The 144,179-nt window shown below is 36.3% G+C and overlaps 2 protein-coding genes across 2 annotated transcripts in view; one reads left to right on the forward strand and one right to left on the reverse strand.

Moving 5' to 3' along the window:
• The window catches only part of RNASEL (ribonuclease L), a 16,901-nt gene extending 6,193 nt beyond the window's left edge, over window positions 1–10,708 (forward strand). The window contains exons 3-7 of the mRNA XM_051998822.1: window positions 2,781–2,866; window positions 6,782–6,987; window positions 7,112–7,229; window positions 7,924–8,066; window positions 10,320–10,708. Coding sequence (XP_051854782.1) covers window positions 2,781–2,866; window positions 6,782–6,987; window positions 7,112–7,229; window positions 7,924–8,066; window positions 10,320–10,449 — 683 coding nt within the window. The 3' untranslated portion in view covers window positions 10,450–10,708. The remainder of the gene's footprint in view (window positions 1–2,780; window positions 2,867–6,781; window positions 6,988–7,111; window positions 7,230–7,923; window positions 8,067–10,319) is intronic.
• Window positions 10,709–30,116: 19,408 nt separating this feature from the next.
• On the reverse strand, window positions 30,117–95,274 carry RGSL1 (regulator of G protein signaling like 1). Its single transcript, XM_051998823.1, has 21 exons — window positions 95,161–95,274; window positions 94,195–94,324; window positions 91,920–92,024; window positions 90,570–90,731; window positions 88,699–89,762; window positions 87,145–87,207; window positions 86,467–86,701; window positions 85,958–86,068; window positions 85,264–85,372; window positions 71,056–71,252; window positions 62,514–62,631; window positions 59,977–60,094; window positions 58,980–59,109; window positions 56,098–56,278; window positions 54,290–54,428; window positions 53,820–53,944; window positions 49,150–49,259; window positions 47,971–48,063; window positions 41,037–41,094; window positions 40,482–40,566; window positions 30,117–30,324 (listed from the first exon to the last, which is right to left on the reverse strand). The coding sequence occupies exons 1-21, from the start codon at window positions 95,221–95,223 to the stop codon at window positions 30,322–30,324; spliced, it is 3,399 nt and encodes a 1,132-aa protein (XP_051854783.1). The 5' UTR covers window positions 95,224–95,274; the 3' UTR covers window positions 30,117–30,321.
• Window positions 95,275–144,179: the final 48,905 nt, after the last annotated feature.

Genomic DNA, 144,179 nt, shown 5'->3' on the forward strand with positions numbered 1-144,179 from the left:
CCCCAACCCTACCATTGAGGTTTAGGGAGCTTAAAAAATGAGATCATTTAGCTTTCTTTGTAACATACCATATCAAAGGCCTATTGTCAATTTTTAGTGATTTAATAGAGGTCATCTACTATGAAGAGTACATAGCAAATTCTTTATTTTAGATTAGTTTCCTTGTGCTACCCTGGGCTTCTTTCTCCCAGGTGTAGTAGTTGAGTGCCAAGGGAACATAGATTAATTTCTTTTTTTTATTATTATAGTTTTTTATTTACAAGATATATGTATGGGTAATTTTTCAGCATTGACAGTTGCAAAACCTTTTGTTCCAATTTTTCCCCTTCTTCCCTCCACCTCCTTCCCCAAATGACAGGTTGGCTAATATGTTAAAGTATAGAACATAGATTAATTTCATAGTGTTCTAGAAGTGGATTTAATTAGGAGGGTGTGAGCATACCCGAGTTCCTCCCCAAAATTCTCCAGCAGAGTAGGTCTTCTAAACCTAAGAATCCTGGTAAATGGCATTCAAAACTTTCAACATAGAGATTTCTCTCTGAAAACAGAGCTCTCTTTCCTTCTCCCCCCATCTCTGTTTCTGTTTTTGTTTCTGTATTTCTCTCTCTCTCTCTCTCTCTCTCTCTCTCTCTCTCTCTCTCTCTCTCTCTCTCTCTCTCTCTCTCTCTCTATATATATATATATATATATATATATATATATACACACACACATACCATCTGACATACCTCCTGCCATTATTCATCATAGTCCACCTTAGTCCACCTCCCCATTCCATCCTCTAACATCAATCAAAATTGTTGGAGTAACATATTATTCCTTCTTTATCTGAGCGTGGATATTTCCAACGAAAGCAGGAAAAGTAGCCACATAAAGTAACAAAAAACCTACTCCACCTACACACACATATATAAGAAAACAGAGCTATATAGGTATTAAGCATTTATGGTAAAATATTTGTTTCTTACATTGGAGAAATTTTTATGTTAAATTGAATATAGCAATTTTTCAGATAACTTCTTTGCATGGGGAATTTGGATTAAAATAACATATACACATACATAAAGTGTGACTATAAAAATGAAATAGAAGGGAATTATATCAGACCAGAATTCTGTTGAACTATCCTGTGGTTCAGATTCCATAGTCTGTTAACTCTAAGCCCATCACTGGGACCTACCAAACCCCAAAAGTCCTAACTACTCAAGTTTGCCTTTTCAAAATGAGGAAAAAGAGAAAACTCCACTTTTGCTTTTGGGTTTATCCCCTCTTTACTGCCCTCATCAAAGATATCTTTCTAACCCTTATTAAATAAGATTTTCTGAAAGTAGACTACTTCTCAAAGTATGTACTAGAGGCAAGGAACTGAAGAGAAACTGGTATTTTTGGTTAAACCCTCAAGATGGGATTAAGTCTATGTAAGCCCAGAGTTTGGGGAGGAATTGTGCAATGGGTTACATACAAAAATATGAGTTTTTCTGTCATTTGGCTATGAATCAAGTGGTCCATTATGATTTTTGTTTTTTATACTGTCTCTATATCTAGGCAATCTCTCTCTCTCTTTTTTTCGATGGCATAGACCCCTTTGGTAGTCTGATGAAGACAATGAACTCCATCTCAGAATCATAGTTTTTGTTTGTTTTTTTAACTGAAGAAAATGCTAAATTTTATTTAGTTATGCCCCTTCCCCCCTCCCCTGCCCTGTTTTAGTACCTAGCACAATATTTTGCATTAATAAATGACTTTTGGATTGGATTGGTTATATACCCATGGACAGATCACATGCTGTTTCTTAGTCTTAGTTTACAAAATGGAGAAAATGTCCACACTCACCAACTTACTCTAGAAACTTTAAAGTCCTAGATATATAATGTGAATAATGATGCTGCTTTTGCTGATATCTCTACAAGAAGCGCACAAGATGGGGAAAGGATCTCATCACGGAGTGGACATCTTAGCATACCCTACAAATACCATATGTCCAGCCATTCCCCATTTTGGTCGACATCTCTCCCCTTTTCAATTTCCAAAGCATGAACTTTAGTCCCACGCACTTGGGAGATCATTCCTAAATAAATGAATATTGGACTAGGTTGAATTTACCCAAATTCTAAAGTACCTGTTTTAGTTTAATAATTTTTGGCACGTTTAAAACGTTTTCAAAGTCTTAAAATATATTCTCTAACATAATGTTTTCACATAATTATGTTACCTCTTACTGATCACTGCTTCCTCTTCTAAGAAATGCTTGCAAAGTATCTCTTGAATAATATTTCCTAGACGTTTTACAGGAATAGAAAGTAAGCTCCCCAGCCTATATTTCAAAGACTCTTTATTCTTTCTTGTTTTGAAACTAGGGACATGATTTGCCCTTTTCCTGTTTTGCAGAACTTCTCCCTTTCTACGAGATATTTCAATGATCATTGACAGTGGACTCAACAATTTTGTTCTCTATTTCTTCCTAAATCCTGTAATGTGATTGATTTGAGCCAGATGAATTTAGCTTTTCAGGGGCACCTGCTATTTTTCAATGTGTGTTATTGTCATATAGGGAAGTGTGTGGGATACCTTACTGCAAATCCCTGAGACCTACTAGAAGATAAGTACTTGTCCTATTATATCTGGGGTAGGTATTTATGTATGTGAAAGCACTTTGTAAAGGACAAAACAGTGTCTTCTTCAGAAAAGAAAGATGGAATTTTAGGATGCATACTCACCTGAGTTTAAGTTAAACCATGGGAGATGAGAAATTAATAATTTCTTTCCTCTTTCCTTGCCAGATTATAAAGGTGAAGTTTATTTGGCAGATTTTGATAAGAGTGAAAAGTTGGATGAAGATCAGCAAAAAATTAAGGATGACATGAAGGTATATTCTCTTTATGCTGAATCATATTTGCTTTTCTTCTGTTATCTAAATTCTTTCCCTCTCTCCACTTCTGTCCCAACTCCACCTTGACCCTCACACTAGCTTCTATATCATAGTTTCCTATCAAGTGGTAGAGAATTGTCTCATTTAAATCATGTTAGAAAGGATATTGATAAACTGGAAAACATATAGAATAGGGCAATCACAATGGTAAAAAACCTTAAAGTCACTCCAGCCTATGTGTTTGGCACCGTGCTAAATGCTGGAATATTAAAAAAGGCAAAAAAAAATCACTATGCTCAAGAAACTTATATTTTATTAGAGGAGACAGCATGCAAACAAATATATGCAAAGCAAGATATATACAGATTAAACAGGAAATAATTAACAGAAGGAAGGCACTAGAATTAAGAGGGGTTGGAGTAGAAAGGGGATTTTAATTGGGACTTAAAGAAAGTCAATATATTGATTGAAGTTCCTGAATACCTACAAAAGAAGGTTTTGATATTATAATCTTTGGTCTTTTCAAAGGGTTCTACTTTTGAAATTGGTAATTTATTAATGAAAATTATATTAAATTAAATAATATTAAAGAAAAAATATTAAAAAAATATTTTAAAAAAGAATATTAAATTACTTTCATGGATGGGTTGGATCAGAGGGCCACTGATTCTTTTCTAATTCTAAAATTCTATGATTCTGATTTTATATTTCTCTCTCCTTTGCCCTCATCTAAATACATAGAAGGAAACACAAATGAGGCTACATTCTTTTACATTAATTGTTGTTGAGACATTTCATAATAACCTATTTTTCTGCCCTGCCCTAAGAAAGTGCTTAATATGCTTTTTTATTAATCCCTTTGTCCATCTCTCCATCTCTCCACCTAGTCATCCACTCATCCATTCAGTTGTAGTTTTTACGAATTCTGTTTTGATCAGATAACATCCCTAGTATGCCTCATTTCAATTTTAGGTGCCATGGACCACTTGTCTGATATATTGCAATAGAAATTACTTTCATGGATGGGTTGGATCAGAGGGCCACTGATTCTTTTCTAATTCTAAAATTCTATGATTCTGATTTTATATTTCTCTCTCCTTTGCCCTCATCTAAATACATAGAAGGAAACACAAATGAGGCTACATTCTTTTACATTAATTGTTGTTGAGACATTTCAGTCATTTCTGACTCTTCATGACTCAATTTAAGGTTTTCTTGGCAAAGATACTGGAGTGGCCTACCATTTTCTTCTTCAGCTCAATTTACAGATGAGGAAACTGAGGCAAACAGGTTATGTGGTTTGCTCAGGGTTACACATCTAATTAAGTATCTGAAGCAAGATTTGAATTCATGAAGATGAACCTTCCTGACTTCAGACCAGTGGTCTAACCACTGTGACAATAACTGCCCTATATTTACTAAAATGAAAAAAAAATTGTAAAGAAGCAGGCAATTTGATGGTGTTTTTGTTGTTTGTTGTGAATTAAGAAAATGAGTTTTGTCTTCAATAAGAACTGCTGATTTGAACTTCAGTTGATGTTTCTTGGGAGCATCTGTTGCCTGTAATTATCAATACAGTGAAAACCAATGTATTGTGAAACAGTCTATTGATTTGATGTGATTTCACATTAGTATTTTTCTTCATAAAAGGACCACTTTAAGAGCAACTAGGTGGTGCAGTAGGTAGTGTATTAGCCCTGAAATCAGGAGGACCTGAGTTTAAATCTGGCCTCAGACATTTAACACTTCCTAACTGTGTGACCCTGGGCAAGTCATTTAACCCCAATTGCCTCAGTCAAAAAAAAAAAAAAAAAGGGCCACTTTAAATAGTGGAGCAGTTTTCCTGACTTTCATATTGTTATTTGTCCTTTTTTTCAAGGAAGACCATTGTGTGGTGATAACTTCATTCATCAATCGAATTTAAGTGAGGGAGAATTGCAATCCAAAAAAGCTGTAAAGAAAAGAAAAAGTATAAAAAACAAAAATAACTAGGCTTTCTTTCTCTGATATTTAATACTTATGTGACTTTGGTGAAAAATAAAATATTTGCAAAGTGCTTAGCACAGTACCTGTACTACATATTTAATAAATGCATATTCCCTTCCCTCTTCCTTCTCTAGAGAAGTCACTGTCATACCTGGGTCTCAGGTTCCTTATCTGAAAGAAGATGAAATTGAACTGATCACAGTTAACATTAAAACTGAGGTTATCTTATCCAATCTCTTAGTGTAGGAAGCTGTAGCTATTAGGAAGTATGACACAGAAATGGCTAGAAAGACTTCCAATGAAAGGAAATAAAGTTCCAAGACAGTCTATTCTATTTGGTTTTTTTTCTGGAGGCAATTGAGATTAAGTGACTTGCCCAGGGTCACATAGCTAGGAAGTGTTAAGTGTCTGAAGCTAGATTTGAATTTAGGTCCTCCTTGACTTTAGGGCTGGTGCTCTATTTACTAAACCACCTAGGTGCTCCTCTATTTTACTTTTATTTAGCTCTAAGTATTATAGAATTTTTCCTTATATCAATCAATCAATCAACAAGCATTTATTAAAGTGTTCCTTATGTACAAGATATGGTACTAAGTGTTGCAGATACAAAGACAAAAATAAATGGTCCCTGCCCTCAGAGAATTTATATTCTATCAGGAGAGACATGTACAAATACAAATATATGGTATATAAATATAGCAAATATATGGTGATTTTGATAACTCTATGAAAGATGAAGTGCAAAGGGGAGAGACAAATGGCAGGTAGAACAATCAAGAGTCTATTGTAACAATCCAGGCAAAAAATCTCAATGGTCTGAATATCAAACTAACAATCTGCCCTTCTCCCTTTCTGAGCCAGGTTGAGCCATCCCAGTCCCTCCTCCAGCCTTTCAGTATTTGAAGACAGCTCCTTTGACTCTGATAGTCCATCTCTCTGTGAAGCTCAAAATTCTTTTAGTGCAGTTCCCATCACACTGGGACATTTCTGATAAAGTTAAAGTTCTCTCTCATCCATTAGGACAATACCCTTTTATTTCTTCCCCTGATATACTGCACTTCTCCAGGACTAGCATTAGGATCCTAAAATGTGCCTCAGGTCTAGATCTTGACAGAACCTTGCCCTCAGATATTTGATTCCCCTTGAAACCAGCTACCTACCCTAATCCATGGCTAGCCAGACTTTGATTAAACTAGTTATAAGCCTTCATTTGTACCCAAATTTCTTTTGGCAAAGCCTGTTCAATGCCAACTGTCTATATCCCAATTACCATCTTCAAGTCAAGAAGCATTTATTAAGTATTAATGATGTCAATCAGTGTAATGAATGATGGGAATACAAATATAAGCATCCCTGCCTTCAAGGAGTTTACTTCTAATGTGGAAAAGACATATTGAATTTTTTTCTTTTTCTTTTGCAATACCTTATTCTAAAATTTGGGTTAAGTCTTAACCCAAATATTAAATATTGACCCGAGTATTATTAAGTATATTATCACCTGCTGGCCATTGAGTATCATCTGTGACTTCCACAAAAATATCCCAAATTCCCATTTTGTTTTTTATGCCAATCTGCAATATGTCAAAGCTGCAATGGGGAAAGTTAAGATGTGGAAGAGGGATAGCTATAATTCCTTCTCATCCTTCAGGACCCAACTTAAGTTCCATCCTATCCAATAAGCCTTTTCCGGTCACCCTGGCCCATGATGATCTATTTTTGAACCCCTATACTACTTATTTGTCTAAGTGGTCAGTTCATTGCCTTTTCTTATATAAATCCCTGCTTTATTTCTCCAACTAAATTATGTATACCAGGAAGGCAGGGGTTTTAAAAGTTCTACTCATCTTTGCATTTCTTATGTTTATTAGAGTATCTTGCAGAGAGTAGGTCTTGCTCAATAAATATAAATTTATTGATTCTTTCAAGGCTCTGGGAAGGCTGGTTCTGTATATGGAACACATGGGGGAAAAATCCTTTACAGAAATTCAAACCCAAAGTGACACTGAGGTCATAGAGGCTTGTATAAATGAGGAAATTAAAGATATTGTGCAAAACCTGCTTAACCCTGGAGAAGAATTTCAAAACCAGCTAAGTGAGATGCTCGATCATCCTTTCTTTTGGAACAGCAAAATGTAAGTGAAAGCCCACATCACAAATGAATGAATGAAATGAACTGAATGAATGAATCACTAACATTATACCTTGGTGAGAAAGAATGAAGGGACTGAGAACTATTGTAATTCTGTCATCTTTCAGTCGTTACAAGTTCCTTCAAGATATGGGGAATCTATCTGACATTAAAAAAAGAAAAAAAGACAGTGACGTGTTCATGAAATTCAACCAACCCAACAGTTCTAAAGATTGGAGAGAAACGGTAAGATCAATGTGGTTCAATAGACTTTATTAGTAATGAGATTCTGCCAAGGAGAGTTGTTACTTGCTCTTGACAAGAAGCTACTAAGTTTTTACATGCTTGTTTTATACATCAGTTTCTGCAATAAGTAATCCAACAGATCTGCAAATATTTGAAGGACTAGAATGTAGAAGGATGAGACTGTAGAGAAAATTGGAAAGTGAGTGATCAATCAATTGATCAGCAAACATTTATGTGACAGGCATTGTGCTAGGTTCTGGATTATAAGGACCAAAATTAAAACAGTCTTCTCCCTCAATTAATTTACATTCTGCTAGGGTAGACCTATGGAGAACAAATATACACATAAGTAAAAATGAAACACAAAGTAGATACAATTTGTAAAGTAGATACACAAAAGCAGTTTGGGTGGGAGAGATACTTGGAATTGGGAGGGATCTGGAAAGGTCCTGGCCTTGAAGAGAGCTTGGAAGTATTAAGTGTTTGAGGCTAGGTTTGAATTCAGGTCCCCCTGACTCCAGAGCTGGTGCTCTATTCCTGCACCATCTAGCTGGCCCTTAAGTGACTTTCTGAAGGAGAACTGGTTTAGAATTTGAATCCAGGTGTTCTCACCCAAAATCTAGGGTACTGTCCATGACTGCTTGTGTTGAAGATGAGTAGATTTCACTTCACAATGATTTGTTTTTTTTTCCAGATCGATGAGAATGTCTTCCGCAAAATGAATGACTTTTATAAAAAAATAAAAAAACCTTACTTATGCTATGAGAACACTGTTGGAGACTTGCTGAAATTCATCCGGAATCTAGGTACACACTTTGAAGAGGAAACAAATGCAGAGTGAGTGTTCTTTTTAAAAACTGAATCCTTTGGTGAAACAAGATGTTTCATCAAATTATACATTAATTTCCAGTCCACTGACTGAAGTGGTGGTTGAGAAACAGATGGTAAGAAAAGCTCTTTCAGAGAAGAGATTATTCTTTTCTGATCATCCTGAAAGACTTTTTAATGTACACTTGGCATGTTGCAATATCTTTTCTAGTTTTTGCTATTATTAGTGTGGCAGTAGTTTTTAAAATAATGTATGTAGAGAAAAAACAGTTTAATGATTCTCTTTACATAAAGAAAATTCTCAGCTTTTTATGTTGTCAGGGCAGCTCTGTAAAGCTAGGGTGGTCTTTTGTATGTTCTTTGCTTTGGGTAGAACATTATGACATCTAGCTAAAATTTGAGATGGTTTTAGATGAGTCTATTCTGCTTCCTATAGTGATGGAATAAGTGCAGAATAATAGTTTGATCATTGGAAGCATGGCTTAGTGGAAAGAGTCCAAATTGTGAGATGGAAGACTTGGGTTCTATTTTCTCAACTGTTACTATTTCAAATCCACAAAACTAGTGTTGAAGAATTAGATTCTCAGAAGTCATCTTGCCCAATCTATGTCTGTATAGACATGCAGCTGCTGCTTAAAGAATGAAGGAGAATCCATTTCCATCCAGGCCAGTCTATTTTCCTTTTGAATAGCTCTTGTTATTAAGAAGACTTTCTTTACACACTGAGTCAATTGTGCCTCTTTATAGTCTTCCTCCTTTGCCTCTAGCTCTACTTTCTGGGATCAGGAACAATTTTCTAATCTCACAATTCTTCAAAGAGCTATCATATCTCTACTCAGACTTCTCATTCCTACTTCCTTTAACGAAACCTCTTGTAGCATGATCTCAAGACCTTTCTGTAGCATGGTTGCCCTACTCTAGACACAGTCCAATTTATCAATGTCCTTACTAAAATACAGTGCCCAGAGCTGAACGTGATATGGTCTGGCCTGGGCAGAATAAAATGACTTATCACATCCTTAATCATGGTATATATGAAGGACTGGAGAATAGAAAATCTGGAATCAAGGAAGCTTTTATAATACTCCAGGCAAGAGTTGGTGAGGTTCTGAATTATGTAGATGATCATATGAGTAGAGAAAAGAGAGAAAGGCAGTACTGACAAAATATGGGAAAATAGAATATGAAGGAAGAATGAAAATGAAGAGTTGGGAATCATTCCAAGGTGGTGATTGTATTGTCAGGAGGACAGTGGTATTCTTGCCAGAATAGAAAAATTGGGAAGAGGAGTGGGCTTATGGGTAGGGGGAAATGATGACTTAGATTTTAGATATACTGGATTTGGGGCTAGAGGAAAATGATGAGTTCCTACTGTATTTGAATGACTATAGACATTCATTTGGAAAGGTCTAATGGGCAGTTGGTAATGTGGAGCTGGGTTTTGAGAGAGAGAGAGAGACACTTATGCATGTTTGTGTATATGAGTATGTAGGTATGCCTCCAAAGTCTTACTGTAGTTTTAAGCATTAAGACATTCATATGTTTATTTATTACATATACATGTGTATATGTATGTGTATATATGTGTATTTAATTAGACATATTATATACATGAATATATACACAAACACATGTGTATGTATATGTATTAAAGTTTAAAACTACACTAAGTCTTTGAGGTTGAGAGGTTAAGTGACTTGTGCAGGGTCATGAAGCTAAGATTTGAACTCAGGAACACTGTAGCCCCATTTAGTTGCCTTAAAGAAGGCTTAGAAAAGTCTCTTCATCTTCCTAGAACTCGGTTTCTTTCTTCATAAAATCAGATGGTGGGTTGATTTAACCTCAAAGTTTCTTCTAGCTCTACATTTGTTATCCTCTAAGTCTGATCCTCACTTCTGGCTATCTGAATGAGAAAGCCTGAATGAGTGTCCCTCCAAAGAGGTGAATGATGCAGTGGAATTAAGCCTTGCAATTAGGAGAGATCTGAATTTGAATCCCACCTCCAATACTTGCTAAGTATAGAACCTTCTGCAGGTTACTTTAACTTGTCTGAATAACTACTTTCCTACCTATAAAGTAAGGGAAGTCCTAACTGAAGTCCTGCTTTTCTGAGAGGATCAGAGAGGTGAGAGACAACCTAGGCAGTTTCAATCTCATACAAGTTAAAGGAGGTTTTATTTCTGAGTAATGAGTGAGTTTTCAGATTTATAAATGTCAAAATAGAGGAATAAATTTCCTGAAACATATTATTTTTCATTTCAGTATAAAGAGAACAATTGGAGAACCTTCCGAGTATTTTAAGGAGAAGTTTCCTAATCTGGTGATTTATGTTTACAAGATACTGAGGAACATGAACTACAGGACGCTTTTCCCCAGTGCTGACAGTTTTTAACCTGGTTTGCTGACATCACACCAACATGACTCTAGACTTGAGGTTGTTTTAAGTCATTTCATTCAATTCGTTGGATAAATCCCAGTCAATTCAACAAATGCTTATTGAAGATCTACTATTTATGAAGAATTCTGTTAGGTACTTTGAAGACTATAAAAAAGAGGAAGACTGGATCCTTGCTCTTAAGGAGTTGATATTTTAGAAGGGAGGATAAAACATGTAGATACATGAACATAGAATAAAATCACAGGTAAAAATATTTGTTGTTGTTGTCCTTCATTTTCAAAGGGGACCAAAATGACGTTACTATATTACAATCGAGTTATAGTGTGTTCAGCTGTGGCTGATCAGATCAATAAGAGCTTAGAATGTTCTGCCACAAGTTGGACACAAATAGTCTATGTGAATATTTGAGGTAGTTTCTCTAATTTTGCATATTTTATATTTCCTTTGGGCTAGTTCAATTCTGCTTTGCTCATACAATACAGCATCTTCTCTGATGAGGGCACACCATGATGGATGGTCCCGTGCTAGTGTCTTCCATGTCACACAATCAATTCTAAAGTTCTTGAGAGACCTTGACAGTGTTCTTGTATCGCTCTTTCTGACCACCTTGTGAGAGCTTATCCTGTTTGAGTTCTCCATAAAATATTTATTTTTGGCAAGTGTACATCTGGCATTCAAACACTGGCCAGCCCAAAGGAGTTGTGCTCTCTGCAGCAGAGTTGGAATACTTGGCAGTATAGTTCAAGAAAGGATCTCAATGTCTGATATCTTATTCTGTCAGGTGATCTTCAGACTCTTCCTAAGACAATTCAAATGGAAGCGATTCATATTTTAGCATGGTGTTGGTATGCTGTTCAGGTATCACAGGCACACAACAATGAGGTCAGCCCAACAGACCTTCAGTTTTGTAGTTGGCCAAATACCTCTCCTCTCCCACATTTTCCTTTGGAGCCTCCCAAACACTGAGCTAGCTTTGGTAATGTATGTGTCAATCTCATTATCAATGTGGACATCCCTGGAAAGTATACTGCCAAGATAAATGGACTTATCCACACATTCAAAACTTCACCATTCACTATTAATATATAAAAGTGATGAATCACTAAGAGAAAGAAAGTTTTGATATGAAATAGAATTATGGAAAAGAGATAGAACTATGTTCCTCATTTTACAAATAATGAAATAGGTTTAAAAAATTTTAATTACTTAACCAGAATTATATAACTATCAAATGTGAGAGCTATGAATTGAAAGAATCCAGGTCTTACCTAATTTCAAATCCTTTGGATTTGGAGATTTCAAGTCCTTTCTTTTATACCATATTTGTCAAAAGTTGAAAAGAGTATTCTGGTCCAGCAAGGCCCAAATTCATATCTCTGGGTAGTCATGGAGACATTTAGAATAGCCTTGAGGTTTCAGAAAACAGACTGTTTATAGCTACTGAGAGGGGGTTTTTCCAGATGAATGTTGCCTCTTAAACAGGCTTACTTTATTCAGTTTCTGGTGAAAGCTTACATCCCTGGGGAAAAGAAGTGACAGAAAGGGAGATCAGAGAATCCAGCTTTTATGACCCCTTCCTCACCCTCTGGGTTATTTCCAGTTGTACTTATACTCTAAGGCTAGGTACCCAAAAAAGCAACTACTATTTCAGGTAATAGGGTGCTTAGTGGTTGGTGACCCTTAGTGCTGTAGATCAGGAATTCCCTGGATCCCCATCAGTGTCTTTCCTTTAGCCATCATCAGTAGACATAATTAACTTTTAGCAAAGGTGATTATTAATATGGAAAAGTAAAAACACTAGCTATGAAACATTTTCTTCATAAACCTGGGGCACATTCTTGCACAAATGAACAAAGTATTTGTAACATGAATGAGCTCAAACTGTGGCATGTGTGTTGACTAAATATGTGGCAAATGCAATTCACAACTCCTGGACAGGCCTGGAAGTCTGTCCTTTCTCTTTTTGCGGAAATCTCTCACTTGTCTCTGGATGCATCATTTCTCAGGGTCTGCTCTTCTTCATAGTCTTCTAGCTCTCTTCTCTGCTGCCAGGGGTTACAGTCCTTAAAGCTGTTGTCTCCCTTGGGCATCTATCTAGAATGCAGGTCTTTTCTCTCTTCATTATGGCTTGAATTTTGAGAACTACTGAATTCTGCATGGGAATGTTTCCTTCTGAGCAAGTACTGCTAAGATGCCATGACTGATGGGGAGATGAGAGAGAAATGCATTATCCCCATTCCTTCCAGTGTTTTCCTGCACAGTCAGATAATGGATTATAATTACTTTCCCCTCACCAGGGATGTTTTAGTATTTAAAGTCCCCCTACTTCCTACCAGGGTTATGAGTAATGAACTTACTCTCTTAAATTCCATCAGAGAAAGGTATTTATGCCCTATCCTAGATCAGTTGATCTCAGATGATCTGAAATCATACATATTTTGATCCTCAAGGGATCAGGGTTCAAGGACTTTATATTTAGCTTAACAGCTAATTAACACTTTATGATTAGTCCCTTGCCTGTATCAACTGAATGGGGAGAGAGACAAGGAGCATAACAAATAATTCTGTGATCAAAAAGGGATGCACCAAATTAATAGAAATCACATTTGAAATTTATACTGAGGTTGCCCAAACCTGTGGGACCTAAAATGCCAGATTATCATGAAATTCTGGACCTTATCACAAGTATTTCTCAGGGAAGATCAGAACTCCAGACCTGCTCTATCTCCTCTTCTGAAATGATAAAATGTAAGTTGATTAACAACAGTAATTATTTCCATGCCTCTAAGGATGCACGAAATAAGTACTACATAAATGCTTATTATTTTCCCTTTCCCCTATTTTTGCTAGGTTTGGAGGATTTTAATTCATATCTACCTTGAATTCATGGTCAGAGCTAATCTTGCATTAGGAAGCATGTCATGTAATAGAAAGTTCATCAGACAACCAATGAGATGACCTGGATTTACTACTCTGTGACTTTGGCTAGCTGAAACCTTTCATTTTAGTTTTTTCATCTGCATATGGGGGATAATGAATGGTTCCCCCTACCCCCACCCTGCAATAGATGAGTAATGTCAATGCTGCTTTGATAAATGTCATAGACAAGTTGGAGCTGAGCCTGGAACTGCTGCTCCATCTATCCCCTTCTGTTTATCTTCTCCTTACTGGACTAGCCATTGCTGGTGTATCACCTGAATAAATTGACCATCAAACTGCAGTCCTCTGTGAGGAAGACAAAGCAAAAAATTTGGCTTTTATGAGAAATAGAGAAAACAGTGAAGAACCATAGTTGGAAGTCTTTATAGAGACTCATTCTGACCTAAGAGAATCTATTTGAGATTTATGAGTATCCAGACCAGATGGATTGGAATCCATCTACAATTAAGATGTTTATTACAGGTGAATTTTACTTAGCAAGCCTTACCTCATATATACAATGCTATAATGAGTAAGATCTACACTATCATCAAAGACCAAAATTTCAAATAAATTTATAGTAAGGAGATAGATAACAACAGCTGGAGATATTGTAGTGTCAGCAGCTATATCATTTATACTAGAGCTTAATTCTAAGTAAGCTGCCTCACTATTTCACTTATTAAATGAGAACTGAAATGTTGAATGTTGTGTTTCCTGAAATGACTTGTCATTTAGACAGGACAATATCTAATAGTAAAGGCAAAATTAAAGACCTTCCTGGATTTACTCTGATTGAAGAATTTCCAATCATCAGACTTTGTTGGGTTTGTGAATATACTAGTTGTATCACTGTCTCTGTCTTTAGCTTTTGGTGTGCCCCACATTAAACCTGAATGGAAACTAATCGCATTGAATGCACAGTGAGGGAGAATGATGAATGTTTAATAGATACTGATGATATGAAGACAGAGAATATTAGACATCTCTATACCCACTGGTCATTTTCCATTTTATACCCACTCTTAAAGGATTGGAGAAAAGTCAGTGCAGTCAATAACTTTCTGAATAATGTAAATCTGAATTATCCTAGTTACATCACTGGATAACAAGCAGGAAGCCTTGGACCAAGCTTGGTTCTATTAGACCATTTATCTTAGGGTTAGTTTTGGGTGGGAGGAGAAAAGTTGGCTTCCTTTCTTCTTTTTATCTTTTCTCTGAACCAAATGGGATATTGTTCTTAAACTATGAGGAGCTGATATTACTTTTGTTTTAAGTATAATATTTCATGTTTGTCATATTATAGAAATGTTATAGGCAAAATGTTATAGGCAATTTCATGTTTGTAATATTATAGGAATGTTATAGGCATTAACAATGCAGCAACAAGCAATAGTTAGTAAAGAATAGAAATGTAGGTCTTTAAATGGGTTTTTCAGTACTTGAAGAGTTATTTCTTGGCATTATAAGCTGTTTAGAATAAAGAAGTGAGGTTGCCATTGAACCATACTAATCAGGGGATTAAATAATCTATCCATTTTATATTGACAAGAGAAATCAGGGACCTCTATTGGTTAACTTGAATTACTGGAGACTAAAAATGTGTCTTTAAAGACAATCTATCCTTGAATTTAATTTAATTTAAAAATTTTAACATTGACCTATTTGTACATGAAAGCAGATGCTGTATTGTTAATTAACAGAAGCAATGTTTGCAGTGATTCATATGGTATGTATATTTGTAAATATGATTTCTGATTTTTTTCTGATTCATAAATTTTGTCTTACCACACACAGATAACTTATATCAAATTATTTGCCTTTTCATTGAGGGGGAAGAGGAGATAGGGAAGGAGAGAATTTGAAACTCAAAATAAAAAAAAAGCAGTTCAAAATTGTTTTTACATATAATTGGGGGAAAATTTGGAAAAAATAAACTTTGTCTTAGTTGTGATAAATGAAATGAATTTTATAGTAAAAGTATGTTTTCCTTAAACATACATGAGTTTTTGTAATGATATTTGGAACTTGAAATTGTTTAAAATTATTTAAAATATGTCCTTCTCCTCACATTTCTAGAAAGGGCAGATATCATGTTTATGATTATCTTATAAAAGACATTTGCTTTTTTTGAGTTTTCAATTCAATAGGATTGAGTTTGAGGTTATACTCTCTTGTCTAAAGACTTGCATGGCAGAGAAAGAAGGAGTATGGGGTTTTAGTTCTCCGTTATATTCCCAGGGTAGAGAGGAGTTCTAGTGCTTGCAGTTATAAGAGAGTAGAAACCCTTCCTGATTAAGGAATAGAACCTAAAGAACAGACTTAGCCTACAGTTTGGGCAGCTACCACTAGACTGATGAGGGTGCCTGCTAAAGATAGCATAACAGCATAGTTGGACTTATTCTAGTTCTGAATAACTGATAGGCAGTGAGATAATTTGCAATAATCTAGTCTAATTATTGATTTTTCTCTTATAGAAATAAATATTAGATAAATACTTAATATTCTCTGCATAACAAACTCAAGTCCAAGTACAATATGGTGTAAGTTTCAAAAAATAATAATAATTTAGGTTTTAGAGGAGTGGAGCCAAGATGGTGGAGAAGGCACATGCGACTTTCTAAGCTCCTCTCATGCCCTCACAACCAACATTAAATTCAGCCTCAAAAATAGCACTTGACTGGTAAAACCCATGAAGATTAGAAGCACAACAATTTACCAGCTGAAGATAATCTGGAAGATCGCCAGGAAAGGTTTGTCCTGAGGGGCCAGGAACAGACCAGTGCAGTCAGGGAGAGACTAGTGTCCTGAGCAGACCAGGAGCAGGGGTGACCTCTGAGGCTAGAGATGACTATCCCATAGACTAATTGCTCTGTCTTAATTATAAAGCAGTAAACCAGCAGAGAAATTAAAGCCAGAGACAGAGGGTACTCTCTAAAAAATGCCAGAACCTAACAAGATCTGGCTATAACCACCTAAAACCGGAAGTGACTCAATTCAGACCATAACACAGCCCTGCAGCCACATCCTGCAGTAAGGGGCTTTTGCAAGGGGGCTGGGGGGAGGGAGGGGAGTAGTTATAAATCTACACAGCAGGGGGGCACAGCCCAGGGCAGTCTCTAATCTGCACAGTGGTGGGGCTTGGCCTGGGGCAACAGAACTTTCGAAGCCGACTGTGCTTCCCTGATCAGAGATACTTCTGGTCCCTTTGGGACTATTCATTGATCAGCAGCTAATACCCTTACCCCCACATCGGGCTTTGGCCTTGGGTAGTGTCACTTTCACTGCTCAGCTTCTAGCCCTGGGGCAGTCGTTAACCCACACAGTGGGGTTCTTTGCAGGGAACTTTCCCAGTTCAGTCTTGCAGGCCTGAGTTACTTCCGGGGTGGGGTGGGGTGGGGTGGGGGAACTCTTTCCCAGAGCACTCCTGTACCTCGCTGCTCTTTGTAGCTGGTTGGCAGGACAAATACCTGTCCATACACCTATCACTGCTCTGCAAAGGAAGCTGGTAACCTCCTGGCTCTGAAGGCAGACCCTACAGGCTTTAACAAAATGAGTAAAAAAATCAAAAGGATAATTAATAGCTTCTATACAGAAAGAGATCAGCTTTTCAATCCCTAGGAGACTAATAGCAGACAGTCTCCAGACAATTGTTGGTCCCCAATACAAAAGGCACTCCTAGAAGAGACTATTAAAAACCTTAAAAGAGAACTAGAAGAAAAATGGGGAAAGGAAAGAGAAGCTATGCAAGAGAGCAACAACTTCCTGAAATGTGAATTGGAAAAGGTAAAAAACTCCCAAGAAGTGCAGGGACACAGAATTTATGAATTAAAAAAGGTTAAGAATTCCCAAGAAAGTAGGATTTGTGAATTGGAAAAAGAAAATAACTCACTAAAAAAAATTAGTGAAATGGAAAAAAATTCCACAGAGCAAAATAACTCATTTAAAAACTCAATTAGACATATAGAAAAAGAAGTAAAAAAAAAAAAGCTAATGAAGAAAATAATGCACTAAAAATCAGAATGGAACAAATAGAAATGACTGATTCATTGAGACATCAAGAATCAGTCAAGCAAAACCAAAAAAAAAAAAAAATGAGAGATTAGGAAAAAATGTCAAATATTTACTTGGAAAAACAACAGACCTGGAAAATAGATCTAGGAGAGATAGCCTGAGGATCATTGGACTACCCGAAAATTATGATAGAAAAAAAGAGCCTAGATACTATTTTACAGGAAATCATCAAAGAGAACTGCCCAGAAGTAATATAACCAGAAGGTAAAATAGGCATTGAAAGAATTCATTGAACACCTTCTGAAAAAGACCCTAAAATAAAAACTCCAAGGAATATTGTGGCCAAATTTCAGAACTATCAGACTAAAGAAAAAATATTACAAGCAGCCAGGAAAAAACAATTCAAATACCGAGGTGCCACAATAAGGGTCACTCAGGATCTGGCTGCCTTAACATTAAAGGATCGAAGGACCTGGAATCTGATATTCTGAAAGGCAAAAGAACTTGAAATGAGACCAAGAATAAACTACCCAGCTAAGCTGAGCATTTTTTTCCATGGAAGAAGATGGACATTTAATGAAACAGAGGAATTCCATTTGTTTCTAAGGAAAAAGCCAGAGTTACACACACAAAAAAATTGTTCTCGAAGAAGCAAAAAAAGGTAAAAGGAACTCTTGAGAACTGTATTTCTGTTGTGGATATCCATAAAAACCACATGTGTAATTTGATTTTACCGATATAACATAAAAAAGGGAAGTAGAAATGGAAAGGGGCTAGTGTCAGAAAAAGGGAAAAGGGGAGATAAAAAGGGAAACTACATGCGACGATGAGGCAAAGGAAACCTATCATATCTGAGGGAACTTAGAGAGGGGGAGGAAGATTGTGTGACTCTTATTCTCATCAGAGTTGGCTCAAAGAGAAAACAATTGACATATTTATTTTACAGAGAATCTTCTCTCACCTCATTAAAAAGTGGGAGAGAAAAAGGGAAAAGGAAAAAGAGTAATAAGGGAAGGATACAAGAAAGGGAAAGGGATTCAAAGGGAGGAGGGAAGGATCCTAAAGAGAGAGAGCTGCATGACACAAATGGGGCCCATAAATTTAATACTAGGGAAGAGGGGAAAGCGAGGGTAAGAAAAAGAAAAGCACAATCCAGGGATTTTATGATGGCAGGAATGACTAATTTTAACTGTAAATGTGAATGAGATGAACTTTCCCATAAAGCCTAAATCGATAGCAGACTGGATCAAAAGTCAGAATCCTACAATATGTTGTTTACAGGAAACACATTTAAAATAGGGAGATATATGCAGAGTAAAGGTAAAAGGCTGGAGCAGAATCTATTATGCTTCAGGTGAAGCCAAAAAAGCAGGGGTAACCATCCTTACCTCAGTTCAAGCAAAAGCAAAAATTGATCTAATTAAAAGAGATAAGGAAGGAAACTATATCTTGCTAAAGAGTACTATAGACAATGAAGCAATATCAATATTAAACATATATGCACCAAGTGATATAGCATCTAACTGACTAAAGAAGAAGTTAAGAGAGTTTCAAGAAGAAATAGACAGCAAAACTATAATAATGGGAGATCTCAATCTTGCACTCTCTGATTTAGATAAATCAAATCACAAAACAAATAAGAAAGAAATTAAAGAGGTAAATAGAATATTAGAAAAATTAGGTATGATAGATCTTTGGAGAAAACTGAATGGTGTCAGAAAGGAGTATACTTTCTCAGCAGTTCATGGAATCTAAACAAAAATTGACCATATATTAGAACATAAAGACCTCAAAATTAAATTCAGGAAGGCAGAAATAGTAAATGCTTTCTTTTCAGATCATGATGCAATAAAAACTACATTCAACAAAAAAATTAGGGGTAAATAGACCAAAAAGTAATTGGAAACTAAATAATCTTATCTTAAAGAATGATTGGGTGAAACAGCAAATTATAGACACAATTAATAATTTCACTCAAGATCATGACAACGGTGAGACATCATACCAAAATCTGTGGGATGCAGCCAAAGAGATAATAAGAGGAAATTTTATATCCTTACAGGCTTACTTGAGTAAAATAGAGAAAGAGAAGATCAATGAATTGGGTTTGCAACTTAAAAAGCTCGAAAAAAAAAAATTAAAATCCCCCAATCAATTACTAAATTTGAAATTCTAAAATTAAAAGGAGAAATTAATAATGTTGAAAGTAAAAAAAAAAAAAAACTTTTGAACTAATAAATAAAACTAAGAGCTGGTTTTATGAAAAAAAAACCCAATAAAATTGATAAACCTTTGGTAAATGTGATTAGAAAGAGGAGAGAGGAAAATCAAATTAGTAGTCTTAAAAAGAAAAGGGAGAACTTTCCACCAATGAAGAGGAAATTAAAGAAATAAAAAGGGGTTACTTTGCCCAACTTTATGCCAATAAATTTGATAACCTAAGTGAAATGGGTGAATACCTCTAAAAATATAGGTTTCCCAGATTAACAGAGGAGGAAGTAAATTGCTTAAATAGTCCCATTTCAGAAAAAGAAATACAACAAGCTATTAATCAACTCCCTAAAAAAAAATCCCCAGGAACAGATGGATTTACATGTGAATTCTACCAAACATTTAAAGAACAATTAGCCCCAATGCTTTATAAACTATTTGAAAAAATAGGGAATGAAGGAGTCTTACCAAATTCCTTTTATGACACAGAGATGGTACTGATACCTAAACCAAATAGGTTGAAAACAGAGAAAGAAAATTATAGACCAATCTCCCTACTGAATATTGATGCTAAAATCTTAAATAAAATATTAGCAAAAAGATTACAGAAAATCATCCCCAGGATAATACACTATGATCAAATAGGATTTATACCAGGGATGCAGGACTGGTTCAATATTAGGAAAACTATTAGCATAATTGACTAAATCAATAATCAAATTAACAAAAACCATATGATCATCTCAATAGATTCAGAAAAAGCATTTGATAAAATCCAACATCCATTCCTTAAAAAACACTTGAGAGCACAGGAATAAATGGACTTTTCCTTAAAATAGTCAGGAGCATATATTTAAAACCGTCAGTAAGCATCATATGCAATGGAGAAAAACTGGAACCTTTCCCAGTAAGAACAGGAGTGAAACAAGGTTGCCCACTGTCACCATTATTATTCAATATTGTATTAGAAATGCTAGCCTTGGCAATAAGAGTTGAGAAAGAGATTAAAGGAATTAGAGTAGGTAGTGAGGAAACCAAACTATCACTCTTTGCAGATGATATGATGGTATACTTAAAGAATCCCAGAGATTTTACTAAAAGCTATTAGAAATAATTCATAACTTTAGCAAAGTTGTAGGATGTAAAATAAATCCACATTTTTATACATCACCAACAAATTCCAACATCAAGAGATACAAAGAGAAATTCCATTTCAAATAACTGTCGATAGCATAAAATATTTGGGAATCTATCTACCAAAGGAAAGTCAGGAATTATATGAGCAAAATTACAAAAAAATTTCCACACAAATAAAGTCAGATTCAAATAATTGGAAAAATATTAAGTGCTCTTGGATAGGCAGAGTGAATATAATAAAGATGACAATACTCCCTAAACTAATTTATTTATTTAGTGTTATAGCAATCAGACTCCCAAGAAAATATTTTAATGATCTAGAAAAAGTAACAACAAAATTCATATGAAAAACAAAAGGCTGAGAATCTCAGGGGAATTAATGAAAAAAAAATCAAATGAAGGTGGCCTAGCTGTACCTGATCTAAAATTATATTATAAAGCAGCAGTCACCAAAACCATTTGGTACTGGCTAAGAAATAGACTAGTTGATCAGTGGAATAGGTTAGGTTCACAAGACAAAACAGTCAACTATAGCAATCTAGTGTTTGACAAACCCAAAGATCCTAACTTTTGGGATAAGAATTCATTATTTGACAAAAACTGCTGGGATAACTGGAAATTAGTATGGCAGAAATTAGGCATGGACCCACACTGAACACCGTATACCAAGATAAGATCAAAATGGGTCCATGATTTAGGCATAAAGAACAAGATTATAAATAAATTAGAGGAACATAGGATAGTTTATCTCTTAGACTTGTGGAGGAGGAAGAAATTTGTGACCAAAGATGAACTAGAGACCATTATTGATTACAAAACAGAAAATTTTGATTACATCAAATTAAAAAGCCTTTGTACAAACAAAACTAATGCAAACAAGATTAGAAGGGAAGCAACAAACTAGGAAAATATCTTCACAGTTAAAGGTTCTGATAAAGGCCTCATTTCCAAAATATATAGAGAATTGACTCTAATTTATAAGAAATCAAGTCATTCTCCAGTTGATAAATGGTCAAAAGATATGAACAGACAATTTTCAGATGATGAAATTGAAACTGTTTCCACTCATATGAAAGTGTTCCAAATCACTTTTGATTAGAGAAATGCAAATTAAGAACTCTGAGATACCACTACACACCTGTCAGATTGGCTAAGATGACAAGAAAAAATAATGATGAATGTTGCAGGGGATGTGGGAAAACTGGGACACTGATGCATTGTTGGTGGAGTTGTGAATGAATCCAACCATTCTGGAGAACAATCTGGAATTATGCCCAAAAAGTTACCAAACTGTGCATATCCTTTGACCCAGCAGTACTACTACTGGGCTTATACCCCAAAGAGATACTAAAGAAGGGAAAGGGACCTGTATGTGCCAAAATGTTTGTGCCAGCTCTGTTTGTAATGGCTAAAAACTGGAAAATGAATGGATGCCCATCAATTGGAGAATGGCTGAATAAATTGTGGTATATGAATATTATGGAATATTATTGTTCTGTAAGAAATGACCAGCAGGATGAATACAGAGAGGCTTGGAGAGACTTACATGAATTGATGTTAAGTGAAATGAGCAGAACCAGGAGATCATTATATATCTCAATGATACTGTATGAGAATGTATTCTGATGGAAGTGGATTTCTTCGACAAAGAGAAGCTCTAACTCAGTTTCAATTGATCAATGATGGACAGAAGCAGCTACACCCAAAGAAAAAACACTGGGAAATGCATGTAAACTGTTTGCATTTTTGTTTTTCTTCTCGGGTTATTTTTAACTTTCTGAATCCAATTCTTCCAGTTCAACAAGAGAAATGTTCGGTTCTGCACACATATATTGTATCTAGGATATACTGTGACATATTTAACATGTATAGGACTGCTTGCCATCTGGGGGAGGGGATGGAGGGAGGGAGGGGAAAAGTCGGAACAGAAGTGAGTGCAAAGGATAATGTTGTAAAACATTACCCAGGCATGGGTTCTGTCAATAAAAAGTTATAATTATTTTAAAAAAAAGAATAAATAGGTACCAGTTTAAGTACCTTTCTGACTAAACTTCAAGTAGTTTCATTCATTTATTAGCTTATTATGGTTTTCTCTGCTAATCTGATTATAGGAAGTAAGATTATTGGCTTTATCCTAAATCTTCCAGGTCAAAACCTTCTAGGGAGACTATATTGCTCAGAGTGGCATCTTGGGCACTTCCTCAAGCTGGAAGGACCATTCAACATGGCTGTCATTGTTACACAACTTTACCTTGCCTTATGCAGCAGGTATACTCTTGGAATGCATAAATAAGTTCTAAGTATACTACATCATATTTTCCCTTTCACTGATTTACATTATAATTTCTGAGGTTCCATCTGTTTCTTATACACTTCATCAATATGAGGAGAGAGGAGGGAAAGGCATCCCTTATATCCCCAATTCAAAAAGACCCATGACCACTTCAGAATCTGAGAGTTGAGTCATCTAATTAACCCATTCACAAAGGAAGTCCCAACTATAGGACTCAATAAATAGACTTCCATCCATTGTTTGAAGATGAAAAACTTTTTAAAGAAAAGGAACTTGCCATCTTGTATAATGGTTCATTCTATTTTTGGGCAGCTCCAATTATTAGAAGTTTTCTTGACCGTAAAGGGACCTGTTTACGATTTCCATTCATTGCTCCTGGTTCTGTCCCATGGCATCAAACAGAACAAGACTAATCCTTTCTTCACATGACAGTCATTCAAGTCATGATTCCTTTCTTCTCCAAGTCAAATATCTACAGTTCTATTAACTGATCTTTTTATTTCATAGATTCCAAGCCCATGTCAACATGGTTACCATCATCTGAGCACTCTCTTACAAATCGATAAACTTCTTAATCCATGGTACCAGAATTGAGCACAGTTTTCTAGATGAGATGTGATGATTGCAGAAAACCGGGACTTTCCTTATTTCCTTATTCCTAGAAGCTATGCCTTTCATGATGCAGCCTGAGCTTAGATCAGTTTTTACTTTATCATTAACTGATTTATTTTGGCTACAGTGTCACATTATTTAATTTGATATATTTTAAAGTTATTTGGGGAGGAATGTTGGGAGAATTGGTCTTGAATGTTTCCTCTCCTCCGTGATCTTACTTTACTCTCTTATTTTACAAGTGAGAAAACTAAAGTCCAGGAATATCCAATGACTTGACCAAAGTCATACATATACCTTATATGTATGTAGCAAAGCTAAAGTTTGAACTCACATTGTCCTGGAGCACACTGCTTGTCACATGGAGTTTTCTGCAATTCTAGCCATTGATAATAAAGAATAAAATGGAAATTTAATAGAAACAGAGTAAAGTAGAAAAATAATATTTTTGGAAGAAAATCTGTACTGAATGTTAACACATTCAGTACCTCCAAGGGTTGGTACCAGGACAGTGCTGATGTTAAAGCTCTGGCATTGCTGGTATTAAAGAAAAATTTCTCTTTCTGTCCTTTACCACTTTGTATTCACCATGATTTAAAAGCCCCTCTTCTACTTTTTGCTTTTCTAAGCCAAACTATAATAAAAAATCTTTATCAAAATTGTATAAATATATGTATATATTGGATTTAACATATATTTCTACCATGTTTAATATATATTGGACTACTTGTCATCTAGAAGAAGTGTGGGAGAAGGAGAGGGAATTGGAACACTAGGGTTTGCAAGGGCTAATGTTGAAGAATTGTCCATGCATATGTTTTGAAAAATAAAAAGCTTTAATTAAAAAGATCTTTATCAATCAAATGCATTTATTAAGCATTTATATGCCCGACAATGCCTATCTTCAGAAGGCATTTTAAAAGTGCTTTCTATGTACTCTATGTTGTGCTAAGTTCTGGGGGGACAAAGACAAAGAAAAAGTAAGACAATCCCTTGTTCTAAAGTCCAGTGGGGAAAGCGGTTTCCATAAATGGGAGCTGAAAGTGATGGGTGAAGGAAGGACATGCTCTACTGTTTAAAAAGACAAACAAACAAATAAAAAACAAAAACAAAAACAACTCTATGAAAACTCACCAGATTGGACTTTAGCCAGTTTTAGTACCTAATTCTACTAGAAATCATAGCAGACCAAGTTTGTATATATTCTCCCTAACCATCTGGTCACATATTTTTTCCTCAATAAATCTCACATTAAGTACCTGTCTTTCTGTTGCTCCTTTCTTGTGCTTTCTTATGTAACTTTCATCATGCAGCCTGAGCTTAGATCAGATTAGAAAGGTGACCACCTTCTGGCCACATTAATTTTCTTCTTAGTATTCTCAGTCCAGTGTTGGGACTAATGGTCTTGGTAAGCACCCCTACCTCCTAAGCACATGCTTAGGAAATATAGGAAGCAAGGGCTAGACAAGAACGTTCTTTCTCAATGAGAATTTTCTCCCTGATACCAGAGCTGTGACTGGATATCTCCCCATTACCATGTGATACTTGGACTTTTTCCTGAGCAAAAACAGTGTGATAAAGGAGATTTTTTCTTTCCTAATATTATATTTTGGAATTCTAGTATTTACTTAACCCATATTAAAATACCACTTTGATCACCAGGTAAAACTTCTTAGCTTGGCATTCAAAATTCTCCATAGTCTCACTAATTTACTTTTAAAAAAATGTATTAAGGGCAGCTAGGTGGTGCGGATACAGCACCAACCCTGAAGTCAGGAGGACCTAAGTTCAAACCTCAGACACTAAATATTTCCCAGCTGTGTGCCCCTGGGCAAGTCACTTAACCCCAATTGCCTCAGCAAAAAAAAAAGAAAAATAGTATTTACTTTTTATTTATTTACAATTTTTCACATTATTCCATATTTATATCCAACATTCTAGATAAATTAGATTCCTTGATATTCCTCAAATATATCTTATGCTTTCCTGGTAGAAGCCAGCCAGCAAAGCCAGATTACTTGTCACTATTTTAATCTTCACCATACAATGGAGATTGGGAGAATAAATAATACTATACTCTATCCTCACATGGTCCCAAAAGAATTTATAGAGTAGTTTGATACTTTGATAACTAAGTAGAAGATGGAATGAAGAAGGGAGACATGGTTCAAGATGATCCATTTGGAACTTGTTGCAACAATGAGAGATGATGAGGATTTAAGCTAAGGTTGTTGCCAAGAGAGCAGAGAGGAGACAAATATAAGTGCTGTAGTAGATGTACTGTTCTCTGGGGCCAAACAGTAAATCTAATCTTTCTTTCAAGTAAAAGGAAGTACTTGAAAATAGCTATCAAATCTTCAATAGTTTTTTTACCCCTCTAGCTAAAGTCCCATTTCTTTTTCTCTTTTTATAATTGGCATGAACTCAGAGCCCTTCACTATCCTGTTTATGCCCCAATTTATCCAGATCCTTCCAAGAGAGTGGGACCCAGAACTGACCACAAAATTCTAGATGTTGTCTCATGAGGAAGTTAAGCTTCTCTTTTGTGTAGCTTATGGAGGTATATTGACTTTGTTGGCTGTCATATCACATTATTATTATTATTATTATTATTATTTTTGCTGAACAATTGTGATTAAGTGACTTGCCTAGGGTCACACAGCTAGGAAGTGTTAAGTGCCTGAGACCAGATTTGAATTTAGGAACTCCTGACTTCAGGGCTGGTGCTCTAACCACTGAGCACCTAGCTGCCTCTCACACCATATTATTAAATCCTTAAAGTTTATTGATTTCATAAATAATGGGATATTAGCTGACATCTAGCCACATGTCCCAATCCTATATTTTTGAGGTTGAATTTTTATTCCTAGTATATGTAAATTTATCCCAATTAAATTTCATCCTGTCACATTTTGCCTTCTGTTTTAGCCTGCCAAAATCTTTTCAAATCCTGACTTCTGAGAGTCAGACTTTATCCTGAATTAGAATCCTGACTCTATCATCTAGTATCTAATTCTGTGTTTCTCTGCTTCTTTGCGTTTCTTTTTTTTTTTCTCTTATTAAGATTTGTATCATCTGCAGGTTGAATGAACACAGTATCTAATCTTTTTTCAATTCATGATTATATACATCTTTATCCAAGTGATTACCTATTGAACTTGCAGTGATTTAGAATGTTCAGATCTTTTTTACTTAAAATGTTGCTTAACTATGTGATATTGTACTTTTAGAGTTGATTTTTAGAACCTGAATGAAGGAGTTGATTAGTTCTCCTTTACCTTAAAGCAAAAACTAGATGAATAATAATTGTGGGTTGTCTTAGAGAGAATTACTGTACAAGCAGAGTCTGGATTAGATTATTATATTTGGAGTTTTTTTTTATTCTGAGGACTTAAATTATTCATCTTAATTTTTTTTGTTATTAAATTGACTCATTTCTCTCTGATCTCTTAAATGGTTTTGAATCCCAATTTTGCTATTCCTTGGGTTGCCATTCTCAGCTTTAGGTCATGGAAAAATTTGAGAAACATGCCAACTTCATCTTCATCCAAATCTTTTATAAAAATATTGAACAGAACAAGTTCAGGAATAAATTTCTCAAATTGTCCATGCAGACATCAATTGCTTGTATGACATTTTTTTCATTTATATTCCCTAATCATGTGTATTACCAACATAAAAACTGTGAAAGGTATGGTATTGAGTAATTTATGAAATCCTAGAACATTTGAACCAGAGAAAATACCTCTGGGACAGAGGACAACAAAAGGGAATATTATTTCACGTAGTGAATAAAAGCCTATGGAGCTTATTGCCTCTAAGAAATGGCATATACTGAAAATACCAATAGGTTCAAGAAGAGTTTAGATAAATTAATGAATTATACAATAGGTTTTTGGGGGAATCTAGAGATACTGGTAAAGAAGGTGCTATTTTTTTTACTTCCCAAGATAGAGTTTCCCCATCAAAGCATAAAGGAATTCTTAACTTTTTTATGTCATGGATTAATTTGGTAATCTGATAAAAGCTATGGACCCTTTTCAGAATAATATTTCTTAAAATTCATAATTGAAGGAGATGGTAAATTTCATTTAAACATGAGTTTAAATAAAGATGTAAACAGAAAAAAAATAACATTTTCCTTACCTAAATTCATAGACTGTTATCTCTCTGTGGATTTCTAAGAAATCCTATTCCACCAAGGTACCTTTCTGAAACACAAACTTCATCTTAGGCAGGACTGATTACTGTCAGAGATTCTTTTTGTTTTTGAAATAAAGATAATTTTTATTTTTCTCATCTAGGATCATAGTTTACTTGAAATTTGTCAAAGAGCCCATGGAAATCAGCATAAGAATCCTATTATATATATATGATGAAAATAACAATCATTTTAATAAGCATTTATATATTATTTTGATGCTTGGAAAGTACATTCTCTTTCTTACTTTATGCCCATTTTATAGATGAGGCAACAAATGCAGATAGAAGCTAAGTGAATTGCCTAATGTTATATATCTAATAAGCATTTAAAACTGAATTTAAATTCAAGTGTTTCTGATTTCAGGTCCAACTGCTCCACTGAACTGGCTACCTGCCAATTACATCCAGAAGTTATAGCTAACTTCTCAAATTGGGGTGCTTTGTCAGCTTCTGAATTAAGTGGAGGAACACTTCCCTTTATGGAAGATAAAGCATCTCAATCTGGTGGGTTCATTTTCAAACCTGTAATCGGTGACAGGAAAGAGAATTGAGAGGGGTCCTAGTTCCCTGAGTACATAAGTTTTTGTGTGTCCCAAGATTGACAAAATATGGTTGGCCTTTGTTTCTTTTTGTATTTCTAGGGCTTTGCATAGTGCCCACCACCAGCAGGTGCTTAATATTTAATTTAACGTTTCCTTAATTATGAATTTTTAAGGCAGATGACCAAAGTGAGAGGAAATCCCTAGTTGGGTATAACATCCCACGTGTTGTCATTTTGCATTGTCTTTTGCCAGTCAAGAAAAAAATTTCAGATTTTGATGGTGGAGATTCCATATCTATTCCTCCCCTCTTCCCTCACACCCCACCCTATTACAAGTATAATTTTCAACATTAATTTTTGTAAGATTTTGAATTCCAAATTTTTCTCTTTCTTCCCTGAGATGTCTATATCGAAACAAGGGGAAATTTGCTTCTCGTTTTAGTCCAGAGTTATTCAAAATTCAGGCATTTCTGTAGAAGAAGCTGCCATAGACAGCAATATCTAGTGACATCTATTGGGAACAATATAAAATGCAACAGAAAGCGGAAGCCTATATATCCAGTAGGAATTTGTGTAGATTTGTAAGATGATAATTCACTAGAGGACATCTATTAAATTTCCAAGAGTTTTTTGGGCAACATTGTTTCATTTTTGTCTTTCAATAAAAATGCTTTCATATGTATGTATCTTATTTATATATAGTTGTTTTCATGTTATCTTCCATTAAAAAGTGAGTTCCTCTAAGGCAGGGTCTTTCTTTGTATCCCCAGTGCTTTGCATTGTGTCTGCACATGATACATAACTTAAAAATGCTTTGCTTACTGATTTCATGCTAGTAAGTTGGAAATCCACTTCAATATCATGGCTATGTCTTCCCCAGTTTTCTGGGTAGGGGCAAAGAAACAAGTGGGAGAAAATTCTTTGGGCTGTCTTGCATGAGTGTCCCATACAAGGGTTATATTGGTAGACATCCTTAGCCTTTAGAGTTTGTTCTCAGGAAGGACAAACAAGTTGCCTTTCAAACAAATCCCTTCGTGCATGAAGCAGAATTTAACCAGTTCCAAGAGGATGGCCTGAACTTTGGTAGATTGTCTGGAAGAGGGGATGGACATTTTCTCTGGTACCTTATTTCAATAAGGGAGAGAACTTCCTCCCTGTGACACACTCCTTCAGCCATTCACTCTGATAGCCATCTCTCTAGCTTTTCTGCAATGTTGAATCTTAGTTTCTTGGGGATCCTGAGTTTAAATGATTTGCCCAGCATGCTAAAAGTACTTCAACTTTGATGCCATTTCTTACATGGTTTCTGTTGGGGGGAAATTTATTTCAAGTTTTAACTTGGTATTCCAAGAAAACACCCCAAGTCTTCCATGTATCCCCATTGTTTGGTGGCAGAAATTTTCCTGATAGTGGGTGTGAAAAGAGATTGCTCTAGTACCATGGATTTAAACATAGTTTCATAAAAGGCACTTTTTAAAATTCTTTGGAAATGGACAGTTGCTATCATTAGCATATGCCCTGGTTTGAGACATCTCTTAGTTGTTTATAAATTCAGAGTTTACACAATGGGAATTATATAGTATTTTACTTTGTAGTTCATGAATCTGACCCTGTGTTGCATTTCTGTTTTGTTTTTAAAACCTCTTTCTACTGGAAGAGAAAGGCTACATGGGAACATCCCAAGTGAACACTGTTTTTTTCCTTCCTTTTAAAGACAAAAGACATAGTAACTTTTCATATAAAACTTTTTATTTTTTACCTTTCCCAATATTCACACAAATTTTCTCAGTGATATAATACTGCAGGGAAGGGGACAAGGAAATTGGGGATCTTGGGTGATGGAAATTCAGTCCTCTTCCTCCTCTGTCTCCAGAAAGGGATGTTTATATTAAGAATCATCATCATCATTGAAATTTGTGGAGAGATGATTTGGATGTTACTATAAGACATTATAGGGAATAAAATTCTATTATTCTTATTTCTTTGATTGTTTTTCTTTAACCTTAAGATTTAAAACTTCGTCACTATAATGAGACCCTTTCTAATTCAGAAACCAATTATAAGCTCTTTTGCAATCTGGTGTCTCTTCCTCTTTCCAACCTAACTTAGCCCAAATTCTTAACCACCCATGCTGCATGTTAGCTGCCTTAAACAGCCCCTAAACAAACCGCTAACTTTTCCATCTCTGTGCTCTAGCTCATATCACATTCTGTGTTTGGAATTCTTTTCTCCCTTCTCTCATTTCTAGTTAATGTTCTACTTATCCTTCAAGACCTTTCAAGTCCCAAATGCTACATCACCCCTAAAACCTTCCATGATTCCTTTAATCAGACTCTTCATTTTCATTTGGCATTTTGTATTTCTCTACTATACTTATGTTCTACTATGTGTATGTGCTATATTCCACATTGTAAAGTCTTTAGGGTAGAGTTAGTATTTTTTATTTACCTTTTTTTTTAGTGCCTAACAATAAGTCTTGAGCATAGTTGAATGCTTAATGTTTATGGAGTTGAATAATCTCAGGGCTCTTAAAGATGTAGATCACAAAGTTATTCATTTCATGAAAATGGTCCTGGGGAAGACACTAGAGTGAAATTGCACTTTCAGGAATCAAGGACCAAATCAGAAACCAAAGTAGTAGAACATATAAATCTTGATTTTGGGACTACAAAGGAAAAATAGGGTGGTATAAAGAAGGCAGGAATATGAACTATAAGTCTTCTGACTTCATTTCTGTTCAGATTTTTTTTAATACTTTGATGGATTCAGGATTTTGACATTTTCCAATTGAAGGAAACTTAGGACAGCAGAAAAGGTCTGTGACATGAGTATGGGAATCCAGAGTACAATCTGGTGCAGGAAATATAGCCTTTGTCCCAGCCCCAATCTTGGCCCCAACCTCAGACCTAGTCCAATCTGGTCCAGGTCCCTGCATCAGTAAAGCAGGCCCTCTTAATCAGCGGAGGCTTCTGGACCTCTCAGCTGGGGAGACCAGGAAATACTTGGGAGATCAGTGGAGAGGGTCTGTGACACCAAGGTAGGAGTCTGGCATGTAATCCCAGTGGAGTCCCAGCCCCAGTCCTGCACCTGGATCAGCAAAGCAGGACTCTGTTGATTCAGCATATTAGATCTTACAGCTATAGTGGAGTAGGGACACTCCTAACAGCTCCAGCAGAGAAAAGAATGCTTGTGGTCAGGGTCCCTAGAAATATTTCTGAAAACAGCTGCCTAAAAAATGCCTAAACCTTAGGACAATGCACACTTCACCTTGAAAACAGAGTCCTACTTTAACACAGAGTTAAAAGCTTAGTAATAGGCTAAGAAAATGAGCAGACAACAAAGTTTCTGACAACTGAAAAGTTATTGTGGTGACAAGGAAAATCAAAACATTTTCAGAAGATGATAAAATCAAGGCTCTAAGAAAAGTAATAACTGGATTCAAGTCATGGAAGAACTCAAAAAGGATTTTAAAAATCAAGTAAAACATTTAAAAGGAAAAATTAGGAAAAGAATTGAGGTGGTACAAAAGGAAATACAAAAAAGCTAATGAAGAGAAGAATATCTCAAAAAACAAAATTGGGAAAGGAGATACAAAAGCTCACTGAAGAAAATAATTCCTTAAAAATTAGAATTGAGCAAATGGAAGCTAATGACTTTATGAGAAATCAAAATACCATAAAGCAAAACCAAAAAAGTGAAAGAAAAAAAAAACATGAAACATTATTGGAAAAACAACTGACCTGGAAAATTGGTCATGTGTCTACCTGAATTTTAAAATTTATTTGATCTACCTGAAAGTCATGATCACAATAAAAAAAAAAGTCTGGATATTATCTTTCAAGAAATTATCAAGGAAACTTGTCCTGATAGTCTAAAACCAGAGTATATTAAAAAAAATCCAGCAATTACCTGCTGAAAGAGATCCTAAAATGAAAACTCCCTGGAATATTATAACCAACTTCTGGAACTCCCAGGACAAGGAGAAAATATTACAAGCATACAGAAAGAACTAATTCAAGCAGAGTGGAGCCACAGTCAGGATAACACAAGATTTAGTGGCTTCTACATTAAAGTATCAGAGGGCTTGAAATATGATATTCTGGAGAACAATGGAGTTGGGATTACAACTAAGAATCACCTACTAGCAAAACTGAGTATAATATTTCAGAGGAAAAAGTGGCTATTCAGTGAAATAGAGGATTTCAAGCATTCATGATGAAAACACCAAAACTGAATAAAAAATTTGATTTTCAAGTATAGGCCTCTGGACAAACATAAAGAGGTAATCAGGAAAGTGATATCCCAAGGGATGTAATAAGATTTATCTGTTTACATTTCCACACAGGGGGATGATACTTGTAATTTATTAGAACTTTCTCATTATGGTAGTTAGGAGTATATATTGACATATTCTGTGGGAAATGAGCAGGATGCTCTCAGAAACAAAGCAAAACAAAAAGTCCTCCATAAACCCAAAGAAAGTGAAATACACTGTATACAAACAGCAATTTTTGGGATACCTAGCTGTAAATGACTTTGCACTTTTCATCAGTACAAACATGCATAACTACTCTGAAGGCCTTATGATAAAAAATCCTGTCCATACCCAGAGAAGGAACTAACCATATTTGAATACAGATTGAAGCATTCTCTCTTTTTTAAACTTAATTTTTCATGAGGGTTTTTATTTTCATTAAGGCAGGAGATCTATGTTTTCTTCTATCACTTGACTTTCATGGAAATGTTTTGCATAACTTCATGTGAGGTTTCTTAGTTGTAGATAGGAATAAGGGAGAGAACCTAGAACTCAAAAATTAAAAAAAAGACAAATGTAAAAAGTTGTTTTGAATGTAACTGGGGAAAATATTAGGTAAAAAATTTGCATAAAAAATGTCGATGCATATATATATATATTATATATAGATAGATGTATAGAAGATGGAAATAAGGACAAGTAATAGAGCATGAATATGAAAGTGTGACATGATCCTCTAAAATTAGTTTCAGTAGCGTTAAAACCTAGAATAAGCTGAAATGGTCAGGGAAAGCTAAGGATAAGAATTATTTTTTCTATGTATTTGATTCCCCTCACCCTAGTTATATGTAAAATAATTTTTAATGTTTTTAAAACTTTAGAGCTCCAGATTCTCTCCCTTTATTTGTCCCTCATTCTACAATGATATGGGAAGTTATGCAAAGCATTTCCATAAAAATTATGTTGAAAAAGAAAATATATATCTTTCCCTATTCCCCACTCCCCCCAAATCCTCAAGAATAATAGTTTTTTAAAAAGTATGTTTCAATTTATATTCAGAAACCTGTTCTTTTTTTGGGTATGGATAGCATTTTTTATCTTAAGTCTTTCATAGTCGTCTTAGGAATTATTATTGGGAAGAGCAAAGTCTCTCATAGTTGATCATCTCATAACATTGCTATTACTTTGTACATAGTGTGTTTCACATTGTGTGAGCTCATGGAGGATATTTTCCAAATTTTTAAAATAAAAAAATTGTTTCAGGAAAACAGGAGACTGGAAGAAGAGATAGGATGGCATCTCAACATGGATGAGATGATAGCTAATGACACATTAGGCAGAGATACTCAATTCCATTTTGCTTCTGTTTTCTATTTTAAGGAGTGCTGTACTTGGACCAGAAAGGAAAGAATAAATAATGGATGGGTGTTGATGCCCAAGAAAAGTGAGAGCATGAAGCTGCCTTTGATGTATGAAAATGACCTGTGACAAGTAAATAACACCTTAAATACTGCAAAAGCTTCCAAACAGGATGGCTAAGCCATTTGCATCCATCTTATCCAAGATCTCAAGAGAAGCAAGGAGGTTATTTATGTTATATTTATGTTATTTTAAGGAAGTATTAATATACTATTTTTCAAAAAAGGGAAGAGAATAAAACCTATAAACTACATTCCAGTTGAGTTTAACTTCAAATCCACAGAAAAATTTGAGAGCATATTATTCATGGAATAATAATTATCTACAAAAGAAAGTAGTACTCAAAAGAGTAAGCACATCTTTATCAAGACAAGTCACACTAAAGTAAAGTTCAGTGTTTTGGGTTTTTTTGGCACTGTTACTTGTAGGATATAGCAAGAGAATGCTATGGATATAATTTATGTAGATTTTAGCCATGAATGTGCTAAAGCTTCTCCATTTTTTTTAAGGAAAAATGGAGAGATGTTTAATCAAGTGGATTGGGAAATGTTTGGTCTGAGATGACAGTAATTTATGGTTTGATGTCACTTTGAGAGGAAGTCTTTAGTAGCATTTCCATAGAATTTGTTCTTAGTTTGTACTATTTAATAATTATATCATTGATTTTTCTAGATAACAGAATTGGGAGGGAGAATAGGCATCAAGAGTCAGGATTCAAAAAGATTTTGACAGGTTAGAATCTTCAGCCAAATTGAATCAAGTTAACTTCAGAGTTTAATGGTGACATTTGTAAAGCTTTATATTGGCTTCAAAAAATCAATTGTGAAAGTATAAGATAGAAGGAAGATCTTAGTGGATTTTGAACCTAATATGTGTAAACAGTATGTTATGGCAGCCAAAAAAAGGTAACTCGATATTAGGCTGCCTTAAGAAGCATAGTATCCAAGACTAGGAGATAAACCATTGTACTACGACTTGTCAGAGACACTTACAAAACGCCATGTGAAATATTGGGATTTATCTTTTGGGGAAGACAAAGATAAAATTGTCCAAAAAAGGACAACTAGAATGATGGACTTTGAGTTTATTTAAGAAAGACATGGGAATATTTAGTCTAGAAAAGATGCAATAGAAACATGAAAGTTGTCTTCAAGTATCAAATAGAAGGTTTAGTTTTTTTCTGAAAGGCCTCAGTGAACAGAAATAAGAGCATTAAAAGCATTAAATTAAGTGAAAAAGGCAAATTTAAGCTTCAGTTATCTCACCAGATAGATTCTCCCTTCTTCAGTTAAGATTTGCTGGATGACCATTTGTTGGACATGTGGTAAAAGAGAGTTCTGGTTCAAATACGAGATGGGAGCAGCTGCCTTTTGAGGTTCCACCTCACAATTCTGTGACAGTCTTTGCCTTGCCTCTCAAGTTAAGGCACTAAAGAGACCTTCCAGAACTTTGATGGGTTCCAGAACTTTCAAAATGAGAAAGATAATCTGAAATCACTGAAAGTATCACAGAGTTTCACAAGTGTGATGGAGTCTGATTTCTTCAATTTTGGAATCAGTTCACTGTCCACTAGCAGTGCTAAGATACATACCTATGTATAGACACATTTGTAGACTTTTTATTAATGGACTAACTAGATGGACTTTTGATGTGTCATAGCCTGAACCTGAATTTGAGTTTTTCACTTTTTTCCCAGTGCAAATAGGTCAATGCATTTCACATTTCTGGGCATTTTATAAAGAGCTTGATACAATAGCAACATTTGTTGATATCCACTGTTAATAAATCATACTTTGTTCAGACTTTGCATGGAACACTTTTCATGAAACTGGAAATTATCTCGTGTGCACATGCTTTCCAGTTTAGTATTTCTTTCACTGTCATCAATGAACAAAGTTATGTTCATTCACCATAATTTTCTTGTATGCATAGAAGATATTTTGATTGAACTGAGGCTTCCTAACTTATGTTTTACAATTAAATGATTTTTAGACAAAGAGGTATTATATACTTTTTAATCTTTTCAGTCAGATGTTTGTCATCTTAAAGCATCTTCCTTGCTTGGATTAAAAAATTGAAGGCTACATTTGATGAATATTATATATCCTCATAAAGATTAAATAGAATTATACAACTTAATTCCATAAATTGTGTAGAATTTTATAGAAGTAGAGGTTTATCATTTGATTGTTTTCTTTTGTTATTTTGGAATCTTAACCTTCAATGATTGGAATCTTGCCATCTTTATAGATGACTCTGAATTGATTTAAAACCATTATTTGTCTATCTGTTGAGATGTAGTTAAGAAGCAGCAAAGGGATAAAGGGGAATCAATCTTGAAGCTATAGAATTATAAAATCACAGATACAGAAGCATAAATGATCTCAGAGGTTGATTAATGACTTATGATCCAATCCCATCATCTTATAGATGAGAAAACTGAGTCAAGGAAGAATTTACCCAGGGTCACATAAATAGGAAGCATTGGAGTTGGGATTTGAATCCATCATTAAGATCATCTAACTTTAGAGGTGACTTTTCCACTAAGTTCAAGATCTCTGATATAAAATAGCTATGGAATTTTGGCTAAGCCACTCAAACTCTCAGGGCTCCAAGGCAACTCTCTAACATTTTAATGACATTATATTGGCAGAGGAGTTGCCAATCTTTCAATGGAAGGAATTTCTGAAATGGAAGTAAGTATTTATTGTGTGCCAAACATTATACTAACAGCTGGGAATACATAGTACCTGCCCTTAAGGAGCATATATTTTTAAGACATGCTCAAAAGGGAGCTGGGAGAAAATTCAGGGGACATAGTTTTAAAATCCCAAAGCCAGGAAGAATGAAAGCTGATCTGGACACATATGAAAAGTGGACACTCTGGTAAGAACCCATCATTGAATTTACTTCTTGCTTTACAAGGGGGCCGATTTCATTAAAAAGATTTTGTTTTGCTCAATTCTTTAGGTGACTTCCAATTCTTTTGCTAATGTTCAAGTATCATTCCAGGGTAAGCTATAATTATACATGTGGCTTCTTTTACTTCTTAATCAAAAAAAATATTTTCTTAGGCTTACATTCTCATTGAAATTAATGTGTATCAAAGCACATTGTTGATTTAAGAGTATCTTATCAAGTCTTCATAGACTTTACCACATCATCTTTTACAATGAATGTTGGCACATAAATTTTAATTGTTTTTTATAAAGCAGATTCTTCATGCTCATCATAAGCAATGCCAGACAAGACAATCAAATGTCTCTGATAATGACGCTTCTTGTCTTTTAGCATAAGACAAAACCATTTTCATCAACTTCAAGGAAAAATTGTGGGCTGGTTATCCTTACATTTAAGTTTTTAAGGTTCATTTATAGTAAAAATACAAATATGTGTGTAATGTAATTTCTTCAGGAGGAAGAACAAGAGAAGATACATAGAACTGAAATGACTGTGAATTTCTGTCGATTTCATGGGTTATCTTGAGCAAAAAAAATCATCTATAAGTCAGCCTTTTGTTGACAAGACCATCTGTTTTTAATGGGGTTGGTCCTTGGGCAATAAAATATATGATTTGTGTTTGGGCCCAAGCTGAATAGAAATTGCTTTTCACTGATATACTCTTTGAAAACGCAGGGTTCACCTCTGTCATGATCCAGCATTGGAACTGGCTTTTGAGGAAGTTCATTTTTCTTACTCATATCAAATGACTCAGAACCTTGGGATTAACTTTATAAAGAAAAAAAATTCTTTAAAAGATAAAATTAATGGTATAAGCTATTTTCCCCCAATAGCTAGGATAAGACCTTCCTAAGTCTTTTGCACTGGGCAGTGGCTGGAGAGTGGATGAAATGAGAAACCTGTAGCTTTAGTCTTAACTCTGGACCTAGGCAAGAAGAATGTGATGCTTCTGGATACAATTTCAATCAGCCTTGCTGATGGCCCTTCTCTGACCTGTTCTTTTTTGTTCATTTCTAATCTAAGCCCTTTTAATGATTCAGTCCCAGACCCTTGTTTTATACATTCTCTGTTTGGACTATGTTGTATGTACCAAAGTTCTTTTAAGGTTGGTCCTGTCTTTTTCTATAGGAAAGAAAACAGAGGTTCTTAACTTTTTTTTTAATGTCAAGGTCCCCTTTGGCAGTCTGGTAAGCCTAAAACACTTTTCAGAATATTTTTAAGTGCATGAATTGCAATATAGAGAATTACAAAGGAAATAAAATATATTGAAATGTAATGATGTATATCTATCTATTTATGTTTATCTATCTTCTCTCTATGAAAATACAAGTTCATATATCTTAGATGAAGAACCCCTGAACTAGAAAGCTATTATCTGATGCCAGTCTCTGTGGCTGGGTCTCTACTATGTGCTGCCTATTCTTTCCTGTGCTCTCCCATACAGATTTCCTCCTTTTCCCACTGTTATGACCTTCTCTTAAGCACCTATCCCTATACCTACAGAGTTATCTACAGATTCTGGCATCTCATCCATAAAACATCTCTTCTTTTTATTGTGTCCCCCATTCTTATGTAAATGTATAGAGAAATAAGTATGGGATATATTGGGTAGAAAGCAAAACACTGGCAAAAAACAAAAAAGATTCATCAACTTAGCACTGAAATATATTTTAAAGATCTTCTAGTCCAACCTCCTTTCTTTACAGAGAAGAAAACTTACACCTGAAGTCACACAGGTAAAAATTGTCAGAGACCAGATTTGTACCTAGATTGTACTTGTATTTAGAGTCTAGTCTAAACCCAGTGATTTTTTTTTTTTTACTGTAACACAGAGTTAATGACTGCCATCAATGGAACCCTCTAACTTGCTTTTCCATGCTTTCTTTTTTCCTCTTACTCTACATCCCAAGAATACAATAAGCATCCTAGTTATCTCAAGTATGAACTTACCTCTTGAAATTCTGCTCTTCATTTTGGTTATTTTTCTTAAGCTGTTTTTATGCCTTTTTAAACATCAGAATAATTTTTTCTAGCATGTCACTCTTTCCTTTCCCTATATCTATCCAGGGATTTATCTTTTGAAACAAAGCAAAATTTTAACTAAATTGAAATGATAAAATGTCTAATAGTATAAGCAACAAACATTGAGTTCTTCCACAAATCTACTTAAAGGAGAGAGGGAAATTTCCCTTTTATTTTTCTGGGGTCAAGAATAAAATTAATCTGAGCTCATCTGACTTGACGTTACTGAAAAATTATGGGGCAGAAGGCTGGAACTCTCTGCTTTGAGGGCATGCCTATTGGCAAATAGTAATGACTTGGGTTTAAAATCTAGTGCTTGAGGTTAAAATTTCATAATGGTTCCTTTTATTTTTTTTAACTAAAACAAATATACAACCAAAAAAAATAGATCTCCAAGGAAGAAGGGATTCTTTTTTTGTGTGTGTGAGGGAGGCAGGATTAACTTGCCTAGATAGAATTAACATTTATGAATGATAGCTCAATAGCATTCATAATAATAATAAGACTTTATATTTGAATCAATTATGAAAAGGAAACACTTTGTATTTTTCAAAATACTTTTCCAGATAGTATCTCATCCAGCTATTTCCATTTCACAGATGCAGAAATAGGCTTAGAAAGAGAAAATGGTCTTGACCCAAATCATATAGTCATATAGTAGTTGAGCCAAAATTAGGACCCATGTCTCCCAATTCAAACAGAATACTCTTTTAGAAACAATTACTGAGTGTGTAAATAGTCCACTCAGGTAGTGAGCTTAGGCTCAAACACAACAGCAGATCTGCTGCCCTGGAATGTCTCTCCTTTTGTACTCAAAGCAGCCTGTCCCTGCCATTCCTAGGCTGGTACCTGATGCCCCTTCTTGCTGGTGCCAGGGATAACTGCCAAAGCATCCTAGCTCTGACCTGTAAAAATTCCCTTAGGGTTAGGTGCCTCCTTAGTGCTGGTCTGCTCTGTCAGATGTTTGATGTTACTAGTAAACTGACTTTTTAAGAGATGTCAGAAACTTTTTGTCTGAAGGGAAACAGAAGAACAGTCAGTTAATAGCAGCCATGAGGCATCTAATCTGGAAGTGTTCTAGGCTTGGTGATTGTGTCATCAGTGCCCAGATAATACAATGTAGAACTAACTCTCTAGACCAATGGGCCTCAAACTTTTATATTCCATTCCCTTCCAAGAGGGTCGAGCCCTGTCTTGCTCCTTCAGGGTAAGGTGTTGGTCTCTTTCTCAGGTGCAAGTATAGCTAATATATGCAAGGAGCTAATATCTCCTGAGAGTTCAGTAGCTCCAAGCCTCCTTAGCACTTGACAAAACTTTAAGGATTTTTTTAAAGGAGACAGAAGGCTGGAAGGCTAGACTTTTCCTCAATGTCTCAGGCTTGAGACTCTGACAGTCTTGCACTGACTGGGTCATTGGCTTCTGGGTCAGTGGAGACTGACCTGAATTTCCAAAGGCGTCAAAATCGCTTCTTGAATTCTTTTTCCACTCCTTATGCTTACGTTATCCTCGTCTTTTTCCATATCTCTGAGCCATGTGTAGAAAGAGAGGGTGAGGAATATTAGGATCACATATAGATTGAGGACATTTGAGGTTCTCTTCCCCATTCCAAGAAGGGATCTGGCTATTGACATGGTTTTTCAAAATCTGGTTGGAGTAGTCCTAATGGGAGCTACTCAATGTTGGTAATCAGGCCAAGGACTGCCCTAGAGGGGTCCCTTTTCCTTCTCTAATCAACCTGTCTCTGGAGGTGGCTCTTGGCTCCCTGGGAATCCCATCTCATTCACAAGGCAGAGTGTGGTGGTGGTGGTATGGTGGATGGGGAATAGACTTTATCTTCTATGCACCACATGAAGAATTGGATTTCAGCTGTGAAACTAAGGTTCCTTCTTGGACCCCCTTCCTGGGATAAGAGGCGGCTTACCCATTCCCAATCATGCTCTTTAGTTCAGAGACAAGGTAACTCACAACCAAAGGGATCCCCGAGTTTTGCCTACCCTACTGGTGGGAAGGGGAGTGACACTTTTTTCTTCTGGTTCACGCTGCCAGTTGAAGCTAAAGACAAATATAAAGAGAAGTTCCCATCAGAGCACATGGGAAGAGGTGACGATTATTGAGAGTATCAGGTTTGGAAAGGACCTTTTTGTCAACACAATCAGTCTGGAGAAGTGGTTGTCACAGTCAGACCCTCTCTATGCGTTGCAAGAGGAAGCTTGGCTGTGTATATGGTGACCAGTAGTGACCAGGCTCTGGGAACATGAGGTAGAGCAAGGCAGTTGGAAACTGGTGTTGGAGGATCCAATTCACCTCATGGGTTATTTTCAGTCCAAGTGAATCTTTCTCAGTATCCATATGTCATATCATCAAACCAGAACAAATCTAAGGAAACTGGACTAGGTTTCTCTCCTCCAGAGGGTGGCAACATCTCTTTCCACTGATAATGGTTTGCTAACAAGGTGTGAGATTACTGAGAACTTGACTTTTCTTGCAAAGATTCAGCATCATACAAAGAGTATTGAAATTGGAGACAGGAAGCTTGGGCTAAGTGATTGTGTGACCCTGGAAAAATCACTTAATCTGTCTAATTCTCCCTCAGTGTAAAAAGAGAGAATTGATTAATTGATCTCTAAAAAGCCCTCTGCTCTCAAATCCAGACTTTATTGTAAAGTATGAATTTTGCCTACATCTTCCTAAAGTCAAAATCTTCCACTGGAACCCCAAAGAATTAAAATCTTTTTCAGAAAGTACTTTTAACTGGGAGAGAGAAGACTTGAGGAGAGGCATCTTGTTGATCTAAGAGAGCAATGGGAATAAAATAGCTTGGAACTTTTCAGGATTCTTCCTTCCCATCAAGGCATTGCTTCCTTAGATTAGTCTTGATGAAGTTACCTTAGTTCATTTTTTCTTCTTTCCCCATCCAATGTCAGATGTATTAAATGAATACTACCAACAATAACTCACTTTGAGATTTGTAAAGTGCTTTCTTCACAGCAGTCTTGTATATTAGGTAGTACAAATACTGTAGCATCACCCTAATTTTACAGATTTTTTTTGTCATCATTTTTCAGTCATGTCCGATTCTTCATGACCCCATTTGGAGTTTTCTTGACAAAAATACTGGAGCCACTGTCCATTTCTCTCTCCAGCTAATTTTATAGATGAGGAAACTGAGGTCAACAGGGTTAAATGACTTGCCCAGAATCACACAATTGGTCTAGACAGAGGCCTGGAACTCAGGAGATGAGTTTTCCTGACTCCAAACCTCTCCTATCCATTGTACATTCACTCATATTTGTTGACTAACCCCAGGGGATTTGCCTGCCTATATAAGATGTAGCATTATATTCAAATACAGATAAGGACCAGCCCATTTGGGTCCAACCCATCCTGCCATGGAAATGCTTATCACCAACAAGCTAGCCACTAGGTGATGAGTTCTTTGGACATTACAACCAGATGGCCGTATGGACCTAGAGGCAAGGAAACAAGGCTTCTAATCTTGTCTCAGCTAGGTCCTAGCTTTGCAAGTTACTTTGCCTTACTCAGCCTCAAGAGTCCTCCTAAATCCAACGAGAATACTAGTACCTACATTTCATAAACTTTTTTGAGAGAATCAAAATAAGTTAATATGCATGAAGTAATTTTCAAACCTTAAACATCAACTAAAACTGTGAAACAAAGACAAATACTCACAAAATAGTAAGGAGATGGGAAGGGAAAATTGAGATTGTAGAAAGGTTGGCACAATAGAAAATTAGATCAGATTATTCCAAGAATAGGTGGCAACAAGAGAGCTAATAAGGAATTTCAGAAGAAAACACAAATAAAAGGGGGGCATCAAAGGTTATACAACCAGTCCCATATCAGAATTTCAAATGGAGAACCAGCATGCTCCATTGATACCTTGTAGGAGAAAATAGCAAGGCCTCCAGTATGCTGGGAGAAGGAATACTATCTGGGAAATGGGAGGATATGAACAAGAATCATAATAAATGGCAGGCAAGGAGGGATGGGTTGCGCTCTTTGCTTGTGGAGAGAGTTTCCAAATTGATGGAATCAATTAATTTACCTATTTGAGAATCCCAAAAGTATTTAAGGCTAAAACTGGAAGGAAGATAAAATGAATGAAAATGGAACTAAAACTTCTCAGTCTTTCTATGACCATTTTCTCCATCAATGGCAATTTATCTTAAGATCTCTGAAAGACAAGATAATAATTGGAAGGGGGAAATTTCAAATATTATTCCCAATGAAAAACAGTGATTAAAATATCTATCACTTACCCACAAAACCTATGCCTGCTTTCTCATCTCTACAAAATCTTTGAGAATGATTTATAGATGTTTCAAGGGTCTTCTTGATAAAGATGAGATGGGAAGAGGCATATTTTTATAAGTAGATCATGACTAAGTCAAGACATCACTCATGATGCAGTTGATCCTCTTCAAAAACAAAGAATGAACAATAATAACAACAATAGACTGTAATTTTAATCACTCAATTGATAGTTGTAGAGAATTTAAGATCCTCCTAGATTTAAAATTGAATGATTTTTTTTAAAAAAGCATTTGATCAGTAATAGAGCAAATGAAGTTTAAAAGGCTCTCCTCCAATGATGTGTCTCTCCCATGAATAAGTAGAGATTACATGAGATTTTTATGATAGATGATAGATATGATTTATGATAGATATGATAGATTGTAGATAATGGAATTGAATAATATTCTACAAACTTCTAATTATCAAATCAAGGTATAAAATAGGTAAGACTCACCAATGTTTGCCATTGTTATGGAGAACATTCATCACAGATTTGCTATGGAAGAGGCATTCCCTATGGCTTCCCAGAGCCTTACTTTATGAATATTATTATTCTAATTGTATTCAACCCTGGGATGTTTCAGAGTCTCTTAAATGAGATTCATGTAACTACTGCAGGATTTGGATTAACTCTCTTCACAAGAGAAAAGAAAGTAGATAAAGAATCCCCCATGATCGAAAATACAATATGCAGTTCATTGAGTTAGTTCTAGAACAGAAACTGTAAATGGATAACAAATTAGGCCTAGAATTGAACAGAAGGAAGAGAACAAGTGTAATTGTATTTGGGAAATACAATAACATTTGTAGACATGCCAAACTTTTTACTGAAACAAAAACTTATCTCTTTATCACAAATATTTTTTCCCAGTAATAGTATTTAAGTGACAAGCATGGAATACTATAATCTCTAATGAATCAATATTTCAGGTCTCCCAAAAGATTTTTGAGTGATGGTATAGTCTTCAGCACGTTACCCATCTATGATAATCCCACCCCAAGTAGGCTTGGCAATCTCCTGAAGGAGAGCCCATATGATTTTGCATATATGATGAGAGGCTTGACTCCTGAGTGAGAGGAGTGGGGAAAAGAGAGGTGAAATGGGGGAAAGTAAAATAGGAAAAGAAATTGAAGCAGAAAGAGAGAAAAGGTGGGAAAGAAAGAGTGAAGCATAGACTGTGAATAGCAAAACAGGAGGCCCTCCTGGGTTTGTAAGTGTATGAGGAAAAAGTAGAGCCCCAACGCATCCTTCAATTTGATATTAGAGATTGCTAAGAGGAGACTCATAAGTTAAGACAATCGTCTCCCCGATTGAACTCCCCGAGAGATTTCCTCTCACTCCTGGGTCAAAGAGGCTCTTGAATCTTCTTTATTCTAGTATTTAGTCTTCCCTAATTACTGTTTTACTAGCTTGTTTTGACTTCAAATATGTGCAAAATGCTGCATCAAAGATATTATCAAAGAGATGGAAAAGGAGGTGAACCAAACATATAAAAAGAATAAGTGGGAAAAGTGATTAACACCCACATGATGTCAAGAGACCTAGGATAAAGCCTCAAACTGAGCAAAACCTACTGGGGAAACTGTATGGAAGGACTTGACCAAGAGACACAGAAGATGAAAGTATGTGGATGAGTTGTGACCCTGCATTGTTGGAAGAAGACTCACAATGATGAGATTACAGATCTGTTGAAGCAAAGAAGTCCAGTCACTGTCTTCTTGGAAATAATGAGCTCAGGCAAGAAAGATAAACAGCTTAAAAAGCAAAAGCTATATCCATTCTCAGTAACAGAGATCAATATATGGATATGGCAGGCAAACAATATGCCTTTTGTTTTATTGGAGAAGATGGAACTCTAGATAGATTATTAAAGAGAAGGGAAAGACATATGCTTTCAGCACAAAGAAAAGAATTCTAAACAATAAAGATATGGACTAAGGACAGCAGATAAAGCTCACAGATGTAATGTTCTGGATTAGGAGAGATGGATTGCAGAAAGGAGTTCCCCAATAATAGATGTAAAATCTTAAGTATAATATGGAGAAAATGGGTAATTAGAAAAAATTTGATAGGTATTTACCCTGGCCAAAATAATGTAAATGGAAGATATTCTTGTAGGAGCCATCCATTGCAAGCAAAGACCAGATGAAAGTGAGGAGACCAGTGAAAAGGATATATCTAAAAATGTTCAAGTATGGCTAGATGACCATTTACCAAGAAGGCTGTAATGGGAATTCCTGCTTCTGTTGGGTTAGTGGGTTCTGGGTTGCGCTTCAACTTGGAGATTCTATAATGTTACAGTCATCAGGGTGGATGATGTCTATTCTATCTAGTCAACTGTCATATCCCAGGAAAAGGTTAAGAGACAGGCCACCGGTAAGAAGTAGCAGCTCTTCATCTCTTGAGAAGTAGAGCAAAATGTCAGGACCCAGAGTAGAAGACATATGCTGAAGAGATCTGAAGAGAGGGAATTTTCATGTCAAAGGAGATAGCAAAAGCAGGAATTGGGAAGTTCAGACCACAGAAGAATATGCGAAAATAGTAAGGGATGGGGGCTAAAAATAGAACATTAGGATGAATTTAAGGTTCAGAAATGCAAAGATAGGGTCACCAGCCTAGTAGCTTGATTGACAATTCACTATGTTCAGCTAATCTTCTAGCATGGCTTCATTTTATGAATGACTGTCATATAATGACTATTCACCTTCCTGAAAATTAAAGAGGCAGAGCTTTTGATTATTGATAGCTAGACCTCTTTTCCTAAGATTCCTTCTTAGGTTTGGGGTTTAGTGGGTTTCTGATGGTAGCAACTTTCAGTTCCACAGATATGTATTTGTGCCAAGTTGGTGTTCATTTGCTCTGATGACCTCCCAATTAACAAGGTACCATAGACAGCTCTACTAGCATTGAGATTCCAAGGATGCTATCTTGGGAAACTCCTTTTCTTATCTAGTATAACTTGAATGGTGTCATATGAAAGGCTAGTGGATGAAAACTGAGGTCTAAGAATTCTTGACATGATAAGAGCTGGTGGAATACATGGTGATGTTAAACAAGTGGTTGCAGTTGAAAGATCATGGGACTTACTATCTGGGTAAGCTTGAAGAAGCCAGTATTATAATTATTTTATTCCCTGGATAACTATCTAGAGTGGAAGTTGCAAGTAGAAAAAAAAAATCACACTTGATTCTGCAGCTTTCCTGAGGACTTAATTGCAAGAGGCCCCAACTTTTTGAATCATAAACTGAAGCTCTCCTTGTAGCTCTCCAAAGTCACCTCTATATTATAGGAAATGTAAAATGGAGTATAAATGTGGGGGAAACACAAGGATGAAAAAAATTATTTTTATAGAAGAAATGATATATAATTCTAAGTGCGCAAGTGATTTTTATAACTTGACACTGGGAAGCAATGTGAGCTCATCAGTTCATAAATGTGGTTGTTTCATGAGTAAATGGAGATTGTAGATTTAGGAGACTCCCTGAAAAATTGGATAGGCTTGAATGGATGAGAATGTTCAGAGCAGAAGATGGGGCATTTTTAAGGAGCTTATCTACTGGATCTTATCCCAGGCCTGAAGGTAAATTCATGGACAGGCAGAAGTATCACTTTCTGTATGTCACAATTAGTGTCATTTTGGACACACACTGCCATAAGTCACGGGACATTGTACACAGCTGGTCCATCATGACTTAGATGTAGCACTTCTGCCTGTGCCAACTTAAGAGTATGGATAAGTAGAAATATAGACACAAGAATATTTCTAAAGCCAAGGGAAAGACTTATTTCAGTGTTCTTGGTTATGCTTAGACATAAAAATCTCAGTAGTGATGAAGGCCATATTTTGAAAAGTTCTTAGTTCTGCTACCCTGTACTAAAGTTTCTTGAACAAAGCATCGATTCACTGGCTTTCACACCTAGGGAGATGTGACATCTTAAAATTGAACAAATTAAAATGTCATCCACTGAATCTAATCTTGCAAGGAGTATTTGAGGTATCCCTCAATGAGCTTTGTTGGCTCAATGACTGACTGGGTACTGGCTCTCAACTGATATTAGGCCTTGAAGATTGACTTAAAAATCAGAAAGTTTGTATCCAAACATTTGTGGACTATGGCTCTTTCTACTCTTTAAAGAGACAAAGCTGCCACATAGCAAAAGCCTTGAGAAAAGAATTGGCAGTGAAGAGAAAAAAAGAAAGGAACTGATGCTAGAAACCTCATGGAAAGGGAGACTGCATTTAGAAAATAACTGAATGCACAAAGTTCTGAATAGGGACAATCCTAAAACAAGATGATGTGGAGAAGGGTGAAGGGTAGCTGGAGTCACAGGGATTTGAAGGCAAAGGGGAAAGGCTAGATGTTGAGAGTGCATGAATACAAGCAAGGATAGGAAGGAGGGAGTAGGATACAGAGAAAGGGGACTGTAACCAGAATCCAGTGTAAGGAGGAAGCCCAGAATTTGCCTCTGCACAGCTTCTCTCTCCATTTCTTCTAGTTTTCTGGAACCAGGTAGAACAATTCTGATTCCTCCAAAGGTTTGAAGTCAGCTCTCATATCAGAGCTATAGTAGCTCAACTGGTTCCATCAACTTGACATCAACAGACTTACATATTGCACCTGGACTCTCCACTTCTTCCCGAGGCTGAGGAAGCAGCCACTCAATGCCCTTGACCAGGGAAAATCTCATGACGAAATGGTCCCCTACAAACAGAGAAATGAAGGAGGAAAACAAAAGCAAAACAAAACAAAAAATTTAAGTGTTAATCTCATTTCACTCAAATTTCTTTTTCTTTTTTTTTTTTTTGCTGAGGTAATTGGGGTTAAGTGATTTGCCCAGGGTCACACAGCTGGAAAGTATTAAGTGTCTGAGGTCACATTTGAAGTCAGGTCCTCCTGACTTCAGGGCTGGTGCTCTATCCACTGCCCCATCCAGCTGCCTTCAAATTTCTTTCTTTAAAAAAAAAAAAAAAAGATTTAGACCTGTGATTTCCCTGAAGTAGGGAAACTTGCTTTTTAGGAAACTCCTTTTATCAATGTTATCAAGCAATCATTCTGTGTCCAAGATGCCTGGGGACATTAAGAGGTTAAAAAAAAAAAGAGGTTTCCTGTCACAGACCTATTGTGTTAGAATTGGATTTGAACTCAGGTTTTTCTTCTCTCAAAAAACCAAAACCCCAAAGCGAACATTTCCCATTTCCTAGTTGATTCGATTTAAGTGAATTGTTAAGAGGAAAGTATCTGATTAAACTAGTTTACTTCAAAATAAGAATGATGTTTAGCCAAATGAATGTTAACTTTTGTAGGCATATCTGTAGTTTTTTTTTTAATGCCATAAGCTTTTAAATTGAATATTTAAGTGGCAGAATTGAAATTTTAGCTAAATTATTAGTAATATATACTGCTATAAATTTTCTAAACAGAAAAAAAGATTCATTAGCTCAAATGACCAAATCTCTAATATAAGAACTTTATTTGAGGGTCTTTTTTGGACAAAGCTCTTCTGAACCTCAGAAGGTACCTCAGCTACTTGCATCTTATAAGACGGAGATCTTATAAGACTGAAGTCTGATACCTTGCCATTAAGGGTTATATGAGGAAAAAAAAAAGTCAAATATCTCCCGGAACTTCTTGAATCCCCAAATGTATTATATCTAGATCATTTAGATATAAAAATCCAAAACTTAGTGCTTTTCTTTCTGCCAAATCATTTCAAAGGGTTACAGATTCTTCTCCTGTGTCGAGTGAGACTGAAGGTTGAGGAACAGGAAACCATGGGCCAAAGCTTACCCCCACTCCACTGATTCTGTTTAGGAGATACCGAACGAGCCGGGGAGTGTTCCTTGCTTTTCTTTCCCCAGCTCCTTAAGTAGTCACGTTTTGCTTTCCAGTTACAATACCTATGTGGAAAATGCTCTTGTTACAGAATAGAAATAGCTAGTTAGGAGGGCTCACAGAGAAAGAGGGTGGGTGGTGTTAACAGGATAGTAAAAGTTGTGCGTTCACTGGAAGGGAATTCTTGATTTAGGAAGCTCTCTACAACCCAAGGATCACCAAAGCACTTGTATAAAAGCAAATGGAGAACTTCAATGAACCAGCATATGTCTGATTGTATGTTTGAGCAAAGTATATTCCTCAGAAGGTTTATTAAGAAAATGGTGATTGTCTGTTTTGCTCTGATCAATTAAGTCAGGATTAAACAATAGACAGAGGTAAAGGCTGAAATTTAGTGGGTGATGTATGAAATTTCTTTTTATCTTCAAATTCAAATTGGAAATTCATCAAGGCTTAACAATATTTTTGTTAGTCACTTTGATACTCACTAATTAGTGATCATCAAAAAATTTTTAACTGCCTCATGGTTATATAAAGGGATCACAGATATAATTACACTTCCCAAACTAATTTCCTACTTAAATGTTTTGGGGATTAGAACAAATTGTTGGAATCTAAAAGTTTGGATCTGAACATATGAAATATTTCTGGGATTAAAAAAGGTCTATACTCAAAGTCATGTTTTTGATACAGCTGTGAGATAATAGGTAAGTCATTTAACCTTAAATTGTCCCAGTTAATTCTATTCAACTAAGTTATAGAGGAGTTCTTAGGGAAGAGCTGCTAACCTATAGTCATTCCTACACTGATGAAACCACAGATCTAGAACTGACCTCTATCCCCAAATTTGTCTCCTATGCCTCAATCTAGATTAAGTCTTCTCTATAGCTTTAAATCTCCCAAGTTTCTTCTTTTTCTCCCTTCTTACCCGTCTTCCATTTCTTTTGGATCTCCATTATGTCTATCATACCATTGCTCTGTTTTTCCTTCTTTAATAGTGAATTAATTTTCAAGTAAGCATTCATAGACAAAAGAAACTTCTTTGATTTCTCTTTTTTTCTTGTCAAAAAAGGCTAAAAGGAATTAGATTTAGTATCTGCAAAATATACTATTTGAAATTTGCAAAGAGGCAAATGTAGGCTTGATGTTAGCAGAAACCAAACAAAACTTTTCTTAAAAACCAGAGCTGTCTCAAAGTAGAATGAGCTTCCTGAAGAGCTAATGGTTCTCTTCTTATTGGAGAACTTCAAATAGAGGCTCCATGACTGCATGTCTGGAATGTTAGATTGAGAATTTCTTCGTGCACCGGAGGTCTCTTCCACTTGGGAAATTCTGTGTTTCCGTGATTTTTGAGTTTGGTCTTAAACTGAGGACATCAAGGTTTAAATGCTAGGTCTTTCTCTTACAAGCTGTGTAAACGTAGGTCAGTTTCCTCACCTATCCAACTGGTGTCAGTACTTGGGCTCTACACTTCTCAAGGTTATGATAAAGAAGGTGATTTGTCAATGCTGCAGTATAGTAGAAATGTCTCAAAGATACTGGGAGGGATGAACAGCACAAAACAAGGGAGAAAAAGAAAGTAAATTTGCACAATTATGCACATGTAACCACTAATTCCTCCCCCACCCCCAAAGCTACTGAAGAAATTTTGTAAAGGAATGTATATTTTAATGCATTTTTGAAGAAATCTTTCTCCTCCTCCTCCTCTTCCTCCTTCTTTTCCTTCTCCTTGTCATCCTCTTTTTACTTTTCCTTCCTCCTCCTCCTCCTCCTCCTCCTCTTCCTTCTCTTCCTCCTCCTCCTCCTTCTCTTCCTCCTCCTCCTCCTTCTCTTCCTCCTCCTCCTCCTCCTCCTTCTCCTCCTCCTCCTCCTCCTCTTCCTCCTTCTCTTCCTCCTTCTCTTCCTCCTCCTCCTTCTCCTCCTCCTCCTCCTCCTCTTCCTCCTCCTCTTCCTCCTCCTCCTCCTCCTCCTCCTCCTCCTCCTCCTCCACCTCTTCCTTCTCCTCCTCCTCCTCCTTCTCCACCTCTTCCTCCTCCTCTTCCTCTTCCTTGGCAAGTTCAACTATTTTAATAGTAATAATTATTATATCTAAAAATATATGCTTTTTTCCAAAGAGCTGTCCCATTTGTTTTTCAAAAGAACATGGAGACTTTCAGTGAAGATTACAATGGGAAAGAGCATTGAAAAGTGAACTTTCACATAAACTCTAATTCATGTCCAAAAAGGATCCAAAAACATTAAGTAATAAAACTGAAAAGATTCAGAAGTAAGCTCCTTCTTCTAGTCTCTAATTACACAAGATAGCAAGACACTATAGGAAGCCAGTGATAGTGGTCAGAGAGGTTGTACTGGAAAGTCTAATGCTAGTCCTAGTCAGAAACTGGCCAAACTGGGGAAAGGAGGGGCATCTGGTCTCAACTCTGATCTGTCAGAACAGAATCAGAGATAGAAGAAGGCCCCATAGATCACTGTGCAGAAAGATTTTGTAATTCTAGAAACACAGGAAGCAAAAGTTGAAGAGTGAGCCATTCCAGCATCTGGTCACTATCTCCTGGGAGCTTGTGTAAGAGACCTGATGCCATAATTGTCTCTAGAATCCAAATGGGACCTGGCAAGACCACAGCAAATGATGGAAACAATTGCCAACTAAAAATTGGAAAGAAGAAGAACACAACTGAGGCATGTCTTGATAGGATTTAATAAAGGTGAATTGAAGCACAGAGTTCTGAGTTTTATCAGTTTATCAGCAGTGCATGAACCTTCAACAAAATGGATCAAGTGGCTACTTCTGTTAGACCAATGACCCAGAGGACAAAGCCCAGCTTCTTTTTATAAACATAAAACAAAGAACAGAACTGTGTAAGGGGGGGAAAGTGTGATTGGTTATAGGGCTGATAATATCATGGGGGTGAGGGCAACATAATTGGTTACATCAAAGAAAGTGGGCTAGCACCCGCATGCTATTAAGCAGCCACCCCTCTCTATCATTAAAGAATACTTAATTGATTTATGAGACCTATCAACATCCTGAGGACATTGTTAGTGGACCAGGGATAACAGCCAGAATTCCTGGATCCTAAGAGAGAGAGAGAAGACTCTCTTTAATTGTACATGGAAGGATGGACAAGAAACTCTTTAAAAATATTTTAATTGATAAACCTTGTCACCAAGTACTAACCTTAGTGGCAAAAGGGTAATCAGTTAAAGGCTAAATAAAGGCTAATAAAGGCTCATTGGTGCTTTTGTTACAATATATCCCTTCTGGGAGGACTCAGGTTTGCTCTTTAACTGGTCATATGTGTTCTAAGGTCCTTTAGCTAGAGGTGGTGTAGTAGACACAGCACTGGGTATGGAAGTGGGAAGACTTGAGTTGAAACCTGGCCCGATGCTAGCTGTGTGACTTTGGGTACATCATTTAACTTCTGTCTTAGTTTCTTCAACTGCAAAATGGACATGATGACAATAGTACTTTTCTTCCTCCTCCTTTTTTTTTCTTCTTTCTCCTCTTCTTCCTCGTCCTTGTCTTCCTCTTTCTCTTCCTTTTCTTTTCTTCTTCCTCTTCTTTTTTCTTCTTCCTCCTCTTCTTCTTCTTCATCATCATCATGCAGGAAAGATTTATTTTATCTTTTTGCAAGAATGGGTGTCTAGGTTGTAGAACACCTACTTTCCATGGATATTTTGAGGATCAAGTGAGATGATAATTGTAAAAGTGTTTAGTGCAGTGTGTGACATGCAATAGTAGTTTAATGTTTGTTTTCTCCCTTTCTTTGGATCTTATTATCTGACCTGCTTCTATCTCATTTGTCATTGAATCTACTGTTGGAACTTAAGGATGGCTGGGCCTTGCCATCTGCTTTGTAGCTGAACTTTCTTTTTTATGTGTTGTCTTCCCCAAATAGATTATGAATTCCTTGAAAGAATAGATCAGACATCTTTGTGTGCTGTTATGTATCCTCAGCACTTAGCATAATACTGGATACATCATAAAGTCTTAATGAATACTTTTTCATTTATTCAAACTGAAGCCAAAAAAATCCCATCTCCTCACAGAGAGATCATTAGTCTATGCGCATAACTATTTATTTGTCAGTGTTTTGAATAGGGCAGTGACAGGTATAAAAAGAATAGCATGAAAAGTATTCATGTCATATTTTTTTGCAGCTTTTTTAGTCATGTCTGGTTCTTTATGACCCCATTTGGGTTTCTTGGCAAAGATACTGTAGCAGTTTGCCATTTCTTTTGTCAGTTTATTTTACAGATGAAGAAACTGAGGCAATCAGGGTGAAGTGTCTTGAAACCAGATTTGACTTCAGAAAGATAAGTCTTCCCTATTCCAGACCTAGGCACTCTGGGCACTATGGCTCTACTTGGTTGTCCTAGGTGTAAGATAGGTATATCTGAAGAGGATGTCTAAAAAATTATCCTAAAAAGACATCCTAAGAGGCAGAAAAAGAAAAAAAAACAAGCAAATACTGAACTAAACATCAGATTGACTGTCTCTGACTTGCCTTTTAGTCTTTAGACAAATCTCTTTTCCTCTCTGATTCTCAATTTTCCCATCTCCAAAACAAGGGAACTGAATTTGGTTCCATTCTAAGCTTTAGGATACTAAAGGAGATACTTACTTTTTCCAGAAGTACATAATAATAGGGAAAATTGTCATGACAGAACTGTGGAAGACAGAGCGATCCAGGTGCCCCTCTGCAAAAGCATTGTAGATGTTGTCCTTGGTGGCTTCAGAAATATTTACCTGCCCAAAGCAAAGGAAGTTGATGTCACTGCTGGGTGAGCCATAATCTGATGCCCACCCCTAAAGAACAAAGTAATATTCTGCTTTCTCCAAAACCCAGCTTCTTAAACTGTGGTTTGTGACCTCTTATGGGGTCTTACAAGTGAATATGGGGGTCATGAAATTATGATTTATTGTTAGCAAATGTTTGATTTGTATACTTATTTTATATATCTATACACCCACAGGTCTTGTAAAAATTTCCTGGGAGAAAAGGGATCACCTTCTTTTTTGCTATCAGAAATTCTGAGACTAGAAGCCAATCTGGTATAATAAAACAAGGGTTGAACATAAGTTTGCTCTTACCCGTAATTTGGGAGGAATATCAGATGCGAGGAAGAGCTTAAAGATAATATGTCCTTTGGCTTTCAGCAGTGCAACATCATTTTCATTAAAGATCTTGTTAACTTGCAGTACTAAGGCTGAAGAGACCAGGTCATTGAATCTGAAATAAGAGTGTTGAGTGGAATACCAAAAAAGATAAAATTGGGGCATTGGAAGCAGAAGATACCAGGTCCAAGCATTCTTTTGACCTAATGATGAACTTTTGGATTAACTGTCAGCAAAATTGGGAAGTCAGTATGGTTCACTGTTAGGAGTCCAAGTCTCCCTTTTTTCTGTCTTTATGTCTACCCTCCTAGAAACTTCACATATTTTTGTTTTCTTCTTTTCTATACCAAAATCTTCCCTTGAAGGGATCTGCCATTCATTAGAGATCATTTCTAACTTGCTGTGGATTAGTTTTAAGTCAAAACATTATCTCTCCTGGAGGTTTTTGCACTGTATACTTTATAATAGTAGAATGAAAGGTGAAGTAACATGTTCAGTGAATTTTTTTTGCCACAATAAACAGTTTGAATTAGTGCTTTTTGAATTTAGAAGGAGTTTTCTTGCACTCTTCTTGAATAAAAAGTTTGGATCAGAAGATCAATTATAGCTATTATGCTTTATGGTATCAAAATAGTGGTGGCTCGAAGTATATATTGACTTTTTCAAACTTTTTCAAAGTTTGCCCAGGTGGTTTTTTTAGATTAAAATAAAAAGAAAAAAAGAAAACTGAACCTGGCATTAGAATATCTTTGCTTAATTTTAAGCTTTCCCACTTATCAGCTATATGACCTTGACCAAGAAATTTATCCTTCTGGACTTCAGTCTCCTCTTCTCTAACATAAAAAGATTGAACTTGTAGTTCAGTTGTTTTCAGTCATGTCTGACTCTTCATAATTCCATTTGGGGTTTTCTTGGCAAAGATCCTGGAATGCTTTGCCATTTCCTTCTCCATCTCATTTTTCAGTTGAGGAAACTGAGGCAAACAGGGTGAAGTAAATTTGTCCATAGTCATACAGCTAGTAAGTGCCTGAGACCAGATTTGAACTCAGATCTCCTTGACTCAGGCTCAGTGCCTTATTTACATTGTCTAGCTGCCCTAAAAAATAGGAATATATGCTCTCTAATTCCTGCTGTAATCATCCATGGTTCACAGCAGAATGATAATGATAAATATTTCACTTTAAGTTTTACAATGTGCTTTATCATTTGATCTTTACAATGGCCCTGGAGATAAGTGTGGAAATTGAGGCTGAAATAATCTCAAAAAGTAACATAGCCTTTACATGCCTTAAGCAGAATACAAACTCAACACTTCATAACTCCAAGTTCAATTTATGTACTATGCCCTCTGGCTAATATAATCATCTTGAATTGTCACATTTGACAAGAATGTCTCTTAAATATTCTTCCTTAATACATTGTATCCTTAAAGGATTTGTCAATAGTTTCTCTTTCTGTAAAATGAGCTGGAGAAGGAAATGGCAAATCACTCCGGTATCTCTGCCAAGAAAACCACAGATGGGGGTCATAGAACCTCGGACATAAGAGAGAGAAATCAACAACAATAACAACAAAAAAGAATACTCATGAAGGTTGAAAAGTCTCCAAGTCCCAAAGAATAAATGTCTAATAGTGAAAATGTCAGGAGTTATGATGGGTTTTAAGCAGGAACCAATCTAGCACCTCACATCCCCAATTCTACCTATAGAAAGCCTTGGCCAAGAGCAAAAATGAACAGGAAGAAGAGAGGACAAGAAGAAAGAGGGGAGGGGTTGTCAACTTACTTCTCTATTTCGATAAAGAAATTTAAGTCATTGACCAGAAAGTTGATGATGACCATTTTATGGCCAAGAATACGGCGCTTTACAAATACTATATCTTCCATGTCGACATCTAAAGCAGTCTTTTGGGGGGGAGAAGCGCTTGTTGTGGTTGTAGTTTTGGGTGGTCCTGATATAATCATATCTGAAAGCAAGAGAGAGAGAGAGAGAGACAGAGAGAGAGAGAAAGAGGGGAAGAGAGAGAGGAGGAGGAGGAAGAGAGAGAGAGAGAGAGAGAGAGAGAGAGAGAGAGAGAGAGAGAGAGAGAGAGAGAAGAGAGAGAGAGAGAGGGGAGAGAGAGAGAGAGGGAGAGAGAGAGAGAGAGAGAGAGAGAGAGAGAGAGAGAGAGAGAAGAGAGAGAGAGAGAGGGGCAGAGAGAGAGGAGGGGAGAGAGAGAGAGAGAGAGAGAGAGAGAGAGAGAGAGAGAGAGAGAGAGAGAAAGAGAGAGAGAGTTAATACTTTTTTGCCCAAGATTTTCATGGTCCTGGGGATCATAGTGAACATCAAAAGTCAAGGGAAAAACTCCAGGGCACAGATGCCAAACATTATGTGACTCATAACACTTCTAAATCAGGACTGAACCAGTTAAAATGCAATTGGGAAATATTTAATAAAATACTATAAAATCTGGTTAATTAATTGGTGATTTTCTCAGTCAATTTGTGATCCATAGGAATCCTTAAGAAAAGTTTGGAGATCTCCATTTCCACTTGAGTGTGCACCACTGATGTAGAGGACCCAGACCTTGGGTCTATTCAGCAACCAGTCTCTTAGGGTGGGGATTTAACACTTCAGACACAAAGAGCTCACAAGTTAGTCCATCTCAGGGTAGGGCTTTAGATTAATAGCACAACTACTCTGTATCCCACAGCTTCTTTCTCCTCAGACTGAATATGAATCATGAGTATTGTAGCTGAAGCTGGAGCCATCTGCATGTAATTGAGAAGAATAATAACTGACATTGATTTAAAGTTTACAAAGTATTTTACATTCATTATCTCATTGGATCCTCACCAACAACCTCATAAGATAATATCTCCATTTTATAGATGAGGAAAACAAGGCTTAGAATGGTTACATGACTTACCTATGATCACATAGCCAATAAATTGATAGTCAGGATTTGAATCCAGATGTTCCTAGTTTAAAGTTCAATCTTCTTGCTTACTACTGCCTCCAATACAATGACTATAATAATATATACCTATAATAATATCTACGTCTATATCCATCTCTGTCTCTCTTTCTTTCTGTCTCTGTCTCCCTCTCTTGCTGTTATTCTCTAGCTGTCTCTCTCTTGCTCTCAAAGGTAGCTAAACTTAGATTAAAGACAATGATTATGATAAGGTTCTGGAGGACAGATGAGGAAAACACATCCCCCTCCTTCTCAGAAGAGACTAAGACAGGACATAATAAGAGTGATATATGTTGTCACATAAAGTCACTGTATTGATTTTGTTTTACTATTCTCTTCTAGTGAAACACTTAGAAAATGTCTAATTTAAATACACACAAACATACATACACACACAAAGCATCAATACAACTTTTTTAAATGTAATTAGCTTGCTAATGTTATATTAAAGTTATGAGGAGACAATCCATCTTCTATTATTATTGTATTTTATTGAATAGAGTAAAGCAGGAAACACAAGTAGGAAATTAGATAATAAAGGAAAAAACTGTGATTAAGAAAGGGCAGAGATGTCTGTTTTAGACATTTGTTACTCCAAAAAATTGTTCCAAGTCTCATCCTCTCTTCAACAAGAGCTGATATTTTCAAAGTACTAAAAAGTTTACAAAATACTTTCCATACATTCATTGTCCCCATAATGAATTTGTGGAATAAGTGCTAGAGGAGTTATGAGGTTCAGGGACTTTTATATAACTTTTCTTATTGTAGTAAAAAGGCAATATTTGAATTTGTGAGTTTAATGCATTCTAGTCCAGAGCCCTTTCTGATTCACAGCAACATGTATTTACTTCTCTATGTACATTGTGCTTGCTCCCAGTAGAGTGTAAGTTCATTGAGGGCAGGGATTGTTTCATTTTATCTAGATTTTGTCATTTGTGAATTACACATAAATATTGGATATGCTTGATGGATGAATGAATAAAAAGAATATAATCTGGAAGAAATTAGTGACGATTAAGGAGGAGGCAGTATATGGTAGGCTATAGGCATCTGAAGAGATGTTTGTGGCTCTGGAGGTTTATGATTCTGCTTTTGGAAGAAAGTCATGGGGGAAGGTTTTGAGAGTGTTTCTTGAAGCTCAGAAAAGCTGAGCCTTGATACCAAATTCTGATAATGCAACTGGCTCCTAGAGAATACTGGAAAAGAAAAAGAATTCTGCTCTTTGAGGGATTGGAAAAGAACTCTCCTAGACCTCCCTAATTTGTACCTTCTCCTAAGGCTTCATAATTAGGAGAATTCTGGGAACTTTCTTGCCTGATAACCTAAACTATATCTACAGAGTGACACAGGTGAAAACTGAAGCAGACCTGATATTGTCCTACAGCTTTCTCCTCTAGAAGAACTTGGGGCACCTCTTGTTTCCTAAAACCACAAATGAGGGGTGCTATGATGGCACTAGAGACCAAAGTTTGAATCCAAACTGCTGCTTCTTATCTGTTTGACCCTACGCCAGATATTTGATTTCCTCACTTATAAAATGAAGGATTGGACTAGATGATGTCTGAGATCCCTTCCACCTTCAAATTCTGTGATACTTAAAAGAAAATTGTTGCTACACTCTGTGGACACCTGACTGGGGTCCTTTCAAGCAGAGTGTGGTGGTCACCACATGGTAACAAGAGAAGAATTTCTGAAGGGCAGCGATACTTACTTTCCTTATGATTAGTCATTTCCTTACGTAGAAAGTCCTCAAACTGGTGACGGCTTTCTGGTTTCTTCATTTCCCTTCGAAATTTGCAGATACTCCTAATAATGGCACTAAGGTAGATCCATACTCTTTTCTGTGGAGAGATACAGTAATGTTGTGAGCAAAAGTGACCTTACACAGAACCTACCAGCCTGGGAGAGTGGGAAGGAAATGATGATGGGAGATCAGTGAACAAGGCAACAGAGAAAGTCATTTGAATCACAGACCATCTGAGCTGGGCAGTGGTCGCCATTTCTTTTCTTGCCTTTCCCACCTTTCATCCCCATTTTATGGGTGATCAAAAACTGGGTTCTGCATAGGTAAATTGACTTGTCCAAGATTGCACTGCCAAACAAGGGAAAAAGGAGGAAAGAAACAGGCTTTCTTTGGACTCATTGACTTCTTCAGGGCTTGGGATTCATGGGTTCATGTGTGATGGGAGCCAGAGCCTGAAAATGTGACCTCAAGCCTTACAGTTAATGTAAACTACCTTGGATAAATGCAAACAGCAAAGGAAGCTCTATCTCATGGGAACACTTTCATGGGATCCCGGGCCATTCCTGGCTCTATGCCTTCTTTGTTCTGTTTCTATATAACACTTGAGGTGGCCTAAGGGTGGTCTGTTCTGATCCATACTTTGTGCTCTCCCCATCCAGGATGACTGACCTCTTGTGAGTCAATTCCTTTAAACAATCCAATTAGCCAACCAAAGCCTAATAAATCTACACATGTAGCCCATGCTGGTGTGGACCACTCTTCTTTCTTTGCTATCTCGCTATTTTCTCAGAGGGTCTACCGCTCTCCATTTGACATAATCAAGGCAGACATTTCCTTTGAACAGATCTCATGTCTTTACACCCCAATCCTTATATTCAGAAAGGCCTTCACTCATGGAATTCTAAGCACCAGCTGGACACACCAAGGTTGAAACATGGCCTAGTTTTGTATCTTGCTCACTGACCTTCCTGAGCTCTAAGTTAATGGTCTTTGTTTCCTTTTTCGGGATTTTCTGTGGCATTTCAACTTCTGGAATTTGAATGTGAAGGCGATGTGGGAACATGTCTTGGTAAGTTTTGAACCTGCCAGCAAGAGACAGAGGATATTAAACATATTTGGAAAAACAGACTTCTTAGACACAAAGGTTCCAGATAAGCTGTTAGAGTAACTCCTGAATCCTGAGGTAGCCATGGCCTTACGTGTATTTACTAGGTATCTTGCCCTTTAAGCTTTGCTTTTCTCTATTTCTGCTTTCTTTTTTCCCTCTTAAATTGAAATGTATCTTATCACTTCTAGCTTCCTTCAAGGCTCAGCTCAAGGACCATGTAGTAAAGGGCTGAAACTCTTGAGTTAATGCGCTGAGGTCGGACAACCAAGCACTTAAGGCTAACTACCGATTGGATAATACTCTATGGGCATATGCTTGGAAAATGGCCCTTCCCACTATCCTGTACTGGCTCGATAATTGGTGTATACAGAGGATTGTAGGAGGGACTAGAGGGTGGAGTAAGACTAGCCAGGGTCACTTCTGGGTGGGAGATGAAGAGGAGAGGTCGTGGAGATTCTGCTTCCATCTAATTCACTCCTATCTCTAAAGACCAAGAATAAAGACCAAGGACTTTTGCTATCCTGACTCTGGTTGATTCTAAGGTATCCAGGGTGCTAACTTGGTCTTCACACCATGTTCCACACGAAGTCTTTCTTGATCCCCACTCCCCCTCTGTAGTTTCTCTTCCATACTCTCAATCACATTGTACCAATTTTATCTTTTCACATCTCCATAGTTTTCCCCAGCTCATCTGTAGGTTTGAGGGTAGGGGACAGTTTCATTCTTGTCTCTGTATCCCCAGAATATGGCATTATATCACATCTGGGATATAGTAAGAATGAAATAAAACATTGTTGATTAGTTGATGAACTAAAGCTACAATCATAAAATACTAAGCCATCCATGATTGTTTTCTTTTTTAAAAATATAATTGGCTATTTTATCAAATCCAAATGTATTCGATTTCAATTTTATCAGTTTTATGAAAATTAATATGTTCTCATGATGAGTCAGGTGAAACTGGGAGCATAGATTCCACTGTCAGTTTAATTGATATGTGATAGTAATTAGATTTTTTTAAACCAAGAGAACCAAAAATTGATATTAGCAACTCTCTGGGATCAAGGGAGCCATGTTTGATTCAAAAAATCCTAAGTATATAGGTATGTATTATAGGATGTATATAAAGATATATAGGATGTAATATTAATATACACATAATTCTGGGATGGATGTCACTTCCTTACATGAGATAGTGCTGTACTGAGAGATATTCCATGTAGTCTGAGGCCTCAGAATGAGATAATTCTGGGCAACAAACCTTTGTTGTTATATTCCCTTAGTTATGAGACTTTCTAGCTTGGCAATGCTGAAGATTCTGAGGACAACATTCTGACCCTGGAAGACTATAATGGTACCTGGGATTCATTCTGGGGCTGTGTATGGTTGATGTGTTTAAGTGGGAAAGATGCTGCAATCATTTCTGGTTTGTCAAAAAGTTCCCTTTACAATATCATTAATGTGGAGCAACACAGGCCAAGAGGAGGAAAAGAATCACAAGGGAAATGATGTGGCAGGACAGCATATATGTGGTGGCTTGGGTTCTTGATCACTTTTCTCCTTTATGTTTCTATTTGGTATTCTGTTACTCAGCACTAATAAAAAGGCATATCAATCAACTCCCTATCTCCTATTCTTTTATTTCCCTGACTAAAATACTCCTCCCTAATCACCATTCTCATATATATATATGTAGAGAGAGAGAAAGAGAGAGAAAGGCATACATGTGTATGCAAATCGGTGTGATGTATATATTATAAATACACATATATTCTATATATATATATACATATTTCTTTTTTAGAATGTAAGTTTCTTGAGGGCAGGGATGATCTTACTTTTGTATTTGTATCCCTAAATTATATTACTTGGCAAAAATTAAGTGATTAATAAATGCTTATTAATTCATACATGTCTTAGCTGTCTGCATCCTCTCTTTTCAGGTCTTTGTTTTGAAACAGTTTTACCAGGGTGTGAGCATATTCTAAGGGTATAAACTCTATACACATATATCCATATGTATGTGTGTGTGTATGTGCACGTATAAATATAATCATTAATTGATCAGGAACATGCCCTCTTTCTTTTCCCTGTATTGTTCTATTCTTTGCTGAACTATCTCAAGGTCTGAAAAAAGTGACCTGTGATAAGTGTGTAGAAATCTGATATCTGTTCTGCACATTCTGTGGCTATTTTAATTCTCTGAGAAATGGCTGTAGAAACTGGCATCAAGACAAATAGGCAAGGAAGGATCTAAAATAATTTTTTCACATCCTCATGGAAGAGTCAAAGACAATGGGTTATAACTCAGAAATGGGAATAGGTTCTACGACTTTGTGACTTAATGAAGTCAACAAATATATGAATGTATTCCTTTAGTCTATGTTACTTACCATTTGTCATCTAGATATTTCAGGACTTGGTTCTGGGCCTGGTGCAAGACTACTAAAGGAACTCGATTCATGTAAGAGATTTCTTTGAGGATAGGAATAGTACATTGTAGTATATCCTCTGTAAAGAATAAAGGAAGAGAGGGAGGAAATCAGGAAACACCATATTCTTCTCACCACTAAATACATGATTTGCTTTCTCATCTTGCCTTGATCTTTGACTTTCCTAACTTTTGCTTCCATCCAAGTCTAAATATTCCTTTTCTCTGAATCCCCTCAGCATTCACTTTGAGGTTTCTTACTTTTTTTCTTTTAAGGTGGAGAGAAGTAATGTTAAGGTTGGAGTCTTTGATTTTATCAATGTAAAGAAATACCAGTCTGGAAAAACCCTCCCCTGAGAGAAATCAGAAACTCATCTGTGACTTGTAGAATCTTACAAGCTTGGGCCACTGAAGGGGAAGCAAATTGTCTAATGTCAAATACTATGTGTACAAGGTGGGACTTGACTCTGGGTCTTTGAAAGAAATGACTAGTAATAACCAATGATTTGGGGGTCTTCCCAACACAATTCTTCCCCTAAAGTCCTCATTTCAGATTTCAGTCTCTGAAGGATGTTACTGATATACTTAATTGATTCTCTCCTCAATCTCTACTCAATATTACAAGGAACTTGATTTTATGGGAAACTCTCCCTCCAGTTGTATTCTGCTCAGGCTTGGGGAGGAGGGATATAAATTCTTGAAATAGATTGTCCAAGGATGGGTGAACTAGAAGTAAAATGTCACAAAATTGCATCCCCTGGCTTCTTAATGAAATGGGTCCACTTCTCATTGTAATTCTCTCTTCTCTCTCCTCTCTCTCTCTCTCTCTCTCTCTCTCTCTCTCTCTCTCTCTCTCTCTCTCTCTCTTCTCCTCTCTCTCTTATCTGTCAATTGCCATCCTCAAGAACGCCTGATTAGTTGTCCTTCCTTCTCAATGAAGACCAAAATGACATCACTGTGTTAGCCTCAAGTCAGAGTGTATCCAATTGTGGCTGATTAGAAAGAGCTTGGAATGTTCTACCACTGGTCTAGCACAAAGAGCCCATGTGAACATTTGGGGTGGATTCTTCAACTTTGTACACTTCGTGTTTCTTTTGAGCTACTAATTCTGCCTTGCTCATAAAGCACAGGCCCTTCTTTGATGAGCCATGCCATGTAGGGTGGTCCTATGCCACTGTTTCCTATGTTGTGCAACCAATTCCAAAGTTCTTAAGAAAGACCTTGAGAGTCTCCTTGTATCACTTAGTTTCTGACTATCTTGTGAGGGTTTGCTCTATGTGAGCTCTTCATAAAATGATCTTTTAGGCAAGCATATGTTTGGCATTTGAACAATATGACCAGCCCATTACAGGAGAGCTGGAACGCTTGGCAGTTTAACTCAAGAAAGGACCTCAATGTCTGGTATCTTATCCTGCCAGGTGATCTTCAGAATCTTCCTGAGACAATTCAGATAGAAATGATTCAGCTTCCTGACATGGTGCTGGTATACTGTCCAGTTTTTATAGGCAAACAATAAGGCTCCATAGATCTTCAGTTTGGTAATCAGTCAACTACTTCTCTTTTCCCATACTTTCCTTGAAAGTCTCCCAAACACTGAGCTAGCTTTGGTAATCTGGGCCTCAAACTCATTATTAATGTGGACATCCTGAAAGTATACTGTTTACCTCAGGTTTTGAATGACATTAGGCTCTTCTCGGTGGCAAAGCACTTGGTACTGATTTTATTCCAGATGAGATTTTCAAAGTGAGGGATCCATCAAAACCTGACATTTTTCATGTATAAGAGATGGTTACTCCCCAGGAGTTCAAGGATGCAGGCCATTGGTCTCTTTCTCTTAAGGCAGTGTTAGCAAGATTCTTGTCAGAGTCCTTCTTGATGGATTGATCCTTCACTAGGAAAATGGTCATCTACCTGAGAGCTAGTGTGACTTCAGAAAGGGCAGAGAAATGGTCAATATGGTGTTTGCTGTCTGACAGCTCCAGGAGAAATGCTAAGAGCAAAACAGAAGTCCAACCATGATACTTGCAGATCTGACCAAGGTGTCAGAAACACCTCCTCCTCCTCCAAGGGCATATAAACTGTGAGCTCATCCTTGAGTCATTTTTGGTCTAAAAGAGATGACCAAGTAACCATTCCTTTTATTAATAAAATGTAAACAGTATTAATAAAATGATTGATTACACGGAAATCATGTCCTCAAATCTTTTAAATGTCATACTTCCTTGACACTTGGATTCTTCTACTAATCCACATTTTCTCTGTTCAAGTCTTCTTAACTTGAAATGGCATTACCAAGGGTATGAGAGTATTCTAAAGTTGGAAATTCTTCTAAAGTTGGGAATTCTACTCAAGTAGCTAACTACAAGGATATAGTTTTGATCAGCTTAGCTGATAAGTTTGACTGAGATCTCTAATATTTTGTCATTTAGTCAAAGAAGACAAACCAGTTCATCAACCAGTGTCACTTTTATGACTTCCTGACACATCTGTATTCACCCAATATGGACTAAATTTCCCCTCTCTTGTTTACTCAGGAAGCTTATGCTTTTGGACCTATTTGCCTTTTTTTATTTTTCTGCCTTCTTCCCATCAGCCTGACTAGATAAATAAATATCCTTTCTGTTTCTATCATTTTTTCAATTCAGATGCATGTTTTCTCCTAATGGATACATCAAACTATCTCTTCATTGCAAATAAACAACTAACTTCTTAATATCTGTTGTCCTTCATTCTCGAAAAGGACCATGACATCAAGAGGATGATGTTTTCATTTGCATGTGAATTGGATTTAAGTGAGGAAGAAGTGTGTGAAGTTATCAGCCTCACTTTCTCTTCCAGAGTAATCAAACCCCAGTGGCCAGACAAAAGTCAAAACAACTGACAAGGGCCCGGTTGACCTTTCTGAGTTAGTCTTTTTCAAAGTCTCAATTCATCTGAGGTAATGCCATTTAATAACTAAGGACTAGGTAAGAACTGTGAATAAAAAATGGCCTTATTTATCATTTCAAAAGTATCAATCTGGGAGAGAAGATGCTCAGAGTTTTTGTCTAGAACTGAAAATAATGACTATTTATGCTTATTTTAAGACATCAAAACTTAAACAATGAGCCATAAAGGCTTGGGCTGGGAGCTATTACTGACCATTCAATAAAGTCATAGTAATTTGGGTTTAAAGATATAATCAAGTAGCTCCACTTGAAACAAATAGTGCTTTTTTAAAGCCTGTTTTTCTAAGCTATAATTCAAGAAATCGTAAGTCATCTCTAATGAATCGCTTAAGACAAAAAGTAAATATTCCTACCTTTTGGAGAAAATAATAAATTAATTAAAATGTGAAAAATCTAGCCCCTAGATCTCAAATATCTTACAACATGACGAAAAATTATATTCTTATGAACATGTAAGGGTATGTTGTCCCAAGTGGAGAGAGCTACCACATGTGCAAGGGAGGAGGAAGAAGAGGAGGGAAAAAAAGGAGAATCAAGAAAAGGGAAAGGAGGAAGAGGAAGAGGAGCAGCAGTAGCAGGAGGAGAAGGAACAGGAGGAGGAGGAGGAGCAGGAGCAGGAGCAGGAGAAGAAGAAGAAGAAATAGCCATTTCCCAACTTTTGTTCAAATTGGCAGGTGTATCCCCTTTTCAGATAACATGGTAAAGATGGTAAAATAAAACATTCTCCTAAAAACTTGGTTCATTCCTTCCCACAAATACACATGCATCCATGACAGGAGTAAACTTTAAATTTAGACCATTATAGTAATGAGGCACACATGTAAAAAAATATGTGTGGCAAAGGTTTAACTTATATAACCTGCTCTTGAAGTCCTTTTCTCTGTGTGAGACTTCATGAAGAACTCTTTGTGGTTGCTCATACTTCATTCTTGAAAAGGACCAATTACATCATAAGGGTGAATCTCTTGACTTGTCTATGTATGGATTTAAATGAGGCAGAGTTTTGCAAAGTCATCAGTCTCATTTCTCTCCTAACAACACAGTCATACAAGTCCAGTGGCAAAATGATAGTCAAGATGACTAATAATGGCCCAATCTGCAACAGGTGGCCAGTTAGCATTTATACATAGAATATAATTTGAACTAGTTAGAATGCATTTTTCTAGATAGCCATGTTTTCCAGATGGTTTGCTGCTCTGAGCACTATATGTTTGGATAATTTTTAAATTTTTAATAGATACTTATTAAGCACTTATTTTGTATAAGATACTATGCCACACATTGAAAATACAAAGATAAAAGTTAAAAACTTCCTCAATGAGCTTTCTAGATGGAAATCTTTGTAGAAATACATTACAAGCTTCTCTAATTACTTAAACAGAATATGCTGAACAGAATTAGACCTCAGGCTACTAAAGTATGTAGTTATTATATTAGTTATTTTTGTTATTAGTTATTATATTTTTCTATAATCTAATAATGTTCTCAGAGTCAATTGTTTCCTCTAAAGTAAGTGACCGTACCCATAAGATTGGCAAAATTGACCAAAAAAGGAAAATAACAAATGCTGGGAATGTTGTGAAAAACAGGTACATTAATATATTCTTTGTGGAGCTATGAATTGTTCCAGCCCTGCTCTGGAAGCAATTCAGAACTATTACCCCAAAGCTATTGAACTCTTCATATCTTTTGACCCAGCAATATTGCAAAAAGATAAAAGAAGGAAAAAAAGTCATATATAAAAAATATTTATGGTGGTTCTTTTTATGGTGGCAAAGAATTGGAATTTGAGGGCAGTGCTCATCAATTGGGAAATGATTAAACAATGATTAAAGACATATATGTGTGGGACAGCAACTCTTACTCAAATTAAAATCAGAGATTTTCAGGGTAAAAAGAAGCAAAAAGAGATTAGGATTTCACCAAGAAAGGACAACTCCCAACAGACAAGGTGTCAGTAGAGTTGTGCAAAGTACAAACTGCAAAACATAAGATTAAATAGATCCAAGTCCCTTCCCCACCTTGCAACCTTTTCTTGCATTGTCTGGGGGAGTCCAGGCTTACACTCTAAACATGAAAGCCTATCCTAGAAACAAAATAACATTAATAAAAGCAAATTTAAATTTAATTTAATTTGTTTAAATTCAAATTTCTCTAAAGAACTGCTGTATAAGCAGATATTTTTGGATTAGAGAATTCTGTTACCTGAATTCCCAAAGTCATCATCACCTTTTTTTTTTTTTTCATAGCTTTTTATTTACAAGATATATGCATGGGTAATTTTTCAGCATTGATCCTTGCAAAACCCTCTTTTTCAACTTTTCCCCTCCTTCCCTCCACTCCCTCCCCAAGATGGCAGGCAGTCCCATATACATCATCACCTTTAAAAGAAGTACTTAAATGCTAATTAAGAGGTGTGTGTATGGGAGAACAGGAAGGGAAATATTCATCCAAGACAATGGAACTCCTGTAGCTTTTTGCTATAGCTCATATTCTCATGAAAAGTCTTCACTTCATTTATCCCATTCAATATACAAATGCAATGAAATGCTATTTTGCTCTAAGAAATGATGGAGAGGATTTCTGAGAAACTTGGGAAGACTCACATGAACTTAGAGGAGCCTGAGAAAATTTGTATGAACTTAAGCAGAATTATATGAGTTGAACCAGGAGAACAGTTTATACAATAACAGTAATCTAAAAGACAAACAATTTGAAAGATTCAGAAACTCTGGTCAATGCAATTACTAACCATAATTCCAAAGGACTTGTAATGAAGCATGTGACAGATAAAGATATCTGTCTTTAGAGAAAGAGAAAGAGAAAGAGAAAATGGACTTAGAATGCAGTTTGAGGAATAGGCTTTTTGGATATGGCTAATTCAGACATTTTTTTTTTTTTTTTTTTTTGCTTGAAGGGGAGTTTGCATTCCTAGCACAAGAGGTGCAAGTGTGATTATGTAATGGAATCTCAGACTTTATGACAAACTGATGGAGGATATTTTAAAACTGCAAGATCTATCAGACTTTACAACACAAAATTTCTACTTTTTCTCTTGCTTCAGAAGGTTATCCCTAACAGGGAATAATCTTTTTTCTTTCCTTTAAATGTACATGTAAAAACAAATTTTAACATTTTAAAAGTTTTGAATTTCAAATTCTATCCTTTCCTCCTTCCCTGAGATGGTAAGCAATCTGATATACATTATACATGTGCAATTGATGTAAATTGTGTCCCCTTTAATCTTTGGGGGAAGAGTGATTCAGGGTCTCAAGCTCTCCCCTGGGAGGGGCACACCCTTCCCAAGTTAAGTGGTCTCATTCCATTGGAGATCTTGCTCAGGGGCATAATCACCCCCTCTATTGAATTTGAGATTATTCTTGAGCTATTCCCAGCACAGGGGCCTGGGAAAACCCTGAAAAAGCCTCAGAAGGTTATATAAAAGTTGACTCTGAACCCCTAATTTTTGCAGAAGTCCTAACAGGATTTTGCCCACTGCTGAAGATATTTTCTTCTCAATGTTAACCCATCTTTGCTATATTCCCAAAGGATCTTGCCCACTCAGAAACCTGTCTTCCTAAAAAACTGTCTTCTTAGTATAAATAAATCCCATTCTTTGCCACAAACTTTTGCCTGTATTTATTGGGGTTTGCAAATTCTTTTGCAAAGTTTGCCACTGACCAAGGGGATCCTCATTGCTATTAGGCGATCTCTTACCCTCAATTCTCACACCTCATCACAATTATGTAAAAGATTTCCATATTAATAATTTTGTGAAAGAATGCATAATAAAGAAAGAAAGCAAGAGAGAGAGAGATGGGGGGAGGGAGAGAGAAAGAGAGAGAGAAAGGAAGGAAGAAAAGAAAACAAAGAAAAACAAAGAAAAAAGGAAGGAAGAAAAAATAGTATACTTCAGCCTGTAGTCAGACATCATCAGTTATTTCTCTGGTGGTGGATAGCATCATTTATCATGATTGCTTGAATCATTGAATTGCTGAGAATAATATCGCTCTTACCACTATGTGCAATGTTTTCCTGGTTCTGCTCACTTCACTTAAGTTCATTTAAGTCTTTCCAGGCTTTTCTAAAATTATTCTTCTTGTCATTCTCATAGTATAATAATATTCCATCACAATGATATACTACAATTTGTTCAGCTATTCCTTAATTGATGGGCATCCCCTCTATACTTGGCCACTACAAAAAGAACTACTACACTTATTTTTGTACAAATAGATTCTCTCCCCCTCTTTTCTTGATCTCTTTGCAATACAAACCTATTAGTGGTTTTGGTATATCAAAAGGATATGCAGAGTTTTATAGCCCTTTTTTCATAGTTCCAAATTGCTTTCCAGAATGGCTGAATCAGTTTATAACTCCATCAAAGTGTCCTAGTTTTCCCACATTCTCTCCAACTTTGATCATTTTCCTTTTTGTCATCTTAGCCAACCTGATAGGTGTGAAGTAGTACCTCAGAGTTGTTTTAATTGAATTTTTCTAGTCAATAATGATTTAGAACATTTTAATATAATTATATATTTGTCAGAAAACTGCCAATTCATATCCTTTGACCATTTATCAATTGGAGAATGACTTACATCCTCATAAATTTGACAGGTAAACTATTTCATGCTTTCCTAATTTGCTTATAGTATCATCTTTTATGTCTAAATCATATATCCATTTTGATCTTATCTTAATGTATGGTATGAGATGTTAGTCTATACCTAGTTTTGTTAAATGTGAGAGGAGACCATAAGAAGGAACACTGGAGGACCACAACTAGGAAGAGCAGCTGCACTCTGTCAATACCATAACTAAGAAAGACAGGACACCTATTATAGGTGATCTATATTTTATAATCATTTTGCAAATCATATTTTTGGAGTGAAATTAAAATCAGGTTAGACTCTAGGATTCAGGAATGTTAGATTATCTGGGCTATCCAAGAAATTTTCCTAATGTCAGCATGTCTCTGAGTGCTTTACTATGTTAACCAATGGCAAGGTTGCTAGAATCGAATAGAATGACAGAATAAAATAGGCCTGCATTTTCCTCTGCCTGTCTGATCTTGTGTACTCAATACCTTCTTGGTAATAGGGGCCTGTTTTCTTATACAGTTGAATCTTTTATGATAAAAAATTACAGAGATAGTTCAAGTTGCAACTGATGGGGAAATTCTCTGAAACTGTCCCTATTATCCTTGGATCATGTCTAAGGGAACCAGACATGGTACTTACTTAAACTAAACTTTCTTTGCTTGACATTCATTGATTTTCAAAACATCTCTTTTCTCCCCTCCTCTCCTTTCAAATTTAATCTCTCAATGCCCAATCTTTACACATAACCCTTTGTTCCAGTGATACATGGTGATAGACTAGCTCTGTGATCAATGGGCATTTTTCTTTCCTGGACTTCCTTATAGACAGTAAGATATATATGGCTTGGATTGTAACCTTGTCTTGCAGAATTTCATATTTAGAAAGCATTGTTAAAACTCTATACCCACTCTTGGAATAAAATTTATGAGGTAGGGATTGGGTTGCAGTTTCATACCAACATCAGAGTCTTTGTTATGGAAGAAAGTAGTGACGATGGCGTCAATGATAGCTTTCTGTGTTTTTTCATTGGGTTCACTAGAAGCCTTCTGCATAGCAAGGATGAAAGACAGCAGATTCTCAGCCTTGTTTGCTCGAAGGAATTCCTTGAAGTATTCTAAATGGACAGGTTGATGGAGGACATCCATGAGATTCCTAGAAGACAAGAAGACAAACTAAATCATTTTTTCAATGGGGGTATAGGTTTTCATGTTATGATTTGTAGAATACTGCATTTGGATTCAAAGGCCTGAGGTTTCTATCCTGGCTTAGTCACTTTACTAACAGTGTAACTTTTGGCAAATCACATCAATTTCTCTGGGGCTCTTTTTCTTTATCTGTAAAAATAGAAAGTTAATGTCTAAGGTTTCTTAATTCTAAATGATATTATCCTTTTATTAGTGGGGCAGTGGAGTAGGGACAGGAACAGAAGGCTTTAGGAAATGGATTTAGGTTTTGATGGAACAGTCAAAAAATCATGAGTTTTAAAGGCCATCTATAGCCCAATCCTCTTTAGAATTAGACAGAGATGGAGAGGGAGACAGAGATGGAGACAGAGACACAAACACACATAGAGAGACAGAGAGCGACAGAGAAGGAGATAGAAGAGGAGAGAGAGAAGGAGATAGAAGAGAGGGACAAAGAGAAGGAGGTGGAAGAGAGGAAGGGGAGAGAGAGAGAGAAAGAGAGAGAGAGAGATAAAAGAAAGAGAAGAAGAGGGAGAAAGAGGGAGGAAAGGAAGAAAGTTACTAGAGAAGCATTACATCAATGAGATTAGAGGTATATTACTTTGAGTTGAAGATACATAAATGAATCCAAGTATTGAAGGCTCTGTGCAAGGCTGAGAAGTTTGAACTTTATTCTCTAAACAAACAGGAAGCCACTGAAGGTCTCTTGAGTAGCAAAGTCTCTATTTTTAGAATAACAATATTTGGAGAGATTATCTGGCAGAATTGAAGGTGAGAGCTTCAGAGAGAGGGAGATCCCTTGACTGAAAATGTCAGTGAATGGGATTTTCTGGTCTGGACCATGACAAAGCATTAGAAGGAGGAACATTTGGCTATGACAGCCTAGCATAGTGGAAAGAGCATAGGGGTGGGAGTCAGAAGACCTGGGTTTGAATTCTGACTCTTCTATTCTTTGATCTAAGAAAGTCTTTTATCCTCTCTGGCCTTCAATTTCCTCATCCAGAAAAGAATCAAGTTGGCCTAGATGACCTCTGAAGCTCTCCAAATATAGATGCATAATTTTCATCTGTAATAATATGGCTAAATCTAAGGAAACCCAGAGAAATGAAAGCATTTCCTTACAGAACTGATTAGATCAATATACATTTTAAACTGAAAATGATATAAAGAGAAAACTTCTGAGAAACAGCTTCTAAACCTGATTAGGTGCATGAAAAAAGACAAATCTCTCTTCTCTTTCTCTTCCCCCCATTATCTCTCTCCCTAGTTCTTTGTCTCTGTCTCCCTATTTTCTCTTTCTCTCTCTCTGTCTCTGTCTTTGTCTCTTTCTCTGTCCCTCCCTTCCTCTCTTTGTCTCTCTTTCTGTCTCTGTCTCTGTCTCTCTGTCTCTGTGCCTCTGTCTCTGTCTCTGTCTCTCTCTCTTTCTCTCCTCCCTCCTCATTTCTTTCTCTTTCTCTCAGTCTGTTTATCTTTTCTTTTTCAACCTTTGTCTTTTTCTGTCTTTTACTATCTTTTTTCTCTGTCTCTCCTATCAGTAAGAGAAATATAAATTATGCCCTTTGCTTTAAACATATATACAAAAATGAACAGAGTGTGACTGTGAACTTGTTATTTTCATGCTCAGCTATAAATGAAACTTCATAGGTATCACCAGAACTTAGTGGAATGGTCTTTATGATTGTTTGCTGGAAGGGGTAAAGATTTAAAAATGCACACAAATGAAATGCAGAAGTAAGGATACACACACACACACACACACACACACACACAAAGAATAGTGTAGGAAGATTTAAAGCTCTGAATAGGCTCAGGCTTTTGAAAAATTCTAAGGGAAACATAAAGGACTTACAGAGAGGAAAAAAAAAAGTTATCTTAGGTTACAGGAAAGAAAGAACAGCCCCAGCGTTTAGGGTCCGTGAAGGATTATTTCCTTCTTAAGGAGAAGTGTATGTTCCTATGGCATCAGGTTGGCAAAATGGAGAGAGTTTTTGGCTTGAAGTTAAGGCCATCTAAGGTCACTAGTTGTGAGGTTACACTTAGCCTCTGGCTGCTTTATTTTTCTCAGTTGTAAAATGGGGATAATAGTAGCATCTACCTTTCAAGATTGTTGTGAAAATCAAATTCATTTATATTTATAAAGCGCTTATCCCAGTGGCTGGCACATGATAGGTAATAAGTGCTCATCCCTTCCTCCTTCCCATGAACAGAGACAGACACAACAGATTCTAGGACTTTATGGACTAGACCATGCCTCTGGCTTACCCCTCCTCCCTCCTCCCAAAACAAAGAGGGCTCTTACCAGCAACTCCCATTTTTTAAGTCCACATGCAGATAGCACCAATTTCCCGAGCTTTAAAATTCTCAGGAAGAAACACTAGGAAGCTCCACAAATTCACAAATGGAGATGTAGACGATAAGGATCCTAAGACCACAGGGACCAAATTGTCCCAATGTGCTGTATCCCTTGACCATTGCTTCTGGAATGGATTCCTGATATTCACTTAGATGAGCTTGCCCTGTTTTCTGCTACCACTACCAACACCACCATAAAATGACTAGTAACAGCAAGTTACTATTCATATGACCATTCTAGGGTTCCTATAGTGGCAGGTCTTAGATTGTTGGATCACCAGTGGGGTGAGGCTTGGCTGTCTCCATATGTAGACACTCCTCCCTCCAGTGATGAGTCAATGTAGGAGTACAGTTGCCCTTGTATGTTAGGGTTGATCTGCTTGCTCACGCCACAGACATAGCAAAATGACACAATGACTGATGATGGATGAGTCTGAAAAAGCAATGCTCACATTCTTGTTTTAGTTAGACCTCTGAACTCCTTGAAAGAGAACTGGACCTGTATTTCATTCTCAGCTGTGATATGCCTTCCTTCTAAGATAACCTACCATTTACCCTGTATCTAATATGCACCTAGTTATTTATGTTTCCCTTTTTAAAATGAGTTTCTTGAGGGCAGGGACTATATTTTTGCTTTCATTTGTATTTTTAGAGCTTATCACAGTGCCTGGCACATAGTAAGAGTTAAATAAATGCTTGCTGACTGTGTGACATCAGAAAAAGTCATTCAACATTGCTGAAGACCAGCATCCTTCCCTGTTTAGTGGGGATAAGAATGTGAATGCTTATTCCACAGGCTTACTATGAGGGAAGTGGTTGGTAAATCTTCAGGTATTACTCAAAAGCGAATTCTTGTTATTTTTTAAAAAGGAGGAGGAGCTTTAAATTGGAAAGAATGAGACAAAAATGAAGGAGAAAATTGAAATCCAAGATAAGTGAAGAGACAATAAAAGAACACTTAACTGTTCCTAAGCTGTTCATGTGAATCACATGAATTCAATCCTAGGATACCTAAAGAATAGGTGTCATTTAAAAAGTGCTTAAGTTTTGCAAAACGCTTTCCTTACATCATCTCATTTGATTTTCACATGAGGAAAAGTATTAAGTAATTTCAGTGGTTGGCATGGTACCTGGCACTACTAGGCGCTTAAAATATTGGATAGAATTAAATTTAAGTACTATAGGTATTATCTTCCTTTCTTTTACAGAGAAACAAAATTATTCTCAGAAAAGTTAAGTGACTTGGTACATGGTTGATAAAGCTAGGAATTTGAAACACAGGATACACAGGATTCAAAATCTAGTTCCTGAGCTTGAACACCAAATCCAAGATTCTTCCCATTCTACCATCAACTTGTATATTTTAATGCTATCTGTGAAGTTTGATGAAACATGGATGAAAGAGAAGTCCCATAGGACAACAGGTGAGAAATGTTTTCAATTTCTGACAAGGAAAAGAAAAAGATTCCAAAAATTATGGACTTCATATTAATCCCTCACAACAAAAAAACCAAATACACTAGAAAAGAAGCAACTATGAGCAGAATACATTTGTCAAGAAGGCATGACAGATTTTTTTTAATTTAATTTTTTTTCCAATTACATATAAAATGATTTTAACATTTTTCTTCAAATCTTGAGTTACAGATGCTTTCTCTTTTCTCTCCCCTGCATTGAGAAGGTAAGCAATTTGACATAGATTTTACATATGTTGTAATATGCAAAACACATTTCCACGTAAGTTATACTGTAAAAAAAAAAAAAAAAAAAAAAAAAAAAAAAAAAAAAAAAACCACAGCCAAAAATAAAACCAAGAAAAATAAAGGATGTTAAGAAAAAAATGTCTTTTTTTTCTGGCTCCAGAACTTTTTTCTCTAGAGATAGACAGACGTTCAGAATTTTCTTGAATCATCATATTATTGAGAAGAGCTATATTATTCATAAAATATCTTCATACAATATTGCTTTTACTGTGTACATTGTTCTCCTGGTTTAGCTCTTTTCTATTAGTTCATATTAAATCTTTCCAGGTTTTTCTGTGAGCATTCTGTGAACTTATTTCTTTTTGTTTTTAATTTTTAAAGTATTTTATTTTTCCAATTACATGTAAAGATGCTTTTCACATTCATTTTTTTTTTCACATTTTGAGTTCCAATTTTTTCTCTATTTCTCCCTTACCAGGTCCCTTCCCAAGACAGTAAGCAAACTGATATAAGTTATTCATGTATAATTATTATAAACATATTTATATATTAGTCATGCTGGGAAAGAAAATCAGAACAAAAGGGGGGAAAATTGAAAAAGAAAAGGCAAATAAAAAAGATGAAAATAGTGTGCTTCAAACCATATTCAATTCTTTCTCTGGATATGGATGGCATTTTCCATCCCAAGTCATTGGAATTGTCTTGCATCACTCCATTACTGAGAAGAGTTGTCTCTCATAGTTGATCATCATACAATCTTGCTGTGATTGTGTACAATGTTCTCCTAGTTCTGCTCACTTTATTCAGCATTAGTTCATGTAAGTCTTTCCAGGCTCTTCTGAAATAAGGCTGCTCATAATTTCTTGTAAAACAATAGCATTCTGTAATATTCTCTCTAAAATGTAATATTCTCTGTTGAGGTTTTCTTGGGATCTCTGGCGGTAGCCTTCGTTTCAGTTCAGTAATCACCACACGAGTAGCCAAGGTTGTTAAAGTCCAGATCCTTTATTGTCTCCTTCAAACTTTAGTCTCCTTCACTTGGGACTCAGCTAGTTTTTCTGGAGGTCTTCTGGATCTTGGTTTCAGTTGAGAAGCAAAGGAGGATAGTTCTCATTCTGGATGAGTTTATCCGAGCTTATATGCTCTCTTATCAAAGGTGTGAATCTTATAGAACTATAGTAAGTACTAAGTACATGTACTGAACTAGAGAACTGTTAAGCATCATGCTAAATAACCACAGACTTAGCACTTTGTTTCAAGTTCTGGCCCATAACAGCATTCCATTCCATTAATATTCCACAACTTATTTAGCCATTTCCCAACTGATGGGTAGCCACTCAATTTTCAATTCCTTGCCTCCACAAAAAAAAAAAAATTGCTACAGTTTTGCACATGTGGATTCTTTCCCCTCTTGCTCATCATTTCTTATAGTACAATTATATTCATCATAATCATATATGCAATAATTTGTGTAGACATTATCCAGTGATGGACATTCCCTAAATTTCCAATTCTTTCCCACTGCAAAAAAGAGATTCTATAAATATTTTTGTACATGTAGGTCCTTTTCTTCTTTAAATAAAAAATCCCTTTAGAGAGTGGTACTACTTGGTAAAAGGGTATCCATGGTTTTATAGCCCTTTAGGCATAGTTCTAAATTGTTCTCCAGAACAGCTGAATAATAGTGCATCAGTGTTTTAATTTTCCCAAACATTTGTCACTTTCTTTTTCTGTCATATCAGCCAATCTTACAGGTGTGTAGTGGTAGCTCAGAGTTTGGATTTCTCTAATTAATAGTGATTTAGAGCATTGTTTTATATGAATTTAATTACTTTGAAAACTGCTTGTCCATATTCTTTGTCCATTTATCAATTGAGGAATGACTCATTTCTATACATTTGACTCAGTTCTTTATATATCTGAGAAATGAGGTCTTTATTAGACAAACTCAATGTAAATTTTTTTCAGTTTATGATTGCCAACTATGTATTCCCCTCCATCTTATTTCCCCCCTCTATCCCACTTTCTTTCCTTTGACCCTATCCCTTTTCAAAAGTGTTTTGCATCTGGATTTTATCTCCCCCAATCTTCCCTCCTTTCTACCAGCTTTTGTCCTCCACCTTATTTCCTTTCCTTCCTCCTTTCCTGTATAGTAAGATAGATTTCTACAGTAAGATAGATTTCTGTGATAAGATATACCCAATTGACTGTGCTTATTATTCCCTCTTTGAGCCAATTCTGATGATATAAGTATTTTATCTATGTAGAAATATGAGCAATTTAACCTCATCAATTATGGTCTCTCTTTTTTTAATGCTTTTCTTGAGTCTTGAGTTTGAACATTCAAATTTATATTAAAATCTGGCCTTTTATCAGGAATACTTAAAAGCCCTCTATTTCACTGAAAATCCATTTTTCCCTTGGAGGATTATTGCTGAGTGATTCTTGGTTGTAATCCTAGTTTTTTTGTTTTGTTTTTTTTTTTTTTTTGACTCGAGAATGTTATATTTCACGCCCTCTGCTCTTTTAATATGGAAGCTGCTAAATTTTGTTCCATGATATTGAAATTGGGTTTTTTGCGTTTTTTGGCTATTTGCAATATTTTCTCCTTGACCTGGGAGCTCTGGAATTTGGCTATTATATTCCTAAAAGGTTTCATTTTGGGATCTCTTTCAGGATGTGATTAGTGGATTGCTTCAATTTCTATTTTACCCTCTGTATCAGGACAGTTTTTCTTGTTAATTTTTTCAAGATGATGTCTAGGCTATATTTATTTTTTTTTAAATCATGGCTCTCAGGCAGTCCAATAATTCTTAAATTATCACTCACAGATCTGTTTTCCAGGTCAGCATTTCCAATGAGATATCTCATATTTTCTTTTATTTTTAAATTATTTTGATGGTATTGTTTCTTGATATCTCATTAATGTCCATTTGCCCAATTCTACTTTTTTCCCCCTGAGGCATTTGGGGTTAAGTGACTTGCTCAGGGTCACACAGCTAGAAAGTATTAAGTGTCTGAGGCTGAATTTGAACTCAAGTGGTCCTGACTTCAGGGCCAGTGCTCTATCTACTGTACCAACTAGCTGCTCCCCAATTCTACTTTTTAAGGAATTCTTTCTTCAATGGATTTTTGTATCTCTTTTTCCATTTGGACAATTTTGTTTTTGAAATCATTCTTATGTTCCTTGGATTTTTTTTTTTTTTTTTTGGTGCCTCTTTTAACATTTAATCTGTTCTGGTTTTGAGGCTGTGTATCTCTGTGTGTGTGTGTGTGTGTGTGTGTGTGTGTGTGTGTGTGTGTCTTTAATGAAGTTCTTGACCTTTTTTTCATGATTTTCTTGTATCACTCTCATTTCTCTTTCCATTCTCCCCACCTCTCTTACTTGATTTTAAAAAATCTTTTTTGAGTTCTTCCAAGGGCTGGAGTTAATTCATATTTTAATTTGAGGCTTTGAATATAGAGGCTTTGATTTTGTTTTCTTCTTCATTTTGATTTTCCTTGTCACTATAATAACTTTCTATAGTTTTTTTTTCCTGCTGTTTTCCTGCTGTTTGCTCATTTTCTAGCCATTTTCTTAACTTTAACTTTTTGTTAAAGTGAGTCTATGTTTCCAACAATGAAAAGGGCAGTGTCCCAAGCTTCAGGGTTCACAGCTTTTATGAGAGGCAATTTTAGAGACTTGTAAGTTTTTGGTTTTTTCAAGATGATATGATTTAGAGGTGTATTTCCTACTCTTCTGTAATGTTCACTGGTACATAAACACTCTTTTCCATGCTGGAACTGTAAATAGGGGCTCTGCTCCACTGCAGCCACAAGGCCTGGTGTGCTAGAACTCCTCCTTGCCCTGGAACTGGTATCCAGGTCTTCCAGCAAAGGGATCCTCATTTATCTGATATCCTTATTATTTGTGGATTGAGAACTCCTGAAGGCACAGCTGCCTTGCTGATTTGGTCTCTTCCAATAATTGCTCCTGGTTTGCGGGGCTTGGTTTATACTGGCAGTCTGCACCAAACTGTGATTCACTTTTATGATGATATGATTTAGAGGTGTATTTCCTACTTTCCTGTAATGTTCACTGGACCATAAGCACTCTTTTCCATGATGGAACTGTAAATAGGGGCTCTGCTCCACTGCAGCCACAAGGTCTGGTGTGCTAGAACTCCTCCTTGCCCTGGAACTGGTATCCAGGTCTTCCAGCAAAGGGACCCTTAGTTGTCTGATATCCTTACTATTTGTGGATTGAGGACTCCTGAAGGCACAGCTGCCTTTGCTGATTTGGTCTCTTCCAATAACTGCTCCTGGTTTCCTGGGGCTTGGTTTATACTGATAGTCTACACCAAACTGTGATTCACTTTTATCCTGGCATGACAGACCTTTTCTTTGCCTTTTAAGTTTTCTTGGGACAAAAAAATTGGTTCACTCCATCCTTTTTTGGGTTTTGCGACTCTAGGATTTGCTTTGAGCATTATTTAAAAGTGTTTAGAGAAGTTTAGAGGAGAAGCAAAGTCCTTGCCTTTTCTCTATCATCTTGGCTCCACCTCTGGAGTCATGACAGATTAACTTAATTTCAGGAATGTGTTTAAGTCAGCTTGTATATTCTACTATGATCCAGTTGTGAAATTTTCATTGTTAGCATTTACATTTCAGAAATCAGCAAATTTACTGATAGTAAATTTGATAGTTTAGACTTAAGTGATGGAGAAAATGTAAATGAATCATATTAAACTTTAACATATATTAGATAGAGAGCTAGTTGTTAAATATTCCCAGATCAGCAAAGTGCCATCGACATATATAATCTGCTAGACTTTAAGCATGACATTTGACAGTTCCTCAATGTATCTTCATGGAATAAGAAGGAGAGAGATTTGTGAAGAGAGTTCTTACTGGTGGAATGTTATGCTTAGTGTTTGATTAATGAATAAGTGTTAAATGAAGGAGATGTCTAACAATGTTTGTTTTTCCCCCAAGAGATTTATCTTTTAAATATCACTGTTACTTTCAAAAAAGATTTCTCCATACCTCTTATAACAAAGAATTATTGTAAATGAGAACAAATAAGCGTGCCTGATAATGTATGAATCATAATATACTTAGTGAGAGATAGAAATCATGCTTCACTATTACTTTACTGAAGTTATGATCAATCATTTCATTAATCAGAGTTTTTGAAGTCATTCATTATATTTTTCTTTTACACCATTGTGGTCACTATCTAATTAATTTTTTATTTACTAATTTTGTTTACACTTTATTCTGCATCAATTCAAACAAGTCTTCTTAAGTTTCTCTGTCTATATCATTTCACTTTATGAAAGAAACAAAGATATGAGCATTTAGATAAATATAAGATGACTTTGTTAGCTGTGAGTGATTGCTTAGAGAGAAGAAACTCTGAGTAGAAGATTATTGCAATAGTAGAGATAACTCATGATTAGTATGTGAATTAGGGGGGTGGTCATAAGGTGTGAGGGAAAAGTTATAAATAAAAAAGATTTAGAACGTGAAAATGATTAGAGGGAATAAATGAGAAGGAAGAGTCAAGAATTACTCTGAAGATTCAAACTTAGATAACTGCAAAAATGATGCTGCCTTCAAAAATCAGGAAGTTGATAGAACAGGAAATGGCTTGGAGAATCCAGTAGGTAGTTTATATGAAACTGGAATTTAAGAAAAAGATTGGCTAAAATGTAGATTTGGGGATCATTTGTGTAACTAATATAATTGAATCCATATGGAGGATATCACTTAAGAGAGAGGGCATAGAGAAAGAAGAGGGTTCAAGACAGAGCCATGAAAAATTAGGGGATAGGAGATAAGAAGGCAATCTAAGAAAAGAGATAAAGAAAGAGTGATCAGTCAGGCAAGAGGAGACCTGCAGTTTGTTGCTGGATCCATACTAAACGTCTTTCCAACTTAAAACCTTATGAAATGTATTTTCTATGGATACCTTGTATCATAAACACAATAATGTGGTAGAGTAAGACTTACATAGAAAATGGAATGAAACAAGTTGTGTGTGTGTGTGTGTGTGTGTGTGTGTGTGTGGGGAGAGAGAGAGAGAGAGAGAGAGAGAGAGAGAGAGAGAGAGAGAGAGAGAGAGAGAGCATGATGTAGGAGAAGGGGCATTACAGATACAGTAGATAAATGAAAAGATCTGCACTTGAGTTAAAAAATCAATTGTAAAAAACCCCAACCAAAAAGCCCTCTCTCCCCCAATAATAAAAAAAAAATTAAAAAATCAATTGCACAGGAGAAAAGCATTTAGATGACAGTTTATGTGAAAAAGACCTGGAATTTTTTATGTATTGTAAATAATGTGAAATGGCAGTCCAAAATAGTTCATGTGATCCTAGTTAGGTGGAAAGAGCTAAAACATAGCTTTGGGAGCCAGGATACTGGTGAAGCTAAGGAGGCTTGAATTAATCCACCAAAATCCCATAAAACCAACTGAAACTGATGTGAGCAAAATGTTACAGAGTGGATGTGGGATCTGGATGGGGAACATTTGGGCAAGGAGGATGTAAAATGAACTCTAGGACCGTAATAGGGAATTCTTGGGATCTTTTCTTGCTTGCTTATTTCTTTAAAACTTTTTGCCTGGAACTTTCCATCTGCTTTTATGTTACTCTGAAATGCTTTTTAACTGTCTTTTTTTATTGTTATTTAGTTATTTCAGTAATATTTTGTAATGGGCTGAGGCTTGAGTTGATGCACTGAGGTCCCAAGCACATGAGGCTAAATAGTAATTGGACCATACTCTATTAATATATAAGCTTGGAGAAAGAATGGCCCCCACCCACTCTTTGTGCAAGTCCTGATGTGTTGTATAGGAAATGACGATTTTGGTGGGTGGAGGCAGGGGAATGGAAAAGGAAGGGGAGGAGAGGCTTTTGGGATTGCCATTGCCACGGTTGTCTCGGCTCTGCTCGCCTCGCTCTCTCTTAGCTGGCTTCCTGTCGCAACTGCCTATATTTGCTATCGCAATCTTTCTTGCCTATATTTGCTATCGCAATCTTTATTCACCTCTTCACTTCAATAAATATTGAAGATTTTTCCCTTAACCTGAATTCCTGACTCCGGCTGATTTTAAATACGTGGTCATTACATTTGGCGCCCAAGCGTGGGAACCAAGGACCCTACTTTCACTGAAGAAGTCTCCAGTGACCAGAAACTTAGGTGAGTATAAGACAAACAGGGAACTTATTTTCTTAAAGACTAAAGCAGTAACTTTTTGGCTGAAATGGGACAGATCCTAGGTAAAGATTCTCCATCCCCCACCCCCCACCCAGGAGTGGTGCTATAGAAAGCCTGCGTGAACTGATAGAAGAGGAAGGGCTAGTTGTATCTTGGGAACACGCAGCTAAACTTCTGGGTACATTAAAACGCACCTCCCCTGGGTTCTTAGAGGAAGAGCAAATCTCTCTGGGTAACTGGGCATTGGTTGGTCAACAGATCTCTGATTATAACATTGACAACCCTCAGTCAGTTCCCTTCGAGGCATTCTATTTATACAATACGATACAGTTGGCCTTAAAATACCGTACTAGTTTTTGGAGAAAAAGAAAAAACTCTTAAGAATGGCCAAATGCGGAAGCCTGAGATAAAGGAGGAAGACAAAGAACAGATTAATGGCCATATCCCCACAGGGCAGGGAGACTTAAGTGAGGCTCAAGGGCAGGGTGAATCTGAGGCAGCCTCAGCCCCACCTGAGGAGCAGGTAATTGACTCTCCTCCATCAACTCCACCCTCCTGGATGGAGGGAGGAGGGGTAGTGGGGGGGGCAGTGACAGCAACAGCACCTCCTCCCCAGCATCCAGCACCTCCCCCCCGGCATCCAGCACCTCCCCCCCAGCATCCAGCTGCTCCTTTGACTAGATTGCAAAAGGGACTAATTAAGGCCAAAGAAGAAGGGAGAAATGTATTGGAAATCCAACACCACATTTTTCCAGTTATTCACCAGTTTAATTCTTCAGGTCAAGAAAGTAGAAGATACTCTCCTTTTGATATAGATATCCTCAAAGACCTGAAAAAAGCTTGCACTCTTTATGGGGCTACATCAGCTTATGTTAAGATGCTATTACAAAATTTGGCTTTTGAAGTCTTGACCCCTGATGACTGGAAATCTATAGCAAAGATATGCCTAGAACCTGGACAAAACTACTTGTGGCTTTCTGAATATAGTGAGTGCTGTAGATACAAGCCCAACAAAATATTCAAAGTGGAGTTCATGCTGCAATCACCTATGACCTACTTACAGGTGTCGGTCCTTATGCAGATGTTGCAGCACAAATTAGTTATTCTGTAGCAGCATATCAGCAAATTGCTGCTAATTCTATCAAAGCGTGGGCTTCTCTCCACAATAAAGACGACAAAGGGGGGCCTTCACAAAAATAACACAAGGGCCAAATGAACCCTTTGCTGACTTTGTGGGACGCTTGCAGACAGCTATCATAAGAACAAATGGAGAAAATCCAATAGCAGACATTTTGATAAGGCAACTTGCTAAGGAAAATGCTAATGAGGTTTGCCGAAGAATTATACTAGGACTGCGCAAGGATGCTCCTTTAGAGGAGATCATAAGACGCTGTGCCACAGTGGGTACAGATGCCTTTTATACCCAGGCTATGGTGCAGACTTCCCAAAATCGTCATTTCCCATACAACACATCAGGACTTGCACAAAGAATGGGTGGGGGCCATTCTTTCTCCAAGCTTATATATTAATAGAGTATGGTCCAATTACTATTTAGCCTCATGTGCTTGGGACCTCAGTGCATCAACTCAAGCCTCAGCCCATTACAATATTTTCATATCTCTATGACTCCATGTGGAATTTTCTTGGCAAAAGTACTTGTGTTGGCCATTCCATTCCCTCCTCCCCCTCATTTTACTGAAGATGAAAAAAAAAACCTAAATAAACAGGGCTAAGTGACTTGCCCAGGGTCATATTGTAATGCCAGAGAAACAGAGGCAAGAAGAGATTAAAAAAAAAAAAAATTAATGTGGAGAGTTTAAGGTAGCTGACCAAAATGGGAATATACTTCCAAAGCCTTCAAGCAACTGAGGCACACTGTTTATATAAGTGTTTTTTTTGTGTTTTTTTAAAGCAAGCAAAATACACAAGCAAGACTGCCATTAGTCTTGCAGCTATTATTTTTACTTCAAAGAAAGGGCAGGGAGAGAGAAATTAAGTTAGTATGTACAGCTTGGAAATTGTGGTTCAGGCCCCATCAGACAGGGGAATGGGAACATTCTTGGGTAGATAGGGGCTATAATGAGGGCATAATTGCAGGACATGACAATAATTCAATTCCCAGGATAGTTTGGGACAGGGATGAAGTCAGAGGGGTAAGCACTGGAGAGTGTTTTTTCCCTAATCATCTTTAAAATTCAAATACTTCAAATATAGAATGGATTGTCACAAAAAGTGGTCAATTCCCCATTACTAGACAAAGGTGATCTTAACTATGATGATCTTCTAAATCATATTGCTTCTTTCTTCCCTTCTACAACTAGCTTTTATAATACTATGTTCCCTTAATGGATTCAAGGGAAGAGTGACTTCAGGAAAATTCTTTATCGTAGTTCTTTAGATGAGGAGTAGCAAGGGTCTGGATTAGTGTGAAAACACTGGGAAGAGATATAATTAATAGACCCTGGCAAAGCAAGAATTTAGGTCACTTATGGGATGTGAGGAGTAGGGGAAAGGGAAAGAATCAGGAATTGTGACACCATCCATCCATACAGAGTTAACTAGATTAGAAAAATAAATGGAAGCATCAGACCTATCAGTGGAAGTACTGGTATCAGATACATTGAGTTTGTTAGCATCAGATCGGAGAAGGTTCATACAGAAGTGGAATTCAGGGGAGAGGTCAGACCTGCAAAGATGGAATAGATGTAGAAAACTATTTCTTACCTGGGTCTCAGTGAGGGTTTCCTCAAAACACTGCTTCCCTTCTTGAGGAAGGATAAGGGACTCGGATATTGCAAATGAGGATACAACTTCTTGCTTGCCCGCATCTTTCCTATTGGGAAATTTCAAGTGTTATAAGATTTTAAAGTTTGAGATTTCCTATATTTATACAAGAATGATTGACTAAATTAGGGTTTGCCAAAAGGAGAATGAGAAGGACTAAAGAGGAGTAAGTGATTAGGAGAGAGCCATGGTACTATGCACTATCACCAAAGAACAAGAAATTTCCAGTGGAAAAGAATTCTGGAGAAATATGAAAACAATGAGTACAGGAAACTATTTTGACTTGGATCACTTCTATCAATCTTTTTCTTTACCTCAGTTTGCATAGGGAAGAGGAAGACAGATATACCTAGCTTCTAGATCAAGATAGTTAAAAGTCTTTATTTTTGGTGGCCAACTTATAAGAATCACAACTTTTAATTAATTATATTTGAATACATAGAGGACCCCATGTCCATATTAAAGTTAGGGTACAAAGTAGAATTGACAGGGTATCTTCCCCTAAAGGCACTGCTTCCAATCAACATCCCACTAGAACAAAACAGTTCTACCATAAGCTGGTATCTTTTGAATGTGGAACTTCCTTTTTCCTTCCTCAGGATTTAATATTTTTTTCTAATGTTTAAGCACTTACTGGCATTTATAGATATCTTTTCATAATACTTCTTAAAGTCTTCACTCATCTTCTCTATAGCCATTTTTGGGTGGTTCTTGCACAGATCCTCAAAGCTCATTTGCCTTATATCTGTCAAAGGGGAAGAGGATACAGAGACAGATTGCTTACCAATAATGAGCTCCACGTTGAGTTGATTAATGTTGGCCTGGTGAAAAAATTCCATTAAAATGCATTACGTATATATTTATATGTTTATATACATATATCTTATTTTAATGGGATATTGTGATGGAATGGGATGTCTGCGTCCCCCACAGGAACCCCATATCCAAGTTAGAATTAAGGGATAGAAAACAGAGACTAACTGAAAATTGAGGCTCTGCTTTTTAGGAACCTGCAGAACTAATGATAAATACAAGACAAAGGGTTACAAAAAGAGAATTATAAGAATTTTCAGCCGATTCAACAAGCATAATAAGGGCTTCAGATAATTTTTGTCATTTGATCACAGAAACCATGAATTTTACCTTCCCTGTACACTGTAGGCTGTAGTTCCAAATGGAGAGCTCCTCCTTTTTTCAGATCCTGCAGAGCTATCATTTGCCAGTGTGTGTCCGTGAGTGCTTCCATGTCTTCCAGGGTGGACAAATCATGACTCAGCATAAGGCATTCCTGTATCCTCTTACACAATAGAATATATTCCATGTTGTCCAAGGGCTCCTTTGCTTTCTGCCTCTTGATTTCACTGCTATTCTTTTGAGACTAACAGAAAGAGGTTTTGAGTTTGCTATAAGAACAGGAGACCACACCAGAAGTAGTTTTCTTCTGGTTCATCCATGAGATGAGAAGAATAATCCCCTTTTGTATAAATTCCCTCTCCCTCCACCTCCCCATTGGACCCAGTTTCTATTAGAAGTGAAATCTTGCTGGTCTGAAAGTCTGTGGAGGAAAAAAGTTGGGGTTAGATATGTGTAGATTGGACTTATTTTAAAGAAAGTGAGAGCACTCAATTCCTTTTATGCTGGACACGATGATCTGTTATTCATACCTGAAGCATAAATGGGTATCACAATTCCTTGGGAACTACAAAAATATAAAATTCTGGTTGTCAACCTCTGGCAGAACAGCCATCTCTTTTGCCCAAACACTCACGTGAATTCCCCAGTACCTCCTCCACCCAATACCAATTCCTTAGCCTCTCCTACCACAAAGATGAGAAACCAGTAGTCATCCAGATCAAGGAAGTCATCAAAGAAGGAAGCAAGAATCTAAAATCCAAACACAAAATATGAGGTATTGAAACAAATGTTGTATTTTCTGGCTCACCAGGACTTCTGTTCCATTCAGGCTAATAATAAGAAACAACAACAATAGTAACTACTAAGATATATGTGGAGTTTGACAATTTACAAAGCACATTACATAAATCTTTTTTGAATAGGCTGTTTTATCAGGAAACTCTAGTATAGAAGAAAAGCTCAACTGTAATGAACAATACTAACTACTCCCATTCCTTTGCCTCAAGGATGACACTTCATTTGGGAACTCTTTGGAGCTCAGCTAATAACTATTTACATAAAGAGTGGCATTTTGCATAATTTGCTCTGGTTGTTGAAATCCTACCTACATTTCATAGATCCACTTAAATTTCCCTTCTTTCACCCATTGGAAGTGACATCTCCTTACTCTGAATACTCATAGCCCTTCCCTTTATTTTTTTATTTTTCTTTTCATCTTTTATACCATATTGTGGACATTTATATACATCTTATCTTTTATATTAGATGTTCTCCTGCCTTACTCTTTGACAGCAGGGACCACACCATTCATGATATGTCTCACAGAGCACCTAGCACAGTGCCTTGTAATAATTATTTGCTGAATTCAATTGAACTGGGAGCTGGAAATAGTAACCTAAACCATTACTTTTAGCCCTAGGCTTCTTCAAAATTAGCCTGAGACTACTAGCTCAGATCTAATAAAGTCTCAAACTATGGACTTCATTGCACTATAGCTTACCTAGTTAGTATGGAGCGCTGATAACAGGTTTTATTGCTATGACCTTCTTCCTTTGTCTTCCCATTTGCTATCTGATCCTATGAGGCCTGCTAGAAGAGTGTAGGATCATAGTTGTTTAGACCAGGGTAGTAAATCCCTTATTCAAATTCCCACAGTTCTTTTAGAAGGCAGAATGACTTCCTTTTTTATAATAATAGTTTTTTTTTCTTTTCCAAAATATATACGAAGATAGTTTTCAACATTCATTTTTGGAAAATCTTGTCTTCCAAATTTTTTCTCCCTCCCTCTCCATCTGTCCCCTCCCCTAGACAGCAACTAATCCAATTTAGGTTAAACATATGCAATTCTTCTAAACATGAGGAATGCTTTTCTTAAGCTTTCCTAGATTAGAGAGATAAATAGTGAAGACCCCATAACAAATCCAGTATATAGGAACGTGACTATACTAGGTATAGACAACAGCAACTACAGACAAAAGCCCAAGTGGATTTTAGATGAATTTTTCTTTGGGTACTTTCAAAAGGAAGTGGACAAAAGTAGCCTGCTGTTCAGTGACCTGGCAGATTCAATAGATCTGTTATTTTAAGAAGCTCATTCAAGCTTGTACCACTCTCCTCCATAATTATATGGGATTAATAATAGGACTACTAGCAATAATATTGCTAGAATCCACCCAGTGATAGAGACATCTGTTCTCTCAAGGGCCAAATTCAATGCTAGCTCTGGGCATCCTAGTCTACCTTGCATATCTCTTTCTGTGCAGTGGGGATCCAGGGAATCACATTCCCAGAAGGCAGCAGCTGTTTCAGACGCTGGATGGTTTGAGGTTTGAGTGGCAGGGTAGGGCCGTTGTCCTCATTGAGGTAGAGCTCACAGATGCGATTTCCAAGAGTGTGCCGAAATAGCAGATTACCACCTTTCTTTGCACTGATGCAAATGGTCAGGAAATTGTCCAGGTCCTTCCAGAGACGCAGGAGGCGGTTTTCCATCTTGTAGTGCTTACTCTTAAGGTAGTCTCCAAAAGGGTTCCCCGCATAGGAATCAGCAGTCAAAGCCCAGTGCAGGTATTCAAAGGAGTAACCTTTCTTAATCACTTTCTTTAGGGATAATCGGGAGGGGTAGTTGATAATAGGAGTGGAGTTTCGCAATTTGGCTGTGAATTTCTTCTCACAGACTCCTTCTAGGTTAAAGGGCGGAAAGTTTTTAGTATCCACCTTGGAGCTGAAGATTGTGGAAGTGATGCTCTCCTTTACCTTTAAATCATCTAGACTGTTTTTAAAACGCAATGGTCGCAGGGCACCCACATGCACAACGAGTTTTGGTGGCCTGAAGACATCAGGGAGGCCTTGAAACCCTTTGTCATGCAACTTGCTCTTTGAGGTATGCAAAGTGTGAATAAGAGGCAGTTCCGGCTCAACAGTCCATGTGCCCTGTTCAATAAATCGCCACATCTTCTTCTTCATCTTTTTGCTACAGTAAGGTTTCCGGGTCACATAAAGTCTCCTAATGCTCATCTTCAGGGGGAGGTCACTTGATATGGAGGCTCTATATTTGTCTTCTTCTTCATCATCTTCATCTTCATTATCTTCTTCTTCTTCATCATCCTGACCAAGGCGTTCTTCATACTCCTGCATCAGAGCCTGGCACTCCTCCTCCTTGGCCATATTGATCTTACAATGAATGTAAAAGTTTGGAAGCCAATAACTCTGGATTTTGAATAGGGCCACTTTTTGCATGCGGCTCAAGAGCTCTCTCCTGGTAGTGGATTGTTTGGGATGCCACACAGAGAGGTTCATCAGCGACTCTGGAAAGGACACAGACATCAAGGGTGAAGATAGAATGGTGATTTTTTTTTTCAGGGAAGGAATAGGCAAGAGACAAAATAAATGATTATTAGAATTTAAAAAAAGAAAAGATGATCATTTTGCTACTCCAAGTGCTTTTCAATGTATTATCTTGCTTGTTCCTTATGGCCATCCTGAGAGGGAAGGGGAATCCAAACTTTAATCCCTTTATGCTCATTTAACTGATGGGGAAACTGAACTAGTAAATCAGTAGTAGATACTATAGCTAGAGCTCAAATCTGCTGAGGGAAATGGTGTTAATTAATTGGACTCTGCCCAGTATGTTGACTCCGATATGGAGTGGGGAGAAGAATACACGTAAATCTTGCTTGGTATAATACAATCTAACCCAGACTACTGAATGGATAAATAAAAGAAAAAAAAATCCAAGGAAATATTGAAGATTATGTAGAGTCTTGAAATCTCTTTTATTTAGAAATTAGAGGTATATTTAGCTATCAGCATTAGATGACCATAGATAAGACTTTCTAGCCCTGTGTTTCTTAATCAACTCTCATGCATCCATATAAATGGGAATGATCACAGGATTAGCTAATCTAAAATTGGAGGGTAATGCAAAGTACCAACCTAATTGACAGTGCCTTTTTTCAGACCCTTCCTCTTTGGACTCCACAGGCACAGTAATTATCAATAACAAGGAGAATGAGTTTTGAAGTGAACAATTGAAAAATGATTTGAATCTATTGACTCCCCCCCCTCCCCGCTCCCGCCCCATTTCCTGCTTATGATGCCTTTGAGATTCTTACTGATGTTCATATTGCAAAGAATCAGGACAGAAGACCCTTCCTGCAAGTGAGTGGCCTTCAGCACAAGGAGGAGGGACAGATAAGTGTCCTTCTGTTTATCATTCGTCTCATCTATCCCAAGGATTCTCTCAGCAATTATCCAGAACTCCACCAGTTCCTCCCCTGCAGAGTAGACAGCAAAGTAAAAGGAGATTAAATTGCATGCAGAGGAAGGGTTGGCAGTCCCCATCCTGGTTTGTTTGAAGGATTGATACATCTGAACTCCCTGTCACACAATCTAGATTTACCAGGAAAAGCTTCTTGGAGTAAAATTTCTCTCTTTTCAAAAGCCCCATTACCTGGAAGGAAAGATAGGATATGGAGGTACAAATAGGAATTCTGGGGCCTGAAGCAAATTTAGTTGGTGACAGGAGCAGCTTTCTTGGGGTTCGGGATCTCACATCCTTGTTGACCTTGGGCATCCTTTGAAAAAGGTATAATGTGGATCTACAATCATACAGTGAGTTGCCACCCCCCTGGGTACAGCCCCCCTAGGACAAGGAAGACAGAGGAGGAAAAATAGGTTCAAAGATATTCGGTTACTTGCCTAAGATCACAGATAAGAGTAAGAGATTGGACTTGAAGCCAGGCCTTTTTGATTCTGAGTTCAGACTTTTCTCTACTATTTTTCTTGCTGCTTCTCCTCAGGACACTGAGGACAATGCATGGTTGCTCCAGAAAAGCAGCTAGTGGAATTGCACCATATTCCGGAGGAGGACAAGTTAAGTACAGGGATCACTCTAGGAAGGATATTCAGAACATTGTCTGTCCACTCTTTCCTTTCTTATTCCTCAGAACACAGCCAACTTATGCTGAAGAAGTAGAGGAGGCAGGAGAGAGAAAAAAAAAAAGGCTCTCTTCCCTGACTCTTCATTTAATACGGGTCCCAAACCCAAAACTGCAGTCAGGGATGCAAAATTCTAACTGTGTCACCAACAGCCAAGTGAGGAAGGGGGAGACTGAGGTCTTAAGCACTGCTATCCTATTCCTGCAAAGTGCTCAGGGTGTGTGGTTAGTAATTACACCATGATGTTTTCAGCATAGAGTAGACAAAGACCCATTTTTGTCCTCTTCCTATATGGAGTCAATTTCCAGGGAGTTTTCCTTGACAGGCTGACTTAAATGGATTGGCAAAGTGGACTCACTGGATCTTCATTTTCTTAAATCTTGATTTGAAAAGGAATCAGCACTCATATTTTATATACTAAAACCACGTCCTCCCCTTCCCCCCCACTGTGATTTAATCGAAGAGAGAAGATGGAGAAAAGGAGGATGGAAGGAAGCAGATCACAGGAATAGCTGCAGACCCACCTGCTGTGCCACTGAGGTAGGCACAGAAACGCCACATCCCTCGGACACCACCAACACATTTGTAGAGCAACCACTGGTCTGCTGTCTTCCATCTCATCATCTTGGCTGCCAGGAAAATCTGACAGTGAAAGGGTGGTCCCCAATCCCCCTGGCAACTTTGTAAATAGCCAATCTCCTCCTAGATGAGGCTAGTCATCCCATTAGACCATCGTGTTCAGGAAACCAAGGCTGTAGGTTCAAATACTAGAAAATCATTTCTGGAATACTCAGGTATTGGGGACAACTATGATGGCAGAGGCTCATCTATCTAAATATAATAATGTGGTTTTGCATGCCCTAGGTTGGCCCTGAATCCCCTTAATTGTGGTCAGTTAGTTCATTGAGTTATAGCTTGTACAGACAGTGGGGAAATGTGAAAATAAAATTGAATGTTTGCCCCCTATCTCTGGAATGATTTCTCTAAATATGTTGAGTTGGTTCAAAAAGACAGGTCTCCTGCCTTGTAAGCCCATTACTGAAAGCAGCAATCTCTAAAGAAAATCTTAATCCTATTCTCTGTGCCAACTTCTCCAAAGACACCCAAGCAATATGAACATGTGAACCCTTAATGAAGTCTATTGGGCATGGAATTCTTGTTTGGAAGCCTTGTGGCCTTCCATTGTATTCTCATTGTTATTATTTCCTTTAATGTCTGTCACAAAACAATATCGCACTCTTTCTCCCTTAGATAGCTCACCCCTGCTCCTTCTACTCATTTTGTTGGAGCCTCAAGATATTGTTCAACCTTCACTTTCTTGAAGCTTACTGATTAAAGTTCAAATTTCTTTTCCTGGTATTCAGGCAACTCTCCACCTAGTCTTCTATTATTTCATATTTCTCATTTCCACACATTATGATCTAGTCAAACTAAAATATACTTCCTAAACATGCCCTTTGCTTTTCCACCTTTGTTCATGCTATTGTCTAGGACTAGAATATCTTCCCTACAACAATTTACCTCTTATATTCCTACCCATCTCGAACAGTCCTATTACAATACCACATTCCCTACAAAGACTTCTTTGATTTTTCCTGTCTATAATTATTTAAACCCTTTCCCCTCCCTTTTTTGCATTTTTCTAATGGACAAAACCATAAATTATTGCTTATCAAATTACTTGTGTTTTATAATTTATACTCCTACATGATTATAAGTTCCTTAAGGGAAGGAACATTGTGTGTGCTAGTCTTTGTATCTCTCTTAGCACATTGCATGGTGCTCTGAACAGAATAATTGTTTAAAAGTTGTTCAGTTGATTTATAGCCATGTGAAAATATGCTCCAAATCATTATTAATCAGAGAAATGCAAATTAAGAAACTCCGAGATACCACTACACACCTGTCAGATTGGCTAGAATGATAGGGAAAGACAATGCAGAATGTTGGAGGGGATGTGGGAAAACAGGAACACTGATACATTGTTGGTGGAATTGTGAACACATCCAGCCATTCTGGAGAACAATTTGGAACTATGCTCAAAAAGTTATCAAACTATGCATACCCTTTAATCCAGCAGTGTTACTACTGGGCTTGTACCCCAAAGAGATACTAAAGAAGGGAAAGGGACCTGTATGTGCCAAAATGTTTGCCCTGTTTGTAGTGGCTAGAAGCTGGAAAATGAATGGATGCCTATCAATTGGAGAATGGGTGAGTAAATTGTGGTATAAGAATGTTATGGAATATTATTGTTCTGTAAGGAATGACCAGCAGGATGAATACAGAGAGGACTGGCGAGACTTACATGAACTGATACTAAGTGAAATGAGCAGGACTCATTATATACCTCAACAACGATACTGTTTGAGGATGTATTCTGATGGAAGTGGATCTCTTCGATAAAGAGAGCTAATTCAGTTTCAATTGATCAAGGATGGACAGAAGCAGCTACATCCAAAGAAAGGACACTGGGAAATGAATATAAACTGCTTGCATTTTTGTTTTTCTTCCCGGGTTATTTATACCTTCTGAATCTAATTCTTCCTGTGCAACAAGAGAATTGTTCGGTTCTGCACACATATATTGTATCTAGGATATACTGTAACCTATTTAACATATAAAGGACTGCTTGCCATCTGGGGGAGGGGTGGAGGGAGGGAGGGGAAAAATGGGAACAGAAGTGAATGCAAGGGATAATGCTGTAAAAAATTACCCTGGCATGGGTTCTGTCAATAAAAAGTTTTTAAAAATTAAAAAAAAAAAATAAAGGTTGTTCAGTTGAAATTGAACTGTGCTCACCACCCTCTGAAGATCTGATGAAATTGATGAGTTCCTTACAGAGCATATAATGGTGACATAAGTTGGTCTTGCAGAAATAAGGTAATCTGTATTTTTCCAACCACGTCAGTAAACCTTTGTACTTGGCAACCTAGAATTCAAGAAGGACAGGAATAGAGGAGAAAATAATGTTTACTGGGAATCTCAAAATTGGGGAAACTGACAATCCCTTCTCTTTCTTCCTGACAAAGCTGGATCTAACCAACATCTGAGAATTAAGTGAGAGAGGGTCCAAAGAAAGGAAACTATAGTCTGGAGTTGAGATTGGTAAAGAGAAAGTTGTATTAGGAAGGAGGAGAAATAATGGTTTGAATTCTTATGGTAGTCTTTCATTTTTAAATTTACTTTTCTGAACGTGGTAAAGCTGTTAAAATAGTATATCTATGGTCTATGTGAAGAATGAATCTTTCTTCCCAAAACAGTCTTCCATAGACACCCCTCCATACTCTCACTTCCAAAAAAAGAATTGGTTTTTCCTATTAAGCTCCTTCTGAGCAGGCAGGGTCTTGATTTTTATAGTTATATGCATAAATTTTAGCCTGCCAAGTAGTAAGTAAACATTTAACAAGGGTGCAGCCAATTTACTGATAAGGAACCTCTCCTTCTTTCCTTATCTCCCTTTCTCTCTTCCTCTCTCAATCTCTTTTCCCCTTTCCCACTTCCCCTCTCTCTTTCCTTGTCTCCTTTTTTCTTTCTCTCTCTTTTTTCCTCTCTGTCCTGTCTCTATACACACACACATATCCCTGTCTCTATACACACACACACACACACTATTTACCTGGTTCAATATTGGCTTTCCTGTTCCTTGTGTGCCTTCAACTTGCCTCAGGTTTTGTATTCTCTCTCTTTCTCTAACCATCCTTCAATTTATTCCTACATCCTCCCCATATGCATTTTCCACATAATGAAGGTTTGAGTTTGACTTACCAAATTTTGGGGTAACTCTGGCCATAAGGTCCACTGTAAATCATGAACTATATAAATTGGCATTTGACCAAAGACCTACAAAAGAAAGAGAATAATCCAGCCAGCAGATCTAGTCATAAAATACACAGTTAAGTATATAAAGTTCCTATTCTCTTCAGAGCAAAGTCCCTTGAGGCCATGCTCAACTGTTTCAGAAGATATCACTCAAAACATTCCTAACTTAATAATACTGAGCAATAGAGCAGAATAAACTTGCAAATACATACCCAAAATTGACCAGCCAATTGTGTGTATATGTGTTCCTGTGTATGTTTTAAACTAATTCTCCTTAGCCAGTCTGTATAAATAAGTCAGTTAACCAATCAGTCACTCAACAAGCTTTTACTACACATTTACTATTTGCTAAGCACTACTATACAAAGGTGTATAAATATAAAGAGAAGCAAGTTTAATGGGAGAGACAATGTACAAATACTAGGTGTATATAAAATATATACATAAGCAAATAGAAAATAATTTGTGAAGGGAACCCATAGCATGAGGTGGAAGCAAGGAAGGACTACTGAAGGCTCTAGTATTTGATCTGATTCTTAGTGGAAGAAAGAGCACTTAAGACAAAGAGGTGAGGAGGTGGATCATTGTAAACATGGGAGACAGTTACTAGAAAGGCATTGAGACAGTCTCATTCAGTAGATTACCAAGTCTGAATTGTATAATACACTAAAGGGAATAAAGTGGAAAACTGGAAAGCATAGGGTGAAATAATTTCTTAGTCCAAAATAACTTTAAAAGCTAGCAAAAAAAATTCTGCCTCACTCAGATAAAAGAGGAGCACAGTCCAACAAAGGTGGCATCTAGGCAATCCAGTAGTAGGTCACAACCCAAGCAGTTATCAATGAGGTCTTCAGGACAGGCCAGCAGTGAGGCCCCATACCCCTGGTGAAGGTCAGCAAAATGTTTTGTATCACCAGCATAAGAAGTTTGGAACAGTGCTCTTTCCACCCCAAGAGCATAGCCCAAATTTAACATAAATTAAAAGTCATGAATTAAGTTGGAAGAATGAGCAAAACCAATAACAAAAATACTGTCATAGAAAATTACTATGGGATCTCCTCTCATCCTATGATGCTTACTCCTAGTAACTAGCCTTTGTTCATTCTGCAGTCTAGTACTTAGTACTTTTGATAACCATTCTTACAGAGCCATGCCAAACTAATTTTTTTAAACTCTCTTTGAGGGAGGATTCTGGGAAGATGGTAGAATAGATTGGTAAATTTTAAGCTCTCCAGATATCCCCCAGAAATAGAACAAATTTGTGCCTCGGGGCAAACATAAGACTGGTGAAAAATTAAGAAGCCTTGGGGCTGAATAGGTAGGGATCATCCAGATACAACTCAAGAAAATCTGAAGAAGGACCTTGGGCTGTGGATTAACCTATGTGAAGTGCATACACTTCCCAAACATCTCTGTAGAAACTCCAAGTGTGGATCCCTTGGGCTAATTAGGTGTGACTGGAGTCTCCACAGAAAGCACAGACAATTTCACCTTCGAACTGCTTGTGAAGTCAGGTTCTGAGTCCAGGAAGACTGAGTGAACCTTGTGCTGCAGAGACAGGGCTCTAAATGAGAAGTGAGTGTAGAGGCAGAGAGACAGGGATGCTGTTGGCTGTAAGCACTTGCTGGAGAGTGAAACTCTTAGTTTGTGGTTCCATATCAGAAGGGAGAGCTGAAGTGAAGCTTGAGGGACCACCCCTCTACCCCATGATTAGAGATGTTTACACTAATACCTCTTATTAATAAAAAAAAAAAAATGAACAGGCAAAGAAGAAAGAACCCATCTTACTATAGAAATTTACTATGGGAACAGAGAACACCGGGGTTCACCTTCAGAGGAGGACACTGAAGTTTAAAAAAAAAAAAAACTACTCCAAAAAGTAATGTGAAATGGCTCCTTGCCAAGGGAGAATTTATAGAAAATTCAAAAAAAAATCAAATGAGGGACATTGAAGAAAAGCAAGAAGTAAAATAAAACCCAAGAAAAACAAGAAGATTATGAAAAACAAATTAACAAACTGGAGAAAGAGAAACAGTATCTTAAAGAAGAAAACAAAATTTTGAAATTTAGAATTGGGCAAAGGGAAATCAATTAAGTTATGACAGACCAAGCAATAACAACACAGACTATAAAGAAATGAACAGAATGTGAAGCATTTTATAAGAAAAATAACAGATCTGAAGAACAGATCAAGAAGAAAAAAGTATAAGAATAATTGGACTGTCTGAAAGTTGTGACTCCCAAAAAGAAGCTTAACACAATAATGCAAGAAATAATCCAAGAAAATTGTCCAATTCTAAAATTGGTATCTGTTGTTATATATTTTGAATTCTCCTTGATGTTCTATTGGGCATATGATAATGAGGTCTTTTGTTTTGTATTGTTTTTCTGTTTTTCTTTTTTCTTATTCTTTTTCTTCAAATAAAATAAATTTAATTTTAAAAAAGTTAAAAAAAAAAAAACATTGAGCTAATAAGTAAATCCAGCAACTGATTTATTGGTGGCAGAGGGAAGGGAGAAGGAACAGTGATAGATTGGCCATTGGTTAATTTTAAGAAAGGAAGAAAAAATACATTTTCTAGCATCAAAAATGAAAAGAGTGAAATTACTCTTACATTACAATGAAGAAGAAATTAAAGCAATCATTATGAAATATTTTGTCTGATTATATGCCAACAAATCCAACAATCTGAACAAACAATGAGTATCTACAAAAATATAAATATTATTCATAAAGATGAGGAAATAGAATGCCAAAATAACTCCATCTTAGAAAAAGAAATGGAACAAGCCATTAATGAACTCCATAAGAAAAACCCAAGGGCCAGATGGGTTCACAAAGCAATTCTACCAAGCATTTAAAGAACAACTAATTCCAATACTATATAAACTAACTGGGAAAATTGGGAAATAAATTGAAAAAATAATTGGGAAAAAATCCCACCAAATTCCTTTTAGGACATAAATATGATGCTGAAGCCTAAATTAGGAAGAGCTGAAACAGAGAAAGAATTATAAATTAATTTATTTAATGAATATTAATGCAAAAAATTTGAACAAAATACTAACCAGGTGATTACAGCAATATATCACAAAGATTATACACTATGACCAGGTAGGATTTATATACCAGAAATGAAGGATTGGTTCAATATTAGAACTATCAACATAATTAATCATATCAATAATAAAACAAACAGAAACCATATGGTTTTCTCAATAGTTGCTGAAAAGGTTTTAGACAAATAGCACCCATTGTTCTTCAAAACATTGAGTGGGGGCAGCTAAGTGGTACAGTGGGTAGAGCACCAGTCCTAAAGTCAGAAAGACCTGAGTTCAAATCTGGTATCAGACATTTAAAACTTCCTAGCTGTGTGACCCTGGGCATGTCCCTTAACCCCAAATACCTCAGTGGGGAAAAAACATTATAGAGAATAGGAAAACCATTCTCCAATGGATAAATGGTCAAAGGATATGAACAGACAATTCTCAGACGAAGAAATTGAAACTATTTATAGACATATGAAAATATGCTCCAAATCATTATTAATCAGAGAAATGCAAAGTAAGACAACTCTGAGATACCACTACACACCTGTCAGATTGGCTAGAATGACAGGGAAAGATAATGGGGAATGTTGGAGGGGATGTGGGAAAACAGGGACACTGATACATTGTTGGTGGAATTGTGAACACATCCAGCCATTCTGGAGAGCAATTTGGAACTATGCTCAAAAAGTTATCAAACTGTGCATACCTTTTGAACCAGCAGTGTTTCTACTGGGCTTATACCCCAAAGAGATACTAAAGAAAGGAAAGGGACCTGTATGTGCCAAAATGTTTGTGGCAGCCCTGTTTGTAGTGGCTAGAAGCTGGAAAATGAAAGGATATGCATCAATTGGAGAATGGTTGAGTAAATTGTGGTATATGAATGTTATGGAATATTATTGTTCTGTAAGGAATGACCAGCAGGATGAATACAGAGAGGACTGGAGAGACTTACATGAACTGATGCTGAGTGAAATGAGCAGAACCAGGAAATCATTGTATACCTCAACAACGATACTGTTTGAGGATGTATTCTGATGGAAGTGGATCTCTTCGATAAAGAGAGCCTTAATTGATCAAAGATGGACAGAAGCAGCTACACCCAGAGAAAGAACACTGGGAAATGAATATAAACTGCTTGCATTTTTGTTTTTCTTCCCGGGTTATTTATACCTTCTGAATTCAATTCTCCCTGTGCAACAAGAAAACTGTTCGGTTCTGCACACATATATTGTATCTAGGATATACTGCAACCCATTCAACATGTAAAGGACTCTTGCCATCTGGGGGAAGGAGTGGAGGGAGGGAGGGGAAAAATCGGAACAGAAGTGAATGCAAGGGATAATGCTGTAAAAAATTACCCTGGCATGTGTTATATCAATAAAAAGTTATTAAAAATTAAAAAAAAGAGAGAGAATAGGAATAATGGGAATATTCCTTAGAATGACTAGTAGTATTTATATAAAACCATTAATAAACATCATACTGGAAATAAGGTAGAAGCCTTCCCAATAACATCAGGGGTGAAGTAAGGATGTTCATCAATACCACTGTTATTCAATAGAATAGCATTAGAAATGTTATCTATAGCAATAAGAGAAGAAAAAGAAATCAAAAAAACTAAAACAGGCAATGAGGAAACAAAAAAATATTACTCTTTGCAGATAGGACGGTATACTTAAAGAACCCTGGAAAATAAAACTAAAAGCTACTTGAAATAGTTAGCAACTTTAGCAAAGTTGCAGGATAAAAGATAAACTCACATAAATCATCAGCATTTCTTTATGTGACCAACAAAATCAAGCAGCAAGAGACAGAAAGAGAAATTCCATTTAAAATAACTGTAAACAACATAAAGTACTTGGGAGTCTACCTGCCAAGACAAATCCAGGAACTGTATTAACACAGTTTCTCATAAATGAAATCAGAATTTAACAATTGACAAAACATCAGTTGCTTATAAGTAGGCCAAACTAATATAATAAAAACGACAATCTGGTCTAAACCAATTTACTCATTTAGTACCACACCAAACTACCCAAAAATAATTTTATAGAATTAGAATAAAAACAAAATTCATCTAGAAGAATAAAAAGTGAAGAATATAAAAAGAATTAGTAAAAAAGATTAAAAGAAAGATGGCCTAGTGAAATCTGACCTTAAATTATATTATAAAGCAGTTATCAAAAGTATCTGGTACTGGCTAAAAAATAGACTGGTATTCAGTAGAACAGATTGTATATACAAGATACAATAATCAATGACCAAAATAACCTAGTGTTTGATAAACTCAAAGACTTCTTTGGGGCAGGCCTTTGGGACAAGAACACAAGAACTCACTACTTTACAAAAACTCTTGGGAAACTGGAAAACAATAGAACACAAACTAGATATAGATCAACATCTCACATTATAAGCCAAGGTAAGGTCAAAATGGGTTCATGATTTAGAAACAGAGAGTGATGACACAAGCAAATTAGAAGAGCAGGGAATAGTTTACTTGTCAGACTTATGGGGAAGGGAAGAATTCATCACAAAAGAGATAGAGAACATAAGAAATGTAAAATGGATAATTTTGATTATATTACATTAAATAGGCTTTACTCAAACAAAATAATGCAACCAAGATTAGAAAGAAAGCAGGAAGCCGGGAAACAATTTTTATAGCAAGTGTCTCTGATAAAAAAAAAAAAAGTCTCATTTCTTTGATATATAGAGAACTGAATCAAATTTATAAATATACAAGCCATTCCACAATTGATAAATGGTCAAAGGACACAATCAGGCAGTTTTCACATGAAGAAATCAAAGCTACCTATAGGCATATGAAGAAATGCTCTAGATCACTTTTGATTAGAGAAATACAAATTAAAACAACTCTGTGGTATCTCTTAACATATCAAATTGCTTAATATAACCATAAAATGATAAAACTGTTGAAGAGGATGTAGGAAAATTGGCATACTAATGTACTGTTGGTGGAATTGTAAACTGATTTAACCTTTCTGGAGAATAATTTAGAACTATATCCAAAAGGTAGCCAAGCTGCATGTTATCTTTTGATTTAGTAATAACACTAACTAGGTCTGTATCTCAAAGACATCGTAAAAATGGGGAAAAGATGTAGATGTGCAAAAATATTTATAGCAGCTCTTTTTATGATGACAAAATATTGAAAATTTAATTGTAGTGTATAAATGTAATGTAATTTGCAATGAGAAATGATAAATAGATCAAAACAATTCCAATAGCCTTGAAATACCATCTTCATCCAGAAAAAGAATTAAGGAGACTGAATATAAATCAACACATTCTATGTTCACTTCTGTTTTCTGTTTTTTTCTCTCTCCTATGAGTTTTCCCTTTTGCTCTGATTTTTCTCCCCCAACATGATTCATAAAGCAATGTGTATTAAAATTAATAAATTTACTAGAAAAAAATAATGAACAGATAGATTTCAAAAAAAGCTTGGAAAGACTTGTATGAAATTATGTAAAGTGAAATGAGAAGAAGCAGGAAAATACTGTACACAGTATCAACAACATTGTGTGAGAATTGAGTATGAATACTCAAGTCTTTTCAGAAACACAGTGATACAAGACAAGCACAAAGGACCATGAAGGAAAATGCTATCCACATTTAGATAAAGAAATGAAGGATTCTTTATGCAGATCAAAGCATATTTTTAATTACTTTTTTGGGTGTTTTTCCTATTTCTTATTTCCTAATGGTGATTAACATAGAAATGTTTTATATAATAGCACATATATAACCTACATCAATTAGCCTACCATTTTCAGAAGAGGGAGGGAACTGAGAGAGGGAGAAAAATTTAGAGTTCAAAATGTTGTAAAATGAATGTAAAAGTTGTCCTGACATGTAATTGGGGAAAAATAAAATATTAAAAAAAGAAAAATGTGAATTGGTCTCAGGCAAAAAAGTCTATTTCTGTCTGTCTCTCTGCATCTCTAAGTTTAATGTTTCTCTCTGCCTCTCTGTCTCTAGAAGAGTTAAAAAATAAGAGAGGTAGAGGAAAAATTCAGAAATGAAGTGAGAATAATATAAAACAACCATTAAAAAGAATCCACAGGTTGGTAAAGAAAGCTAGAAAAAGCAGTTCAAAAATCCACTGAAAATAATTCTTTAAAAATTAAAATTAGGCAAGTGAAAGCTAAGGACTCTGTGAGACATCAAGAAACAGTTAAAAAAATCAAAAGAATGAAAAATTAGAAGAAAATGTGATATATTTCATTAAAAAATTAACCTGCAAAATAGATACAGGAAAGATAATTTAAGATTTATTGGACTACTTGAAAGTCATACTCAAAAGAGAAAGAAAGAAAAAAAGAAGCAGGACATCATACTTCAAGAAATTATCAAGGAAAACTACACTGATATCTAGAACCAGAGGATAATATAGAAATTGAAAGAATCCATTGCTCACCTCCTGAAAGAGATCTTAAAATGAAAACCCCTAACAATATTACAGTTAAATTTCCATTACTCCTAAGTCAAGGAGAAAATATTTCAAGTATCTAGAAAGAAATAATTTAAACATCATGGAGACACATTCAGGATAACACAAGATTTAGAAGCTTCCACATCAGAGTAGTGTAGGATGTGGAATATGATATTTAAGAAAGCAAAGGAGCTAAGATTACAACCAAGAATCATCTATCCAGGAAAACTGTTTTTCAGGAGAAAAAATTGATAGAAGACTATTCAATGAAATAGAAGACTTCCAAACATTCCTAATGAAAAGATCAAAGTTGAACAGAAAATTTGTTCTTCAAATAGGAGATTCAAGTGAAACATAAAACATTAAGGATTCAATAAGGTTAAGCTGTTTACATTTCTACAGGGGAAGATGATACTTATAACTCTTAAGAAATTTATCATTATTAAGGTGGTTAGAAGGAGTATAGATAGACTGAGGGCACAAGTATAAATTGATTATAATAGGATGAACTTAAAAAAGCAAACCAAAATTGAAGCATGATAAAGATGATTGCATTGTCAGAAGAGGAAAGGATGAGATAGAATAAGATATATTATCTCATAGGAAGAAACACAACAGACCTAGTACAGTGAGGGGAAAAATGGGATGGTGGCAATATTTGAACCTCATTCACTTAAGAATTGAATCAAAGAGGTAATAATATAGTCAGTTGGGTATAGAAATCTATCCTTACTATTTAAGGAAATAGGAGGGGATAGGAATGAGAGAATGGGATGCTGATAGAAAAGAGGGCAAATTGGGGGAAGTGGAAGTCAGAAGCAAAATACTTGTAAGGAAGGACAAGATAAAAGGGTGAGGGAGTAAAGCAAGGAAGGGAAGAAAGAGAGAGAGAGAGAGAGAACGAGAACAGATACAGAGAAACAGAAAAAAAGGATAAATGGAAGGGAGGAAAGTTAGATGGAAATACATGGTAATCGTAACAGTGAATGTGAATGGAATGAACTCACCCACAAAATGGAAGCAGGTAGCAGAGTGGATTAAAAACTGGAATCTTATAATATGTTGTTTAAAAGAAACACATTTGAAGTAGAGAGGTACACATAGAGTAAAAGTAAGGAGCTGGAGAGGAATCGATAATGTTTCAGTTGAGTTGTTAAAAGCAAACAAACAAAAAAACCAGGGGTAGTAATCATGATCTTGGGCAATTCAAAAGCAAAAATAGATCTAGTTTAAAAAGATAAGGAAGGAACCTATATCTTGCTAAAAGATACCATAGAGAATGAAATATCAATTCTAAATACATGTGCATCAAATGGGGGAGAATATAAATTTTTAAAGGAGAAGTTAAATGAACTACAAAAGAAATAGTAAGGTTATATTAGGTGTTCAGTCATTTCAGTCATGATGGACTCTTCAGGACCTCATTTAGGTTGTTTTGCTTTTGCAAAATTGCTAGAGTAGCGCCCCTTTTAGATCATAATGCAATCAACATTACATTCAATAAAGGACCCTGGAAAGACAGATTAAAATTAATTGGAAACTAAATAATCTAATTATAAAGCATGAGTCAAAGAACAAATCATAGAAACAATCATAAATATATTAAAGAAAATAACACCATATCAACAATACCTAGGGGAAAATTTATATCTCTAAATGCTACATCAACAAAATAGAGAAAGAGAATATCAATGAATTGCACATGTAACTAAAAAAACTAGACAAAGGAAAAATTTTAAATCCCAATTAAACACCATATTGAAAATGCTGACAACCAAAGGAGATTAAATGAACAATAACATTGAATTAACAAATTTAATAAATATTTTTATAAAAAATAAATTAGATGAACCATTGGTTAAATTGATTTTTTTTAAAAAGAAGAAAACCAAATTGACAATATTAAAAACAGAAAAGGGTGAGTTAACTACCAATGGAGAGGAAATTAAAGAATTATTAGGAAATATGCCAATTATATGTCAATAAATCTGATTAAGTGAAATATATACATATGTACAAAAATACAAATCACCCAGATTAACAGAAGAGGAAATAGAATATTTAACAACTCCATCTTAGGAAAAGAAACCAAACAAGATATCAATGAACTCCCTAAGAAAAAATATCCCTAAGGTCAGTTGGGTTTAAAAGTAAATTCTCCCAGACATTTAAAAAACAATTAATTACAGTGCTATCTAAACTATTTGGAGAAAAATAGGCAAAGAAGTAGTCTTTTTATGACAAATATGACAAATGTGCTGATAGCTAAAAAGGAAGAATTAAAACAGAAAGAAAATTATAGATCCTTAACTCCAACTATAGACAATTTCCCTAATGAATATTGTGCAAAAATTTTACACAAAATCCTAGAGAGGAGATTACAACAATATATCACAAAGATCATACTCTATGTCCAGCCGATATTTATACCAGAAATGCATAGCTGGTTCAATATTAGGAAGCATAATTAAGCATATCAATAACAAAACCAATAAAAATTATACATCTCAATAGATGCAGAAAAAGCCTTTGACAAAATACAATATCAATTATTACTAAAAATATTAAAGAATAGGAACAAATGGAGTTTTCCTTAAAATGTTAAGTAGTATCTAATACCATCCACAAAATTATCTGTAATAGGGATAAGCTGAAAGCCTTCCCAATAAGATTAAAGGAGAAGCAAGGATGTCCATTATTACCACTATTATTCAATATTGTACTAGTTATATATTAGCTATAGAAATAAAATTAGAAAAATATTAAAGAAATTAGAATAGGTAATAAGAAAACAATGGTATTCTAGAGCACCAACTAAAAAACTAGTCAAAATAATGAACACTGTTAATAAAATTATATAAATTATACTCATATAAATTATTATTTCTACATATTACAACAGCAAGAAATAAAAATAGAAATTCCATTTAAAATAACTGTCGATTTTGTCTGGGGGCAGAGCCAAGATGGCAGAGAGGATACATGTTTCTTTCTGTCCTTCTCCTACAACCCTCAGATTTATTAGCAAATCCAGCCTCTGAATTAGTCTGGATCAGCAGAATCCACAAATATTAGGAATGCAACAAATTACCAGCAGAGATGATTTTGTAGATAGACAGAAAAGGTCTGTTTCAATTGGAAATGGGAGGGAGGCAGCCAAGCACAAACAGGTTGAGTGCAAATGCCAGGACAGAAAGCACAGAGTTTGGGGCTGTGCAGACTCCGAGGGCAGTACAAATTCCATGTGGCAAAAAATCTACAAGGAGGAAACAGACCAGAAAAAGTCTGTTTCAATCAGAAATGGGAGGGAGGCAGCCAAGTACAAGCAGGCTGAGCACAAACACCAGCACAGACAGCACAGAATTCCGGGGTAGTGCAGACTCGGGGTGGTTGGACTCTGAGAAGGAATCTACAATAATTTACAACAGTATTGGCTGCTCTGCCTTGTTTGCAAACCAGTAGATCAGCAGAGAAGTTAGAAAACATTCAACACAAACACAAAAGGTAAAAGTGAACCTTGAAATGGGGGAGTCTCACGGGACCTGGACACACTCACCCAGCACTGGGAGTGAATCATCAGTGACCCAGTGTAGCCATAGCCATTTATAGAGGAAGCCACTGTGTGTAGAGGAAGCTTGGAAATACTCCCTACCCCCCGACCCCCTTCCCTAAAAGCAGACCTTAACTTAAAAAAAAAAAAGAGTAAAAAAGTAAAGAGAATTCTGACCATAGACAGCTTTTATGATGAAAGAGAAAAACAGACTTCAACCCTGAGGAGACTAAAGACAGACCATTTTCAGATGAAGCCCCAAAAGGTGATATAACCTGATCCCCATCATGCAAGACTCTTCTAGAAGAAATTAAAAGGGCTCTTAAAAGAGAGCTAGAAGAAAAATGAGGAAAGAAAATGAAAACTTTGCAAGAAAGTTTGGAAAAGGCATATAACTCATTAAAAGATAGATATGATAAAAGGGGGAAAGAAAACAATTCCCAGAAAAACAGAATTTGTGAAATGGAAAAAGAAAATAACTCCTTAAAAAACAAAATTTGTGAAATGGAAAAAAAAAATTCCATTGAATAAAACAACTCATTTAAAAATTAAATTGAACAAATACAAAAAGAAGTAAAAAAAGTAAATGAAGAAAATAATTCATTAAAATTCAGAACTGAACAAATGGAAATGAATGACTCAATGAGACAACAAGAATCAGTCAAGCAAAACCAAAAAAAATGAAAAAAAAAGAAAAAAGTAAAATACCTAATTGGGAAAACAACTGACCTGGAAGATAGATCTAGGAGAAACAATCTAAGGATTATTGGGCTCCCTGAAATTCATGATAAAAAAAAAAAGCCTAGACACTATTTTTTAGGAAATCATCAACGAGAACTTCCTAGGTGTCATAGAATCAAGGAGGTAAAATGACCACTGAAAGAATTCACTGAACACTTCCTGAAAAAGACCCCCAAATTAAAACTCCAAGGAATATTGTGGCTAAATTTGAGAACTATCGGACCAAGGAAAAATATTACAAGTAGCCAGAAAGAAAAAATTCAAATACCTAGACGCCACAATAAGGATAATCAGGACCTAGCAACTTCCACTTTAAAGGATCAAAGGGCCTGTAATCTGATATTCTGAAAGGCAAAGGAACTTGGAATGTAGCCAAGAATAAATTACCCTCTTAAACTGAGCATTTTCTTTCAGGGAAGAAAGAAGATGGACAGTCAGTGAAACTGGTGAATTCCATTTATTTTTGATGAAAAGACAAGAGCTAAACAAAAAAATTGACCTCCAAATATAGAACTTAAGAGAAGCATAAAAAAGTAAAAAGGAAAAAAAACTCTTGAGATCTATATTTCTGTTATGGGTATACATAGAGAGTACATGTATAATCTGTTTTTACTGTTATAACATAACAAAAGAAACTAGAGGTGGAAAGAGGATTGTAACAGGAAAAAAAGGGAAAAGTAGAGATAAAATGATGGAATTACATTTCAGAAAGAGGCAAAGAAAACCTATTATAATTGAGGAAAAAAGGGAGTGTGATAAATATTGAGTGAATCTTATTCTCATCAGATTTGGCTCAAAGGAAGAATATTAGATATATTTGGTCTCACCAAGAAACTTCTCTCACCTTATAGAAAAGTGGCAGGAGAAGGTGGAAAAGGGAAGGGTAGTCTAAATAAAAGGAAAACAGAAATAGTAGGGAAAGGTATAAGAAAGGGGGAGGGTCTCTAAAGGGGGAGAACTGCTTGAGGCAAATAATGCTCATAAGTAAAAGACTGAGGAGGTGGGAAAGGGGAAAAGAAAAGAGAAAAGTATAATTTGGGGTTAATAAGATGGCAGGAAAAAGAAAATTAATAGTTTTAACTGTAAATATGAATGGGATGAACTCTCCCATAAAGCCTAAATGGTTAGCAAACTGGATTAAAAGTCAGAATCCTTCAATATGTTGTTTACAAGAAACACATTTATAGCAGAGTGATATATACAGAGTAAAGGTAAAAGGCTGGAGCAGAATCTATTATGCTTCAGATAAAGTAAAAAAAGCAGAAGTAGCCATCCTGATCTTAGATCAAGCAAAAGTAAAAATTGATCTAATTAAAAGAGATAAGGAAGGAAACTATATCTTGCTAAAAGGTACCATAAATAATGAAGCAATATCAATATTAAACATATATGCACCAAGTGGTATAGCATCTAAATTTCTTTTTTTTTTTTTTTAAATTTTTGAATAATTTTATTGACATAAGCCATGCCAGGGTAATTTTTTTACAACATTATCCCTTGCACTCACTTCTGTTCTGATTTTTTCCCTCCCTCCCTCCACCCCTTCCCCAAGATGGCAAGCAGTCCTATCCATGTTAAATAGGTTACATTATATCCTAGATACAATATATGTATGCAGAACCGAACAGTTCTCTTGTTGCACAGGGAGAATTTGATTCAGAAGGTATAAATAACCCGGGAAGAAAAACAAAAATGCAAGCAGTTTACATTCATTTCCCAGTGTTTTTTCTTTGGGTGTAGCTGCTTCTGTCCATCCTGAATCAATGAAACTGAGTTAGATCTCTTTGTTGAAGAAATCCACTTCCATCAGAATACATCCTCATAAAGTATCGCTGTTAAGGTATATAATGATCTCCTGGTTCTGCTCATTTCACTTAGCATCAGTTCATGTAAGTCTCTCCAGTCCTCTCTGTATTCATCCTGCTGGTCATTTCTTACAGAATAATAATATTCCATAATGTTCATATATCACAATTTGCTCAACCATTCTCCAATTGATGGATATCCATTCATTTTCCAGCTTCTAGCCATTACAAACAGGGCTGCCACAAACATTTTGGCACATACAGGTCCCTTTCCCTTCTTTAGTATCTCTTTGGGGTATAAGCCCAGTAGAAACACTGCTGGATCAAAGGGTATGCAGAGTTTGATAACTTTTTGAGCATAGTTCCAAATTGCTCTCCAGAATGGCTGGATGTGTTCACAATTCCCCCAGCAATGTATCAGTGTCCCTGTTTTCCCACATTCCCTCCAACATTCCTCATTATCTTTCCCTGTCATTCTAGCCAATCAGCATCTAAATTCCTAAAGGAGAATTAAGAGAGTTGCAAAAGAAATAGACAGCAAAACTATAATAGTGCAACCTTGCACTCTCAGAACTAGATAAATCAAGCCAGGAAATAAATAAGAAAGAAGTTAAAGAGGTAAACAGAATACTAGAAAAGCTAAATATGATAGATCTTTGGAGAAAATTGAATGGAGACAGAAAGGAGTATACTTTCTTCTCACCAATTCATGGAATCTATACAAAAGTTGACCATATAGGACATAAAGACCTCAAAATCAAATGCAGAAAGGCAGAAATAGCAAATGCATTTTTTCAGATCATGATGCAATAAAAATTACATTCAATAAAAGACCAGGGGAAAATAGACCCAAAAGTAACTGGAAATTAAATAATGTCATCTTAAAGAATTAATGGGTGAAACAGCAAATCATAGACACAATTAATAATTTCATCCAAGAGAATGACAATAATGAGACAACATACTAAAATTTGTGGGATGCAGCCAAAGAAGTAATAAGGGGAAATTTTATATCTTTAGAGGCTTACTTGCATAAAATAGAGAAAGAGAAGACCAATGACTTGGGCTTGCAACTAAAAATGCTAGAAAAAGAGAAAATTAAAAACTCCCAATCAAAAACTAAATTTGAAATTCTAAAAATAAAAGGAGAGATTAATGAAATTGAAAGTAAAAAAAAAAAAACTATTGAATAAATAAAACTAAAAGTTGGTTTTATGAAAAAACCAACAAAATAGATAAACCTTTAGTTAATTTGATTAGAAAAAGGGAAGAGGAAAATAAAATTGTTAGTCTCAAAAATGAAAAGGGAGAACTATCTACCAATGGAGAGGAAATTAGAGCAATAATTAGGAGTTACTTTGCCCAACTTTATGCCAATAAATTTGACAACCTAAATGAAATGGATGAATACCTACAAAAATATAGATTGCTTAGATTAACAGAGGAGGAAATAAATTATTTAAATAGTCCCATTTTAGAAAAAAATAGAACAAGCTATTAATCAGCTCCCTAAGAAAAAAAATCCCCAGGACCAGATGGATTTACATGTGAATTCTGCCAAACATTTAAAGAACAATTAACTCCAATACTATATATACTATTTAGAAAAATAGGGAATGAAGGACTCCTATATCAAATTCCTTTAATGACACAGACATGGTACTGGTACTTAAACCAGATAGGATGAAAACAGAGAAAGAAAATTATAGACCAATCTCCCTAATGAATATTAATACAAAAAATTTAAATAAAATATTAGCAAAGATATTACAGAAAATCATCCCTTAGATAATATACCACAACCAACTAGGATTTATACCAGGAATGCAGGGCTGGTTCAATAGTAGGAAAATTATTAGCATAATTGACTATATCAATTAACCAAATTAACAAAAACCATATGGTTATCTCAATAGATGCAGAAAAAGCTTTTGATAAAATCCAACACCCATGCCTATTAAAAATACTTGCGAGTATAGGAATAAATGGACTTTTCCTTAAAACAGCCAATAGCATCTATATAAAACTTTCAGCAAACATTATATGTAATGGGGATAAACTGGAACCATTCACAGTAAGATCAGGGTTGAAACAAGGTTGCCTACTATCACCATTACTATTCAATATTCAAAAACAAAACTATTCAATTTTGTATTAGAAATTCTAGCTTTAGCAATAAGAGAAGAAAAAGACATTAAAGGAATTAGAGTAAGTAATGAGGAAACAGAATTATCACTCTCTGGAGATGATATATGATGGTATACTTGGAGAACCATAGAGAATCAACTAAAAATCCATTAGAAATAATCTACAACTTTAGCAAAGTTGCAGGATACAAAATAAATCCACATATATCATCAGCATTCTTATGCATTACTAACAAAATCCAGCAGCAAGGGATACGAAAAGAAATTCCACTTAAAATAATTGTTGAAAGGATAAAACATTTGGGAGGGTCATACCAAGGGAGAGTCAGGAACTATATGAGCAAAACTACAAAACATTTTCCATACAAATAAAGTCAGATCTAAGCAATTGGAAAAATATCAACTGCTCTTGGATAGGTCAAGCAAATACAATAAAGATGAAAATAATCTATACATTAATCTATTTTTTTAATGCTATACCAATCAAACTCCCAACAAACTATCTTACTGATGTAGAAAAAAAATAACAAAATTCATCTGGAAGAACAAAAGGTCAAGAATTTCAAAGGAATTAATGAAGAGAAAAGCAAATGAAGGTGGCCTAGCTGTATCAGATCTAAACTATATTTATAAAGCAGTGGTCATCAAAACCAAAATTGATCAGTGGAATAGATTAGGTTCATAGAACAAAATAGTCAATGACTATAGCAATCTAGTATTTGGCAAACCCAAAGACCCTAGCTTTGGGGATAAGATTTGACAAAAACTTCTGGGAAAATTGGAAACTAGTATTGCAGAAAGTAGGCATAGTGCCACACCTAACATTGTATACTAAGATAAAGTCAAGATGGGCTCATGATCTAGACATAAAGAATGATATTATAAACAAATTAGAAGAACATAGGACAGTTTACCTTTCAGATTTGTGGAGGAGGAAGGGATTTGTGACCAAAAAAAAAAAAACCTAGAGATCATTATTGATCACAAAATAGATAATTTTGATTATATTAGTTAAAAAGTTTTAGTACAAACAAAACTAATGCAGACAAGATTAGAAGGGAAACAATAAAGTGGGAAAACATTTTTACATCCAAAGGTTCTGATAAAGACCTCATTCCTAAAATATATAGAGAATTGATTCAAATTTATAATAGTTCAAGTCATTCTCCAGTTGATAAATGGTCAAAGGATATGAACAGATAATTTTCAGATGAAGAAATTGAAACTATTTGTAGTTACTTGAAAAGGTCCTCCAAATCACTATTGACCAGAGATATACAAATTAAGACAACTCTGAGATACCATTCTGAGATTGGCCAAGATGACAGGAAAAGATAATGATGAATGTTGGAGGGGATGTGGGAAAATTGGGACACTGATACATTGTTGGTGGAACTGTGAAGAGATCCAACCATTCTGGAGAGCAATTTGGAACTGTGCTCAAAAAGTTATCAAACTGTGCATATCCTTTGATCCCGCAGTGTTTCTATTGGGATTATATCCCAAGGAGATCTTAAAGGAGGAAAAGGGACCCACATGTGCAAAAATGTTTGTGGCAGTCCTCTTTATAATGGCAAGAAACTGGACACTGAGTAAATGCCCATCAATTGGAGAATGGCTGAATAAATTATGATGTATGAATGCTATGGAATATTATTGTTCTGTAAGAAATGACCAGGAGGATGATTTCAGAAAGGCTTGGAGAGACCTATGTGAACTGACGCTAAGAGAAATGAGCAGAACTAAGAGATCACTATACATAGCAACAACAAAACGATACAATGATCAATTCTGATGGACATGGCTCTCTTCAACAATGAGACAATTCAAACTAGTTCCACTTGTTCAGTGATGAAGAGAGCCATCTACACCCAGAAAGAAAACCATGGGAACAGAGTATGGACCACAAGATAGCATTCTCATTCTCTCTGTTATTATTTGCTTGCATTTTGTTTTCTTTCTCAGTTTTTCTTTTTCTTCCTTCTTGATCTGATTTTTCTTGTGCAGCAAGATGACTGTATAAATATGTATACATATATTAGATTTAACATGTATTTTAACATATTTAATATGTATTAGACTACTTGCCAGTTAGGGGTGGGGTTTGGGGGAAGGAAGGGAAAATTTGGAACAAAAGATTTTATAAGGGTAATGTTGAAAAAATTACCCATGCATATGTTTTATAAATAAAAAGCTTTAATAAATAAAATAAAATAACTATAAACAATATAAAATACTTGGGGAATCTATCTTCCAAGACAAATCCAGAAACCATATGAACGTAATTGTAAAATATTTCACACAACTAAAGTCAGATCTAAACAACTGGAAAAATATCGATTGCTCACATATAGACTGAGAAAACAAAATAAAAATGACAATTTGCCTATATTGATTTATTTATTAAGTATCAAACAACTCAAACTACCAACAAATTATTTGATAGATCTAGAAAAAATAACAACAAAATTCATCTGGAATTCAACAAAAAGTCAAGAATTTAGTGCTATAGATGAAGGTGGCCTAGTTATAAAGTAATTGTAAAAGTGTTGTAAAGTATTGTTAGTCATCAAAACAACCTAGTACAGGCTAAGAAACAGAGTGGTATATTAGTGGAATAGATTAGGTACATATTACACAGTAATAAATGATCATAATAATTTACTGTTTGATATATACAAAGACCCAAGCTTTTGGATCAAGAAGTCATTATTTAACAAAAACTGCAAACTAAAATGGCAGAAACTAGGTATAGACCAACATTTCACACCATATACCAAGATAAGATCAAAATTAGTACATAACTTAAACATAAAAGTGATACCATAAACATGCATGGAATAGTTTATCTGTCAGATCTATGGATAAGGGAAGAATTACAATCAAACAAGAAATAGAGAGCATTATGACATGTAAAATGGATAATTTTGATTATATTAAATGAAAAAGGCTTTGCACAAACAAAATCAGTACCATCTAGATTTAAAAAAAAGCAGAAAGATGGGAAACAAATTTTACATTAAGTTTCTCTGATAAAAGCCTCATTTCTGAAATACATAGGGAATTGAGTCAAATTTATTTTAAAAAATGTCATTCCCCATTTGATAAATGATCAAAGGATATGAACAAGTAATTTTCAGATAAAGAAATCAAAGCTATTAATAATCGTATAAAAATGCTCTAAATCCCACTACTGATTAGAGAAATGCAAATTAAAACAATTCTAATATATTCTCTCATACCTATCAGATTGGCTAAAATGACAGAAAAAGAAAATGAGTAATGTTGGAGGGTATATTGGAAAACTAAAACACTAATGCATTGTGGATGGAATTTTGAACTATCCCAACCAGTTTGTAGGACAATTTGGAGTGATCTCCAAAGGGATATAAAAGTATACATGCTCTCTCTCTAATCCAGCAATACTACCATTAGATCTGTATTCCAAAGAGATTAAAAAAGGGAGGGGCAGTGAGATGGGACCTATTTGTAAATAAATAAGTTATAGTAGCTCTTCTTGTGGTGGGTGGCTAAGAAGTGGAAATTGAGGCAATGTTTATCAAATGGGGAATGGCTGAATAAGTTGTGGTATATGGTTTTAACAGAATGTTATACTATAAAATTTAGTAGAATATCAGAAAAACCTTCAAAGACTTACATGAACTGATAGAAAGTAAGGTGAACAGAACCAAGAGAACATCATACAAAGCAACAGCAATATGATATAATGATCAATTGTGAATGATTTAGGCATTATCACTGTATTTAGTGATTCAAAATAATTCCCAAGTATTCATGAGGAAAAATGCTACCCATCTTCAGAGAAAAATTGATAACTGGATCCAGATTGAAGCATGCTATTTTTTAACTTTCTTTTTGCTATTGTTGTTGTTGTCATTTTGGTCTATGTTTTCTTTATTATTCTGATACAGAAATGTAATGGGCTGAGGCTTGAGTTGATGCACTGAGGTCCCAAGCACATGAGGCTAAATAGTAATTGGATCATACTCTATTAATATATAAGCTTGGAGAAAGAATGGCCCCTGCCCACTCTTTGTGAAAGTTCTGATGTGTTGTATAGGAAATGACGATTTTGGTGGGTGGAGGCAGGGGAGTGGAAAAAGAAGGGGAGAAGAGACTGCTTGCTTTTGCCATTGCAATGACTTTTCTGTTTGTTTCTCTTCTTCTTTTTGCTTTTTGCTGAGGCAGTTGGGGTTAAGTGACTTGCCCATGGTCACACAACCAGGAATTGTTAAGTGTCTGAGGCTGGATTTGAACTCAGGTCCTCCTGACTTCAGGACTGGTGCTCTACCCACTGAGCCATCTCCTCACCATGCCAGCTTACAAAAGAAGGTCAAGAGGCTTTGAGAGAAGTTGAACTGGCTTTATCTAATGTGGTTGAAAGAGTTACTCAAAAACCCTTGGAAATATCAGTTTTTGCCACACAAGAGGCATCCACGCAGTCCTTCATCAAGGAGACAGTGTGATAGAGTGGGTGAACCTCCCGGCACAACCAGAACAAAGCCTTACTCCTTACCCAGTGCTTGTGGCTAGAATTTTGTTAAAGGCCATTAAGCGAGCAATACAATTATCTAGGGCAAGACCTGATAAGATATACACCTTTTACACCAATACACAAATTAATGTGTGTTGTGAGACCATCCCAGAGTGGCAAATTTTATTAGCCATGGCTCGAAATTTTACACATGGGTCTCCATTAAAGATAACCAGACTTTTACATAATTGGTGGTGGATTCTTGAAGAAAAAGTTTCTAAAGTTCCTCTTAAAGGACCAACTATCTTTACAGATGCGTCCAAACACAATATTTGTGCTGTATACTCTCATGACTTAACTATAAAGAGAATAGTCAGAACTCCTTTTCAGTCCACTCAGCAGAACAAATTATATGCAATCATGTTAGCTCTCATTTATTACCCAGGCGACATAAATATAATATCTGATTCAGCCTATTCAGTAGGTGTGGTACAAAAAATTGCCACAGCCCAAATAAAATTTGCAGCTTCTAATATATATCAGCTCTTTAAGGAACTTCAGGAGCAAGTGAGAAAACATCCAGGTAAGATTTATATCTTGCATGTCCACTCACATAGTGGACTCCCAGGCCCTATTTTTGATGGGAATTCAAAGGCAGATAGCCTTTTAACTATGTTAGTCAGTACACTTTTATTTCAGGAGGCCCAGGAATCCCATTCTAAATACCATCAGGCTGCTCGAGCTTTGCGTTTACAATTTGGGATTACAAAAGAGGAAGCTAGGAGCATAGTAAAAAGCTGTATAGCTTGCCTTCCTTTCCACACTCCTACACTGCCTCCAGGGAAGAACCCTCGTGATTTGAGACCCAATGAAATCTGGCAAATGGATGTGACCCATTATAAATCTTTCGGTCGTCTGTCTTTTATCCATGTTGTGGTGGATACCTTTTCAGGATTCACTTTTGCCATACCAGCAGCAAAAGAGACAGCCTGAGTGGTCACTGAATTCCTCATGCAAGCATTTGCCATTATGGGTGTGCCACAAGCAATAAAAACAGACAATGGTCCTGCATACACCTCCAAACATTTTGCACACTTTTGTGCATAGTATAAGATTTTACATACCACTGGCATACCCTTTAATCCTCAAGGACAGGCAATAGTAGAGAGGAGAAAGAGACATTAAGACGCTGCTCCAAAAACAAAAGAAAGGGGGAGCCACAGGTAACCCTAGGGAACTACTAAATCTAGCTCTTTATACTATTAATTTCTTGATTTTTGACAAAGATGCACTGGCTCTGGCAGACAGGTTTTATAACCCACCGGAAGGGCAGTGTCCAGTGCGAGCAGCTCCACTATCTTTAGATAATCGCCAGGTGATGTGGAGAGACCCAGAAAGTGGTGAATGGAAGGGACCAGATAGGCTAACTGCTTGGGGGAGAGGGTTTGCTTATATCTCTACAGGTGGAGAAGGAATCAGATGGGTGCCAACGAGCCGTATTCGCCTTGGCCATCACAGAGAGACGGAGCAGACCCTTGAAACGAAGGAGAAGACCCAAGAAACATCGGGTGGTTCTGTTGCTGATTGTGCTCACCATTGAAAGAGTGTGGCAGTTATGGCGTTGGACTCATGGACATAGAAAATCATTGGATTTCAAAACCCTCAGAAATCACTGGATTCTCTGAGACATTAGATTGTTGTAGGACTTTAAATCCCTCAGGAATCATCAGATTCTTTGAGACATAAGACTTGAAAGCCCTCAGGAATCATTAGATTTTCTGAGAAATGATAAGACTGTTACAGGACTTCAAAATCTGCTGGAATCATTGGATTCCCTAAGACATAAAAAGACTTTTGCTGGACTTTAAAAACTTGGGGGGATCATTGGATTCCCTGATATGTGAAGCAATGGACAAGAGATTGGTTTTGGACTATCTCTTGGCTGATGAAGAAGGTGCATGTGTGACTGCTGTTTACATACTCTCCTTCTAGGACTTCTGGCAATCTTTTACAACACAATGTTGATTTATATTGTTTGTTATACCATTACTTGGGTGTATAATTCATGTTTGTTACACCACATCAAGCCTGCACTGACTGTGGGGAGAGTCTTCACTAATAGCCTCTGTGTTGTTGCTATGTGCTTGTGTAATACTTCCCATGCTGATGGGTTTGTGCATATTAAGACCCTTTAGCCCAGAAACCTACTAGCAACCCCCACTTCCCTTTGGTGCTTTTCATCTCCCTTCCTGAGATGTCAGGGAGGGCGTGATTATCTCCTTTTTAGTGCTTTCACCTCCCTTCCTGAGAAGTCAGGGGGGTTGTGATCACCTCCTTTTCGGTGCTTTCACCTCCTTTCCTGAGAAGTCAGGGAGGGTGTGATCACCTCCCCTTGGGGGCTCTGACCTCCCTGAGGAGTCAGGGATGGCATGATCACCTGTGTTCTAAAACAAAAGAAAGCAGGAGATGTAATGGGCTGAGGCTTGAGTTGATGCACTGAGGCCCCAAGCACATGAGGCTAAATAGTAATTGGACCATACTCTATTAATATATAATAAGCTTGGAGAAAGAATGGCCCCCGCCCACTCTTTGTGCAAGTCCTGATGTGTTGTAGAGGAAATGATGATTTTGGTGGGTGGAGACAGGGGAGTGGAAAACAGAAATATATTTGCATGATTGCACATGTACAATCTATTTTAAATTGCTTTTCATCTCAGAGAAGGGAGAAGGGAGAGAAAGTGAAAAGGGAGAGAATTTAGAATGCAAAAATTTAAAAGAATTTTAAAATTTCTTTTTTCATGCAATTTGGGAGAAAATAAAATATTACTTTAAAAATGAAAATGACTGAATAAATAAAGAGAGAAGATTCTAAGAGCAAAGTGTAATGGAATCATTTTTATACCAATTGGAAAGTTCAAACCGACTGTAAAGTGGACTAGTGCTATTTCTGCAATTCAAATGGAATCAGTTAATATATGACTAGAGACTTTATGTTTTGATGTTGAAATTTAGTAATTTTCATAATAGCTGTTTATACATAGTTTTTAAGGTTTGCAGAGTGCTTTTTATATATCATTATATTTGAGTCCCACAACAACCCTGAGATACTGTTGCCATTTTAAGAATGAGGGAATTGAGTTCAATAGAGGTTAAATAATCTCCCCACATTCTGAGACTGTATTGGAACTGAGGTTTTTCTGCCTCCAGGTTTAACATTTTTTCTATCTCTCTATCTCTCTATCTATCTGGATCACTGAATCCCCTAACCCCCTAAAATATCTATGTTCATTTTTGTCTTGAATTGTTAATCAAATTAGATGAAAATACTTTGGTTTGTTTCTCAGTTAAATAAAATAAATACACAATATGCTATAATACAATATGCACAACATAATGATGATAATAAAAGATAACACTTATATAGTACTTATTATGTTCCAGGCATTTCCCAAGCCTTCTTTTTTCTAATTTTTATCTTAATTGATCCTCCCAACAATCCTTCGAGGTAGTTATACTATTATCCTCCATTTTACAGAGACAGATAGAAGTTAAGTTTCTTGCCCAAGGACAAATGGCTAGTAAATGACTTCTGACCCAGAGCTATATCCTCTATACCACTTTCATAATACAATACAATTTCATATATAATATACGTTAAGCTTTCAGGGGCTTAAGTTAATATGCAACAGATACTTACTGGGAGAGACAGAAATGTGTTGAAAAAATCAGCAAAGATTTCATCTTCTAGCAGTACTATAAGGTTTGTTGAAGCAATGGCATCTATATGGGGAATAAGAAACCAATAAACTAGGCTTACAGTCAACATCCAGAAATAAGATGACTAAAAAGGTTACCTTTGGAAGGGACCTTAAGGTCATCTAGTCTTATCCCCAATGCAAGAGTGATCTCTAGGTTATTATGACACATGGCCATTTAGCCTTTGCTCAGAAACTTCTAGGGATAATCATCTTAATAGTTCATGAAGCAATTCTCACCAATTTCAAATAGTTTTAATTGTTATCAAGTTCTTATACTGAGCCATCCAGGGGTCCAGATTTTGCCTTTGGAGTTACATAAAATAGGTCAAATCCCATTTCTCCTTGATTGTCTTTTAAATATTTAAGCACTGTATTCACATGCCACCTAGCTGACTAATAGCCCTGGACTGATATTTAAAACCCTCCGTATTTGGTTCTTGCCTATCCTTTCCAGACTTAATATTAGCTCCTTTCATGCATTCTTTGTTCTAGCCAAAATGGCCTACTTACATTTCCTGGAATATTCCAGCTTTTACCACCATACTTTCAAAAAGGCTGTTCCCAATGCTTACAATGTATTCTTTCTTTCTTTCTCAGCCTTCCCACATCCCCCTATTTCTCTTGTATTTTCTTGTGTTTATCTACATACCTATTGTAAACATTGTATATATTGTCTTAGGAAAATGTAATTTCACTGAGGGCAGGGAATGCTTTTAGTTTCAATCTTTGCTAACTCTAGCCCTTGACTCAGTGACTTGTACAAAGTAGCTATTTAGATGTTTGTTCCAAAATAATTGAATCACCCATTTTACAGATGAAGAAATCGAGGCTCAGATGTAAAGTGACTGGCTGAAGGCTACACAACTGGTAAATAACAGAATTTGAACATAGACCCCTTCCTGATACCAAGTTTAGCATTCTTCCCAATTCCCATATAGCTTTGTTGTTCTTAAAGTGACACTGAGTCACAGAGAGCAAAGCTGTAGGTTGCAAGGATTATATATGTGCATGTTTAAAGTATGAGAAATGATTCTAAACTTTCTGCTTGATATGAGGCATTTCTATCATTCCTACAGGAATTGGGAGAGGTTTCTTGATTCTGTATGAGTTTGGATAAAAGTAATTTCTCTTTTTGTTCTATAAGTAAAAGATTTAAATATCATTTTAACCTTAGTAATTGCAGAATTGCTAAGAATCCTTTCTAGGAAATTAAACAAATCAGTTTTTGAAGTTCCCAGGGATTCTTTGTGTTAGGGAAAATCTCTCTTAGGCACAGCAACAGTAAGATTATGTAATGATCGACTATGAAAGACTTAGATCTTTTCAGCCATGCAGTGATTCGTGACAATTCTGATTGATAGATATGGGATGGAAAATCCCATCCACATCCAGAGAGAAAACAATGGAGACTGAATATGGATTGAAGCAGAGTATTTTCACCTTTTTTTGTTTGCTTTTTCTTTCTTGTGGCATACCCCACACACACACTTTTGTCTGATTTTTCTTGCATATTATTATTATTACTGTTATTATTATTTTTGGAGGGGAGGAGCAGAGCCAAGAGGACAGAGAGTACTTAGGACATTGCCTGGGCTCAACCCAGCTTCCCTCAGAATCAATACTAAATCTAGCTTCTGAGTGAATATTAAGAGTGACAGAATCCACAAATATTTGGAGTGTAATAATTTTCCAGCCTAAAATATTTTGGAAAGACTTCAGGAAAAGGCTATTTCACCTGGGCAGTGGGGAATTTGTCTCAGTGCAGGCACAATGTGAGGAAGCTGGGATGAAAAGGTCCAGCATAGGGAATTTAGGAGGAGGCTCTTAGCCAAAATACAGAAGTGTTGGCTACTCTGTCTTGGTTCTGAAGGCCAGTAGGATCAGCAGATTAGCTGTGAGATTATCAGCTTAACTACAGAAAGCAAATTGTGCATCCCCAAACGCCAGCATAACAAATGGGACTTTGGGCCAGGCTCATCTAGTGCAGTAGAAGGGAAGCCTACAGCACCACTGACTGCAGCACAGTCAGTGAGAAGCCCCATTGCCCTACAGAGGAAGCTTAGAACAATCTTCCTTGTGCCCTAAGAGCAGACTTCAACCTTTAAAAATGAGCAGAAAAGCAAAAAGTTCATTAACCATAGAGAGCTACTATGGAGACAGGTAAGATCAAAACACAAACCCAGAAAGGGACAGCAAAGGCAAAAATACCTCCAGGTGAAGCCTCAAAGGGGATATGAATTGGTCTTCAATTCAAAAAGCTTTCTTGGAAGAGTTTAAAAAGGATCTTAAATGAGAGATAGAAGAAAAATGGGAAAAGAAATGAGAGCTATGCAGGAAAGTTATGATAGTTTGGAGGAAAAAAAAGCTAACAACTTGACTGAAGAAAATGATTCCTTAAAACTTAAATTTGGTGAAATGGAAAATAATGTGCTAAAAAAACTTCTTAAAAATAAATTTGATGAAATAGAAAAAGAAAACAACTCTTTAAAAATAGAATTGGTAAAATGGAAAAACAAATTCACTGAACAAAACAAAATTTTAAAAAGTACAATTGGCCAAATACAAAAGATAGAAAAGCTAACTGAAGAAAATAATTCACTAAAAGTTAGCATTGGATAAATAGAAGTGAATGACTCAATGAAACATCAAGAAGCAATCAAAGAAAATTTTAAAAAAATAGAACAAAATATAAAATACCTCATTGGAAAAACAACTAACCTAGAAAATAGATCCAGGAGAGACAATCTAATAATTATTAAGCTACCTGAGAGCCATAATGAAAAAAAGATCCTGGACAACATCTTTCAAGAAATAATCAAGGAAAACTGCTCTGATATTCTAGAAATAGAAGGTAAATAGTCATTGAAAGAAATCACCAGTCACTTCCTGATAGAGACCCTGAAATGAAAACTCCAAAGAATGTAGTAGCTAAATTCCTGAATTATCAGATCAAACAGCCAGAAGGAAACAATTCAAATCTTGAGGAGCCACAATCAGGATTACCCAAGACCTAGCAGCTTCCACATCAGAGGGCTAGAAGTTGATATTCCAGAAAGCAAAGGAGATTGGACTACAATCAAGAATCAACTACCAAGCAAAATTAAGCATTATCTTTCAAGGGAAAAGATGGAAGTTCAATAAAATCAGGAATTTTTAATCATTTCTGATAAAAAGGCAATCAAGTTACAAAAGAATCTCAAAAAAAAGATCTATTACATATCTATCATAGTAATGAATTTATAAAAATCTATTAAAGACAATTTCTCCCTTATGGGTGTTTCTGTTGCATCTTGTTTACATAAAATGGTACATTTTACTCATTTGTATAACATATCAGCGCAAACATTATAGATTTATTAGTCCAAGTAACTGCTGTATGTCAGACAGTAAAATCAGTAGATAATGAAGTTGACAAAGCTGTAAGGTTATAACTGAAAACAATACGGTATTGTATGAAGTTACTTTGAAATATGATTCTGTTCCAGCAATATCTTTCTAAAGGCCTCATTTCTAAAATATATAGAGAACTGACCCAAATTTGTAAGAATACAAGCCATTCCCTAATTGATAAATGGTCAAAGAATATGAACAATTTTCAGAAGAGGAAATTAAAGCTATTTGTAGTCATATGAAAAAATGCTCTAAATCACCATTGATTAGAGAAATGCAAATTAAGACAATTCTGAGGTATCACTTCACACTTCTCAAATTGGCTAAGATGATAGGAAAAGATGATGAATGTTGGAGGAGATGTGAGAAAACTGGGATACTAATGAATTGTTGGTGAAGTTGTGAAACAATCCAACCCTTCTGGAGAGCAATTTGGAACTATGCCCAAAGGATTATAAAACTCTGCATATCCTTTGATCCAGCAGTGTCTCTACTAAATTTGTATACCAAGGAGATCATAAAAAGAGAGAAAAGGAATCATATATACAAAAATGTTTGTAGCAGCCCTTTTTGTAGTTGCAAGGAATTGGAAGTTGTCTGGATGCCTATCAACTGGGGAACGACTGATTAAATCATGGTATATGAATGTAATGGAATTTTATTGTTTTATAAGAAATGATAAGCAGGCTGATTTCAGAAAGGCCTGGAAAGACTTATATGAACTGATGCTGAATAAAGTGAGCAGAACCAAGAGAACATTGTATACAGCCTCAACACGATTATGTGATGACCAACTATGATGGGCTTGGCTCTTTTTTAATAATGAGGTGATTGAAGGTAATTCTAATAGACTTGGTTAGAAAGAGGCATCCACATCCACAGAGAAAAACTATGAAGACTAAATGTGGATCATAGTATTTTCACATTTGTTGTTTCTTTTTTCCTTGTTTTTTTCCCCTTTTGATCTGATTATTTTTTTCACATCATGATGAATATGGAAATATTTTTAGAAGATTGCACATATTTAACCTATATTGGATTGCTTACTGTCTTGGGGAGAGGGAAGAGGGGAGAAGAGGGAAAAAAAATTGAACATAAGATTTTGCATAGATGAATGTTGAAAACTATCTTTGCATTGAATTTGAACTTGAAAATTTGAATTTGAAAAATGAAATGCTCATAAAAAGAAATATGTCTAAAATATTGTATATGTATAATCTCTATCAGATTGCTTATTGTCTCATGGAGGAATGTGGTAGAGGAGAGAGGGAGAAAAAATTTGGAACACAAAATCTTACAAAAATATTGAAAATTATCTTTACATGTGTTTAGAAAAATAAAATGTTATTGAGAAAAATTATATACAGAAAACAAAAATAAATAAAAATGTATAATTATTTTTTTAAATGTCTTTTGGAGAGATTTTGAAAGAGATATCCCTCAAATATGTATCTAGATTTTGCTGTCATTAGAAATACTCCATTTTAAGGATTCCACAAATAATTTTTTTGTTTGTCAAGTGAATAAGTGCATTAATGACTTATGTTTCCTGTAGGTCTTCATGAACAGAATCAGATTGAGTACCTTTTAAAATTTGTCTCTGCTCCTTGTCTCTAGAAGAGACAAGATTTTTGTGATTTCTATGTTGTTGTTATTGTTTGTCCTTCATTCTCCAAGAAGACCATAATATCAGGGAGGTGATACCATAACATGCAAGTAAATTGAATTTAAATGAGAGAGAGCTGTGCAAAGTAATTTGCCTAAACTTTTCACTCAAGAACCGTCTGATCCAGTGACAAAATATAAGTCAAGACTTCTGGAGATTGCCCTTTGATGAAATAAGAGAGCCTGGCCTTTTTAAGCTAAGGTCTTCAACAGGTCTCAGTTTGACCGAGCCTCTACCCATTCAGTAATTAAAGCTACATAGCAATTGATGCAAAGTTACTTTTTCATCTAGTACAAAAAAATCTAAACAAATAAATCTAGGAGAGGAAGACTCTCAGGATCCTTCCTTCCCTTTCTTCCTCCCTCTTTCCCTCTTTTCCTCTCTCTGTCCACATAGGGTATGACACCTTTACCTACAGATTCTCATAAAAGCATTTTTCCCCTCTTTTGTACCTCTGAACCCTCCCAAGATATCTTGGGGTTTTTTGGCTAGATTTCTTTCTTAAGGATCATACCTCAAACCAAAACCAATCAGATTCTCATTGGCCACCAATAGGTTCTAGGTCCTTTTGCTCATTGTTTGGGTCCCAATTAACTCAGATTAAATATAAATAGCAGTCACTATTTATGTGGCACTATTAACAAACCCTGGAAAATTAGATCCATTAAAGATTTTAGTGACATCCAGTTTTGTCATGGTCCTAGCCCCTATGTGGTTGTGATTTTCCTTTTTATCCTGAATCTCCCATTTCCTTTATCTTCTACTTCTTTTTTGTTTTTTTACCATTTAAACATTTATCTAGCATTTAATGCCATGTGCAAGGCATTAAACCTGAATATTGGAAATGCACAGATTTTTTTTTAAAAAAGGCCCTGCCCTCAAGTAGCTTTATTTTCTACTTATTTCTTCATTTCCTTCTGATTCTTAAATACTCCTATTCCCAAGCTTCCTATAGATCCTTGAAAACATGTAATCATCCAGTCTCCCAACAATCAATTAAGCTCTTACTGTTTACTAGTCACTGTGCCAAGGGTGGAGGATATAAAGAAAGATAAAAATATAGTCCCTGCCTCCAGGAAGCTCACCTTCTGAAGGAGGAGCTCACTTAATTGGCAGGAATCATTTCCAACTCTCCATGATAGTCAAAAGTTATAAAATTAACTGCATTTTGTCTCCCTTCACTTCCATTTCCCTTCCATAAAGTGGAGTATCTCCAAAAGGCTGGCAACAGAATGGCAGGGGTAAACAAAGAGCTTGGACATTGGAAAAGCATGCGGGGCCAGCTAAAAGCTTTGCTTTCTAGCCCTGCAAAGCTGGATGGATTCTACTAAATTTAGGGTTAGGGGAATCTGAGGGTATTTCACCTCAAAACATGGATTTACCTACCCACATTTCTCATGTTGGCTCTCTCAGCAGCCACCAGAACAGAACCTTTGTGAAACAACAGTGTCAACTGTTTGAAAAAGAATTCCAGATTCCAGCCAGGTGGGTGTTTTCCCTGATCTCTCAGGACCTCTAGGAGCAGTTGGCTTGGCTCCAATTGTCCAGGCTCTTCCATTTTGTCTCCTTCTAGCCAGTCTTTAATCAGCACTGGCTTTCATTGGCTAGTGATTGTTTTCTGACTAGTGTCAGCTTTCCCATGCTTTCTCTTTTATTTTTTTGTCTCTTCAGTCTTAGTTCCTAGAGAGATAAGGACTTGAAATTGTGTTTTCCCACTGCAGGCTCCTACAAGTGAGGGCTCCAAAGTAGTAAGTGATCAGTGAGCATTTATGAGGCTAATTTTTTTAGACAAGCCAGAGGCATCTTTATTTCTCCTCCTGGAGAGATCCCAAATCCATCTTTATGAACCTTAGAATTACAGGTTAATAACTGAAAAAAGCCTTGCAGATTATTAACCTAGTGTAAATCCCTGATTTTACACTATTGTGTAGACAATTGAAGCTCAGAGAAGATTAAATTGACCAAAGTCACACAGGAAGAAGGCAATGATATGAACAAAGACCAGTAGTTCAATCAAGGTCATCTGAACATAAATCCTGTGTCCTTTCTCCTTTAATACAATACTTGGATTTGTATTAATTCTTACCAAATATATGAAATGTTCCTTTCACCCAGGAAGTACATTTCCCCCCAAAAACAACTCATTGTTAGATATTAACTTACTATTTGAAAGAAAGTGAGTTTATATCCATTATCTCATCAGAAGCTCACTTCCCCATGAGGTAGACAATAAAAGCGTGATTAGCAATTTTTGATAAATGTGGAAACTGAGACTGAGAAAAGTGAGTGACCCAAGATCAAATAGGTACTACATAGCAGAATCTGTCTTCATGTGACTCCCAAGTAATTATGACAGCATTATTTTAGAGTGCTTTGGGGGATTCCTTGACTGCTGTCAAAATAAAAGGTAACACTTACTACTTTGAACTACAGAAAGCATCTTTTCCTCACAATTGCCATCAAATAGGTGATGAAAGGAAATGAAGAATTTTGCCAAGCGGGAAACAAGTTCAGAAAGGTGGTGACTTTTCTGCAACTACCAAGCCATCAACTACTAGAATTGGGGTCCGAATCCAGATTTCAATCACTAATGAGCAATCCTTCTAATACATATATATATATATATATATACATTCCCCCATCTCTGATTCCCTTTCTCCTCATCTCCCCAAATACTGCGAGTTTTTAGACATAATAGAAATAGAAAATAAAATGAGCAGGGTAGCAAGAGCAGTAAAGTAGGTTACCCTGGTTCAAAATGGAAATATAATGAAAGCTACCAAGGAACCTGGCCTTCACTCCTTTTGTCATTTAATACATTGGAGGTCCCATACTGTTTTCTATTTCACTAAAAAAGAAAAAAATCCAATCAGTGTAGTGTTTCCAAAGAGGGGAGAAAAGAACTGGTTTCAATTTAGTTTGAAATTACCATTACTCATCACCATTGTGCCAAGGAAGAAAATCCTTGTTACAAAGATAGTTTGACTTAATGGGACATGGAGTTTGGCGTCATTGGAACTCTGTTTGAATCTTTTAATTACTGTTGTTCAGTTATTTTTTCAGTTGAGTCTGACCCTTCATGATACCTTTGGGGTTTTCTTGGCAGATATTGAAGTTGTTTGCCATTTCCTTCAACTCATTTTATAGATGAAGAAACTGAGTCAAACAGGGTTAAGTGACTTGTTCAAGGTCCTGCAGCTGGTAAGTGTGTGAAGCTAGATTTGAATTCAAAAAGATGAACTTAGGAAATCTTGGTTCTCAGCCTAGCAATCTATCTACTATGCTACCAAGTTGGCAGTGTGATTTGGAAAAATCATTTAACTTCTATGAGCCTACTTTCCTTATCCACAAATGAAAAAACTTCAAAAAAATTCTTTAAATTGGTATTATTTTACACAGTGATCCCACTACTAGGTATGTAGCATTAATAACTGTAGCTAAATAGAACATTGGATAGAGCACTAGGCAGGGAATTAAGAAGATCTGAGTTCAAATATGGTCTCGGACATTTACTGGCTGAGTGACCCTAGGCAAGTGACTTAAGTTTGTCTGTTTCCTCATATCTGTAAAATGAGCTAGAGAAGAAAATAGCAAAGCACTCACAATAGCTTTGCCAAGAAACTCCCAAAGGATTGAAAAGTTGGATATGAGTGAGCAAGAATACTACAGCGAACATTTATTCTCAGAATAAATGAGCCCTGTGAGCTAAGGGCTATTATTATTATTCCCACTTTATAGATAAGGGAACTATGGCAGACAGAAGTTAAATGATTTGTTCAGGGTCTTATAGTTAATAAATTTATGAGGCAGGATTTGAATGCAGGTTGTCCTGACACAAAGTGCATTCTTCTATCTGCTGTACCACCTAGCTGTCTATACCAGAGAGTTCAAAAGTAGAGGGAAAGAATCCATATTGACAAAAATATTTATAAGCAGTATTTTTACTATATCAACCAGAAGCAATGTGGCTGCCTATTAATCAATAGTTGAATAATTATAGCACATGATAATGGGAGAAACCCGAGACTTGATGAACTGGTACAGAATGAAATGAGCTTTGTTACAAATTAACTACAATAATAAAGGGGAACAACTGTGAAAAACTTGAGAACTCACTTTTAAAAAGGCAATGACCAGCTATAGCTTCAGAAGGCTGATAATAAAGCATGAAGAGGCGATAGAATGTCAATGCACTTCAGATACTGGCCATGGGAATGTGTTGTGTACAACTCTGGTCACAAGGGAAGACTTCTGACAGATTAGAGTCAAAGAGGGAGGGGAATGACCAGAACATTTTCCCAAGCCCTTACTTTTAGTGCCTTTCCTCGATCAATGAATTGATCTCCTATCGAAATAGGAGAAATGATTTCCTATTTGTCCCACATAGAACTCTATATTTTTTGCTTGTTTTCTCCATTAGATTGTGAGATCCTTGAGGAAAAGAACTTTTTTTGTATCTCCAGTACTTTGTACAGTGCCTAGCATTAGCAGATGCTTAATGTTTGTTTGTTGCTTGCTAATAATTATTATAAAATACTGTTAGAGTCAGAACTGATTGGATGATTGAACTCAAAAACTATCTACTAATGACTGTTCAATGTCCTTTGGCAAGAGGTATCCAGAGAAGTACACCAGAGATCTGTGTGTGGCTCTGTGCTCTCTAAAGTTTTTAAAATTACTTGAATAGCATTATATGGAACATACGTATACTCATTGAATCTGCAGATGACACAAAGCTGGGAGGGATCCCTGCCACATTGATAAACTGAATCATGAATTAAAAAGAGGCCAATGAGTTGTATAAGATTGGGCTATATCTTTTAAGATGACAATCAATATAGATAAGCATAGTATCTTGCACTTGGGTACAAACAATTGCTTTGGTAAGTGTGATATGTGGAAGACATGACTAGAAAACAGTTCTGAAAAAGATTTGGGGTTTTAGTAGATGGTCAGTGCACTTTGAGCCAGCATTGTAATGTGGCAGCTAAAAACCTAATGAAATCTTGGGCTGATTAAAAAGGAATTTGGCTTCCAGAAATAGAAATTGTACTGCATTCTGCACCCATCACCTTCATCTTGAACACTGCTGATTCAGCCCTAGATGAAGGGCCTTGAGTTCATATCATATAATTATTGGTTGAAGGAATGGAGCTGCTTTCAAGCAATTAAATAATTATCTTGTTTAGCGGAGGGTTTGGACTTGTTCCATCTAGCCCCAGAGAACAGAATCTGGAGCAAAGGATAGAAGTGACAAAAAGGACAATTTTGACTTCAGGTTGGGAAAATCTTAATAATAAGAGCTGTACAAAAGTGAAAAAAGGCCATTGCAGAAGTAGCAGACTCTTTCACTTTGGATATCTTCAAGTAAAAGTTGGACAACCACTTGGCAGGTATGTGAGAGTGATTTCTTTTGCTCAAGAGTTGATCGAAATGACTTTAGAATGCTCAAATTCTGTAATTTATTGATTCCAAAAGAGAATAAAAGAAAACACGAGTCAAATGAAACATTTAATAAGACAGGAGAGAGCAGAAGGAAATTCAGAAGGGGGCCAAAACAGTGAAATTTGTTATTTTATTAAATTTAATATATTCCTTAACAATACTGTGAATAAGCAATGAGATATATGAATAAAAATAGAGCAAATATACTTTAAAAATACAAAGTGTTAGAATGATCCAAAGAAAAAGAGAGATCGTTTCTGACCGAGGGATGTCAAAGAGGATTGCACAAAAGATGGTATTTGAACTAGGCAATATGTTTTCTTGTTTCACAAAAATTAATCTAAAAACTGACAGCTGGAGGAACTGGGTTTCTCTGCTCTCTTTTCCTACTTCCTTTCCCTCTCTCTCTCTCTCTTTATTGTTTCAACTCTCTGCCTGTCTCTCTCTCCCTCTTTCCTTTTCTTCCTTTTTTCTGTTTCTCCATCCCTCCTTCTCCTTTCTACTTTTCTTTCTTTCCTTCCTTCCTTCCTTCCTTCCTTCTTTCTTTCCTTCCTTCCTTCCTTTCATTCTTCCTTCCTTCCTTCCTTCTTCCTTCCTTTCCCTTTTTTCTTCTATTTCCCTCTTCTTTCTCCTCTGTCTTGCCTCCTTTTTCTCTTTTCCCTCTTCTCTCTCCCTCTTTTTTCTTTTTTTCTGTTTTGTGCTTCTGTCTCTATCTTTCTGCATGTCTCTTTCTCTCTTTGTATTTGTCTATTTCTTTCCCTTTTCCTGATGATTGAATTGGACTAACTAAGCTCCTTATACCCTATTGATCAAATGTCTGTTTTACTGGAAAGAAACATAAGATGAAAGCAAGACTGTAAGATCCTTAGAAATCATCTCATTGCAGAACAGCCCAACTTCAGAATTGGCAGAGAAGTGAAGGGAAAGGGCTCTCCTTCTTGGAACATCCCATTCCACTTTGGGATAGCTCTAAATGTAAGCAAGTTGTTCCTGAAACTGTGGCAAAAATCTGCTTTTGCAGCTTCCATGCACCATTCCCAAATTTCCCCCTTCAATCCCATCTCCATGCTAGCCACCATCTTTCCTATCTTTAAAGATAATCCTTAATTAAGAATGATCAAGAGAGTCCTTGAGGTACTTGAAGGTTGCTACCATATCCTTCCATTCCCAAGTCTTTTCTTTTCCAGCCTAACCATCGCTAGATTTCCTCATAAACTTGTGACCTTTCATCATCTCAGGTACTCTTTTTGGGATGGTCCTAAGCTTCTCAATTTTCTTCATAAAAATTGGTACCTGAAACTGAACAAAATATTTTTGTAAGAGTCTGACCAAGGCAGAATATAGTGACTATCATCTAATTCCTAGATATTATAAGAAAATAGGACCAAAGCAAAATAAAATAGTAATATTAAGTAAAAATCATGAAAAAAAAAGGTATTAAGAGGAAGGTGACAAAATAGGGGATGTTTCAAATGTACTTAATCCCTTAACATGTCAGCTAAGTCATAAATTGTAATTAGTTGATTATAAGTTCCTGGAGGTTGGGGCTATTTCTGATTATTTCCTCCATATTATCTAGTACAATGCTGGGTTTAATAAATGTTTAATGATTTTTAATTGTTTAGAAAATATATCTATGTCACATATGTGCTAAATGAGGTTGAACAAAGTGTTGAATAAACATTGCAGACCTCAGGCCCCTTTCATAAAAAGAATGATCTAATATTTTCAAATGCTACTTTGCTGGATCTGTGATTTCACTGATGTAATTTTTCTCTACTAGTCAAGTCTTTTCATATTGGATGTTTCTTGTCCATCTCTTTCCATCAGTCCTCCATGACATGTTCAATACACAGAATGCCTTCCTTTGTTTCTTTTAATATTTCCTGGATTCCATCTCAGCTACTGAGTCTGTAGCCTGGAGCTAGTACTTCTCTGGACCTCATTTACTTTTCTGTAAAACTAAGGTAGATCCACTCCAAGGCTTTTTCCAATTCAATTGGACTGAGGTTTGAGAGAGCAGTTGGGGTAGGACTCTTACAGAAGCAACTCATATGAAAGATAGATGAGAAAGGAATGAGTTGTGGCATGTGGCCAAAGGAGCTGACATTAGGGAATGAAAGTGTGAGAAACAGCAGAGATACTGTCAACTAGCTTTATTAATTGATATAAGGAATTGTTGTTGTTTGTGCTTTATTCTCTAAAAGGTCCATGACTTCAGAGAGGTGATACCATGACATGGAAGTGAATTGGATTTAAGAGAGGGGAGCCTGGGCAAAGTCATGAATCTTATATTTCCTCCTCTGGAGTCATCTGAGTCCAGTAGCCAGAATCAGATAAGGACAAGTGGAGATGGCCCTCAGATATAATACAGGAGGTAAAGGGAAAATGAGATTAATAAGGATAGCAAGAGAAAACAAAAGGGTCCGGGAAATGAGCCTGAGAGGCTCTTTTAGGATGGAAAACCCATTCTAAATTCTATGATTCAACGAGCTTATTTATGCATCCAGACTGTTCATTTGTTGACCCTCATCACCACAGTTGGTCATGACCAACTCTTTTTTTTCAGTTATAATTCTTATGTTTCTTTATACTACTTTTCATATGCATATCATCATTTATATGATCAGAAGGTTTCTCCTGAAATGAAGGGCTTGGTTACAGTTTAGAGGCTTCTCATTTCTCTGGTTTATTACCTCCACCCAATGATGTGGAAACTTCAATATCTGACAATTCCATCAAAACATAGTCATCAACTCCCCTTATATACAGACAGCCTTATAAGGCTCAATGCACAAATAGTTTAACTTTGAAGTTAATGAATAACGAACTCATATCTGAATTCCAAAAAATACAAAACCCTATACCCAAGTGAACAACCTCCCACCAGAAAACTCTGTACCCTCTATGATTTACAATTATTCCTTAGGGAGAAGTCCAGACACTTCCTACAGGAATTTGTCTCTTATGTCAAGTCCTCTCCAAAGCTCCTTTGTGTTATATTTCCAGTGACCTTATTCTGATTCCTGTAGCTACTTCCCTTTCTTGTCCTCCATGGGCCAGTTCCCCAGTTATTGTCCTGCACTGTTCAGCTCCCCTGCGGAAGATGTTTCTCTCCCCTTTTCTCAAAGTGCCAACTCTCTTAACTACAAACAAAGGAAAATTTTCCAGTATTCTTCCATGCTCTTCAAGCCTGATTTTGCATTTTACAATGAGTACTCTTAAACAGTAAGCTTTGGTGATAATTGTGTTAATCCATCTCTCTTGTACCCCACCAGCAATCTTTGTCTTTAATCTCATTCTCTGGATTCTTTTGGATTCATTGGAAATTCTTAATAATTAGGAATTAATAAAGATACTCTTCTTTGTCAATGCTGATAGGCATAGCATTTGAATACAAATCTTAAGAGAGCTGCCATAGACATCCAACAATTAAATGACTTACTTGGGATCACATACCTAGTATTTATTTGTCAGAAGTGTACTTTGAATCCAGGTCTTCCTGCCTTCACTATCCAGACCATAAAACAGTTTTACACTGATCTGGTAAGACCTGAGACCAAGGACATCTGGAAGAAAGAATAGGAAATACTTTAAATCTGATTATAAACCAGGAACAACAAATGAAACAAAAACAATTTTCATTTTAAATGGATGTTTGGTAGTTCCAAGGACCAATTCTTCTGAGTTTAGAGGTCATCTTAGTGAACTATCTTATTATAGTAATGAACAACTGAGACCCAGAAGGGTCAAATATCTCTTAGGTCATAGACTTAAGCCCATGCCAAATCTTCTGCAGCAATTTCATTGTTGGTTTCCCAATAGCAAAAGTCTATGATAAAAATTTTCATTCTTAGAAGATTACAGACACAACCCCAGGGTTGTTATATTCTGATTGGGCTTTTCCTTGATGTCCTTTAGTATAATTCCATCACATTTCAATGAGAAATGTTTCTGGTTTTATTGTCCCCTTTTCTCACTTTCTAGAGCCTTTTTTCTAAGATGATAATCCATCTCCTGAGGAAATTGAGATTAAGACAGCAGATGGTTAATTGTAGGAATTGAGTGAACCATAATGACTCCATTTCATGATTCAATTCTGGAGCTAGCTTAGTTCCCTTCCTATTCAATTATGGATCTAGTCCAGTCTTACTAATATTAATATTTATTAATACTTAAATTGTAAAGATTGAGAGAAAACTTTATTGAATTGTTTGAATCTATACCTGCATAGCTAAGAAGCTGAATCACCTTTATCTGCTATTTAGATCCTTAACTGAGGTGCTGATGAAGGGAGCCTCGAAACTTTAAAACTCCTTGAAGGAGAAATTCTCCTTGGACCTTGCATCTGTGGGACCCTGCCCAAAGGAAACAAGATAAACAGCTTCATTCTATTATCTAGGTGGGACTAGTTGAATCAGGAGTTGGAGATTCCAGCTCTATTCAATTGAAGATTTTCTATTTAATTTCAGCTCAAACTCCACTCACCAGCTTAATTGATAAGGGGAGCAGGCTTCGGCTTATAGTCAAAAGCTTCTATTATAAAAACGACCATTTTAAACCCAATCTTTGCAGAGGAGCTAATATGCCATGCCAAGGAAACTCTGTCTCTTACTAGCATATTAGAAAACTCTGCCTGCTGGGATGATATTCTCTTCCAGTGTTACCCTCTCTTTATCCTCACCTATTTTCCTAACAAGACTTTATATCTCTCTGTCAGGACCTTGCCACTAAGGAATTCAGCCTTTCTATTCATGCATAGCAAAGGCTGACTTCCCAATGCCAATAATAAACTTTTTATCAGTCTAGCTTTTTGGGTTTGTAAATTTCTTTACAAAGTATCTCTGCACTGCCAAAAGGGGTTCCCCAAACTCCCTATGTGCCGAATCCCAAGGGGTTTAGGGGAGCCAAACCTCTTCATTTGGTTACCTGAACCCCGAACCTGCCACTAACCTCATCATTTAACTCCCTGACCACCAGAAACCCTAATCTCATTTTGGTTCCCTGCATCTAATGTCATTTGGTTCCCTGCCCAAAGGGAACCCCAAAATCTAGATCTCAGCACTAAGGCAACTAGGTGGTGCAGTGGATAAGGCACTCGCCTTGGAATCAGGAAAACTCATCTTCATGTGTTCAAATTTGGCCTCAGACATTTACTGTGAGACTCCAGGTACTTACTTAACCCTATCTGCCTTAGTTTTCTTATCTGTAAAATGGGCTGGAGAAGACAATGGCAAACCACTTCAGTATCTTTGCTAAGAAACCAAAATAGGGTCATGAAGACATGAAGACTGACCAAAAACCCAGTTCAACTCAAAAATTGATGTAAGAAGTTTTGTCATAATGGTACATCTTAAAATTCATGTGTCTTATCTGAAAATTGGCTCCATACTGATCAATCAATATTGTTTCCATGTTCTTTACTTTGTTTACAGATACTTGGGAGAGTAGGACAGCTTCCTTTCTAATTTCAGGGAATTATAGTCCCAATTTGAAAGGTCTCATTCTTTTACCCAATTAGAAATCAGATTACCTATTATTGTATTATTTTAACTGCCCCAGATTAAATTGGTTGTCATAAGTTGTATATCCATTCACCGGGAATCCCAGAGAATCTGGAAGAGGTAAAGCCATTTCTTGTTGTTTATTCTATAGGTAGCTCACTCAAATACCGGGGAAGATTTGAGTTGTCTGCTCAACTTGAGCAGAATTCTCTCAGGGACACTAGAATGGAAATTCTTGTATTCTCTGATATAAGTCCCTTTAATCAGGGAGCATCTTATGATCTTTCCATCTCTAGAGACGTCTAGAGAAGGACGAGGTACCATAGAATCGGGGAAACAAGGCTTGTGGCAAAATGGGACAGAACATTTCTGTTTCTAAAGATCCTTCCTTAGGCAGAAACTAGATCTTCTTGGGGAGTTCCCAGACCCTGGGAAAAGCCTGCAAACTCCCAGTTACTCACTTGGAGATCTTGGTCAATCACCCTCCATTGAATTGTCACAAACAACTTTCAACAGTTCAAACTTTTAGTTATTCAAGTGGAGATCTCTGTGGGATGGTCCTCTGTTGAGTAGCCCAGACATCTCCCACCCCCAGGCCAAGATGTATCCCATATAATCACGATTTGTCAATCCACCTTTGCCAAATTCCTAATCCAGAGTTCTGCCCACTAAGAAAGCTTCCTTCTTAGTGAACAATAAAATTCCCTTTTTTTGCCACACAGATTTCAGATTTGCGAATTCTTTCACATTGGACCTGCCCGCAGACTAGAGGGGATTCTTCACCCCAATTCTCACACCTCATTACAATTACCAGTAACCTCATCATTTTGATTCCCTCACTGGGAATCCCAGAGAATCTGGAAGAGGTAAAGCCTTTTTTTGTTTATTCTATAGGTAGCTCACTCAAATACCGGGGAAGATTTGAGTCGTTGGAGCTCAACTTGAGCAGAATTCTCTCAGGGACACTAGAATGGGAATTCCTGTATTCTCTGATATAAGTCCCCTTAATCAGGGAGCATCTTATGATCTTTCCATCTCTAGAAACGTCTAGAGAAGAAGGAGGTATCATAGAATTGGGGAAACAAGGCTTGTGGCAAAATGAGACAGAACATTTCTGTTTCTAAAGATCCTTTCTTAGGCAGAAACAAATTCGGCTTGAAAGATCTCAAAACTAAAAAGCTTAAATTAAAACAGCATTGTAGAATGTTGCTTAAACTTGCTGGAAGGAAATTAAACTCCCTTCTTCCTGCTCTTCTGGGACCCCTGTGCAGTCCTTATCAGGAGGCTTCTGAATTCCTTCCAGAACCGGACCTTATATCCAGCAATATTTCTTTAACCCTATCTCCCTCACCTGAACCAGTTCCTGAGACTCGTGACTTTTTTTCTCCTAACCTCTGCCCCCTGGGAGAAGCAGCAGACTCTCAGGGAGAGGCACTCAGAGCAGAGTAATTCTTTCAATGTCAAATCTCTCCCAGACTGAAGAAAATCCTGGCCATTGCTCTGAGGACCCCACCCAGTTTTTTGAGGGGTCCAAGGCCAATACCCTCCTTGATCTTTCCTGGGGAGATGTTAATGTTAAACAATCTGCCCCAGATTTACGTGTTATGCCACAGTTCTCTTTAACTGTCCTGACTCAGTTTCCCTGCACTAGTTTCCCTTGTCTCAGTTTCCTGAACTGTTCTGTCTCAATCCCCTAAGCTATAAAACTTCCCCTCTGATCCATTAAGATTGAGGACTGTTTGCTCTAAGGTTATAAATTATTAGCAAGATAAACAAGAGAGTAGACCTCTTGATTTTTTTTCTGTCCTCAAGAATTTACAATATCCCTCCAAAATATTCCAAGATACCTCACTGATATCTTTATTTCTGTGTATTCAGACATCCTGTCTCTGGGTTTTTAGGATTTATGGCCTCCCCTATCCTGACAGAAGTTTCCCCACACTTCTTACCCCTTCCTTTGTTTAGAGAAAAGGTATTTAAGAAGTTGGGGTTCCTCCATTCATTGTTGGAGGCTGGTGGCTGGAGGCTGGAGACTGGATGCTGGATGCTGGTCTTTGAGATGACAGTCTTCTCCAGCCCTGGGACCAACATGGATTCCTTGGTCCCAGTATATCTTGATCTCTGTCTGACTGGATAATTTGAGACGAGAGTCCTGTCCAGTCAATTTTACTCTCCCATTAATTAAATATTAAAAACTCTCTAATCTTTCTCCTGCCTCAGTTTCTCTGGCATTACATACAGAGGAAGCTGCAGAAGCAAATTCTGGACTCTCAAATTTCTCGTACCCTGCTGTTAGAAACAGCTGTCGAAGTCTTTAATGATAAGGATCAAATTGCAGCTGAGTAGAGAGACCACAGAATTAAAGTGAGATTTGGAGAAAAGTCCCTACTCTTGGCTGCTGACATTGCCGGGAACCATAAAGGTCAGTGCTTTAGGTGTCATGGAATTTGTCCAAGGAGATTCCCCAGTTCTTGTCCTGAGGTTGAGCAGGAGGAACACTGAAGGAGAGACTGCCTACAGGGGACGAGCTGCCCCGTCCCCCAATGCCCTGCCCTCTGGAGGAGGTTAGGGCTTGGTCAAGCTTCCCTTCCCTCCACCACAACATTGACATCAGAACCCCGGCTATCCCTGGATGTAGCTGGTAGGACCATTGAATTTCTTTTTACTGTGCAGGGGACTTTTCCTTCATTCTCACTCTGGCACTCTGGTCTCACTTGCCTCTCCCCCATAGAGTGGGGATTGCAGGGAAAGTTAAGAGATGCCTCGAAACCTCTCTTCTGCCTGGACAGCTTGGTGACCTGTAATTTAAATGTTTGTTTGATATTATTCCCTCGTATCCTGCTCCCTTACTGGGGTGTGATTTAATAGTGAAATTGGAGACCCAATTTTCTCTTCTCAGACGTCCAGATGGTCTTTTTGTGCTGCTCCCAAAGCTCTCCTGTATTTCCTCTGAAATCTGGAAGAAAATAGATTTCTCTGTTCCAGTTTTAGCCAGGATTGAAAATTTTTTTAAGCACAAACTTTTAGTTAGAGAGTTGAGAGATTTGGAGTTGCTTAACTGCAGTTTTATCTTTTATCTGCAGTCCCGACAGGCAGGGCCATGCCCTGGGTGATTCCAAAGAGTTCTCAGAGAAACTGGATTCTTATATCCCTTCCTTTGGTTTACATGAAAAAACCCTTGCAGAAGAAAGGGGGTACATCCTTTCTCCTTCTGGCTGGTTTCAAACACTCTCAAACCAACTCTTAATCCCACAGGCAAGTCAGTGAAAATTTATACATCTGGGAAGAAATGCTCTTCAATCCCTGATGAAATGTATTTTCACTGGTCACAAGCTGGAAGAAACAATTAGGCAGGTCTGCCAGGCCTGCCCAGTTTGTGTCCAAGTATAAATCCTGATGGAGCTGTTAAACCCCCTTCTCTCCTGAAGCCTGTTCAGAGAAGGGGCAAATAGACTTTATGCAAATGCCCCCTTGCAGGGGGTTTCACACTGCTTTCCATTTTGTTAACATCTTTGCTAATTAGGTAGAAGTTTTTCCCTGCCAGACTGAGAAGGTTCTGAAGGTATCAAGGGGCTTGCTAAGCCTTGCCTAGCAAAGAGACTGGAGAAAGAAGGGTGAAATTGTCTGTGTCCTTCTTTTTCTCATTCTCATTTTCTACCTAAATTTTTCTCACTCTAAGGATAAGAAATTTGTCCCTAGCATTTTTTCTCCTACTTTTGTTTGTCATTCTTTGACCCCTGCTAGTAGTTAACTCCTTCTCAGCCTTTCAGGTAGGGAGCTCTGTGGGGGCATTCAGCATTGTTGGGTGAACCATCAGCATTGTTGAGTGGACCATCAGCATCCTTAAGGCAGCCCACAGCCCATTGATGCATTTTTTGCAAAGGCCTCATTCCCAAACATCACCATCTCCACCCTGGATGGCACCCCACTTTTAATCTGCTCCTGAGATTTGTTTCCTCTAGGCTTCAAGCTGCAAATTTTTAGCTGCCACTTCATCCTGGAGGTCATGGGATGACTGACTGGGACCCACCTTTGCCAAAATTCCTAATCAAGAGTTTTGCCCAGCTTTAATTAAAAAAAATTTATGGTATTGGCCAAAAAAAAAGTAAAACTTCCATGCTTGGTCATGTCAGGGATATAACATGAATAAAGTTGTCATAATTTAACCTTAAAAAAAAAAGAAATAAAATCACACCCTCAGGAAAAAAAAAAAAAAAAGAGTTTTGCCTGCTAAGAACTTCTACAATTAATTTGAAACCAAAGAAGCAAAACTTCACCTTCTTGGTGAACAATAAAATTCCCTTTTTTTTTTTTTTTTTTTTTTTTTTTTTTTGGTCACACAGATTTTGGGTTTGCAAATTTTTTTCACAGTGGTTTCATTCAGTTGGAGATCTGGCCAGAGATATGGTCACACCCTCTATTGAGTTCAAGATCAGTCTGTAACCATTCCTAGTAGCTCAAACTCCTAAGATAAGTGATCTCTTTTCTATTAGAGATCTAAGCCTGGGCACTGACAACTTTGAGGGATTTTCATTCAATTTTGAATGGAAGCCCAAGCCTCAGAAGGCTAATAATAAAAGATAACTCTGAATCCCGAATCTTTACAGAAGTCTGAAATAGGATTATGCTTTGCTAAGAAAGCTCTTTTTTGGGGGGGCTGGGAGGGTGGGGAGAGGAGGCAAAGCTGCCTGCCAGGACTTTTGCCCACTGTGAACACTCTTCTGAGTGTTAACTTTTGCTATCTCCCTAACAGGATCTTTTGGCTAAGAAGTCTGTCTGTCTTCCTAGCAAAGCTGGCTTCTCAGTGCCAATAAAATTCCTTTTGCCATACAGATTCTGGGTTTACAAATTCTTTCAAATTGGACTTGGGGTGGGGATTCCCCGATTCTCATACCTCTTCACTACCACTGATCTTATCATTTGCAACTCATCAAAAGGGTATACACAAATTGATTAACATTTGGGCATAGTTCTTGGGAGATTTCTAAAGGAAAAATGCAGCCAGCCAGAAAAAATTGATAAAAGGATATACCTAAAGAGTTTGGAATACTGGGGAAGATTGATGAAGTTTTATGTTTATAGCAGTATTCTAGTAATCAGGACAAACTCCCATTTGAGGCTTTCAGTATGAGATTAGGTTATAAGAAAAAAAACATTCAAAAGATAACTCCCCTGCCCCTGCATTTCAGCTTTAATCATGCTAGAATTACAGAAATAAAATCAGATACTCATAGAAAGGGTAACTTGTTTTTAAACTATTAAAAAACATCTCAGGTTTTGGAGGTTTAGAGACTAGAGATTGGAGAGTAATTATTAAAGATTTTGGAGACAAATCATTTTCACTTAGCTAGATATGATGAAATATAATGAGTTTTAGGGTACTACTCTGTAGAATTTATTTTAAGGAAATATAAGAATTAGACTGATGAACATTTGCCCTCCTATTCCCTCCTCCACCACTTAATTAGCATTTAAGTACATTTAAGAGTTTGTTATTTACTAATTTTTTTTTTGTTTGTTTCTAGGATTTATTTCCCTATTTAGAGTATAAGCCTGGACTCCCCCAGACAATGGAAGAAAAGGTCAGGTAGGGGTGGGGGCTTCTGCATTAGGGTTTAAATAATCTTGTGTTTTGCTTTGCATTCCTCTACTGACATCTTATCTGTTGGGAGCTGCCCTTTCCTGTGAGTTTGTAGTAAATTCTTTTTTGCCTTTTGCGTCTCTGATTTTAATTTGGATAAGGTCACTGTCCCACACAAGATTATAAATTGAAATGTTAAAAGAATTTGATAAAATAGTTATCTTAAAATTCAAATTTGTAATAGGACATATTTTATTTCAAAACCTAATAAGTTTATTATAATAAAGTAAATTTTCATTTGAAATTTTTTGCAATTATATATAGAAATTATGAAAATATATAGTAATATAGCATAATAGAAAATGGGATGTGTTCTAGTCTGAGAATTGTGACAGGTAAAATGTCCCTGGGAAAAAAATTCTGGACATGACTTTGGCATCCTTACTCAGTTACCTCAATTTTCTTTCTGAACAGGAAATTTCCCCACTTGGTTAATCCTGAGCTTTGCTTTTGATACCCTATGATGATGCTTGGCTGTCAGAATGATTTGTTCCTGGAATCAAACAGAGCAAAAGGATTTCCCCCCCATTATAGTATATGTCTGGTCAGACTATGCCCTTGAGGGGACAAGTCTTGACATTGCTGTAACTATATCCCTGCATTTCCTTTCATATCAAATTTCTATAATTAGGGCAAATAAAGCAATAGAAATTTTGTAAGTACTATGCTAGATATATTAACACATTGATACTGGAACATCTCGAGTTATTATAACAGGATGCAAAGTAAGGGGGAATTAGAAAAAAAATAAAACAAAGTTGTTAAAAATTTTCTAATTAAGTAGAATGGTAAAATTTGAGAAAACAAAAGGATTAGACTTTTCTCTAAGAACTACACACACACACACACACACACACACACACACACACACACACACACACGATTGGCTTCCAAATGTATCTAGTATGGAAATTTAGTCTTTCAGTATATTTTAATGATGAATTATCAAAATTATAGGACAGATTATAGTGAAAAAAGTGAAATATTTTCCCATTTTTAAAATATCTGATTTTTTTTTTTAATAACTTTTTATTGATAGAACTCATGCCAGGGTAATTTTTTTACAGCATTATCCCTTGCATTCACTTCTGTTCCGATTTTTCCCCTCCCTCCCTCCACCCCCTCCCCCCAGATGGCAAGCAATCCTTTACATATCTGATCATTTTTAAAAAGAATAATTCATTTTACAAGTTAGATCTTTATGGATTTTTAAAAATCAGGTACAAGTATAGCAAAAATAAAAAAAAAGTGGTATATAAAAAGTAAAATTCTCAGAAGTTTTAGGTTTGGATAACAATATTTAAGAAATTGTACTAAGTTGCATTAAGTCATTACTAGAAGAATTATCTAAGAACCTCTGCAACTGATTTGAAACCAAAGAAGCAGAGCCACTTCAGAGCTGTCCTGAGAATGAAATCTATTCCAAAATGTACTAGAGAAGATATCCAGAGACCAGATGACTACATAAGACAATTGAGATTCAAAATGTGCTGATTAAATGGACATTTGAAGTGAGTTACAAGGGTACAAGGAGACTTGCTGTTAGCTAGTACTGTTGCTTTGGCTCTTTATTTCATAGTGTTTAAAAGTTTCTTGATTACTGTAGGGACATGTAAGTATCCCTTTTCAAACTTATTTCTTTATGAAGCTTCTTTAAGTAGTTGGATCTGTTACCTGTCTTACAAATTCTGATTGTGACTATATGAAAAAACCTTATAGATCTGGCTTGTAGATAAGTGATCAATGGGCTGCCTACTCTCCTATAAATCAAAAGGGGAAACAGGAAATTGAGGGAATTAGGAAGCAAGTGGTTAATTGTGGGAATTGAATGGGTCACACTGATTCCAACTTCATTAAACTGTAAGAATTGGGGGAAAACATCTCTACCTGTTATTTATAGACCCTTAATTAAAGACTTAAGTGATGCTGGCCAATCAGGCCTAAAGAGTTTTCCCATAATTCTCATAAAACATTTCAAGCAACCCATAAGTTTTTTTTCTGAAAACTGGTCCCATACTGATTATTCAGTTGTTTCCATGTACCTTTGGTTATTTTCAGATACTTGTTGAGTGGGATATGTGCTTTTCTGATTTCAAGGAATTGCACCTGTTTGCTTTCCCCTTCTAAGTTGGAAAGTCCCTGATCTTTCATCCAATTAGAAATCAATTAGATTACCTAATGCGGCATCATTTCCTTTTAATTAATTGGACTTATTTGTTTTTAGTGTTTAAAAGGCTGTTTCATCCTATATTCAGCATCCAGACCCAAGCTGAAGAGGTCTGATCCTGGTTTGTTGGACAACTGGCTGCTTAATAAATTGATAAAAGATTGAACCTTTGTCTATTCAATCATTTCATTTTTCACATGCCACACAAGCCTCTATCTCATATGTACATTGATATTTCCATGTTGCTTCCTTAGAATTTAAGTCCCTGAAAGGGACCTAAAAAAACCTTTTTTTGTATCCCTGGTGCTTAGTTTAATTCCTGACACATAATACTTAATAAATGCATCTTCGCTGATATTCCTTCTGTGGTGAGTATTGCAGGTCAGGGTGCTATAGAAGAAATAAAGTTTCATGTAAGCAAAAGAGTTGTATTTTCTTAAGGACTTATAATTTCAGAAGTATAGAGAATTGTGTCTGAGGAACTTTATCAAAGGAAAGTGATGCTTTCTTTCCAATTTATAATCTTGGGAAACTTGCTAAGAGTGCTGATTGTCTTCTTGTCCACAGTAAAGTTCTGTAGCCACACTGCCAAATTACTGTGTAAATAAATAGTTTAAAGAGCCCTGTCTAGTACTTGTTTTGTTTGTTTGTTTTTGTTTTTGTCTTTGTTTTGCTGGATCAGTATCTATATCTTACCCTGAAAACTCCACAATGCTCTCTTCTGAATTCGTCCCTTTCTCTTGGTGATTTCATCTGTTCTGTTCAGTTTTTGTATTAATTGGGATGATTTCTCAGATCCCTATATCTGTTTCAACTTTCTCTTCTAAATATCAGTCACATATCATCGATTACTTGTTGGACACTCCCTCTCCATGACCTGTTATCTCACGCCCATCATGGTCAAAATGGAAACAAAACCTTCTCATTGACCCCATCCTCTCCTTCAAATTTTCCTAATTCTACTGATATCACTACCATCATTTTAGTTACCTGTTTAGTTTATACATTTTATAACCTTGCTATCATTTTTTATTTTATTTTTTCTCTCACATCTATAAATTACCAAGTATTGTTTCTTCTTTCTCCATTTCTCACATGTGTCCCCTTTTCTCTATTCACACAACCACTTTTCAAAGTTCAGATCCTCAT

Source organism: Antechinus flavipes, chromosome 4 (genome assembly GCF_016432865.1).
Source record: "Antechinus flavipes isolate AdamAnt ecotype Samford, QLD, Australia chromosome 4, AdamAnt_v2, whole genome shotgun sequence".
In the NCBI taxonomy this organism is placed as follows: Eukaryota; Metazoa; Chordata; class Mammalia; order Dasyuromorphia; family Dasyuridae; genus Antechinus; species Antechinus flavipes.

Coding starts and splice junctions, on each gene's coding strand:
- RGSL1 (XM_051998823.1), bottom strand. CDS start 95,223: ATGCCAATTTATATAGTTCATGATTTACAGTGGACCTTATGGCCAGAG. Junction 87,208..88,698: donor CACAGAAAGAGATATGCAAG/GTAGACTAGGAT, acceptor TTTGGATTTTAG/ATTCTTGCTTCCTTCTTTGA. Junction 56,279..58,979: donor AATGACTAATCATAAGGAAA/GTAAGTATCGCT, acceptor TCTTGCTTTCAG/ATATGATTATATCAGGACCA.